Here is a 144,179-nt window from a genome sequence, read left to right as displayed (position 1 = left end):
CCTCCTCCTCCTGCTCAGTTTCCAGGCAGGTTTGATTACAACCTGTGACGGACGTTCCTCACTGCCAAGCCGCTAAAGATGTGCTGGCAGATGCGGCGGACTGGCCAGCTTGTCGAGCCCCGGGGTTGCAGGCAGCTAGGGAGAGTGGGACAGAGTGACAGAGGAAGGGAGTGAATAGAGAAAAGAGAACAGAAGGAGCAGAGATAGAAAGAATATGGCAAGGAGAGTGTGTGTAAAGAGAAGACCACGTATGTGACAAGAGAAGGAAATTAAGAGAAAAGAGAAGACGAGCGGAGTCTTCCAGACACTCCAGAGACTGTGACAAGCCATCAGGCAGACTGACAGGCAGGAGGACAGAGCTGCTGTATTGATCTGCACAGCACATATACCGAACAGAGGCAGGGAGACATGAAGCAGGGAATCAGCTCTCCCTAGAAGCTCTGCAAGGCCGGATGAGTACAAGCAGTGATACTTAACTCAGGTGTCTGGGCTGCTACTCTGAGTTTCTTATATCAAAGCTGCAGTGGTAGATTGGAGCTCTGTGCATGCGTGTTTGCTTACTCAGGCTGAAACAGCCGTGTCAGAAGTATGTTGAGACCCACGAAAGGAACGGCAGAGGAGCATGTCAGGGACAGACCGTGACATGAGATAAAACAGGAACACTTGTCCTCGCAGGTATCAACATTTAAAAATGTGCTTGGCGGCCGGAACAAGCCACAAAGACACATTTTTACATGTTGCTAATGAATATTCACATTTTTTGCCGTCATGTGACTTCACACTTACTGTAAACCAGGGCAAAGGGCTGCTGGCACATCATGTCATTGTCATTTACATCTCAGTGTATATTAATTGAGGCAGTTTTTCTTCTCCTCGCAGCTCTTCCGGAGCTGCAGCATGTCTTAATGCTGTTTTTTTCCTTCGCAAACAATCAAAATTTGCTCAACAACAAAATGCTCTTCCAGATCAATCAACGAGATGTAACACTGTTCTCTTACACCTCTTCATGTGTAATAACAGCATGTTAATTCTGGTCTTTTCCCCAGCAACGTTTTTGACTGGAATAGCAAAATTGTGGGTGTATTATCCTGCATGCCATACCTGTACAAATGCATGTTTTATATATATATATGTGTGTGTGTGTGTGTGTGTGTGTGTGTGTGTGTGTGTGTGTGTGTGTGTGTGTGTGTGTGTGTGTTACAGGCGAAATTAGAATCCATGCAGATTTTAAATCCGCCTAAAAGGTTTTGAATATGATATGCTCTGTTAATGTAATTATTTGTTTTCCCTAACATTATATACCTTGAAATTTGGTTTTAGATACAAGGTAAATAATTACTTTAGAAGTAATGTCAACTTTTGTCCTCAACACTTGGCAAAATAAGCAGGGAAAAATGATGTTGTCAAAGTAGTTTCTGGGTTGTTTTTTCATATACTGTATGCCAAAATCCTGTTAGAGGGTTAGGGTTAGGGTTAGGGTTATTCTTTCTAATATACAGGCTATTGATATATCAAGACTGAAATCCTTACAACAACCATGATAGGATTTTGATTTCGCCTAGGCAAAATCAAAATTCAAATTCTGCCTAGGCGGATTCTAAATCTGCCTGGATTCTAATTTGGCCTGTGACATATATATATATATATATATATATATATATATATATATATATATAGCTACACACATTTATATGTCATGCCTGGTATAATGTCTGAGAATTTTATTATTATATCTTAATTTTTTTAGCCTTATTGTACTGTATCCAGCTGCCGAAACAGGAGGGATCGATAAAGCTTATCTTACCTTATTAGTATGTTTTAACGTGTTTAAACGTGTTTGTGTTGGATATACAAGCGGATGGATGGGAGGTGACACTGGAGCGTTATCACGTATTTCTCCATCATTCTCAGAAGTGTAACAGAGTGTAAAACTGAGACAGGATCTGGAGAAAAGGTCAGAGGTAGTGTGACCCGACTTTAAACTGGTGATACAGTAATAATCAGCACACTCCAAATCCAAATCAAAGATACATTATTTGGTTTAGCCAAAAATAATTGATACTATGACAGATTTTTACACTTTGATAGGGTGCAGTGGAACATAATGCTGCACTGAAGGTAGCTTAAAGATGACAGCTCTTCATCTACATGCCAAATAAGTGTTTTAAACTGCTGTATTCATGTTTTAATTTGGTATTTCTTTTCCCTTTCTGTCTTTCTCTGCTTTCTCCCATCGGCCCCCTGAGCTGCACAGGCCTGTACTGAGCGTCCTGTGGCCACATTGACAGGCAGTATTAAAAGCCAGTAGGTGGTCTTTCACTGTCACCGGGCAGAAGCCCCTCGTCACAGTACATTAATTACACACTCTCACCAGCTCAAACAAGCCTCGCCTGTTCGTGCATAAGGTAGATTAGGAACCCAGCGAAGTGTGTGACGCTTAAAATCCACAGTTTACTTCTTTACGTCTCTGCGGCAAATGTTTTATTTGCTCAGGACGAGCGGCGGTAACAAAGGGAAGTAAGCAGTCACTATTTTAAAATGTGAAGAGTAGTTCAGGCTCAGCGGACCTTGTGATGGTTCCCGATGAGTGGGCAGGAAAGAGTGTACAATCTGGTTGTATTTTTTTGATTAACTCTCTAAACGCCGGTGTTGTGGCTGCTGCGAGTGAAGGAAAATGTCAGTGGGTTTTGCTAATTATAATCCATCCATGATGTTGCACTCCGCTTCATGTGCACACAGGTGTTAGCGCAAGTGCTGCTGCTGTCCACCTGTATGTGTAGGTATAGCGCTGTTAGTGTTTATGCATGCAAGTGCGCATGTGTGTATGCATGGATTTTCACGGGATCCACGACTGTCACGCTGTTCCCTCTGACCTGACCCAGCCGTGAACTCTTTTGCCCTTGCGATCCATACGTATCATTTACCCACCGCCCTCTCTGCTGTCTCGCCTAATGCATGGAGGCGTGAAACACCTCGTAATGCTCAATCACAGCAGGGCACAGCATGCTAGAAGCCATCCAGAGTGACAGCACAGGACCAGGGAGGCGGCCGGCTGAGGGAAGAAATGCCACATCGCCCTCAGGGAAAGGAAGAGAGGGAGGTGGAGGAGGAAGGGCGAGAAAGGGTGAGGGACTAGAGGGGGTTTGGAGGCTGGGGGGGAGAGAGGGGGGAAGGGAGTACAGGGGGTACAAGTGGGGGTTAAGGTGGACCAGAGCGGCACAAACATTTGGAGATGCTGTAGGTTGTGTTTGCATGTTTTCTCGTCATTTTTGTGACGTTTGCTGACTGTTTGAAGATGAACTATTTCTTAGTTGAGTTTTGTTGGAAAATATCAAAATTATCTATGAACTACAGAAGCTAAATGGGCCTTTTTGAAAAGCAACAACTTTTCATGGTTTAGTTTTGTTGTCATATAGTTAAAAATACAAGTTAGCGGTGACATTTTTCATTTTTGTTGTCTGTGAGGCCTAAAGCTCTCATTTGATTGCTGGTGATACACAGAAAAAAATAAAACCCTCATCCCCACTCTCACCCAACTGGTCAAGGCAGATGGCCGCCTTCCCTGAGCCTGGTTCTGTCTATGATTTTTTAAGATCTGTACCTTATTATGCTCAGCATTGTGAGATGACAGGTTTAGAAATAAAACTGAATTGGAATTGAATAAATGTACAAATTGTAAATTAATCATCTGCAAGAAGAACTATTTGACATTGACTCAATTTAAAAAAAAAAAAAAGTTAGTTAACTCAATGCAAACTGTTTTCTTAAGTTGGACCAACCCAATTATTTCATGTAGTAAATCAAAACCATGAATTATTTTATTGACTTAATGTCAACAATCCATTCAGTTTTACCTGAAATTTAACTGGCTCAATACATAACTGAGGGACTTCTGAAGTCCATGGGATAAATCTCGCATACATTTTTATTAAAAATGTTCTAAAAAAAGTTTTTTATGTTCATTATGATCATGTCTTTACAATTTCCATAATTTTTTATTATGGAAACAATCACTTATTAATAAAAAATAACTGGATATCACTAAATGCACCTAAATAAATAATTACCTAAAACAATAATAAAATAAGCTTTTTCAAAAAATGTTTTGATTGTGTTCTTTTTATTAAGATATTGAGGTAATCATGGCAGATATTTCTTTTTTGCCTATACATCAAATTTTATATGGAAAATAAGTTGTATCTGTGTCCGAGAAATCCCTTTCCACTAAGTCACCCGTTACAAAAACACCTCTCAAGGAAGTGTGTTAATTCCAGATCACATGACCTGCTCCACATGATGTCATTTCCTTCTCGAGAAAAGACTGGCAAGACTTCAAGGCCTTCTGAGTTATTTAATATAAAGTAATGTATGAGTCAAGTGTGGATTTATGTCATGTCAACAGGTTTACAATAATATCTTAATAAATAACTTTCAGTTTCAATGTTACTCAGCTGTATTTGTAATATTTAGAAGAATCTTTGTGCAAAAATTCCATGTGGTGTTTGGTTATAGGCGGCCATGTTGATTTTAGGCCTGAAAACAGCAAGAATATCAACTATGATACCAAAAGTCCCACAATTATATGTTGACCCAACTCCTGTAATCCCTTTTTGAAGGCTGACTCAAACCGATTGTTTTAAAGAAGCCTTGTTTCAAAAGTGATGCACGGCAACCGATCTAATTCCTAATTCCGGATGTCATAAATCAGCTGTAGTGACACACAAAACAGGTGATTACAGTGATGACACAATTTTTTTTTACAGCTGATACCTAGAAGTGCTTCGCCACGTCTAGCAGTCGACAACCTTCTGTCAACATCAAAACCTCCGTTCCTCCACTGTTCACGCTACAACCTGTGATCACCACTTTGAAATATATCCTATCTGCGTCTCAGGTTTCTCACCTCATATGTATTGCACTGATGGAGTCGGACAGCCAAAACGAAGGACAAAATATTAATCAGATTTGCCTGCATTGATGTGAACAAGATGTGAATCCTGAAGAGTCTTAAATGGGCATTGTAATAGGGAAGAGGACATGATTTTCTTGCATAGCTAGTGCTGTGCTGGAAGTGAAAAACACTGGAGAAGAGGAGGAGGAGGGAGAAAAAAGATGGAGAGAGAGAGAGATGCAACAGACGGAAGTCACACTTGTGAAGTTGAAGGTGTGAGAGAAAGAGTCCTGATCATTTTTTAAAGGCAGCTTTTTGGACTGCTGTTTTAAAACCCATCAATGTGTTGCTTAACTCTTTCGTCTCTGCAACAGTGTGTGATTTCTTTCTTTTTTTTTTTTACAATTTAACAACAAACTTGGGTGCAAACATGAAAATATGACGCACACTTTGCAAATATGTTAGTTTAATTTGTTGAAATTTTCGTGTAGAGCTGTGCTACTGATCATTTATATTACATTTCAAACTGAGGGCCTATTTTTATTTCATTCCAGTCCATGTTCATGTTGTGTATACACTAAACACGAGACACCTTAACCATCATTCAAGACACATTTTTCTGACTCACTGGCGCCTTCTCTACTTGTAAAAACCTGACTTGCTAGCATCTGAAGAATTTTACACATACATACATAAGCCTCGGAAAGTGTGAGACACTGATATTGGCAGAGGGATCCACCTGATGCAATTGAGAATTAAAATCGCTTTTTGCTCAAAGTCAGCACAAAATTTTCATGAAACGTAAACAAGAGCAGAGACCTGCTTCCACCCTGGCAAACCTCGCTTGTCCTTGCCCGTGCCCTGTGGACTCATGCCCAGGACAGAGGCCTCTCTTAGGCCAAGTTGCCCAATGGTCCAGTTAATCATATGCAGCGCCACGAGGAAGCTTATGTTGGCCTATGCCAGTTTGTGCCTCGGTAACCGCAGGGTGTCGAGGCCAGAGCTGCAGTGAGGGGGGGGGCCTGACAGACTGACTTGGCATCGGAGACTTTGGCTTGGATTTGAAGATGAGTGGACCCTTCAGAACCCGAACCTCCTCCTTGTGTTTCTCCCAGTGTCCAGGTCCTGCTGAGGGGCCGCTGACCCCGCTGACTGTGTGCACAGAGACCCTGCTGACCAACACAAACAGCGACATTACTGCCTCCCAGCAGGAGGAGAAACTCTGAAGGGCAGAGTGAGGGTTTATGAGAGCCACGCTCGTGTGTCAGGAATTAAAAATGCCAAAAGATTTCATAGACACTACTGTTTAAAAGTTCGGGGTCGCCCAGGCAATTCCATGTTTTCCATGAAAACTCCCACTTTTATCCATGTGCTAGCATAACTGCACAAGGGTTTTCTAATCATCAATTATCCTTTCAGCACCATTAGCTAACACAATGTAGCATTAGAACACAGGAGTGATGGTTGCTGGAAATGTTCCTCTGTATCCCTATGGAGATATTCCATTAAAAATCAGCCGTTTCCAGCTAGAATGATTTCTCGTTTATGTTTTCGAGGCTTTTATAGTTTAGCTCCAGCTGCATATCCAAACAAACAACAACAAAAAAAACAGTCCAGACCACCACTCGCCTGCATCAGGATATCATGGCCCCACCTGCCTCTGTACGATGTCAGAATGTGCATCATGGATCCATTAGGATCTCGGATTAAACAAACAAAAAAGATGTTCATAACAGTTTGCACTGGGGTGAATGAGTGTTTTCTCCTGTTGCATCCTTAAGACACTATGTGGACGCTGGATATTCACGCACACTGTCATTTACCACATTAACAATGTCTAGACTGTATATCTGATTAATTTAACTCTATCTTCATTGAAAAAATGTCTTTTCTTTCAAAATAAGGACATTTCTAAGTGACTATAAACTTCTTAACAGTAGTATATACAACCTCCCTTTTCCTTATCCTCGATTTTTCAGTGATTTTCAATATGTTTGCAGTCTATAATTTTAAGTTCTACAGAATGGAAATACATCACAAGCTGCAGATACTGACAGAATCTGACTGTCCTAAATGTGTACTAAAACTGGGTATGACCTTAGCCAAGTTTGAGGTTAAAATGAAAACAAAATGTGGATTCAAGTTAAAGGAACACAACATCCAGTAGGTGTACTGTAATCTATACATTTACTAAAACTGTGTGAGATTTAAAACGGTGCACAACAGATACACAAATGACTTTTCCTCTGCTGCATTTCTGACAGAATCAGTGCTCAAGGCCTGACTGATCTCTGAAGCATTTGGAGTGAAACACACTTGCAGATTCCACATTAACCTGAGGCTAAACAAACTAAGACTCAGTTAACAAGGGCTCTGATTTATATATGTATATATTCATCTATAATTGTTCTGTGTGGATCTGCAGTGATTAACACTGTAAATAAATCCCAGCACCTCTATGGAACTGGATCTGGTTATAATTTGAATGAAATGATTGTCGGCGTGATAAAAATGCTGAAAATGGCAAAGACAAGATGTTTTTAGCAGGTTTAATGTCAGTTTGAGCATGCAAAAAAAACAAATGAAGCTGATGTGTGATTGATTCAGAATTGTGAAAATTTTAATTGTGATCTGGTGATGGAACCAGATGCAGAGACACAGCATCACCAAAGTGATGACGGCAAGCGACAAAAAGTCAAAATTAGCTAGAATTATCCATAAAAGACCATATACAGCTTTAAAAAAAAATGCACCGCTATGCCTAGAGCCCGTAGTAACATGCCTACAAATGAGCAAAAATCACAGTTTGCTTTGCAGCGAGCATTAAAGAAGACCTTGATGTTCTCAGAGATCAGTTTTTGGAAAGATGCCAATTAAAACTACCACACCTGCCCACTCACAAACATTACTTTCTGCAATTATATGTCTCTTATATAACCATGTGAGGCTGTCAAACATGAAGAGATTCATACTTTAGGAGCACCTGCACATGCACTTTTAAGATTATTTTAGCACCAATGTTGCAAAGTGCATATGAGCTTCTAATAATCAGGTCTGATGTAAAGGTGTGGTGCAGCTAGGTGGGTGTGATGAAGGCTTGAGCGCATTATATCCGTGCCTTAACGCGTTTTGCATCAATGAGCGCCGCCACAAAAGAGCAGCGGAGGATTGACAGCGGAGTGGGGCTGGCCTCTGGCCGACTGTGACCTTTGACAAGTCTCCGTCACTTCTCACCTCTGCAAGACAAGCTCTGTCATACCGATGCACACGACATCACGGGCTCCTATTCCCCCTCCACATCCTACCGTCTCTTCAATTAAAAGCTTAATGGATGTTTTAGCACTCTGCCACTTTGATGACAGCATCCTAATCTGCCACCGTTGGATCACTGAGAAGCCGAAGGAAGGGAGAGGGGAGGGAGGGGAGGAAGAGGGGGTGAGGATATCTTACAGGTTAGGAGGGGGGCACTGACAATATAATCATGGTGAGACATTGCAGCGTGAGGATTTTTTTTTTCTATTTTCACACGAGGCAGACCCAAAGGGGTGGTCCTGGTCAGGGCATCTAGCCGGAGAGCCTAGTCTCACCTCACTGACATGGAAGCCACCCTGGCTGTCACTTTGCATCTCTGACGCCTAGAGAGGGAGACCATGACCGGCCTGACAGGGGCAGCGGAAGGTGAGGACCCAAAATGCTTGAGACACACTTGGCTCAGAGCCAAACTCTGCTCTTCCTTTCAACCGCCCTCCCCCCTTTCCCCCTGTTTTTTCTTCCCCTTTTCTTCCTGACACCTCAGAGTGTCTATGTGAACTTTTATACTTTATGATCTTTCTAACCTTTACATCTTGGGACTGAATTCTGAAAGGATCTGAAAGACCAATTAGCTGATCTCCTGAGAGCTAATCAGGATTTTTGACAGTGAATTTTGAAATCAAATTCCACCAAAACATTCACATACACTTTAACTCTGGTTAAAAATACACCAGATTACTGCATCATTTAAGTTAATCAACAAAGATGCACGACTGGCAACACGACTTATCAGAAATCACATGAAAAAGGATAAGCCTCTAGCGTGTTGCAGCACGGTGAGAAATTTAAAAAAAAAGAAGAAGCAAAACAGAGAAAACAGTTGTGACTTAGAAGGAACCCCTCAGGACTAACAGATGTGACAATGACTAATGTTTTGATACCATGTGGGCGTTGCAAAGCGAACAAGGAATTCCACATTTCCTGCAAAAACAATCTGAACACTGTAGGTGCATCAGCAAAAACTTTCTGTGGTGTCTTTAAGATTTGACTTTCTTTTGAAAGTACTGAGCAGATTCCATTTTTTGCATTGCTCAGCCATATTGAAATGGAGAAAAAAAGAGGCTAAACGTTCAACTCAATTGCATTTTACAATGAAGTTCATTTAAAAATTGCTGAAAATAGAGTGCCTAAAACAACATTGAATTAGTATGTGCTTTTTTATAAGCATACTCTTACTTTCTGGCACATGATTTGCTGATCTGTGAGCAAAATTAATGACATGAGAAAAAAAATGTGCGACTGTCATCTCACAGGTCCTCACTGTAAGCCTATTGAGACATTAAAACCCAGAGTAAAAACCAACACGTTACCATGCTCTAACTGCTCATCAGTTGGTGCATTTTCGGTGAACGGAATGAAATAAGAGCATTTATGGTGACATATATCTACTTTTTGCATTGTTTTACCTCAGACATCAGTGACCTGTCATTTCCCAGAACAGCTTTTGAGTCCCAGCTTGTTCATTTCAGTCGTGGTTTTATGTGTGAACACCAAAAAACAACAGTGGCAGTGGCAGCGCAGTAAGAACGAGAATAACTCGCTGCTTCCAACCTCTCAAAATGCTGTGGTCACTTTACGGGACTGGTGTAGAGAATTTTTTTTAAAAAACTCCATGGCAGATTTTTTTGAGCTATTGTTTGATTTATTAAATTGCATTTTAATTCTTATGATGAATAAAAAACAATATGTCAAAAAGACATAAAGCATAAACATGGCTTTCATGAACAAAATTGACAAAAATGTTTTGTTTCTTATGCCCTATTCACACTGGATTACCTGGGGATGTCTGGTCATTTGTGAATTACCCCTATCTGTGTTTCTTGCATTTGCACAAAAAAAGTAAAGTCTGTATTTTACTTGAATTTAGTGACATGACAGCCCAGATATGTTGTCAAATCTGCTGCTGCAACATCATTTGTGCTTTCCGAAACCCTTCGGCCGACACGTCACTGTTCAAAGCCCATGCTGTAACAATGCTATTGTTAGGGTCTTGCTGGGTTTAGTCATAAAAACCACTTGGTTAGGCTTATGGAAAGCTTGTGGTTTGGGTTAAAATAATCACTTTTAACGTGGTATGCAGTTGTCATGGCAACAGTAAATACGTCGAAGCAGCAACATGACTTGAGAACAGCGGGCAGCGTCGTCGGGATAACGGACATCTGTATTAAGCCTGTTGAAAGATAGACCTAGAAAATGTTTCTTACCGCGTGTCATCCATCTCAAAATCCTCCCAAATTTCCTCCTTCTTGTTGATCTGATTTTGCACCTAAAATCCTGTCAATAATTTTCACTGCAGCCTCCTTAATTCAGCCGGGAAAGAGGCAGACAAAGGCGCACAATAAAAAAACCCATAAAACAACTAAAGTACCTTCGAATCACTGAGATGCAGATTCACACGAGACTATCACAGGACGTCAGTGTTTGGTGAAATATGGAAGGTAATTTGTGGTGGAATTATTACGTTCCAAACTACAGACATAGCACAATCGTACGGGATTAAGATCACAGACATCCTCCACAGTTATTGCAAATCATAATTGATCCTGAGGTAATAGTAATCCTGTACAAATAGGACTCTAGAAGATATCCTTTGTTCCTCAACAGTTTGTTCCGTATTCTACAACTTACTGTATTAAAATTCCCAACCTTATCGAAGTTTGCTTTTACTGAGCTCTTTATTATTGCATACTGGCATGATTGAAATAAATAAGACTGTTTGAAGAGATAAGGATCTTTTCAGTGATAATGCTTTTAGCACTGGATAATTTTACTATAACAAAAGCAGTGTTGTGCTTATTTATTCAGGTATGAATTTAGAATTGACTGCAGATTGAGATTGAGTGGTATTGGAAAAAGAAACTCATTTATGAAATGATTTGATGTGAAAAACAACTCACAGTGATTAGTGTCCTCATGCTGTGAAGAGTAGATACGTCATTTGTGGGTACCAGCAATCTGTGCATTACACAAATGACTGTTCTGAAAATGACTCACAACAGCATTTACTATCGTGTCACCTCGACAGTTATGTTCTGCAGTCACAGTTCAAAGAAACCAACATTGGGGCAACCCGACAAATTACTGATGAACGCACAGACCACATGGGTGCAAATGGTCTGAGCAGCATGCATTTCCCCACTCTCAGTGCTCACTTTTGAAGAAATCAATACTGATTGTTGGTCAGAAAAAGGAAATCTCCCATACAAAGGTCTGATGTTTTGTTGGCCCAAACATCCACCCTGACCTCCTCCACTCACTGAACTCTGTGTTTCCATAGAACTATGACGTGAATTTGAAGCTAACTTTTGAATAACACAAAAATAACCAGAGTAGAAGAAGAATTTAGTGGTTTGTCCACCACTACAAAAAAGAAAAAAAAAACTCAAAGAAGAAGAAACAAAACTTTGGGCATCTACGAGGGGAAAATAGGACAATTGAATGAGCAGAAACAGTTGATGAGTATGTAATGTGAGGCAATTGCCGGCTAAATCAGAACATGTTTGAAAAGAGTGTTTCTTTCTCCCATCGTTACGTATACGAACACGTCAAAAACCAATGCAAGTTACCATAGAAACTCTTATGAAATTGCATAACTTTCAGCAGTATTTGATGTTTCTAATGTGATACTTCAGTGTAATTGTACTTCCTTCTATGCTTTCATTAGACAAAGGTCATATTTTCCACATTGATGTAAACATATGTTACGTTGGGACACAGCTGAAACAACCAGTGGTGTGTTTTTTTCTTGAGTCTCCATGAAATGTGAAAAAATGACTAATGCTTTTGTGTTTCAAATGAGGAAATAGGACCTAATAGACATCATTATATAACATACGGCAAAATATCAAACAGATGCAGGACGGTCCTCTCTTGTCCGTCCATACGTTAATCCATCCACCAACACTCACATCTCCACCCGTCCCTTCCTGATCCGTGTCGCGGTTGAACTTGTGCCCCCTGCCTTCTTGTTGACCTCCTCGGTGGAGTGCTGTGAACCCACCGCTGCCCCACCCCACCCCACCCCACCCCACCCCACCCCACCCTCCCCTCCATCCTCCTTCCTCCCCCCCCTTGTCTTGTTCCAGTTCTTTCAGTGAGGCAGATTGCTGATCCCGCCTGGCCGCCCCTTGCCGTCTCGCAGAAGTGCGAAAATAAGATGGCATTGGATCTATTAACACATTGGGCTGAGTGTTAGTGAGGGGGCCTCAGCCGAGACCACTCTCTCCCAGGGTCCGCCGACCGCCGCTCTGGTCCTGCTCTGGCCGGGGGGCAAGGTGGAAGGTTGCGGGAGGAGAGGGGGGGTTGTGTGTAGTCTGTAGGCAATTAGAGATATCTGAGAGGCGTTGGAGGTGGGGGAGAGGTGCACGGACATGCTGACACTTGTCCACTTGTAAATTTCACCTGTTCAGCAGCAGCACACGAGCTGATGGACCGATCAGAGCGGTGATCGATAGCCGCACGTCGGGACTTGAGCGGCTCAACGATGAGAAGCTCCACCGACAAATCTTGCAAAAACGAATCTGGTGTTGTTGACATTTGCAACAAAGTGTGATTGCTGTGACATTTGTGTTAATTTCTCGTGCTCTGAGGTGTATTTTCAGGCATGTGTTCGCAGGAGAATGTGTCTCCTTGCGTCTGCGCATGTGCAAAAATCCTCCCAATCACTCAGCATATTTTCTATTCATGAAGGTAAAACATAAACTGCCACATAAACTGCCATTTCTCAGATAACCTTGTTCCAATGTTATGATGACTTTACATGTGCTCGCATCCGCAGGATTTCACTCCTGAACTTGTTGGCACGGCGAGATGTAATGTGTGCCTCTCTTTGAGTGTGTCTCTACCTCGGTGCGATTACACGCCCACAGATCTACCAGCTCCATCGCAACAGCAACAAATAAAATAAATAAATAAACCTCACAACTTTTTGTCACACTTCAATCACATAACGTTACCCGACCGCATGTTGGGAATTAATAGACGGTGTTTGCTGCTATTTATTTGTCTTTTCCGTTTTTAAAAATGATGAATGAGTACGGCTCGCGGACAAAGAAAGCGGCGACTCGGTTTTCTTATATGGAAATCTGAATTTCTTTGCTTTAATTTAAGAATTACTATGTACAGCATTATTGTCCGTTCTGTTTCTCGTCCTGGCAGTGGAAGCAAATTCCACCATCGCCCCTCTGCTGTACAGCATGTGGCCCTCCTTCAGAGGGGCTGGTTACCAAGCAGATTAGACAAGATATTTACAGGTGTGAAAAGATGCATTTTTCTAATACAGTGTGAAATTCTTCTGTTAAGTGTGCTCTTTCCAATAAGCCTGTTCACAATGGGATGAGAGAGAGGAGGAAGAGAGGGAGAGAGAGAGAAAGAGAGAGAATCCAAGAAGCGAGTTGTCTTGTTTTTTGGCTCTGTATTTTAAAAGGAGCTGAGGCGTAGCTGAGCGCAAGTCTTAAGAAAAAGTGATAAAATATACAGTGAGAAAAGCTTTCAAAGTGTCGGGAAATTAAAGCGGAGTGCAGCAGCAGGGCGGGGGACGAGGGTGGGGGGTTGGATGTCGGTGGGTGGTGGTAGAGCAGTGCTCAAGATGACTGCAATCTGCTTATCTGACTCCAGAGAGGAGTTGTCCTCGGCGGCCTCAGACTTCTCCTGCATATCGTCTGGACAGCAATTTGCAGGTTACGAGCTTAACAGACCACACTGAGCGCATCTGACACAACTTTTTTTTTCTGCCTTAAAAAACACAATATCTTCTGTTTTCGCTGACCGGAGTGGCCCTGTGAGCTCTCATAAAGCAAAACAAAAAAAAAAAAAAAAAAAGGAGGAGAAAGAGCAACGCCGGGACCGAGATTTTGAAGGAGATGGGTTTCGTGTTTGGGTGAAGGCAGTGGAAGAGGGTGGAGATGTGGGGTGTAGGAGTGTTGTGACCACACGCCCTCACCCGTAGAGCATGGCTTGGAGCCCAGACAAGACTATGCTGAGACTATGGAGAGAGAGGGCCATTCTGTACAGGAGTCAGGAACAGCAGCGTGGGGATCAAAATGCCGCAGTGCCAACTCTCCACCCTGTGAAAAACAAACAAATTGTCCTAGCTGGTGAATTCCTGCAACCGGCGTAATGAGTCTCAAGGTGAAGAAAGGAATAAAGGTGTGTGAATGTTAGGGGGAAATCACATAAGGTAAAACTGAATAAAGCAAAATTAGTGATTGCTTTAAAAAAAAACACACAACTAAAAACACATTGTCCTCATCTCCATCTCCAACCAACAACTGTGAGATTTTACCAAAGAGCAGAGTGCACAAAAGCTTGCACAAGTGTGTTTTTTTTTCTTCTTCTTTTGATGCCTCCACTAAATAAAAAACTCTGGCTCCTGTTTTATCCATTTCTGCCAGTTGTACTAGCAGTTTGTCCGACCGGCGGCCCCCTCTTTCTGCAGCCCTCTCCCACCATTCGAAGCGGTGACACACGGCTTGGCGGGCAGCGCTGTGGGGCAGAGAGTAGCCCTAATTAATGGAGGCAATCTTGCAGCTTTCAACCAGCCTCGCATTTCTTTTAATGAAAGGATTAGCGCGGTGCATTAAGATGTATTTAACCTCCAGCACTAGCTCTGTTTCAATAAGTATTAAACGGGCCATTAAATGGAGCAAAGAGGACTCAGTTAAAGCGGACAAAGGCCAATGTGTTGAATGTGGATTGAGGGGTGGATCCGGGGGAGAGCTGGGACGCTGTTTGCATTTAGCATCTGCCTACAACAGCTCGTGTTGAGCTTAAAGAGAATAAGAACTGACTCGATGCAGCTTTGCAGATGTACCTCACAGATTTCTGAAGGTCTCTCAGCAAAAAAAAAAGAATGTAGGAGCTTCTAAAAATGCAAATATAAAATAAAAACCTTAATGCAAAGAATGGCCGCTTTATGTTTCTTGTTTATGCCATCGTTGGCTTCCACCTTGCGTGGTAAGGTGGCATTGTTTTTTTTTTTTAAAGATGTATGTAGTCTACCCACATTGGAGACCAAAGCCAGAAATCTCAGAAATCTATTTTCTAAGTTGTTGATTTTACAAAACAATCAGCCGCCACCATGTGAGCCGTGCCAGAGCCCCTGCTGAACAATGTTGGTATTGTTCACTTGGAGAAGAAAACTGGCGTGGGCTGCTGCATTTATCAATTTTCCCTTTCTCTTTTTCGCCCACCACTTGTTTGTCATGGCATGGCGGAGGACCATTTTGGGCCCAGCAGGTTGTCCTGTGCGCATGGCATCACCTAAAATTAGTTCAAGTCAGCGGTGGCCTTTTTGCAGCTTTGCCACTGCGGATATTTGCACGATCCAAAAAAACAGAATCGTCTCACTTGCTTTCATGTTTGCGACAAGCCTTGTTTTCATTTTTTTATCTTCAAATAAATCTAGTGCAAACTGCAAGATGAATTTGGGTTTTGTTTTGACGAATAAATCGATGGAGCCAAAAAGGCAATGCCCCCTATAGAGTATATACGCGTCAAAGACAACACAAATGAGGAAATCAAGTCAGAATAGAACTGTTAAACTCCGCAACATAACAGACATGACAGTCTTGTCATGCACTTAAGTGTTAATTAGTTTTCGGGTCCTCTGCTTCCTCCCCATCTATGCTCATGGTGAGTATATTGAGAATGACGGGGCTCAGTAGTTAAATACATTCCCTTTCGCATGTCATTAGCCCCCTCCCACTGCAGGATGTGGTGGAGCAGCTTTTCTCGGGTTGTCTTCCATTGAGATGATTAGCTTGAAACTACATTTCAGAAGTGTTTGTCAGGGTGACTAGCATGCTGCAGCGAATCTGACGAACAGATGGATTTACTCACAGGAGAACAGAACGAGGACCCCGAAAGCCGCGGCGTAAACCCTCAGTCCATTTCACCGTACTCTGAAAAAACACATTTATGGTAGCCTGCAGCCATGCATTATGGCGCCTTGTCTGCGGCTAGAGGAAATGACATAGACAACTAGCAGTGAGAGTGAATTACAAGGGTTACACTCGAGCAGACATTGATTGGATCACTCCAAGTCATTTTAAATGTCTCATTTGATTGCTTTTTTTATGCTGGTGGGTTGTTAGGAGTCAGATAAAGCTTGTTAGCGCTGAAAGAAAACATTAGCGCACCTTTTACAAAGTATAAAACACTTCGAGAGGCTTTAAAGATGACTAATTCCCATTAGCCAGCAGGAGAAATTAAAAACTTAACGTTGGTTCCCCTGAAACTTAACAGCTCAATAAATGGATGTAGTAAAACTTTCTGAAGACACTGAACACTAAACCATCATTAGTACTCTGTGATTAAAGAAGCACTTCATAGAAGCATTGGCATCAAAAAAGTACATTAAAAACGCAATAATTATCTAATTGTCAATCTTAAAAAGGCATTAAATCCACAAATAACCTTGCAGTTCCTTTTAAGCGGATGAAATTAGATGCTTGAATGATTGATAGTTGTCCTGACATCTGCCTGCTTGCAGACACCAGTGATGGTGACCCACAGACTAACACTGACCATCACCTCGGACAATTACAGATCTATACTCTCAGTGACAGAACCAAGTGGCATGTTGAGACGTGTGAGCGAACTGTTCAGCAAAGAAATATAAACTGAAAAGGACATACTCTATACTCCATACTGTAAAAAAAAAGTAGTGTCTCTGAAACTCTTTCAGTTCTGGACAACACAACGTTACACACAATGAGATGACATCAACTAACAGACAGTAACAGACTGGATCATTTTGGGAGGAATCACAGTGAAAGAAGAAGCATTTAGTCCCTTTAATTTTAATTAAATACTTCCTCCTGTAAAATCCCAAGTAAGTGAAAGTATAAAAGCATCTATGTGCATAAAAAGAACATTTAATTACCTTAAGTAAATAAGGGTCCATTTCACAATCATATGTTACTGGAATATAACTGGGTCAATATATAATTGTGGGACTTTTTGGAACATGTTGACAGGTGTTTTCAGGGCTAAAATCAACATGGCCGCCTATAACCAAACACCACGTGGCATTTTTACAGAAAGATTCTTCCAAACATTATATATACAACTGAATGAAATTGAAAGTTATTTATAAAGATATTGTAGTAACACTGTCCACCTTTGACTCATGCTACTTTCTATTAAGTCACTCAGAAAGCCTTGGAGACTCGCCAGTCTTTTCCTTAAGAGGGAATAACACAGAGCACCACAAACCACATAAAAGAAAAAGAGGAGAAATGAATGGATTTATTCATTTCACGCAGATGTACTTACAGATAGATAGATAGATAGATAGATAGACAGACAGACAGACAGACAGACAGACAGACAGACAGACAGACAGATAGATAGATAGACATTAAAAACAAAAATTAATCAAGATTCATAACATTTTTTCAAGGCTTTTGTGACAAATACTGGAAAACATTAATTGAGCCTCCCTTTACATTTTTGCAACAAATTCAACAGAGTGGTTTTTACACTACTCTGCACATCAACTCTAGGAGGACATGTCACCATGCTGAATATATCTTCTTCCAACAAATTGCTTGTATGTTATAGTTCCCTGACAATCTCTCCTGTTGTCTCCCCTCAGCACTGTGGAAACACTGGCTGCAGCTCACCTGAAAAATCCCTAAATTTTAGTCATGCGACTGTTGAGTCAGTCAAGGCTTCTCAGTTGCACAGAAGGGCCCAGAATTTGCTGTTTTTTATGGGATGTGGGTGAAAAGAGATTATTTTTGGCAATTTTTTTCTGTAGAATAAAGACATTGATGGAATATACTTCAATTAATACATTCAAGGACTGTTGGAATTATAAGATCTGATGATTTCTTGTTGTTTCTGGCCAATACATGGTGTAGTTTTGGTGATTTTTCAAAAAGAGAAAACATACTTCTCAAGTCTGCTAGCTGGTTTTCCTTTAGATGAATAATGTCTTCATCATTCTGATGTTGCAGCTGGAACTCATTTAAATTACTGTATATACTGGTGGGTAAGCTTAATCTTTTATTATGTAATATAATTTGTCAGTTAAGTTGAGCCACAATCTGAATCCAGAAAATAACGAGTAACTAAATCTTCAAAATATATGCAGCAGAGTTCTAAGTACAGTACTTGACTCCAAGATCTAGTCGAGCAAAAGCAGAAAGTAGCATGACATGGAAATGGGAATAGTTAAGTGAAGTACCACCATAAATTCCACAAGTGGTGAATCCTCTGAGGCTCTGATCACTAAGTATTCTCTTGATCATTGAACAGGAAATATGCCCGTCTGCATCCTGGAGAGAATGCTTCCCTTACCGTGCAGCCATAAAGCATTTTTTCTTCGCCATGTGAACGACTTTTACGTCATCCACCAGACTTGTGCTCCCAGGTTTCTTGGCATTTTCTAGTTTCCCTGCTTTTTTAGAATGTACCCAGCTATTAAAGGTTGCAAATTAACCAAATGTGATGTCTCTCAGGACAATGTTTTGCTGGTTTAAGAATCGATATTTTCTTATTTTTCTCACATTTCAATCAATTCTGAATCACATTTTGTGCTTATTAATTCCATTTTTCTGTCTAAGGAAGGACTATGCTCTCTATTCTGACTCACAGATTTGTAATTAATAGATTAAATTAGAAGGATGGTGCATAACCAGCACAATAAATGATAATATTTAATCATTCAGGAGTATTGTGTTCCTATATAACATCTATTTTTTTTTACACATCTACATCTTTCAGGAACCATCAAGAGTTTCAGAAGTTTGGTTTAAAGCCGTTTTCTGAGGCTCTTCAGAATGAGTATATTCAGGCTGTTGGCTGGGAAAGTGCCAAGACTGGCAAATACCACTCCTGCTGTGTTCTTTGCACCCCGGTCGCAGCTCTCAGAGGTATTCCCAGCCTGTTGAGTTTGTGAGGGAAAGAGCGAGGACCGAATGAGTGGAGAAGGAGGAGAGAGAACATATGATATGGGCGAGAGAGTGGAAAGAGAGAGAGAGGGGAGGAATGGAAGTGTAAAACAAAGAGATGAATGATGACGTGAGACACACCTTGCATGCTGTCTGCTGCAGCTTTAGCCCTTAGGTCTGATTTTTTTTTTAGCTCCCTCCTCCCACTCTGCTCTTTCTCTCCTTCCCTGAGAACTGTCATTAAGTCATATGATCGTGTAGAGTGAAAAAAAAAGCACACAAAAAAACAAGTGACCCACTCAGCAGAGTGCCAAATGTGTGTGTGTGTTTGTGTCTGTGTGTGTAAAAGGCCTCTTCCTGTGGTCACACATAAATATATTTAGATGTCTGCATTGTTAGTAGTTGCTTGAAATTAGCAGCTATTAAATGACACTTTTTCACAGGCAGTGAAACCGAATTGTTTGTTTTTGTGCAAGTTACAATTGCAAGGACATGATCCCTCACTGGCTTCCCACCAACAAGCACTCACAATTGTGATCTTTGGTATTTGCAGCCAAACCAGAGGTACCAATAGCAGGATCAGAACTTTACCCATTGGTTTTAGTGGGTGACAAATTTTCCCATACAGAAGAGTCCATTTACATGAGATTTGTTAGCTAACGGACTCACTAGTTGGTAGCCAGTTACACAATTTTGGATGATATTCGTTCAATTGTGTGTGAACAAGCATTGGAGTTTTCCACTGATTTCAGTTACTGACCATGCAGAAGTTGGTACATGATGGAACTGAGCAGATCTACGCTGTTCCAACAACATTTTTACTGAAAACACAACTTAAACCCAACAGTATTTAGCGTGCATTGTGCACTGATGTGTGTTTTCATGTTCTCTGCCAAAGTTCCTCTGGATGGAAAAGCGACTCAAGTAACTCAGGATAAAAGATTAAAAGAAGAATTTCTATCCTCTTCTGTAAAGTTCTATGAACTCTGACAAAGCTGCCTGGCTTCCTATTGTGTCACTGTGCTGAACTGTAACAAAGTTGAAATGGCCCAAGCCAAGACTGGAGGCCTCAGCTGTGGCTGAGTGGAGCCAACGCGTGGTGAAGGCCTTTGCTGGGGTGACAAGAGCAGGGTGCAGGGAGCCAGTGCATGTTAGCTAGCTAGAGCGTTTGGTAAAAGTGCAGACAGCTTGGGAGGTGCTAATGAATGCCGGGCATTGCTAACTGTACTGTACCCAGGCTCCGGGCGCAGCCTGGCAGCCTCCTGTCCCTCCTGCCCGTGCAAAATGTGAAAGATCAACCGGTTGGAGGGAGCAGACGGGAGCAAACACACACACACACACACACACACTCAAATGCAAACACACTTGTTCGACTGCACACACACAGACGTAAGTGTGCATGTGCACACGCACTCCGATGCATGCATACACACACACAGACATGCACAGACTCACACAGACCAAACCAATGCACACAGCAGCTAACAGAAACGCAGACACACGGACACGGACACACACACACCCACACTCCGACACAAACACACTCAGGCCTGGCTCACTACGGTATCACATCATGAGGGCTCCAGCCAGGCCAAGCCATGAGGCCTCAGCTGAGATGATTCAAGGCTCCCTGCTGGGTCCTCACTCAATCAGCCAGGTGGAGCTCCACAGCAGAATGACAGCACAACTCCAACACTCCATGCTATGACTGTTAAATGTGGAATTAAATTTGTGCAAATCAAAGTGTATGAGAGGAATTTATTTTTAAGTTGTAAGTTCTCCAACGCTGTCTGATATAAAATAACCAGAGAAAGTTCATCCTCAACCATTTGCTGCATACTTCATTTTGTTTCTTGTTTAAATGTAATAGAAATGTTAATGGAGAATTTGCTCATTTATGAAATTCTCTATGAAAAAAATAACTCGGCGACAAAACAAGACAGAAAAGAAGCATTACGGCTTACATAACTATTTTTTTTAATTCATAAAACTAAGAAATGAAGACAGCTGAAATTGCTTGGGAGCCATTTCTTGATTAAAGAGTAAATACCAACTTCTCCTAAAATATGTATGATCTTGACTTTGTTTCTGCAACTTTTTTAGCAGAAAGAAATCTTTGTGTTATCTTAAATATCTGCCATTTGTGAAAGGAAAAATAAAGTGACCTATTAATTTCAATTTAAAAGCTACCTGTTGGGATAGAGTTACACCAACAGTGCTCAGATACAAATTCACAAAGGCACAGATATGTACAATTCACCATGAAACAGCTACACTTATTCCTGTCTGCATTCCACAAATTGGAGTTTATGTGAAGAAGCGCCAGCTTGGGAGTTGAGTGAAGAACATTGTGTCCTGCGGTGGCCTGGCTCTAAAGGGGATCACTGTGAAAGCAATCCTGATAATGGAGAGATCAGCAGCTCAAATATGTAAGTACACGGCGAGTTTTCTCCCGTTTTGACAACTCGACAGGAAGGCTGTGCTCTATTCTACACATTGCGTCTGTGAATAATACCCAGCTGTATAAGATGAATCATATTTACCATTTTTTACTTATGAATATTCATCATGTAATGTTTTGCATATAGCTTATCTAAATAGGACTGGATGTCGAAGATTTCACAGTCATGATCTATATTCTACCATCTGTAGCGTCCTGTCGTATTATTACAAATGGATGGACAATTTTTGAAAACTTTTTATTCAGTGTGAAAAGAAAAGCACACATTATAATTAAGAGCACAGACAGATCACATCTGAATGTGTATATCAGCCCTTTTACAGCAGGTAGCTGCATGTATTATGCTGCAAATGTCGTTGCGTGGTCAAGTTTCACTCCCACCTGACTTTTAGGTACAAAATATAATGCCTCTGATTTTTCTCCTCGACTTTCTTCCTCACAGTAACAGGCGTTCTCAAGCAAGTTGAGTCTCATTAAATGCTCTTTGTGAGTTGTCTGGAGATGTATCTATTCATTAGCTTCAAAAGGGTGTCATGTGTATGAATTATGCTAACAGGATCTAATTAGCAGATGCAAATGAGGTTAGTCAAAATTGTACTGAAAAGACAGAAGAAAAGCTCCATGGGATAGTTGGAGCTCGACAGCTCACCAACCGCCCCCACGCTGGGCACCAAATGTGATGGTTCGCCCCTGCTGCTGATCTATACAGGAGACAGGACTGAACCATAAACACAGACGTGGGGAGGACAGCTGTTCAGAGGTGCACTCATCAAAAGCAGTGCAGAAACTCATTTTAGTGAACATCCAGCACCATTAACTACATTTCAGCTTCACATATTGTCCCTTCTGTGGATAAATGTCCACTCGCGCTGTCCTGCCAAAAGTTAACCCCCCCAACTCCTCACACCTCCCCTCCCCTTGAACAGCACAGACCAACGCAGACATGCATCCCTGTCCCGCAAGAAACTAGTTACACAACCAGCTGATGGAACTCCAGAATCCGGCGTGAAGAGGACTCACTAATAGCAGCCGCCTACAAGCTCCTGCCATTCTGACATCAGTTGCCCCAGACTGTAGAGAAGCTGGCAGGACTTGGGGAGCATGCCTTCTGGCCTCGGCAGGGAGGAAAGCCAGCAGGCTGCAGCGTCACACACACACACACACACATATATACACACTTCACCCTACAGTAGGAGTCATGGCAAAGCTCATGCAGGCAGGGTTGGAGGTGGGAGGTAGCAACGACTGACCCTGTTTATTGTTGAAAACGGAAAGCCACAAAGAGCAGAAAGTGGAACGCTGTTAGTTGGCAGCAGTTGGTTGATGCTTGTCTACCCTTGTGTTGAACCCTGACTCATGTCGGCCCTGCCAAGACTGGCAGAGTGACATGAGTGAGCGATGCAAACTGGGATGGGCTCAGGTTTTGTGACCTCTGTCAGATTCATTTAAACAGTTCACCCAAATTTCTCCACCCAGATCAGATAAAAAAGGATGGCAACTATAAGATAATAAACAAATGAAGGGTATCCTGGCAACTAATGGGTTAAAGTAACAACCATGAACTGCAACATTCAAAGTTCATCACCAGCTTGGGACCTTTATTGCATCTCTCTCTTATTCTATCCCCAAATGTATTAGAATCTCTGCGCTGTCCACTTGATTAAAAACCCCTGAAACACACTTAAACACTTTGCACTAATTCAGTTTTGGACAGGAAACGTGAATACAAATCTGGTGATTATAACAAATTTTGTGAGGCTCTTTGTTGCCCGTTAATAGTTGGGGGAAAATATAACTGAAGGACTTTTGAAGTCCATGGGAGATATCTTGCATACACTTTTATTAAAAGTAAAACAATATATATGTTTTTTATATTCATTATGATCACGTCTTTAAAAATTCCATAATTATTTATTATGGAAACAACCACTTATTAATAAAAAATGACTGGATATCATTAAAATGTCAAATAAATAACCATTACAATTTAATACCAAACACCTGCTAATTAGCTAAACAAGAATAAAATTAGCTTATTCAAACTTTTTTTATTACGTTCTTTTTATTACGTTGAGATAATCATGACAGATATTTCTTTTTTGGCAGTATATCAAATTTTGTCAAACAAATTGCATCTGTGTCTGAGAAGTGACTTTCAACTAAGTTCCCCATTACAAAAACACCTCTCAAGGAAGTGTGTTAATTCCAGATCACATGACCTGCTCCACATGATGTCATTTCCTCCTGAAGAAAAGACTGGAAGACTCCAAGGCTTTCTGAGTTAAGTGTGGATTTATGGCATGTCAACAGATGTACTACAACATCTTTATAGTTAACTTTCATTTTCAGTTTTACTCAATTGTATATATAATATTTAGAAGAATCTTTGTGTAAAAATGCCATGTGGTGTTTGGTTATAGGTGGATATGTTGATTTTTAGGCCTGAAAACAGCAAACATGTCAACTATGATGCAAAAAGTCTAATAATTATATACTGACCCTATTGTTGCCACTGACACTTGACTCCATGTGTTCCAACAGCAGGATGATGACCCTGATCAACTGCAGCTGCACTTATCACTGCAATTTTGACTTGAAAATGCAACTCCCTTAAAAGTGAAAGAAAAAACAGCTTTACCACGGCGAGAGACCACCCACTCACATCCTCCGCTGCTCTCGGTGAGTCACTGGCAACCACTACTAACCACACAGGTGAAGCAAATCATACTTTCGTCCCCCAACACCCACATGATTCGCCGCAGAAAAAATACTAAAAATGTCAAAGTTCTCATGGGTTTGACGCTGAGATAGTCTCCCTTCTCTTATGTTCTCTGGGGTTTACAAATCATCTTTTTTTAAAATTCCTTTTTCTACATTTGTAGGTGTATCAATAAAAACGCCTCTGAGGATTTTGACCCCACTGTGATTGTTCTTCTCCTTAATATTTCTGACATTTGGCAACTAATGACTCTATAGGCAAATAACAAAAGCTTAACAATCAACATAATTAGTTGCAAATTCACAAGACGTGAAAACAAAGCAAAAGCACTTCTCTTCTTTGTTCATTTTGACTGCAGCAGATCCCCTGTCTTCACACCTCCCACATTGCTTTAACGTGTTGCATTGTCCCCCACACTGCTATTCGCGTATGAACACACACACACACACACACACACACACACACACACACACACACACACAGAGCAGAGACACATACAGACCCACACATGCACACACTCACTCGTACGTATATATGAAGACCACATCAGCCTGGGGCTCCCCTTTGTCTGCCTCTGCACTGAAAGGTGTGATCGTTCGTTGTGCTGCTGAGGAGGTGGGGTAAATTCTTCCAACAGGGGGTGGAAGGCATTAGGCTGGTGTGTCCTGCTCTGCTAAATCATAATTTGAACTGAAGGTTGGTCATCATTGGGGATTCCCTTGAAGCATCCATCACAGCTGTGAAGGAGAGTTACCGTTAAGGGTTTCACCAAGTAGGTTCCCTGTGGGGTTATTTCTGGTTGACTGTCTCAGTAGCATCCAGGAGTTCCCAAGAATGAAACTAATTTGGACTTCACTTTAGTTGTTTGAGGGTGTTTTCCGTGCATTTTTGCTTTTTTTGCTGAGGAGATTAATACGAGTGTTGTTGATCTAACCCCCAAAGACTCATTTGTGTGTATCAAAGTTAGATATTTAGAAGCTTTTTCTTCCATGAAGATAATCCATTCCTGTCTGAAAATGGCTTCGATGTGACCCTACACTGTTGTTTCCTCCATAATCTGCAGATCCATGAAGTCCTTGCCTCTCCGTTTCCACTTCACTGCAGCTCGAGCACACCAGCTCACCTACAACTCTACTTAGTCACTAAAATTACTAAACCGGAAACTGATTCTGAAGAACAATAATGATACCGAAAGACCCACCCAACAAGTGCAACAAGTGGATGGGATTGGTTCCTTGCATTTGTTACGTATAAAACTCCAGAAGTCTGAATTTGTGTTTCTTTGTGTTTGTCATCAGTAAATTACAACTTCTGACTGCATATTTCCCTAATGATGTGTCTTACAACATATGAAACATGGTGTACAGAAATGTTAATTAGGTTGGATTTTCCCTCTCTATGGAACACATGTAGCTAGAACCAGCAGCCAGTTAGCTTAGCTGAGCAGAAAAAATGAAAGCAAGGGGAAACCGCTGGCCTGGCTCCTGTCCCCAGTTACATGCTACATAAAGCAGTTACTTTGTTGCATGTAAAATCTAACAACTTGACGACTGCTTCTCAACATGGAATAGTCCCTATATAGCAGCAAATTAACATTTATACTCTGTTTTTTTTGTGTAGAAAAGACAAATTAATCGTATCTTTGAAATATTGAGGTACTGGTGGGAAGATTGTGTTGCCTTCAGACAGAGTCAGCCTAGCTGTTTCTCTTTTTTCGAGAATTTATGCTAAGCTAAGCTAACTAGGTGCTGGATCCTCCTACACGTATAACTGTGCAAACATGCAAGTAAGGCATCAATCTTCTTGTCTGACGCTCAGCAAAATGTCAAGCTGTTTATTTAGTATGGAGATGAAGACCAGTTCGTCACATATTATGAGAGAGGACACTTAGTCAGACTGGATCAAATATTTGCAAACTTTGTAAAACACTATGCTTTTTCGTTGCTCCAAGGTGAGGGTTACTCATCTCCTTCCGTCACTTCATCATTACCCCCTTGAAAGAAAGAACAGCGCAAAGTCTGTATTTTCTTGGGGCTTCATTAGACACCAGATTTTTGAAATGAAGTCTGGACCATTAACACTGGGTTTGGGTCCAGCCTGTCTCGGCTGGTCTGTTCTATCAAGGTCTACAACCATCAGATGAACCTCGAAACAAGCGCTCCCCGTCAGACAGAATGTTTGGTCCATGTGTCTAGACCTCCACCATATCTGACCCGCCAGCACAGAAGGACACACAAACACTCGACAGACGATCATAAGGAACAAATACAGGCAGGCTCCTTCCCACCACCATGTGACTTGGATATGCATGCTCACTGCTGTTCGTAATTTCTTATCATTGACACCCACCCCTCCACATCCACATATACACTTGTCAAATATGACACCTCTACCCACAAGGAAGAAACCAGGTTCTCAGTCCTCCTCTAGAAAACCTGACTAAACCGTCCCAACTAGGGGTTTTTTTCTTTTTGGTAAACTACACACAAGAGGGCATTTCCTAAAATGTAAAAGACGTCTGCTTAGGTCTTCAGTTCACAAACAGAAAGGCTTTTTGCTTCGTCCTTTACATCTCTTCCCGTCTTTCCAGTCAGAGAAGGAGACCAGTCCATGGACCTCTTCCATGCTATGTGGGAGTCCCTGCTGTTTCTGTGGCTGCCAGGCAGGCAGCCTCTTCCCTCTCTCTTCGGAGAGCTTGGCTCCATAACCATGGGAGCCCATCTGATGTGGTCCCCCCATCTGACTAGCAGCTCTCTTCCCCAGGCCCAGACGGCTGTAGGGACAGAGCAGACGAAAGGGGCCGCAGATTGTTGTAGACCATTTACATGTAAATACAGAGACCAGGCCTGGGTCTGGGTTCAATATTGAAGGTGTCCGCTGCACTGAGGTCCCTCTGTGTGTGCATATATGAGCGTGTGTGCATACGCGCCGGCACGTGTATAGGGTTGTGTGTGAGCACGCACGCGCACGTTTGTGTGTTTTCATGTATGTGCATGGCATGATCCAGTACATCTAAATTATACAGCTGCCAAATTGCTGCAAATGTTTTAATACAAAACCATTCTGTGGTCTCTAATTATATCTAATGGCTGCTGGATGCATTTCTCCAGAGCAGAAATAGGAGCCTTCTCAGGGTCTAATTTGGCATTTTATCAATTAGTTTAATACATACTAATGCAATAGGGCAATAAACAGAAACGATTACACTGATTTAAATGTGTTCTGTGTCAAATAAATTGGCCTTGAAGGGGCCTAGAATGATGTTTTTTGTCTGACAGAGAGGAGGATCTGAGGGCCTTCTAGCACTGTGAATGTAGTCCCTTCTCCCCAGAGAGGACTGCAGATGCCAAGGCAACATCCCCGTTTCACTGGGGGGTCAACCTTAAACCATTCTTCATGTCTACATAACCTCCCTCCCACTAGCATATGCCTTTGGTTGGTAGACAGTAAGTCAGTTAGGGCTTTCCTCTGTGTCGCTCTAGAAGCTTTCATACCGGGAGAGAGAAGTGTTAAAACTCTACATTCTCACTTCTGACTCACTGATTTAACCACATTGAGGCAGGAGCAGCAGCAGAATACTCCTGTGGTGTAAATCTGTTTGTGTTCCCTGTCCAAAAAAAAAGAGAAAAAAAAAAGGCAATACAAGAAAAAAAAATACAGGGTCCTCCTGAAATGCAGTTTCTGAGTCAGGGTTAGCAATGTGATAAAAGCCCAGCTTGTTTGGCAGTAATAGTGCTATGGGAAAGGACAGAGAAGCAGGAGTGAGCCGGGTAGGGTTTTGCTGCGTCTTGGTTGGACGTGGCTGGTTGGTTGATGGGCTCAAGTGTGGGACAGTCTTCCCCTCCCCACCCCGACTCAACCCCGGCTCTCCTCAGGCCAAGGGAGCGTACGCCTGTTAGAGAGGGCGTGTTATCTTGGAAGGCTTAATGCCGAGTCGATACAACTCCGCCACCCTCCCTTACACCTCACGTTCCAGGGAACACATATATCCAGTCTACGCTGTCAAACTTTTAGCACCTGCTATTTTGCTTTGGTCCCTTATGTCAATTCCTCTGGTGTTTCAGGAGGATGGGCTCGGAGAAGTGGGTCAGCAAAGGTTGATGCTAAAATGGGGATGAGGGTGAGACTCGGGCCAATGGACTGCCATCCACTTTTGGCGTTGTCGACTGCGTGTTCTCTCCATGACGACACAGTGAGTGAAAGTAAAAGGGTGGATGTGTCAAATTCAGTTCAGTGATTTGTGTTCAACTCACTGCTGCAGGTAATTATTATAGCAGAAAACTCCATATATGCAAGATTTAATAAATATACACTACCGTTCACAAGTTTATGGTGACTTAGAAATAATCTTGTTTTTGAAAGATGCTTCAGATCTGCGGTCAATGTTCCACCAGCTGGTCCAGTCTCCACCATGTCCACTGTGGGATGCTGCTGCTGACCTTCCTCCAGCCCTCCGCTTCCAGCTCCCCTTTTCCACCAGTCAACTCTGCATCGCCCTCACTTTACTTGTTATCCTAATCTACATACTGTTTGAATTTTACTGCTAGCTATATATGTAGTATATTTAATGTCAGAGCCGTACATCATCAGAGTAAACTATGAGTCAGTTTTCAATGTTAGCTTATACTTTGTTTGTGTCACATATCTTGTCATGCATGTATCCAAATGTGTGTTGTGTTTTCCTTGCTTTCCCACCCCTCCCTCTCCTCCCATCCCTCCCCCTTGCCCTCCTCTGTCCCTCTCAACCCGCCCAGCCAGCAGGCAGATGGGTCCCCCCTATATAGAGCCGGGTTCTGCTCGAGGTTTTTCTCTGTTAAAAGGGTGTTTTCCTTGCCACTGTCGCCTTTGGGCTTACTCTGGGGGTCAGGCATATGGGTTCTGTAAAGCGTCTTGAGACAATTTGACTGTAATTGACGCTATATAAATAAGATTGAATTGAATTGAACTGAATTGAATTGAAAGAAAATCTTTTTTTCCCAATGAAGATTACATTAAATTGATCAGAAACACAGTCTAGACATTGTTAATGGAAAATCTCCATAGGGGTACAGAGGAACATTTCCAGCAACCATCACTCCTGTGTTCTAATGCTACATTGTGTTAGCTAATGGTGTTGAAAGGCTCATTGATGATTAGAAAACCCTTGTGAAATTATGTTAGCACATGCATAAAAGTGGGAGATTGCATGGAGAACATGAATTTGCCTGAGTGACCCCAATCTCAGGAACACTAGTGTACGTGTATTTATTTTTTATTAGAATCTGGAAAACACTTGAAGATGTACCACTTTGGAGGCTGCTACAAGTGTGTCGATACTTGGAGGTGATTTATTTGCAAGAGAAGATAAAAAAAAAAAAGTAAGAGATAGGCACAGATACCTGAAACTCACCTTTCCTCCAATAATTGTACCTGCTGCTTTTCCCACAGGCCCTGGGTGACACTTTCTATAATGCAGTAATCCAAAAATCATGTTACCATGCCTTAGGGAATCAAATATAGCAGAGCAGCTTCAATCCTATTTCCCTGAATGCAACCAGTACACCTTATTTTTCTAAGATTTGTCTTAACACAGTGGATTATCGTTGCCCCCTGAAAACCTGTGCATTGCAAAAGCATTGGGCTCACATATCCCCAGATACAATTCTGCAATAATCCACCGCTCTCTTCCACAGGCCAGACACACGGAACAGGTGAACACACACACGCGTGCATGCAGCAACATGCTGACATCGAGACTTATCTGTGCATACAACGTAAAGCAGCATCCGATGGTTTTATGCAATCTATTTTAATGTATTTTGAGGAATTCAAACATGCTACATGCATAGAGAGAGAGAGAACTCCCGCGGGTCTCACTCACTGACTGCTGGAGAAATTCCCCATCTCCTGATGATTTGCTCTGCTGGAATGGCATATGAAAGTAGCCTACATGACATCAAACATGAATATACTTTACATATTGAATCTGGTGAAGATAGGCACAAAAATGACAAAAACTAGCATGAAGTCCCTTTTTTTATTATTACAAATAAATGTTTCCTGATCTGAAAGGAAACCCTTGTGCTGTGAAGAAAATGGCGGCGACAAGGAAATAGGGAAAAGTAATTGATGAGAGCAATATGTACCCAAATGGAAATTCATGAAGCTGTCACCTTTGTATCTTTGAAGACAGCAGCATGTCTGTAACATAAGCTCTCCTTGTGTAAAGGCTAGCGCTTTGATTAAATGTTAGCAATCCCCCAAACACTGGAAAATATACTGGGGGACATCTTTGATAAACTTGTGAAATAAATTCTTTCCAATAAAAATGTTCTTGGTGATGATGATTTGCGGAGGAGCGCAGCGCTGGCACGGTGCACATTGCACTCGGTTCTTTTCCCAGCACCCCTCCCTCCAGGGGTCTCAGTGGCGAGGATCTCTAATGAGACTTGCGTTATTAATCCTTGCAATGGGGTACATGAATTCACTCCTGAGCAAAGGCTTCAGCAGCCACCTTGGCCCATAAAACCTGGAATGTATTCCTTTCATGTGCTGTGTTGATGATCTACTCTGACAACAATATGGTAAGACTTCCCTTCCCCTGTCGTGCAGGCCCTGGCCTGGGGCCAAAGAGGGTCATCTCAGACACACTTGGACTTTTATAGGTGGTCAAGAAACATGCTGACAGGTCACAAGCAGGAGCTCCTTTATGAGTCGGACCTACACATCCACCTCATTTGGAATTAGTTTGTTTATAGGTGGCCTATAAATCATGTTTATTCTGTTTTCTGAGTTTTGAAATGGCGAACACGTCTTCGGGGTCACTGAGGAAAGCCAACATGCTTTTAGCCCACGGCCGTTAAAACAACATCACTACGGCTGTTTCGCCACGATTTTCTCTCATTGGGCTTGTAATCATCTGTGAAGTAAAGCTGTAAAGTACAATGATCAGCTGTGAAAAAATTCATACAAAGGGAATTTTCACAAATCTTACTGACAGATTGTAAAGGATCAAGAGTCTGGGACTGTGCAGGTGCCACGAAAAGCAGCATTTCCTCCCAGGAAAAAACACACACACAAACACTTCCTTTAGCATCATTAATCAGTTATTTGCTGATCATGCAAGAACCCTTTAAATAAGAAGAGCTGTACGGCAGGATTGTCCTAATGAGGTGCTGACAGCTCAGGTGTGAAATGCTCGACTTTAGTTCGGGTACAAATGCAGCTTCCTTTGAACTATAGATTTACTGTCTGACTGTAGAATGAGCCTGTAGACACACTGAAGACCTCTGCTGTGTGTGAGAGGGAAGGAGGACATAATGTGACACATTTATAAGTGGCCCATTATGATCCTTTCATTACATATGTTCAATCCAAACCTTTGGGGATTCATAGAAAATGAGCATTCATGTGTTTCCTTCCTAATTCTGCTAAAATGGAATTAATGACTTACAGTAACCCTGTTTCACCAAACCTAGAAAGCTTCCCTGGCATCACTTTAACAGTTTTCCCAGAGGACTTGTATTTGTTGCAAATGGTAGAATGAAAGAAGGTGATTGGTGAAAAAAAAAATAAAAATTTGGTTATGCTGCAGATAAGTGAGATTCTCTGTTGGGAAACAGGTCAAAATAAATAACAGAATCGGTTTCAAATCATTTCAAAAAATGCTGGATGTGAGCTGTCAAACGCTGGCTGTTTGTGTCTCTGTGCAGTATAGTCTGGGAAGGGTCTCAATCTTGATTGACAGATCGTGTGCTGCATGCATGGAGCTCCTGGTCCCCTGATGGCCCAGTAGCCGGCTTCACTGTCCCATTTATGACACCAGCCAATCTGCCTCCAGCCGAGATTCTCCCTCAGCTTTTCACAGATTTGTATCCCCATTTTCCCCAAATTCATCTCACCCCCTACTCCCCCTACAGCTTTTCTTTAAGACTCACACATGCACAAACTGCCCACACACAAGAACACACACATACACACACACACACACACACACACACACACACACACACACACACACACACACACACACACACACACACACACGGATGCAAACACTGAGCTGAGCTGAAGATGATGTAAAGTGAGAAACAAGTGGAAAAAGTGAGAGTTAACTGCTGATCTGTTGCAGTGTTAAGTTACTTTAATGCTGTAAGCAGGGAAGGGGGACGTTGCCCAGTGTCCTGATCCGTCACTAGAGAGCGCTGTCCCTGTCGCTGCTCAGAAAGCCCCTTTATCAGGAGGCCTGGATGCAGTGCAGCGTTTGTTGTGCGACATGTTTCTGTCATTATTTCTGCTTTCCAGAGCTTTTAATCTCTCTCACTCTTTCCTTCAGCGTGTGTGTGAGACAGAGCAATTATCAGCCACTTAATATTCAATAAACAGGTTTATTTATTTATCATTTGTTTGAATTATTACCCAAGAAATCTTCTTATATTGATCTGCTCTTATTTATTTCAGCCTGTCTCTTGCAGTGTTCGTGCGTAATTTCTCTCTTTCAGCAGCCAGACTCTGTACAGTCTTGAATTTTAAAGAATCGAGATTTATCACTTTTCAAATATCATTTAAACACGACTTAATTTCTTTTTCTAAACCCTAACATCTCATGTAAGAAGCAAGAAAGAAAAAAATGGACCTTTTTGTGTGCTTCTACTAACCTGCTCTCATCAAAATAATATGAATCTGCATTTTAAATATCTCTAATCCACACGATCTACTTTTAATTTCATATTTTTATTACAGATAAAGTAAATTAAGGAGTCGATTTAAATGGTCCACAAGGCTTATTTTTCTTAATATTTAATACTCTTATTTTAGTTTCTCATTACGTCACTGATAAATTGTGTTTTTGTTGCTTGTCAGCTAGACAAGAATTAAAATTTTATTTTAAATTGCACCAAATGATGTGAATTTATATTCGTGTTTCTTTGGTTTCAGGAGAGTAATATGGCCCTAAAAGCACAATTTTGCCCATCTCAGGGGCTGAGAGGAAGAGAAGAAAAGCTTTTTTTAATAGTTGTTTTTTTTTTTAGTATTAATAGATAAAATAAAAATTTCAGTAATAATTTTAACGTCGTTTCTGTTGGTTTTAACAGTCCATATTTTTATCAACACGAGAAGTCAGCAGAGGACGGAGTGCAATTATGGGAAATAAGGTGCACATGTGATTTTTTTTTACGCTCGGTGTTTGCTCGGGGAGAGGGGTCTCTGCTGTCTGCTCTTCTGCTCATGGAGGATTCGTGTTCAGGGCTGAATAAGTGGCAGCAAGCGTGACCAGCTTCATATCTCAGTGTGTGTTCTGCTGTCGTGTTGGATGTTTGATGTCTTGAAACCGGAGCTGGAAGATTTGAGGTGACTGTTGCGTGCGTAAAGGGAAATGCAGGACTCGTGAAATGCGATGAAATTCTGGCAAGTTCCGGTTTAATCTGTGAGGTAAAATGTAAAACAGTTTCTTTCGATATTTTGCCTAATTTCTGCCGCACAGTGAAGCTTATTCGTGGGTGATTTTACTGCTAAAAGACATATACTTAGCTTTTTTTTTCTGCTGCTGCTGAGATGTTTCCAAAACAGTCAAGTTTACGCATGCTTGAGGTTTAAAAGTACAAAATAAAGTTTTTACAAGTATTATTTCTACCACAGACTTTCTAATTGAATTAGAGTTGTGTGGCTATTGGCTACAGAGAGGGCTGCTGCCCCCGCATGCCTCTCCCAAAGCTCCTCCCCTAACAAGCTGTTGGGTGTGTGGAGAACTACGTCTTATAAGAGCCGCTGAACGTCCCATGTCCAGCCCATAATCTGATCTGAAAATCTTGTAGGTGAGGAGAGGGTTCAACCTCCCGTCATTCTTCAGGGGAGGGAGGCTGCAGACACAGAAGCAACCAGGGCGCCGGTGGCACCTCCTTTTGGCTGAGATTCACTCTCTGGACATCTTGAAACTCTTTTTATTTATTGCAAGATCTTTTGAAAAACAATGCAGCTAGAGAACATTCTTCCCAGCGCAAGCATCAATTTACCCAAAACCTTCTACAACCTGTCCTCGTCGGACAGTGCCAACAACAGCCCGAGGCCGTCGTCGCAGCTCGAGTACCAAGAAGTCGACCGGACGGAATCAGAGTCCAGCAGCGCGCCGAAGAAATACCTGAGCGGGGTAGGAAACGGAATGCTGGGCGAGGGAGAGGGGGACTCTTTCACGAAAGCCGGGCCCGATGGGAGGAAAGGCTCCCCGGTGCTGGGTGAGGACGAGCTGACGAGCGGGCGGCGGTACAACATAGACGAACTTGGCTCTGACAGATACTTCATCTCCTCGTCCCAGGCGAGTTCCGACATGGCGAGCCCCTGCTCCCTCTTCCCCTACGCAGGACAGACCGGTTCGGTGTATAGCGGGTCAAGCAGCTCCAGATACCCGGCTTCACTACATTACGGATCCGTCCTTCCGCCCACGGGCTTCTCCTCTTCCTCCGTGTGCACCGGTAGGAGCCAGTTTAGCAGCGGAGGGTACCAGTTCAGTCAGGGTCCCGGCTGTTTGTACCCCTCCTATCCCGGGACAGGGACGGGGATCGGCTCCATGTCTCTGACGGGGTCTGTGGCCGGAGCCAGAGCGCAGGTCTATCTGTGCAACCGACCGCTGTGGCTGAAGTTCCACCGGCACCAGACCGAGATGATCATCACCAAACAGGGCAGGTAAGCAGATGCGCCGCCGGAGGCTTTGAAGGCCTAAATTACGCACATAGCAGGCTAAATAAAAAGAAAATCACATTTCTTTCTACATTTATTCCTCAAAGCTTTTGTGCCTCCAAATACCACCCTCTCTTTTTTTATTTCCTTGCAACTTTTACGCGCGACCAAAAATTTACGCACACGAAAACTACATTACTTTGAGGGTCGAGGGGCTTTAAATGACAGTTTTCGTTTTTTTAAAAACGCGCTTTACGTATCAAAGTAGTTATGGCACTGACACAATTCTGCCTTTTTCTCCGAATTTATTAATAATGAAGCTTTGTGATAAATTCACACTCGTAAAGACATCCATCGCCGAACTTTTGTTTTCCACTCTTGCCCGCTTTCCGAGCGCAGCTAATTCGATATTTCTGTTTTTGTTTCTTTTTTTCCAGACGGATGTTCCCATTCCTCAGTTTCAACATCACCGGACTCAACCTCACGGCCCATTACAACGTCTTTGTAGAAATTGTTTTGGCTGACCCGAATCACTGGCGCTTTCAGGGAGGAAAGTGGGTCACTTGTGGAAAAGCAGACAATAATATGCAAGGTGAGTTTCAGAATGAAGCACGTATTATTTTAGCGCTGTATTTGTATTGTATTTAGTGTTTTTATAAATGGAACATGAAATTGAAGGAGGACGTGTTTAGGACTTTTGTATTTATCCACAGCAGCTTTAGTTTCTGAATGTAAAAGATTCTGGGTTTTATCAAATTTATTTTGTTTGCTACAATGAAGACAGTTTTTCAAAAAAAATTTTGCAAGCTTTTTTTTTTTTTGACAAGTTCCAAATTCGTGTATTTAAATGCAATAATTTATGCTTTTAGCACAGTTCAATTTTAAGTGTGAAAGCAGCTCGGGAGGCAGCTAAAGTGTGAAACTGCTGGTTAAACATGTCTTTCAAATGAAAGGTACACTAAAGAGTTACGACTTTAATTCAGTAAAATAGATAAATAATGTTGTCATTTGACATTTTTAAGTTTATGCAAAATTAAGAGGAAAAATATAAAAATACATTTTTGGTGTTTTAATTTAAGCTATAAGCTATCAGCATTGAATTTTAAAATATGAAATGGGGGGGGGGGGAAACAACCTAAATCTATATTACAATCAGTAGATATTTTATTAGTCAGAGAAGTTATTACATTTGATTGTATTTTATTTTTATTTTTTCCAAGCTGACTGATGTGATTACAACAGAATCATCCCATAATCTGCCTTGAGAAAATAATTTCAAAGATGAGGATGTGTTTGATCAGAAAACACAGATTCAGGTTTTCTATTTTTCACTTTGTCATTTTGCTAATACTCCTGTTTTTAATTTTAGGTAACAAAATGTATGTTCATCCTGAATCCCCAAACACCGGTGCTCACTGGATGAGGCAAGAAATCTCTTTTGGCAAGTTGAAGCTGACCAACAATAAAGGGGCCAACAACAACAACACACAGGTTAGATATTGATTTCTGACACACTTGAATTTTTTTTTTTCCCAAATGAAGCAGGCTTTTCTGTACGTTTCTTCTTGTATTTATTGTCTTTAAAGGCATTGCTTGGATGTGGTATCTCTTTAGAATGTTTGCAGTCTTTAGTGAGTTGTCTGAACAGCTTCCTATTTTGACTGAATAAAGAAGCCGTGCAGCTGGTCGTGTTCTTTGTAGCAGCGTTGCCCTCATCAACCATTTCCCGTTTTCAGATGATAGTCTTGCAGTCGCTTCATAAATACCAACCACGGTTGCACATTGTGGAGGTGACGGAAGATGGAGTGGAGGACATGAGCAACGAGGCCAGAACCCAAACCTTCACCTTCCCAGAGAACCAGTTTATAGCTGTCACAGCTTATCAGAACACAGATGTAAGCGTTTCAATAATGACTTTTTTTTAATACCATTTAGAATTTTTTGCATTTTGACAACAGATTAAAATTATTAGTCTTTAATTTTATGCTTTAAAAATATCATATTTATTATTGCTTTTGAGTTTTTCCCTCAAGACGGAGATTGCTCATGAAGGATTTGTGTGTTTGTTTCAGATCACACAGCTGAAGATAGATCACAACCCGTTTGCAAAAGGCTTCCGGGACAACTATGACTCGTACGTTTCTTTCGCTTCAGACAGTGTGGTGGTTGTTTTTGTCTGTGGTACACTATTTGTTGCTGAATTTTTCTGTCGCAATTAATGTTTCTTTTATTCTTTATGTCTTGCACAGGATGTACACAGCCCCAGAGAGTGACCGGCTGACTCCGTCCCCGACAGACTCCCCTCGTTCCACCCAGATCGTGCCCGGAGCCCGCTATGCCATGCAGCCTTTCTTTCAGGACCAGTTTGTCAACAACCTGCCTCAGAACCGATTCTACCCCGGCGAACGGGCCGTCCCCCAAACCAACAGTCTTCTGTCCCCGCAGAGTGAGGACGCCAGCGCCGCCGCCTCTGCCCAGCGTTGGTTCGTCCCTCCAGTCCAGCAGCCGGGCTCCAACAAGCTGGATCTGTCATATGAGAATGACTATTCCACCAGCAGCCTGCTGTCGTACGGCATCAAGCCCCTGTCCCTCCAGACGTCCCACGCCCTAAGCTACTACCCAGACTCGGCCTTCGCCTCCATGGCTGCAGGCTGGGGCACTAGAAGCTCGTACCAGCGCAAAATGACCACGGGCCTGCCCTGGTCCCCTCGTCCAAGTCCCCCAGCTTTCCCGGAGGACCAGCTGGGGGTCACTAAGGAAAAGCTGCCCGAGGAAAACGCTCCGCCGACCTCGACCTGGATCGAGACGTCCCACTCGCTGAAATCGGTGGACTCTACCGACTCTGGTGTGTACTCCATGGTGTGCAAGAGGCGCAGGATGTCCCCTGGGGGCTCCAGCACAGAGAACTCCCCAACCATCAAGTGTGAGGACTTGACTACGGAGGAGTACAACAAGGACAACCCAAAAGGCATGGGTTATTATGCATTCTACACAAGCCCCTAAGACTGTATTTATTTAAGCTAAATTTTTGTTTATTACTGAGTGCTCTCCATTCCTTGTTAATGTCTTTTTTCTCTTTTCTCTAAAGGTGCCAAAGCTTAGTGTTCCCCCCCAAGCAAGCTGCACAAGGTTATTTTCCCAGGCCATCCCCTCTCACATACCTGAGCAGAAACATGCATAGTGGTTGTTGTTTTTTGAAAAATAAAAAAAAGCATGTCCCATTTAATTCATTTATTTTTACAAATTTTTTTAAACAAATGTGATTTTTTTTTTTTCTGATCCTTCCCTGCGTATTTAAGTCATTTACGTTGTACAGTATTCGTGCACTTTAGAATGTGATGTATCTTGTACAAATTGTCTTCATGGAGGTGTTATTAAATGGAGAATAAAACCGCTTTTCTTAAAGCATTGTCCAAATGTCTTTGTCAGTATGTTTTATTTCTAAATTCTGGCCGTAAGACAGGCCAGTGGTGGTTTACAAATCACATTTTAATCCTGCAACTGCTGCTGCAGGAGCTGAAATGCTTGTATTTGATGCTTTTACCTGAAATTTTTAAAATCACACAGTGCATATTTCTGATAAACTGAGTGTGTAAATAAACTCTTCTGTGTTTCATGGCTTGTTATGGAGGCCATAAATTCTAGTCGACAAAATAAAGCACATTGAGCGGCTGCTTTCAAGCATTGGCCTACAGGCAATAAGAAATAATTTTACCTTAATTTGTATTTGTATGAATTAATTTAGGATATTATTAATCAGTTTTTCTCTTGAATTTATTGTGAGACAATTAATTAAACTTTACTTTCATCTACAAATCCAATAAACCACATTTAGTGTAATTTTTCTAAAAGATTTATAAGCAAATAGTGAGCATCAGTTGTCATAAATGTAAATAGACTTGGTATATGACAACAGAAAATGGATTCAGAGTTGCTTTAAGGCCACAGCATGAAAGCATTTTCGCATCCTTTGCTCCTGTAATTCAAAAGCCGAACTCCTCAGCACCGGTGTCAAATACATGAGTGCTGAGCAATCCTTTTCACGCATGCAAATACAAAAAGTGTTACCCCATAACACCACGGCTCACAATTCAAGTGAGCAAAGCACTATTTAAATATGAGATTTGCTAGTCTTACATGACATGATTCCCAACATAGACCCAATTAGGTGAAAAGCACACAAAGCAGCTAAGTCCTACTATTCCTTCTGTTGTTGCCATGGTGTTTTCACACATTTTTCCATTTACCTAAGTAACGCAACTGCATGTATACTTAGAAAATATGAAAAGAGGCTAACTGGAAAATGGTCCATCAAACACCCATCGAAGGGCAACGATCGGCTCAACACCTCTATTTATACTGTGCATCTATGGCCTCTCCAAAAGTGGATTAGTGAAGATAAAATCCATGAAAAGAGAAGTCATAATATTCACACAGAGAATTCTTGGCTCGTGTTCTCAGCACCTGTTTTTCTTCAGTGAAAATACTTCATCTCCTCCCCCAGAAGGACCCCAATTTGAATTGATTTACATACTCGGATTCTAATTAATTCTGTTGTCAGACTCCTTGACAAAGTGAGGAGTCTGACTAACTCCAATTAACACATCCTAACAAGGTAGAGTGCTTGATTGCCCTGGCCTCTCTGGAAAGCTGTAAGAAAAAGGCTCTTGGGGGTGGGGGCGGTTTGGGCCTGGAGAATAAAAATGTTTGCACTTGTGCGTGTCAGCAAATTGTATTTCTGAGCATCTGATGATGTTTTTTCTTCTCCTTTTAATGTTGTCTTGACCTCTGTTCACCCGCCGCGGTGATGTGGAGAATAGTTGTCGAGCTTAAGACGAACGACTGCGCCAACCACAGAACGGATCGCAGTAGAGATGTGACAGTAAGTGATATGCTGACAAAGAGAAAAACTATGTCTGTAACTTCGTGGAAGTAGCAGCTGTGAAAACCGCTGTATCTCTTTCAGTCAGAATCTCTAAAATAACCTTGAGTCCCGTGTTTGCGCTTTGGGTTGAGCTCAGAATCCACAACAAGAAGCTTAACTCTTATTTCATGTCTTCCATAGTTTATCTTGGTTTGCTAACTTAATTTAACAAAGTTAACGTGTTTAACAATAATGAGTGATGTCTGGAAACAAATAAAAGTAATGTATGGAAGATATCACTGGAGGACTCCTTGTTCCTCCTGCTGTATTTTATATCCGTCTATTTTATAATGTCATGCAGCATAATGATTCTGGGACTGGTCAGAGGCCTTCCTAATGGTACTATTCAGATCTAAATGCCTAAGACATCAGTATAGAAGTGTACACTACTCAGGAATACTGCCACCAACAAGTACATCACCCTGTTTAAATCTCTTGCTAAAGGCATGCTGGCATTATTGAGCAATGCATGTAATCTCTGCCTCTGGAATAAAACCTCCAGTTTATGAAGTAACGTGCACAGTGGCAGCTTGAACTACACATGCTTTAATAGTGACATGTATCTTGTATTTATAATCTCACTACTTAATAGCAGGTGATCCTTTGGAGCTTCCAAAAACCCAAGCAACAAGTCGATAGGTTGTGTCTTTCTCAACCATTCATGCAAGAAGCACAGCAATCAATAGACACCTCTACAGCATGCTTCCACAAATTCAGTCCATGTTAACTTAAAGGAGATATGCGCATTGGGATGAGACCTGAAGAATTGACTTCTGTGCTCCACTGTTGTAAACATTAATCGCTACAATCTTAGTAACTGACTGAGTTTTGTTGTTGTGTCAGTAATACGAGGCCTGGGAGGACCAGCCAGAGGTTTGGAGAATACATCTGTAAAGTTCTCTCTTTCTTGTTTATGAGTGAGCAGTCAGACGTCTGTGCCCTTCCCTCAGGCCGTCCTTTGGTAACCATGTTGAGAGTTCATGTAAGAAAGGCCAAAAAGGCTAGGGAGATATTGTACCCAAGGAGGGCTGACATCTAAACGCAGATGAAGGCCTGAGGCTGTTTCCTCACCTTCAGTCACACACTACTACTGCTCTCACTGACTAAATGCAGCCACAGGCAGACATGTGTCTGGGTCAAAAAAAAAATTGTACGGCCCTTTTAACAAGTATCAGTCAGACACAACTGAGACAGTAGCAATTATGTTTCCCTTTCACACTGTATTTCCTTATTTGATGTGTTGATAAATGTCATCTCTGTTAAATGATAGCCAAGCCAGTTAGAATTACGGTGGAACTGTTCCTCAGGGACTGTTTGAGTCTCATGTGGCTGCTCTTGTTTTGTTTTATGATGCATTCTCTCATGATTTAATTAATCATTTTATTTTACAACAAGTTTTGGCTTAAGTATCTAGAGGCTAATGACATTAGTGACGTGAATCAGATCCAGTTGTTAGAACTGTGTCTAAAATGATGCACACCAAGGTGACACCATACTGAACTGCATTGTATTGCCCCATCATCTAGCCTAACACAACAATGTATACAGAAACTTTCTGGCACTGATGCATGTCATGTGCTTTTCTGTTTCATGTATGATGAGCATATGCTCTATGTGTCCCAAAGTGGAGGTCATCGGCATAGACAGTCTGATGATGCTGACAAAGGCTCTTCTTTTAGCTCGCCCCAGGTGTTTATGTACACAACACAATGCTTTATTTAGTTCACTGCCTCCTTTGGTTGGTCAGGAGCGGATGCAGGGGGGTGGGTGGATGGACTACAGTGAGGGTGTAATGCTCACAGGTCTGTCAGAGTGAGACCCTGGTGTGAGATGAGTCTCAAGTTAGCAGGGCCACAACTGTTTGGAGAAGGGCGTTGAGTGTTGGCAGAGAGCATGGAGGTGAAAGGAACTGGAGGGCCTCACGCCGGTGCCCTCAGACGGCGTGTGCAGCACGCAGGCAGGGCCCTGACCCACTGGTGCATGGATAATGTCGGAGAGAGTATCCCACGGCTAAGCTGCACTTAACAGCACATTGATTTCAAACCCCCGTGTTCCCTCTGGAGGGCAGTGGAACGCACCTCAACAGGCCGGACCCCCCTCCTTCCTCCTCCTCGCTGCTTTCCCTCTTCCCACCTTCCCCTTCTGATCACCGCCACCATTTACCATCTCCACAACCCACCCCTCCCACCATCCACCCGTCCCTGTGTCGATTTGGGTACACCATGCTGGTCACTGGCCTCTACTCCCCCTCCCCTCCTCTGAGAGTCCCAGAGGAGCTGAACAGGATTCAGGGGCACGAAGGCTCCCGCAAGACCCTGGCCTTGAGAGCAGTGTTTGGGGTAGGGCACGCAGAGGCAGCTGGGCGGAAAAGATCTGTGGTCAAAATCAATGCATTGGCACTTTGATGGAGCGCTCCAACAGATTTGGGAATTTCACATTCTCTTCCTTTTCTCCTGGCGCCCTCAGAAGGCCTCACCACTAGAGAAAAACAACATCCACTTGCCCTTCTGGGAAAAAGGGACTCATAATTTGTACACTTTCTGAGACAAAACATGACACAGTCTATATTCATTTTGTGGCTTGCGCCTAACATGTTCCACTCACAGTTCAGCTCACAAACAAATGAAAAACATCTGCGTAAATTCATATTCTATGTTCAAAAGCAATGCAACCATCCATTTTAAACTAAATAACACATAGAGCCATAGAGTTTTTCCACCGCGGTAAGTTCAGTATGGCTCCAACTAGTCTCTTCTGTTCTTTTCCAAAGCTTTGAAACAGACAACTTTCTTTCTCGTCATCACCACACCTTGCAGTCTGCATCTTTACATGAGTCCCAGCACAGGTGGATGCCAGTGTGGTGCTTCTTCCACTTGTCTAACTTCTGAGTCATCTCCCAGCTGCATTATCCCGATGCATGTTTCAGGAGCCGTACACAGCACACTTCTTTGTGCGCTAATGGGCTCTCAGCATCTTTAAGACTCAGGGTACAATTAAGAGGTGATAGTTTGATCTCCCACCTTGCAGTTCTATTTCTGAGGTGCCGCGTGATTATGCCGGAGGTTGATGAGTGGGTGAGGAATGGCTGCTATTTAAAGGAAGACGCCCATGAACTCCTCTGTTAGAAAAGACTTCTGTGGCTGTTTGCGCCCGACTGATTTCTATTCCAACTGTATCGTATTTCAATGCAGTTAAGTTTATGACATGATCACCTCATGGTTATGTAATAACACACATGACTGAAGGTGTTTTCTGTATCAATAGTATGAGTTAGCTTTCTATTCTTCAGTCTGTACTAAGCCTCATGGATCTAGAAATGAATTTCTGGCCTGGATCATTAAAAATAATAACAAATAATAACTGAATTTAGCTTGATAAATATTTTACACTGAGGCTAATTATATTTTCATTATGTTTTCTTCCTTCTAAAGCTGTGTTTGTGATCATTTGATAATGTTGATGGTTTAAACGTTGTTATTTTAGGTGATTTCCCTTTTTAAGAAAAAATATAGTTAGAGGAGAAGAATGAAAAACAAGACAGCCAAAAGTATTATCTATTAAGAGTGAATTATAGATCATATTTTGGCTGCCTTGTGCTGTCTTGCACAACTAAAGAGACTCGTTTGATGCAGCACTTCCATCTGCTGGTCAAACTCAATAATTACAAATAGGTGCATCTTTTTCTAAAATACAGTAATCGAGGTGGCTTTATGAAAGAATGTTCAGAAGCTTATGCCAAGAGCTTGTAAGATTAGAAGAAGTGTTTACAAGTTCTTTTTAAATACCTTGCACTGCTTACTGATTATAAAAAGCTTCTGAATCAATATAATCCACACAGATTAACAGTAGATAAAGATTCTTTATCTTCTGCTTCAAAGTAAAAGCTTTTAACATGCCAGTAGTGATGTTAATATACTGTGATATCCGTGTCTGAGCATGTGTAAGTATAAGCATCCATCTTAGGCCTTTTTATATTTATCCCAATGAGCTACCACTTTAAACCCTCTGTCACTTAGCATATTACAAGCTTAGCTGTGGTTTAGCGTGGATACAGCTTAAGAGCTTGCAGGGGTTTAAGTTGATAAAGACGAAACAGTGGCTTCTATTAGAGTTTAGAGGATTTCTTCAGGACACACCTACCAGACTCAGACTAAATCACAGGTGGAGTTAAACTGTGACTTCTGAGCAGACAGCAATAGGATTTAACAGCTGCAGCTGATCTAATAACAGAGCAGCGCTCACATGCGATCTAGTAGGCCTGTATGTAGTTAGATTGTCAATTAAACTATAGATTTTAAAGAAATCTACTGTGTTAATGCTTGTCTGTAATCACACCGAGTACATTATCACATTCCCTTCTCTCATTCATGAATGTATCATTTTATTTCCGCTATATTTAGAGATCGATAACTTTTGGTCACAAATAAATGTATCAATATAGAAAAAATCACTACATGTTGCATTCAACTAATTTCAAATTAAAGGCTCAAGCACACAGACAAATTCCACCATAAAATAGGTGGGCTATATTCTTATAAAGTCATAATTTCTACACATCTTTATAAATAGTGGGGCACTTGAAAGCTTTAAATGGCGTATTACTTTGTATCATGCTTCAATAAGCACAACAGAGAATAAAGAACAATTGGGACCCTGGGGTGCCTTGGAATCAATGTGGATAACACATCAGTTCAGAGCAACAGTAGGGTGACAGGATTCAAAACCTCTGTCTACACAGATTGGCCTTTTGCCTCATTAATCCGTTTTTGAACATTAGCACCTTCATATCCAGTGAGCTATGGCAGAGGCTGGTTAACATTTCTATCACAGGCTTAAGCTTTAAGTAAAACGAATTAACTGGTATACTATTACAACTACTACCACGAGAGAGAGGCCTTGAAGGGTTATAAAAGTAATCAGTAAAATCTTACAGTCTATCCTAAAACATACCAGTGTAGTGCGGCTACAACAGGAATGATGCGCTCATGTTTCAAAGCCATGGTTAAAAATGTGGCACACATACACATCCTGTATGTGTTTATGCGTAAGTTATGCATAGGATCATATTTGTGTATGCATCTACTATATGTTTTATACATTTTTTACATTGTGCAAATGTGGTTTAGCTTAGAGATGATGAGCCAGTATTATTTTGTTCTAATAGCATTCTGGGAAACAAAGTTAAAGAGAACATTTTGGGAATTTTGGGAAAGATTCACGCGTTACTTTAAGGTATGATAACATTATCTTAACACAAAGTCCGCTAAAGATAAGACTAATATACACTAATATTCTTGAAACATTTTCTGAATATTGCACTGAGACCATCCTCTCTTTGTTATCATGTGACATTGGGTAATATCATGGCAATGTTTTACAAAAGATTGGTGCATAATCTGTAACCTCATCCCCAGATCATCCTCATTGCAGGCAAAAATGTATGTCTTTGGTAATACGTCACATATATGTATAAATAACACCGAACACATTATAAAAGACATTCTGTTCACAGATTATTTTCATTTAACATCTAACACAGCGTCCTTCAAACATTACTGTAGGTGATGTTAGCCAGTGTTGTGAGAACATCCTCTCCTAGCTGAGAAGGTCAGAGGTCTCTCTCTCGCTCTCTCTCTCTCTGCATTTGCCTCTATCATCATGTGAAACTTTAGATTTTGAAGAATGTAATTTAAAATGGTATCTACTCTCGGATGTATGTTGCTTTGGAACGAAATTGTAGAATTGTAAAATAATGTCTAGTGTATTTGAACATACATTTGAAATGATCCAAGCACAACAGAAAATGTTAGTTCTTCTATAAAATGTTTCAACAATGTTCCATGATAACAAAGGAAGGACATTCTGAGTACAACATCTGGAAAATGCTCTACTAACACTGCCTTTAAGAAGAACATTCTGGATATCAAAATATGACTTCCCAATGAAAACAACACTAAAACACTGAAATCTTTCTTAAGAGCGTTTGTAACAGCAAAATCCCCCCAAAATACTAAAAATATTACAGGCAAACCCTTTGTTAATATGTCGCATTACAAGAATGCTTTAGAAAACAAATCAGGTCCATCTGAGGCCTTGAGAACATCTTGAAAACATATTTTGAATGTTGATTCTTCTTTTGTTATCATGTAACATAATCTGACAAACATCCTCAGAATGTTAAAAAGTTTTGTCTTAGTTTCCTTTTAATTGACTCGGAACATTATCTGAAATGATAAATATCATTAAAAAGTTTCATAAACATTAGCTTAAACAGTTTTCTTTGAAACATTATTAGAACCTTATGGTAATGTTGGAATATTTCTTCCTTACTGGGTTTTATTTTTTAACAGTTAATTAGAGGGTGTTAAGCCTGAATAATAAAATAGCTGAAATTAATTTGTCGTGATTTCTTTTAATTTCCAGGCTTTTTTTCTTTTAAAATTAAATTCAAGGATAAAATATACCAAAATAAGAACACAAAAAGCCCGCTTGGGACTTTTTAGGCGTCAGAAAAATAGTCTCCGCCCTCTTTGTTACGTTGATGAATCTGATTGGCCATCCGTCACTGTCACTCATCTTAGAGGCGTGTCCTCACGGCGTCATTAGGAAAAGCAGCGCAGCCCTCACTGTTAATACAACTGTCACCGGCCCGGCTCTCCTCAACGTCAAGCGGCACAATAAAGAGCGCTACCGTTGGGCAGAAGACCATCGGCAGGTGAAATGGACGAACCTCTGGAACAAATGCGGCCCCTCCTGAGAACAGTAAGCCCCCTCACAACACTGCAGACCGTCAGCCCTCCGATATAACTGTACGGTTCTTTGTCCGTGTTTGCCCCCTTGTTTGCCGAGCAGCCGTTCAAGTACAAGGGATGCTTGGGAGTCAGACTCAGTGAGGCACCATCCGGCAACTGCTATTGTTAGCCGGCTTTCCACTTCTGACACGTGGCGTTTGGTTCAAGTTGTTGTCAAGTCTCTTGTTAATGTCAGCGAAAGGGTTCGGGCGAATATAAATTTAACAGAAATGCGTTTCCGTGTGTAGTATTTAGTCGCCTAGCTTGTCTTTATTAGTATTTTCAGGTAGCGGTTGCTAATAAATTAGCCGGGCACGAGACAAGCCTGTTCAGTTATTAACCGTTATTAGTGAGTCTGAATGATGCCTCGTTAGTTGGCAAGTCTGAAAATGAGTTCGTCCGTTAATTAGCGCAGACGTGCACATGAGTAGAAGCCTTTAGTGCTGCCTGAGTCAGTCTTATAGTAGTTTATAATGCATTTAATTGATTTACAGTAACTTCACACGTATTTGTAGCGGCTTTAGTGTTTCCCCTCCGGTTCAACAGGTTCGCCGGTTTGCTACTTTATGTGTGTCCCAGCTCGTAGTCACCGGTTGATAAGATCTGCCGGTACGTCTACAGAACTTAAAAGGCTCATTTGCATATCAAATGTGCCCAAAATAGAGCCGCTTGCCGGTGTGACATTTCCATGTCAGGAAATGCTGCTAATTTTACTGTGAAAGCTTGTGCAGCTATGGAGCGTGAAACTGAAAGAACACAGTCATTTTTGCACAATATTGGACACGTGAGATACAGAGGCACGTCTTGTCTGGGTAATGGGTGACAGTGGACACCCACATCCTGTCTGCTGGCCATAACTTAACTGTTACAGATATGAGCATCAGCAGTGTGAACAAGCTCAAAAAAGAAAGCGGTTAGAGAGCTAAGTTTAAATTGCACGCTGAGGTTCTGGCATCAGTGCTTGTGTAGCGCTGTCTACTACTATGTTTGTGTGTGCTCTTTAGTATTCATGTGTGTGCATGTATGAACCTGAGCATGCAAGTGAGGAAACTCAAGCCCTAGTGGGTAAATGAAAAGGGGTTGCTGGACAGCTGTGTCCTTCTTCCCCTAGACAAGGAAGTCAATATGTTCACTGTGACAATAGACCCTTCAGGCAGTAATTCAGCTGCTTGCTGACTAATAAAGGCTGTGGGCTTATTATATGTTTACTCATGTAAATGGAAATCCTAAAGACCTTACCCTTGTTAATCTTTGAGTCAGACATTCAGCTATTGTGTGCATGTTTAATAAAAACAATAAAAACTGGTTTCAACAAGATGCTCTTGTTGTTTTCAGGCTTTCTGGTTTGTTAAAATCTGTTGTTTGCAGTCTGTAAAGATGTTTATTTCCGAAGATGTGTCCTTAAACGGTAAGAATCTCACTTGAACTAAATAGTCAGCACTTGTTTAGTTTGACTTCACCTCCATTTCATCTAAAACAAGAGTGTTTTAGAGTCAAATAGAAGATTGTACACATTGTACGTAACAGAGTGGCCATTGTCTTACTGCCTTAATGCCACTCATTATCATCTCGGGCAATGTTTTTGGTGTCTATAAAGAGTACTTGCATAGCTTTGACTTTTAAGTGATCTAAGTCACATTTTCACTCAGTTATGCTCTATTTTCACTGGAATCTAAAGTCCTACACCTCAACAGAAACAGCATAATTATGGCTCCAAGCAGAGAGAACTTGATGTCTTCTGTGCAAAGTGACATGGTTATACTGTCATAAATTTTTTATATATATATATATATATATATATATATATAAAAGAAATCTGTAATCAGTATGTTCAACAATCATCCAAGTGTCTGCAGATGTTACCAATACTGAGACTCTACATACTGTAGATATTTTGCTACTTACATTTTTTCTTTGTTTCCATCCGTGTTTCATATCTGGTCAGTGTAAACACAGCCTCGTGCTCAGCGGAAATGTGCCTCATGTTTTTCTCATGTGACTGTTTGTCACAGCTGAATCAATAATGGCTTCATAGTTGCGTTGAGCAGTACAGAGTTCTTCATTCTAATAGAATCTGATTATGGCTTACGCTGTATTTTTCTGGGTGACAGAACTCCACATGACTACTTCAAAGACTGTACACTGTTGAAAATCAGATGACTCTGTTTTTACTGTTTCTGGCTGATAAATGGTGGAGGAAACCCCCCCCACATCTTTCAAAGTTGTCGACCGATTCAGAGGGTTATAGGCAATTCCTTTTCTCATTATGCTTTGCATGTTTTTCCTATACCACGAGTGTTTAGTGCTCCACGATTAGACCCGCAGGTACCACAATTATATGGGTTATCTGACTTCATACTTGTGGTGGTAGAATGGATCAGCAGGCAAAGAAAAAAACAGTAGCAAGGGATCAGGTGTTTCCCAGTTTGTCATGATGAGAGGGATTTGGGCATCCCGCCGTCCCACTAGTGAAAGAGGATGTTATACCAGTCAGCGTGGGCTTTATGACCTACACTTTAATTTGGTCAGCACTTACTGCCTCTGTTAGTGAGTCTCTGAATGGGTAATTGCACAGAATGAGCCTGACTGATGAGCTCTGTTTTCTACTAATATGATAATACCATAGAAAGAATTAGATCATATGTGCTTTTATGAGGCAGTAAGCAGGCCCTTTGCATGAATTTAAAACTGACTTGGCTGTTTTGCTTACAGAAAACATTCTAATAAATTTGGAGGCTCTATCTTCTATTTCTTCTAACTTGCACACATTTTCAGTGTATTTATACTTAAGAGGTGCTGTGCAGAGCTACAGACCTCCACTAGAGGTAGCCTACTTAAGTTTACCCTCAGCAGTGCCTGTGGAGGTAATGGAGTGGTGTTTATTTCCTTTACCCACCTCCATAAGAAGTACAAGAAAACTTTTTAAAAAAATGATCAATTCCATGATGCTGGTTATTAGGCTTGAGTATGATGGATGCATATAGTGGGACCTTGGTTTTGTGATGGGTAGCAAACTAAACTGAGACAAATAATGCCACTAAGATGTTCAGAAGTTAACCGTTGTTCTTTAAGCCTCTTTCTTAGGTGCAAAAAAACTATGAGGGGCAAATGCAACTCTCTGCTATGGAAATTGTTTCTCTCTTTCCTTATGAAAAGCAGAAATTATGCTCCTCAGATGTATGCATGTTTAGAGCTAAAGCAGTTGCTTGATTGATTGATGAGTTGACTGACAGAAAAAAATAATATGAAAATAAAAAATATGACATTATTTTAGTCTCATAATTGATGGTAAAACTATTGTTTTGAACTGGTGATTAGAAAAACAAGCAGTTTGATGGTTAGGGCTATAGTTAGCGAAAGAAAATGTACTGAAGTAGCTACATTTTAATCAATCAGTTGGTTGTGGAGAGAAAACTAATTTTATCTCTAGGTTCACTAAATCGGCATCAGTGCAGAGTACACTGTACTTGCCAGCTTTATTTTTTTTTAAGAATTATAAATAAACATAATAACTAGTATTTGCATTACATTAAAGAATTGTATGCTGCTTATTTAAAAAAATACAAACAGAAAAAAATAAAAACTGAAAAATAAAAAATAGAAAATGATCAACTCGGCGTTCCAACACAAAAACTGTTGAGGAATAAAACACAGCCAGCCCTTTCAGATGACAAAGATGATGATCAGATGAGCACTCTGGACACTGAGGACTTGTGATGGGCCGTTACACTTTTGTGGCATTTTATAGCCCGAACAATTATTTGTGGAATATAGAAAATTATAGACTAATATATAAGAATAATTACTAGTTGTAAACCCAGTGCAAGCAGTAATTTCTTTGCAAAATCCTGATTTTGTGCTTAATTTAGTTTCATTTACTCTCAGGGTGTTCAGTTATGTTTGCCTGATGCCTCAACTGATGTGTAAGTTCAGCCATTAGATGTCACTCTTTCAGCTTGATTTCATGCTAATGGTATGTCCGTTATTATGATGTACATCATAATTTTAGCTTCGGTTTCACCTTTGCCTTTCTGGTTTTGTGGTTGTCTACTTGGAAGTGACTGGCACTGTTACAGACGCTGTGTCCCCAGAGTATCTCTGGCCTGGACACCGTTTCCCTGATATAAAAAACAGACTCTTTAAATTGCTACTCAGGTTTCAAAATATGCTCCTGTGCTCCGCTCATTTCAGAGCTTTGACTGTGGACAGGAAACGAATGAGCCATAGTTCTTTGTAATATTACAGGTTGTTGAAAGACATGTCCAACCTTGAAGCTATGATAAGGACTGTGAATGTCAAAGTCAAAGGCAAGGAAACATTTGGAATCCTAATGAATATACAGCAATCTGTCCTTTTTCAATTCACTGCACCCCGTGCGGAACGCCGAGCCCACACGTGTGCTTGTTTCTATTTATCTGTGTTGGGGGTGGCTCTTCAGTTGTGACCTGAATACCTCAGCGGGTGAGCGTTTGTATGTCCTCCAAATGTGTGTATGTGTCCTCCGCGCGGTGGTGTGTACGTGTGGGTTTTTAAGCTCTTGGCTGGGCAAATAAAATATTCATGGTGGCATGGTGGGATTGGCTGCTGTGCAAAGAGCGGGCTGACAGGGTAGAGCAGAGCACTGTGTGTTCGGAAGCAGCTCGCTCCCTCTCTCTCTCTTTTTTCCTCCCGCTGTATAAAGAGATGAGCTGAGGAAGAGGGAACAGATGAGTGCGACACTGTCTCTGGTAGCGTTTAGCTCACACACACCTTCTACAACAGAGATAATCGTCAGACAGAAGGAACTGGCTAACGTCCCTCCTGCCTTTGGCTTTGCGGATGTTTTAGTCTAAATGGATGAACAGAGCGAAGGGGAACATGTGCTTAAGGTACGTCTGGTCCTGTGTGTGTATTTTCGTGTGCCCGACTGTCGTGGTTTGCACTTGAATAGGATCCAGTGGCTCCGTGTGTGCATCGTTACTGCCGTGTATTGGTTTGTCCGGTTGTGTTCTTCTACTGTTGAGTGGAGTAGTGTTCTGTGCTAATGAATGGGGCAGGTGGTCAGTACATCCGACTAGAATGATAAAAACCGAGGGGTGAGGATGAGCGGGATAAGGGGAAAGAGTGGGCGAGGAGCTGCTACCTCAGTGGACATGCCTCTTGAAATAAAAACATTTTCTTGGTACTCTTTAACGCCCGCAAGCAGCAGGAAGGAGAGGAAATCATCAAAGACAGTTATGGCTGCTTGAAGGAGCGGGACAAGGAGAATAGGAAGGAGAGAGGAGCGAGGAAAGGAGGGGGAAAAATGGGTCTGCAAAGGTAGAGGGATCCAGACGAGAAGCGTGCTGCCAGTAGACATGATGCTTATTGACTGAACTGAAATCCATTCCATTCAGTCTAGCTACAGGTATAAAGTGCAAAAATGTACATGCCCAAAGTAAGAGCGATGAGTAAGGAGGGATGTTGAAATTAGGTGCACAGACACTGACGGGATGTGGTCGCCATTTTTCTGTTTGTGTGTCTGTTTAGAAAGTCTGCATGTTTGTGGATATTTGTTATTACATTCACAATTGACATGAGTAAGTTTTTCAGTTTTTAGTGTAATATTTCTTTAAACTAGATGATTAGGCTTTGAGTTTCTGAATGTCTTCTTAGTTATGCCCTGTTAAAATGTTTTGAGGCTTCAGGCAGGTACATAATTTATTGACTAGTCCGCAAAATAGAACTGCCTGTTTGAAATAAATAATAGATACCTCTCTGTACATCAGTTCCATAGGATCTATTGATTACTAATGGCTGTCAAGATATGATATATCAGTCCATCCAGGAATTCGCGATGCTGCGATCGCGCGAAATCAACCAATCTCCGTGAATTTTGCACGGCCTTGCAATTTTGTCCAATCACCGCAACTTTCCCGCAATTTTGGCCCGCCTCCTGTGAGTTACACCAATCATAGAAGCGCAAACGTAATGCACGTACATCACCGAATTCATTTCCTTGTTTATGGTTTGAAGATGCAGACAGGTGCGATACTAATGTCTCTCTTTTACCAACAAAAATTACTGCTGAAGACCGTGATAAACAATTAATTCACTGATGTTCTTCACCAAAGCGGAGCTAAACTGTTTTACAACCGTGCAATATTGTGGTTGAATACAAAAAAAAGAAAAAAAATCATTAATTGATACACACTTTTAGATTATTTATTCCACCTAAGAACACGGCAGAGTTATGTGACGATCAGTGCCTGTGAATCCTCTGTTACCATATATCACTCAAAAACAGACTCAGAGATTTAAATGAAGTTTTCAGGGTCGGTCAGAAATGACACAAGGACCAAATGATTAGACTTCGGCAGTGATACGGCTTAAAGTTTGGATCCATGGATTTGTTAAGGATTTGTAGCGGCACGGCGTCTGATAGCGGCACGGTAACCATGGCAACAAGTGAACGCTACCTCAGCGGCCTGCTGACGATCACGATTGTGATCCTACTACAAATCTACCACTGTGGACGTATCAGAAATGACACAAGGAACAACCGATTAAATTGTGGGGGTGTTTCTGAGTCCCATCAATTCCTGTCGCCCTCTGCATAGTTAGGTCACGTCATGTTAAACCAGTATCTGTCTGCTGCTAATGTCCCACCATGGTGTGCCAGCTTTTGTGGAAATGGGTTGGAACGTTAAATAATTAATTTCGGAATAAATATTGTCAATTACAGTGTTGAAACATGTTCTACAAGCTGGAAAAAAATGCAGATTTTTAGCAATTGTCACTATCTCCTGCAATTTTATCTCAATAAATAAGCTTAAAACATCGCAACTTTTATCGCAATTTTTTTAGAAAAGCTGCCGCGAATTCAGGCATTTTCGGCCGCAACAATCACGAAAAACGCCCGCGAAATCCTGGAGGGACTGATATATAATTAAACTTTCAGTGAACAGTTGGTTCTCATAATCAGTGTGTTGGATGCAGAACAAATGGGCAGGTGGAGAGACGTGACGTCGCAACTTTGACAAGGCGGGGATCATTATTGCTAGATAACTATTGGAACTATGTTGAAATGACAAGCATGTGAGACGCCCCCCTCAACAGTGGTGAGCATCTACCAACAGCAAACCGTTAACCACAAGGAAGGTGGGATGTGCTAGAGGAAGTTTGATCCTCAACAGCGCCAACATGTAACTTACAGGACTACAGGATCTACTGTGAAGGGCTTGGTGCCAGATACCACAGGGCAACTTAAAAGGTCATGCACAGTCCAGTCGTAGGAAGATCAAGACTGCCTGGGTAGCGTACAAAGGAGTAATAGTATTTTAAGCAAGGCTTTGCACTTACAAAAAGAGTAAACATTGAACATTAACAACATAAATGTACAGTATAATAGTATATAAACCACAGGGGGAATTTATCCTGAAGCTTACAAAAGAATTTTAAAACTTCAGATGTACCTGGGACCAAATAAAGGACAGAAAAGAACAGTATTTGATTAAATACAACAAGTGGAGCCTATTAATTCTCATTAGATTTGAAAATATGCTTGGGAGTTTTGTGTTTTGTCTATTCTGCTCCTCATACAGAATTTTGCTATTTAATGTTGGAATAATAATTAAGGTTCCCCACTGTGTTGGAGTTTAGTGGGTGGAACTAAAGAAATACTCAAGTGGCTGATAAAACATCAGTGTTACAGAGTGATGCGTCTTTATGAACCTTATGAACTATATTTGGCTGAGTGCAGATAGGGTGTTGCGTTAAAGTCTTTTCCCCAGCAGCTTGCAGACAGCTTACAAATCTGGCCTGTCATCAGTTTAAGTCCAAATTAACATTAGCAACATCCGATATGAAATGTGAAAACAAGTTAGACAGGGTGATCATAATGTTTTCCTTCGAGGTATCCACTATAATGTAGATCACTTAATAAGTGGCAAACTATAATCTGTTTCATGTTTGTATTACTTTTTTGTTTACACAATAAATAATTTCATTGGATTCATAATTTGACATTAATTGGCACTAAAATTGTTAATATTCTCATCTGTAGTGTGCAATTGTGCATTTGGCAGTTTCAGACAGAGAGATAATGAGTAATCTCAAGGGACAGGTCTCTCACTATGTAACACCTCTCTTACGTCATTCCCCATTGATTTGGACCAAGTCCCAGCACAGCAAGCCTGGCAAAAAAATGAAATAAGAGGGAAGCAGGCCTGTTGACTTGTTGGGTGACTGGTTGTTTGATTCACTGTCTGGCTAGCTGAAGAGGTGTTGGGCTTCTGTGTCGCTATTTTAGTCCCAAACGAATATATTTATGTTGGTGAGGTGAACATACATGTTAATGACTAATAGATGGGTAGAGAATGTAAAGCTGAAATTATTATTCAGTTAGTTAATAAAATTTATCTGTACCTACTTTTTAAAATCTGTTAATCATGTAAGTAATTGGACAGGCAGATCTGCAAAATATTTGCTGGTCTGTGTTTCTAATGTAAGGACTTGCTTTGAGTCATTAACTGCTGATTAGAGAGAACAGGCAATCCTAATACGACATTTTGGACTCTGAAACTCATGACAGGCATTTTTCACTTCTTTGTGGCTGTACATGAACATAAAGATTGAAACTGTAATTGAGCTGTACCAAAAATACTTTGTCTCCAAAAAGCCCCAAAAGCATTAGCTTTTTAATATGCCAAGCTACAAATTCAAAATACCTTTCCCATCATGTGCTTACAATGTTTATGGCCTGTAGTTTTAAAAAAAGACTGCTTTTGGAGTCAGTAATATTAACATTTGCACAGCATAACAGAATTAAGCACAATGGCAACATAAATGTTTGCGTTGTTTCTTTAAAGACTATGTCCAAGGTGCTAATTCAATTCTCTCTTATGTATATTGTAGTATGAGGTTACAATAAAATATTATTAGACAACATAACTAACTCTTTCCCAAACAAACGTTACAGAGTTGGATGCAGTGTCAGTGTCTTGACCACACATGCATTGTACATGCATACATAAACTGAATTTCCCAGTAAGACAATCTTGAATTTAAAATGCCCATTTAACTTGGCTCGTATCAGAATCTCTAATTAAAAATTGTCAGTTCACACAGAGTGTTTTTATGCTTGGAGAATGGACACATTGCAAGGCTTGTGTTTACTCTTAAAGGTTCATGTGAACTGTAAATCCCTACCCGTGCATAAAACCTTACACAATTTGGTTATTTTACCAAATCCTCACATGCAAACACTCTCACAGTGATACCGGTACCAGCCATTTATTCTTCAGAGATATAGCATGGAAACTATACTCAATAGTGTATCGTGGTGGGTTTTTATTTTTTGATAGATGTGTACGTTTTTATTTTATGCAAACATCATATGCCAGTTTCTCATTGTTAGGAACTTTAATAATTACTGAACCAGGCTTTCTCTGCAGTGAACTATTTGCTTTTTTAAAAATCAGTATTAGCCAGCGGTATGATTGCCGCCGTGTCAAAGTTGCAATCTATTCAGGTTGGCTGTTGAAAAATCTTTTCAGAGCACGCTAATATATGTGACCAATAATTGACAAAATGAACAATCAATAACTAATTAATCTTTGAAATTTATACAGTAAAATGAACCTTAGTTTAGCTGCAAAATTGGCTCAGTCACAATAAGATTTAAGAGAACAGATATCATGAATACCAGGTTACTTGCACTGTAAATTAAGGAGCAAAAGAACTGTCGCTAATGTGCAGTGTGACTCTTGCCAGTGCATTGGCACAGCCAGGTAGGGCAGACTCAATGAATACTTTTGGTTTTTCTGAACTACACGTTAATTATTAATTGTTAATCAATTAAGATTGGCTATAATGCTTTTACTCATCAATGTATAATGGACATCACTTGGTTAGCAGCCATCTTTAATCTCAGTTTCATGTTTCTGTTATTTTTTTCAGATCTAAATTAATTGGTCTCAATATTTCTCATTAATTCTAATTTGTAGTGTGCAATTGTGCATTTGGCAGTGTGAAACATTCAGTAATCTCAAGAGACAGGTCTCTCACTATGTAACACCTCTCTTATGTCATTCCCTATTGATTGGATCAGGTCCCAGCACAACAAGGCTGGCAAAGAATGGAGATTAGAGGGAATCAGGCCTGTTGGGTGGGTGGTGGTTTGATTCACTGTCTGGTGAGCTGAAGAGTATTTACCTTGGTTCCTGGTATTCAAGTGGATGTTACTTTGACGGGGATCACCAGACTGAACGTTGTTGCAGACCACATGCATGCTCTCATGGCAATGGTCACCCTTGATGGCAGTGGTCTCTTCCAGCAGGATACTGCACCCTGCCACACTACAGACATTGTTTAGAAATGGTTTGAAGAACATGGGAACAAGTTCAAGGTGTTGACTTGACCTCCAAATTGCTCAGATTCTTAATCCAATTGAGTATTCGTGGGTTGTGCTTGGAAAATGAGTACAATCCAAAGAGGCCCCACCTTGCAACTTAAAGGCTCTGCTGTTGACATCTTGTTGCCTGATATGAAGGGACACCTAGAAAGGTCTTGTTTACTCCATGGGTTAAACTGTTTTGGTGGCACAAGGGATGTCACACAATATTAGGCACATAGTTTTATTATTGTGACTGATTGACAAATAGTTTGGCTTCCTTTAATGAGTAGATGGAGCCAGAGACACATCTGCGTTCTGTCAACAACCCACTGCTGATGCCATTATATGGTGGCTTTTCTTTCTCTACTGACAGGTCTTCTGCACTCCAAGCCCTCCCTACTGACTCTCTGCCCATAATGCTCACAAAGCACAGCTGTGGTCGAGCTACATCAGTAATCGTCCCCCCCGGCCTGGGGACTGCGGTCGCCAGACTGGGGTTTATTTTTGACAAAGCTACGTGACAGGTTGCATCATGTGTTCTTAAATTGTACCAAGCAGCATAGGGTCGAGGGCACAATAGACTTTAACACGTGCTTATGCCTTACTGAATAAGCAGAATGACAACATGCATACAATGCATGATTGATGAGAGATGTTTGTACGCAAATTATTACGCAAACGTATTTTAAGAAGCTTAATAATAAGGCCATACTCTGGAATAGTTGAATGCCAGCTTTGTGTGCCTTGCTTGTAAACATTGGTTCATGTGATCCCTGCAGAATGGAGACATAAGAAGACCACTAGTGAAACTCTTATAAGAAATTGTTACATTAGGTTTTGTTTCAGAATTTTATATCCTCCATGTTATTTACTTTTCATGTTGATGCTGAAAAAGGCTTTTTTAAAGTATTTAGTCAAATTGAATTTTTTTTCAAAGTGTTATTGACACTGGTGTTCTTTATTTCGTTGTGAATATAATTTGTGATGTAGTTTCTTAATCCTTGCACACTGTTGAAGTGAACTGCACTGTACTTAGGTAATTTGTACAATAGTGACCGTTAAGGGAGATGTTTGTTTACAATGTGATAATCTGTGAATTTTTCTGCTAACCTTTTAGCCCTGCTTGATCGCGTTGCTGTTCCAAGTGCTTCATGATCACAAATGAACATCAGAAACCAGTTTCTATTCACTCACCCTCGGTTAACTGCTGTGGGGAAAGAAATCCGGTTACTAGAGAGAGATTCATTACTTGCTGTTCTTCTTCCTAAGCTGAATTATTACTGCTCCTCATCAAGGCACTGTCGGAGAGCAATGTGGCTCATTATCATGTAAATCCACCAGCAAGTCAGAAACACACGCACACAGACTTGCACATGCAAACACTATCACAGATGGCATCATTCATCATAGCTGGGATACTAATTATGGTAATAATAATATATGTATGGAGAGCTGTATGTCATTTAAGAATTATTCATAGAAGTTATTCAGTAATGGAACAGGGAGGGCAGAAGATGACCACAGAGTACGTGCTTTCCATCAAAATATAACTCCAGTGTGGTCAATGGAGGTGACTGACATATTGGTGCACACAGGACCCTGATATCATTCACGTATCATGTATCCTTCCAGCATGCAGCCAACATCATCACCTTTTGTTTCCACTCCCTCCTGCTTGGCAGCAGTGCCCCTCTGTGATTGGTTGAAGGGATTGAATAGATCCTCCAATTGGGGATTGTGTTGCATCAAAGTGTTTGTCCAAGAGGCAGGGGAACAGGAGATTTGTATTTGCTTGAATTGTTGTGTCATTATAAAGGATTTCCGTAAAAGCGTGAATGCTGCGTATTTAAAAAATTCAAAGAGAAGTATTGATATAAATCCAAATCACAAGGGAAATCAGGAATATAGTTGAATTTTGATTTTGTATACTGTATTCAGGAACCTGTCCAAACCAAATGCAATACCATAAAATGTCAAAAACTGACTTAAAGAAAATGTAGGATAACATGCCAGATATCAACATTTAGTTGTTTCAAAGCTACACTTCTTTATCCTTTAATCAGCCTGTTTTGTATCAGCCTGCAGTCAAAGACAGGATTAGCTGACGGGCTCTCTGTGGTATTTATACACCCCATATGAATGTGTGTCTAAAATAAGCTGTTCCTTCGTGGCTACAATACAATATGTTTAGCTGAAATGCACACTGATCAGGGAGACAAGCCCATCCTTCACTGCATGTGTGAGGTGCCTCTTTGTGGCCTGACAATAAGCAGGAGTGTTAAGACTACTAGAGCTGCAACTACCGGTCTCACAAATGTAGGTGGATTTCAAGGGGTGTGATGAGAAGGACGCAATGGATTCTGGTTAAGAGACAAGCGATTATCAGCATGACCTATTATTGGGTTCAATATTCAGCAATGCTTTTTGACAATAATAATGAGAAAATGCGCTGCTTTGGCTTTGATACAGTAACCTTTGTCTATTTGTAGTCTTCACTTTATGGTTTTGAGCAACGTGCTGCCCACAGTATTATCTGACTGGTCACAAATCAGTAATAGCGTATCACTGCTTGAAGATACATGGGAAAAGTTCTACTTTAATTCATTATATATAAAACAAGAATAAGCAACAGCAATACAATAAAGTTTAATGTTTTATTTGACACCAAAACTTTAATTTTCTCTGCAAATCTATGTTCAATGGTTACAAATATCTGTTATCCCTGATTAATGATAATTATCATTAGTATTGGCCTGGAAAAAGAAAACATATCAATCAATCCTTAATTCTGTTTTTCTCATTATTTTGCAGTTGCAGCCTGTAGTAGCATCTATTTCAGTTGCTATATTCTTTTGATAAACAGTTTTATTTTGGCACTACATCTTGCACTAAGTGCAGACTGTGTTCTGTGGGAATCTTAAATGTTCTGTCAGGGAATCAGTTGACCACTAACAACAGGGTTCATAATATGGACCAAACCAGGTCTGGGTTAACGAGGTTTATGGCTTTTGCCTCCATGCATGTTTATGCTGTCTTACAATACTGCATTTTGAAAATTTGAGTTGCAGGTTTTCCCCATTATCATGGACTGTTGTGATTTAAACATTAGAGTTAGGACTGCTTAGTGCTAATAGCACATTTAAGGGCTAGGTGATGTGTGTCCTCACAAATACAGCACTTGTATTTGTGTAGTTGTATACCATAATCATTATTTCAGGACACTGTAATTTGTTTGTTTTTTAAATACAGTATTTATGTAGATTTGATACATATTATGCATGTCATGTGTCCTGACAGCCTTACGTCTCCTCTAATTGGATCTTTCTATCTCTTGATGTTTCCATGACATTGATATCAGACTAATTATTTGCGCTAAGGTCATAACCTCTCTCTTAATGAGTGTAGCCAGCCTTTTGATGTTGCTATGAAAGTCGACCTTATCACATGGACCATAACAATGAATAGATTTTCCAATACAGACTAATTAGTTTGGGAAACACAGCACACAGATAAGCCCTTATAATATTCCCTGTGATACCTTGCAGCATTACATTGTCCTGCAGGTTGTTGAAATGTAACCTGTTTGACTATGTGACAATCTACTTATCACTAGGTGCTCTTAATTGCCTTTTTGCCCAGATCATGAACTAAGGTATTTCCCTGAACTGCTATGTTTAAGTGGTGTGAAAATGGACTGTTAACCATGTACAAAACTACTACTTAACTTGTACTTATGTGCTTAAGGCTATTGCGCAGGGTGAATTTTTGCCCCTCCCTAAGAGATTTTCGCGATTGCCAAAGGAAAATCACCAGCATGAGATTAATGCTAGTTGAAACACAAACAGGAGAAACTATCTGTTCAGCAACCATTAGTGTCTAATGATTTGTATAGATATTTTTCTTTACAATAAAATTTCGAAAAGATCTAGAAAACGGGTGTAATACATAGGGGACGACAGAAATGAACTAATTCACCTTGCATATGAAACCCATTAATCCTGTCTTTCTCTCTGCTTCTCTCTTTTTCCTCTTATCACTCTCAGGGTCTAGATGAGGAGGCAATAGTTGACCATGGAAAGACCAGCTTCACAACTCACACAAACTATGAAAGAGAAGAATTGGAAAGTAAGTTTAAACTTATACACACCAAAATAGTTTTCTTGTGACTGTGCTTTCTGTCCAGCTAAGCTGTCACTTTTTAAATTTTTTATTTTTTTGATCTCCGTGCGGTTACATCTGTTGTGTTTTATCTCTCCCTTCTCCTTTACTTTTTATCCATTTGTTAAAGTCACGTGTATGTCACTTATCCCTTCCTCTGAGTCCCGCATCTTGGTTTCATTCCTCTGGGGTTCCCTTTCAAATCAAAGAGAGATGACTCATCTGTGAAAAATGGGTACTGGCAGAGAATGTAGGGTGAAAATAAGGCGTTTCCATTTCAGAACACGGTCCCTTTGTGGCAGCAACAATAATGAGAGGAAGCAGATAAAACACTGGGGGAAAAACAGAGGGGTGAAAAAGTTAAATGTTATGCTCTGGTTTTCTTCAAGTAACTTATCTAGAGCACTGACAAAATACAGGAAGAAATTATTTGTCTTCTGTCCTGAATGTTAGGATTTGAGTGACTGTAATGTCTGTTCCTGGCACTGAGACACTGTTTATGCTGTTTTTAATGTTTTAAATGTACACTTTTTTAAATTGGAGTTAACATTTTTCATTGTAGTTCCTGGGTTTTCAAAGTAAATAATTTAATATACTGAATTGGAATTCCATCCTATTGCTGTTCTCCCTCTGGAAAGCTTTAAACTTACTACTTGTTATGTCAGCTCATTAGTTTAATTTACTGGGGTCGAAATCTGCGGTGTTGTGATAGCTCGGCAAAGAATGTACTTTAGTTAACACGTTTTCCCTGAAGAAATTGTCAAAATTGTACCATGATATTTGACAACATCATAGATGAAATGCGATAGGAATAAAACTTTGTTTCTTTATCCAAAGAGAGCGTACATTTTGAAAGCAACGTGGTTTTGGTGTAGGCTGTGAATAAGACAAAATTTTGTGGTTGTATACATACAGTATAAGCATTTATTGAGATGTTCACCTTCAGATTCAGAATGATTCAGTGAGTACCTAAATAACAAAATTCAGTTACCTTCCCCTTAACATCTAATTAGTGGTGTTCTCTATCATCTGGAAAGTCTCTCTCCATCCTATTTCATACGCAGAATGTGTGTGGGTTCCAGCATATATCTGCTTACCTGTTGTGGTTTGGGAGTGTGTCTGCCTGCAGCCTCCCTGGATTGCCGTTTCCCTGTTCAGATTTTGTCAGATGTATTACTTTGTCTCTCTGGCTTACTTGGCTGTGATCCCAAATAACATGTTCGTGAGCTGACGCGCAAGGTGGGAACCGTGCTGAGCGCAGATTCAGTCCGCTAACAGCGGGAGGAAATCTGTTCCATACCAGCGCATTTGGCGCTCATCAGACAATGATTCTGCTGTATAGCCGACTTCAGCAGGTGAGGAAGCTGTCCTCCGGCCGTGTTGACATCTCTCTGCTGACGCCCAAATGTAGTTAAAGTTATTGCTCGGTGCGCGGCTAACACGCGTCAGAGGTAAAACTGTTTTGTCTGTTTTGAGCGCAGACTTACAAGGCAACTAACAGCAGATGTCTTCTCTGTTGGTCTTTTTCCGTTTAGCATATCCATACGATCTCGGTTGGCTGAGTCCTCCGTGGCTTCGGCAACTTGCTCCGCAAAGTTAATTTAGCACGAAGCTAACTGAACTGCAACATGGTTGGTTGAAAAGAAGGAAATGAGCACCTCCATGTTGTTGCTAGTCCCCGCCCCTGAAAAGGTGTAAAAGTGTGACAGTATGGTTTTTCAACTATAGCAAGCCACCAGAGACATTTTAAGTTGTGATGTTCCCATGCCTTGGAGGATTACCATGATGGGTGTGCACTGTGTTTGGGTCGCCAACTGGCACTGTTACTGGGAGAGAGCCCATAGTCTTGCATTGACTGTTTCATAATGCCTGCTCATATCAGAGCAGCCCAGTTTTGGGGGTAAAGTGCCCAGTTTCCCCGTTTTTTTTGTTTTGTTTTTTTTTGCGCTTTGCAGAGCAAATACAGGAAAAAGGACAGAGGCCACTAAAATAAATCTGGAGAGCTTTGGCAAGGCACCCAGCTCACCTGCCAAAAGGAAATGAATGGCTAAGATCTGCTTCCAAGGAGAAGCAGAGCTATGGCTATGCAGGCCCAACTGGCTAACACTGGAACTCATTGTGTCTCTCTACCTTTATCACCTGCGTTGTCAGGTGCTGAAAGGATCTGGAGGTTTGAGCATGGTAGAGGAGCTTCGAATGGTCGTCCATTGTAAAAGTGCAGGCAGAGATTTAGCATATTTTTGGGTTGCTAGATGCCACCTTTTGCTGTCCCAGCCCCACCAGGGAGATAGGGACTGCTTCCTGAAGCTGCCTGGGGCTCCTTCCTTATGTTTGGTGTCAGTGCAGCTAAATTGCAGCAAGAGTCACTGGAAAGTTACTACTGTGCATCAAAGGTGTCTAATGGCTAGAGGCCTTGGTTGAGCTTGTTGGAGGCGTGATAATTGCCAACCAGATAGAGGAGGAAAATCAGCGACTAAGGCTATGGGGTCCTTGAAGTGCCCTCCTCCCTCCTGACAAATCCCCATAACCTGGCAAGCAGACTCTCTGACTCTTGTGGCTGTGATTCCCAATACCAGTGTATTGCTTACAAGTTCATGAGTTAATGAGCTCAGTGGAGCTCATCCTGAGTACATATATCATTGACTAACGGCAAGAAAAAATAAGACTTTGTTACAGTCAGGTCAAGTTGGCATTCATTCATTATGACTGTGGTTCTTTACCAACATGTTGCTTGCGGGTTTGTAAGCTAAAGTTCTAGGTGGGATCCCTGCTGAGCGCAGACTTCCTGGTCAGCTAAACAGCAGATGAGGAAACTTTCCTGCAGCCGTGTTGGCATGTCTCTACTGACGCTTGAATGCCGTGAAGCATGTTGCTGTAGTGGGCTGCCAACATGCTCAGTAGTAGTCTTTGTTGAGTGCAGATTTTGGCTAGCAATGGGAAGTATATTGTGTTCCAGCCCAGTCAAGCCAGTATCTCTTGAAACAAAGGCATTCATTCAGTGTCACTGTGATACCTTCCCAGCACATTGCTTGCGGTGTTGCAAAGTAGAATTCTTGGTGGGATCCCTGCTGATTCCCAATTGGCTAAGCAGCAGGTGAGGAGCACATTCCTCTGGCCGTGTCGACATCTCAGCAATGCTCCTGGAGATAATTGTTTACGGTAGCCAGCTAATGCCCTTAGTGGTAGTCCGTGACAAATGTAGACTGGGACAGTGGGCGTCTTACCCCCTCTCTCAGCTGGTCTGCCTGGGCTCAGAGGAGTAATGCCACTGTTACTGGCTATCCTCTTGGAACACATGCAAGGCTCAGGGCAGCACTGAGTTCTTGATTTGCTGTTGGTAGAGCAATTCCCCTTGTTCTCTGGCAGTTCCTGCCAAAATTTTAAAGTCACCGCATCATTGCCAATAGGCAGGCTAGCAACCATGCTGTGGCAGAGGGTCTGCCTTTCTTGTGCTTACTCGGAGTCACAGATGTGCCGAAAACACTGAACATAGCAGCAGAAGTCATGTGAAGAACAATGACTCCATCCTCAGTAAGTTAAGATGACTTGGTGTGGGATTGTCAGGGCAAAGGTTTGACCTTTTCAGTTCCAGAGAGTTGACATATTGTCGATTCTTCAATTCCCTCTTGGGATGATGATCCACCTCGGGGTGGGATGCCCTAGTACGCACATGGCCCTGTAGTCTGCTTTGAGCCTTCAGGCTTTCATGCATCTCTAGCCCCTTCTTCCATATATTTAGGCAGGAGCGAGGCTGGTTTTGCTGGCTCCTCTTCGGCTCCACTTGCCGTGGTCCCAGGGGTTTGTCTCTCTCAATGGGACACCTTGGAAGTTTCCACTTTGGGAAAGACCTGCTGTCTCAGGCTGACGAAAGCCTGTTTCATCCCTTCCTGACTGGGCTCAGATTGATGGCTGAGAGGAACAGATTCCTGCACCTACATGTGCTGAGGAAGGCCTGTGGTTAGAGCTACGTACCAGGCCTCGGTCACGGTCCACAACAGTGGAATATACCCAAGCAGCCCTTCTGCCTCTCAGGTGTGCTCTTTTCATTGTGAAGGCCCTCTGCCTGATTGGTATGTAAAGAATTGTACATTTGAAAATAGTTCCTTTGTCATATATAAGTGATTTGGACTGCACCATCTCTTAGCAGGGTGTCTTCAAGAGCTACCCTGTACATATGAAATATGTTATGGAGGGGAGCGATAGTCTCGAGACAATAGAGAATGTATAGATATATTGTAACCTTGGTTCTCTGAGAGAGAAGACTCTCCAGCTCTTTTGACTGCTTGCAGACACGTTTTGATCAAACTGCCAGCGAATTCACCCCAGCACAGGTGCTTTATAGGTAACCTGTGGGGCGTGACCATGCAAGCTGCTCTGTCTTAAACAAGTATTCATGCACCCTTACAAGCATGGGGTCATTCCCCATACATCTGAATTATGTAATTGGGTGAAGAGATAAGCTCTTCACTTACAGAACCCAGGTTACAATATGAGTTTTCTAAGTTTTTTGTATTTGAAAATTTTCTGTTTTCTTTCTTTAGTACTGTTTTGCTGTCAATACCCTTCTTACTTTTCTTTTTTTTCAGTTGTATGAAATAATGTGCAGAAGGAAAGCTGTCTGAAAAGACGTTGTTTCTTTCTTTCAACAGGCCACAGAGCAGTATACGTAGGCGTCCATGTTCCTCTTGGAAGGGAAAGCAAGCGGAGGCATCGCCACAGAGGACACAAACATCACCGAAAGAAGAAAGAGAAAGACTCTGAGGAGGGGAAGGAAGATGGCAGGGAATCCCCCACTTATGGTTGGGAACTGTTACAGACTTATAACACCAAACCAACAGTAGATATCTTAATGCCTGCAATTTTTACCATGCTCTTCTTTTTTCTATCTCAATTCTTGTCTCTCCTCTTATATTTTTCCCATAGTACTGTCGCTTGCAGTTGATGTGTACTTTTAAGCTCCTTCACTTGTGTTTTGCTTGCCTAAGATAACAAACTGTTGCAATCCAGAATAGAAAGCCCTGTTCAATGTCAAAAAATCTGCCTCATTATAAATTTCTTCCCATATATATTCACTCAGCAGTGAACAATAAACTGAGATTTAGGACACTTACTAATCATTGTCAATTTGGATTAATCACCGTCAGCTGTTGAATCATGCAGTGACATTTGGGCGTCTGTAAAATGTGGCACATTGCATTGTGGTGGATCGTACATGACATTGTTTTTGTTACACTGCAAAATCTTTGAGTGAACTATATACTGGGCAGATTTATGCACTTGGAATTCAGACACTCAAATAAAGTGTCAACCAGTAAATGCAGAGCACTACTTACTAAAGGGAGAGTGATTCTGGACACAGCCCTAGCTTAGCTTTTCATTGATGAGAATTTTCTGGTGCATGTAATTCCCAATACTTGTAGTGAACCAAAAAAAAATTATATTTAAATGAAATGCTATGATTTTCTAGTGTTCCAGTGGTCATGGGATACTCACTCAATAAAAATATGGACGCAGTAGAGCACCGCTTTGCTTAAACCCTCTGTGCTGCTCCATCCTTCAAAGTGTTTTGAATAAAACATTCAGCTCTGAAAGGCATTAAAGGCCACTGTGAGCCAGCCTCTGACAGATTGAAGGCTATGACATTTTAAGTGATGTGTGTACATGCATTTTGTGTGAGAAGTTGCTGCATCATCCCAGCAGCCAGACTCATAAGCACATAAACAATATGTTGAACTCTTTGAAGAATGTATTTTTTCTCTATGCCACCGATGCTAACTATAATTCTATTTACTACATATTTTTGCTCACATGTGCATGATACTCACCACACCACCACACATCTACATGCATTAACATAAAGTAACTCTCCCTTTTCCCTTCCAGTCCTTCAGTTTCTGCCTCCCCGTGGTGTAATCTGCTGCATCTATTTCCGCTTTCTCTCTGGTTCCAGATGTCCCGATATCTGCCCTCTAATTGAATCAGACATGAAAAGAATATTGGTGAAAGCATCCAAGTTTTCATTATACTCTCATGGATACTTTCTTTCAAAAGATTCCTCAGGCTCAAGCATGCATATGTATTCCTCCTCATTTAGCAGAAAAGCGTAACTGCTTTTCTGCTAAATGATGCTGTACCCTACCCTAATAATATAATCTCCCAAGGCCTCTGAAGGCCCTAGTTCAGTCATGCTGTCCAGTCACACACTTTGTCCTAAAGAATTTGGTTTTATCACTCCACCATCCCCTTTTATTATGCTTTGTGTACTATTTTACATTTTGAAGCCTGTATATTTTATAATGTATACTCACACGCAAAAGAAACGCAAGTTTCTTTTACCCGATGAAAAATTAAATTTGGTTTCTCAAAACAAAAATGCATTTGGTACTTTGTGGTGCATGGTGGGTTCTTAACATTTTCTGTTGCGTTTTGTAAGGTTGGTGTGAAAACGGAAAATGAATCGTCGCAATACACCAATGCATTGATGATGTGGACATGATTCACACTTTGCACGTCCAATTGAATATGCACGATTTATCGACACCTTCAGTGGGTATAAATTTCATTCAAGATCATAGGCATTTCACTTGCTGTTTAACTATGCCACGCTTAAACCAAATTGAGAGGAACCAAGCCATCGGACGTCTGCAAGCTGGAGAGTATCGACGCTGGAGACGGTAAATGGTGGTGATGTTGACATTAAAGTGACGGGCAATGTCTCGGACAGACTCTCCAGCTTGCAGACGTCCGATGGCTTGGTTCCTCTCAATTTGGTTTAAGTGTGGCATAGTTAAACAGCAAGTGAAATGCCTATGATCTTGAATGAAATTTATACCCACTGAAGGTGTCGATAAATCGTGCATATTCAATTGCACGTGCAAAGTGTGAATCATGTCCACATCATCGATGCATTGGTGTATTGCGACGATTCGTTTTCTGTTTTCACACCAACCTTACAAAACGCAACAGAAAATGTTAAGAACCCACCATGCACCACAAAGTACCAAATGCATTTTCGTTTTGGGAAACCAAATTTAATTTTTCATCGGGTAAAAGAAACTTGCGTTTCTTTTGCATGTGAGTATATATTTTGATGTGAAAACATTAGAAGGGTCTGTGCATAAAAATTCCAATGGTCAGAAATGCCACAGGGTATGTTTAATAGCAGATAATTGTTGAGAATTTTATCAATGTGTTGTTGTCATTGTAGTTTCCCTAAATTTGACATTTGACTTCCTCTGTGTTCAGACACACCGTCCCAGAGGGTACAGTTCATCTTGGGCACAGAGGATGATGACCTCGAGCACGTCCCCCATGACCTCTTCACTGAGCTGGATGAGCTCTCCTTCAGAGACGGCAGTGCCACAGAGTGGAAAGAGACTGCCAGGTCAGAAAGCAGCTCAAGGGGTGAACAGCATGATGGCAGCCACATTAAGTTAAAGGCAGAGCTCCATAGAATAGATCTGTTGGCTCTTTGAACAGATATTAGTTTTCAGTATTTTAGCAGAATACCTCTGTATGATAGTTTTATAGCATAATAGCAGTTAAGTGGAAGTCTTGGCTCTCCTGACTATTAGTCATAGCTATTAGCTGTAATGGCTGCTGTTTCAGTGCATGTGCAAATTGCTGTGAACTTTGCGAATACTAGGAATAGATCAAAAGTGAATTACAATGTGCAATTTTTCAAAATTTCATAATTTATTTTAAAGTACTTCGTTTAAGAGCTGTTGGGGAAGAATTGTCAAAATCGCTCAACATTGGTTCTGTAGGTGTGTTTCATGTAGCCACCAGAATCTGCAGCAGTCCTTTTTTTCACAAGTCAGTCTTTCTTAGAGATCTGAAGAGATAAAGATTAGGCTCATACCCAGCCACATTTCACAATACTTTCACAAGGTCATTTTGCAAAGAATGTTGAAGTTTGACCTTGCAATTGTGATCAAGGTTTCAAGGACTACAGATGGAAATTAGCATGATGCTAAATCTGGTGCAGCCATCTTTTTAATGTAACTGCTCGCTGTCCTTTTTTAAATAAACTGAATCTGAATCAATGCCTCCCTGATGAAATACTAAATACTGAAATACAGATATGGATTACAAGTCATCCAGGTTGCATTGCAGTATGTGCTCTGAAAAACGAGATTTGAATTTGGCTAATGAAAAATCTAGCTGGGGTTTGTGAGTCAGAACAGTGTTTTCTTGAACTGCAGCTCTTTTTTTGTTACTTATAATTTCTGGACTCAAGTAAAACTTTTCTGTCTGCTCGTGCTGTTGGTGAACATCTACAGGTGGCTGAAGTTTGAAGAGGATGTGGAAGATGGTGGGGAGAGGTGGAGTAAGCCATATGTGGCCACGTTGTCATTGCACAGCTTATTTGAACTGCGGAGCTGCATACTTAATGGCACAGTCATGCTGGATATGAGGGCCAATAGTATCGAAGAAATTGCAGGTAAATTTTTGATACTCTCTGAAATCTTTTTTTTTCTAAATGCAGGATATTGTATCTTTATGTAACCTTGTTACAAAAATATGAGGTAAATATAGCAGATAGATATTTATGACTGTATTAATGCTTTATGTATTAATTAATTATGTATTAATTTTCATTGGCCTATTTATAATTTCATTTTTTTGTGGTCCATCCCTGGTCCTGCCTGTGTTTAACTCAGACATGGTGATAGACAGCATGGTGGCATCAGGTCAGCTGAAGGAGGATTTGCGTAACAAGGTGCGGGAAGCAATGTTGAAGAAACACCATCATCAGAATGAAAGAAAGCTCAGCAATCGCATCCCGCTGGTGCGCTCCATTGCTGACATAGGCAAGAAACATTCTGACCCACTCTTGCTTGAAAGAAACGGTGAGATCCTCCAATGCACTCATATTTCTTTTTCGTCCATATTTTCCACCACTGGGGAACTGTTCTTAAAATCCACTGTTCAAATCCCTCAATGCCAGCGTAGAAGGTGGATGGTAAAAGTGAGTAAAATTTAGAGAATAATTTTTGTTGAAGCAGTTGGTCCCAGTAGTGAAAGAGAAATTTGGGTGCCAGTATATGTGCTAACCTGTATGGCTGGCCTGGCTTTGGGGTTTGAATTAATGATTGTTATCACTCCTCAGAGTGACTTTCAGGAAATAATGCTTTACCTGCAAGTGGAGTCAACATTGTGTGTTTTTGACTGGGCACGGCCACAGTGGTGTTAATGTATGGTGTGCATTTTAAGATCTTGGGTGTACAGCCTGAGGTTTTAATAATGAATGAAATATTGCATTCTCCACTTCTGTGCCTGTGGTTCTTGTTGGGCTTGCATTTCCATATCATTAAGGCTGAAACGCAAAAGGTGAAAGGTGAAAATGTTGGTGTGTCGCATTAAAGGTTATTGGTGGTAATAGCTGCTGTGTGAAAGATGTATATTCAAATGAAGATGTATTGTGTAGGAGTTATGACTGATCTGTTTGTGGTCGAGCACATGTTTGCTTACAGTGCACTGACATCGTGCTAACTCATCCTCTCTTGCCTGCACGACTCTCTGAACTTAAGAGTTTTGCCTCTGTTCAGTCATGGTGTGTGACTGGTTTGTTTGGAGTTGAATGCAGCACATTGTTTGGCCCTTGCAGACTCTCCTACATGCCTCACTGAGTCATTCCTAGTGTCTTCTGCACACAGCCATGCTTTTTGCTCACATTTATGCAAGCACGAATCTCTCTAACTACACTTCTGCCACGCTCTTGCTGCCCACCCTTTCTCCCCGTCTCCTTCTAATACCATCTTTGATGTACTTCTACTTCATATGTTTTTCCTTTCTGCTCCATTCCTTATTCCTTTTCCTCCTTCCCCTCCTGCTATCTCCTTTTCCTCTCCTTTTTTTGCCATTGTTTCCTCTGTTAGGAGAGGGTCTCTCCTCTTCACGTCTCTCTCTCCACAAGCCAGGGGCAGCCTCCTCTGTCTCCAACCTGTCCCAGAGACGAGAGTCCAGAGTCTCCGTCCTGCTCAACCACCTACTGCCCTCTTCTTCCTCCAACACTGGGCTATCCCCATGCCACTCTCCCCACACCACCCCTCAAAGTACCCCTTCGTCTTTTCGCCGTTCCTCTCAGAGCTCGACACAAACCCATGGCACAGGCCACGGCCCTCAAGGCATCCCTGAGGTAGTGGTTTCTCCTCCCGAGGATGACGACCCACCCAACTCTGCAGAAGAAGAGGCAATATCACCACAGCTCAGCCGGAGAGAATCCTTGGCATCCCGCAACCTTGAGCTGCTGCCCTTAGAAGGCAAATATCTGTGTAGCCTGCAAGTGTGAGTCACAGCTTGAACAGAGAACACTAGCACTAGCATGAAAGCTCTGCTCCCTGTTACCTTCCAGCCTTATGGCCATCTCATTAGTAACCCACAGCAAGGCTCGCTGGCTGTGACACTGTGCTTATCCACAAAATTTTTGACACTCTTCAATTCTCCATCTCATTAGTCTTGCTTCTTTCCCTTTTCTGTTTCTGTTCATTCCACTGACCCATGCTTTTCTATTCTCTCATTCTCGTCCTGCCCTCTAAACTTTCTATACTTTAAGCTATTCAAACATGTCTCCACACATTTTCTCACACGTTTAGCACCTGTGCCTTGCTTCGTCACATCCCCTTTCTCTCCTCCTTCAATGTGGCTGCATGGTTTCTCCCCAAAATGTTTTGCTCTGTCTTTCTCTCAAACTATATCACATGTCTTCTGATGTTTTATTTTTTAAATTTTCACGGTATTTTATGTAAAATGTGTGAGAAGGGATGTCCTGATCAAGTTTATATGAATTGTTTTTCTCTGATCAGTCCTTCACCTTGTCCTTGGTATCTGCTAATACTCTGTTAATGTTCTGTATTTATTGCAACATACAGTTGCACTGCGTGAACTTAACCTTACAGAGACCTACACTAAAATCAGTATATCAGCCTAGTATAAAAAGTAAAACTTCATCACTGATGTCCTATTACAGTTTTTAAAATGGCTTGTAAAATTTCTGAAGGAGGACTTTGAAAATGTTGCTTAGTTTTTCTTGTGCACACTTTCTTTTAGTGTGAGTAGTAACAGGGCCTGCTGGCTGTTTATTTTATATTTTTTGTGGCATTAAATCAGAGTGCATTGGTGCCTTGTTGATAGGTTCCACATTAAGAGCACATCTTCATAACTGTCCTTGGATCTTGCCTACAACATATCTGGGGACATCCCTACTTGTTAGGTCCTTATGGTGTATGATGAAGACACTGATATAATACATGCTCCATCCTTTTAGCTATCATGTTTTACCCCTAGATGATTGCTCCATTTTTGAATTTGCATCAGTAGAAATGTCATGCAGCTGCTTTTTTTTTTTAACTTACACGTTGCGTCATTTGGCATCCATTTTCTTCCTCCTCATGAATTCCTAAGAATAAACATTCTTTTACCCGATTAAGAGCGTAGTAAGAGCAATGTGTCCCAACAGCATAGCCAAAAATAATCCTGAGACCGACGTTTGCGTGCTGGGTGCTGAATGTACTGTCACACCAGCACCTACAGTGACTTTTTGTTCTACCCAAACCCAGCCATGTGAGTTTATTATTAGACTCTGTGTGCGTGTGCGTACAAATGTCTGTGTCTGTTTCACTCTGGGAATGACTCCATTTGAAAGTATGGGTCATTAGAATCAGCGTTCACTTGGTGGGAGCTGAATCTGAAAGGTTGGGGGAGGTCTTATTATAGCTGACGAGCTTCTGTAATTGTACCCCCTTCTAGGAAAATACACGGCATTAAGAAGCAAGCATCTTGGCATCAGTGTGTGGTTTACTCAGAGAAGAGTTTCAAAGCTTTTAAAGCTCGAATCATAGCAGTTACTAATGTGCTTTGGTGTTCATTATAGTCTGTAAAAACTGCATTGTTACATACTGTTGACTTTAAATAGTTAATCATATATTCATGTATTGAACAGTAAAGTGCTCTTAATGTGTCATTTGAAGTAATATGTCTCGATACCATAAACTGTCAGGCTTAAAGGTCAGAAATACTTATAGTCGAGGATGCAGTGATGTAGACGTTTAGCAGTGGTGTTGCGTTGACTGCAGGCTATTTATAAATATACATGCCACGCTTCCATTGAGTATAAAGTCATGTGCCTCTATACAAGGCAGTGAGGGAATCATTGGTGCACACGATGCATGACGTCTACTGTAGGCCCTGCTGAAGTGCTTCTTTAAGTCTCAAGCATTTGTCTCGCTCTTATTTAGCCTCACCAGAACTAGCAGTGGTCAATTTTATAAAACAGAGGATTTTAAAACGGTTGCATCTAGATGTATCTCAGCCTAGTGTCACTACATACCCCTTGCATATGTATGACTGCTTTGAATTTCTGTCTCCCTTTGTGATGTAAATTACAGAAAGGAGAATGGACTGCCTCAATATATACTTCTATATGGCTGCTATGAATGTGCACTATATTTGATGCTGTCTTCTTTTTAGCTGCTGTTGCAAAAGTCAGTGCCGCCAATGCTGCCAGTCCCATATAAGAGTTAGTTATTTATATTACGCTTTTGCATAAGAATGAGGTAGTGCTGTGACGCCACAGTTTAAAAGGCTGCTATGGGGGAGCATTCCAGGGCTTAGCCCTCCTGAATGAAGTGTGTTGGCGGACACAACGTAAGCTAATCCCTCTCATATTCCTAGAGGCTTTGTCAGGTATGTGAGCAATCATGCTTCTGTTGAACAGTCACAGCTACCCAGCGTCCACGAGGATTACTCCAGGGTACAGTTCAAGGGTATAGATCACCTGCCAAAACACATGCTGGCAGAAATGGCACGTTTTGTTTTAATGGTTGCTTTATTATTTCACCTAAATGTGTTTCTGTAGATGTAGAAAATTCTAAAAGAAGGAAAACCTGGTAAAAGAAGAGTTATCTCAGAATTTCAGAGGATAGCATGCCTATGCTATCCTTTGATTCAGACACATTACTCCTTCATTTCATCTCTCTCCCTCATGTCACCACAAGTGCTAGCGTTTCCTGTATCTGGTATGGCTCAAACCACATAAGCAATGTTGTGCCGAGTGTGCAGCCAATTATGCACAGAATGCAGAAGTTTCAACTCTTGAAGGTGCCAAAGTCTGGGGATGGTGAACTGTCAGGAATATTAAACAAATCCACTCACCTTTAGCTCAAAGCTGACATGAATTTGAGCTATGCAGGATTGACTCCAGTGCCAGAGCGATGAGCTGAACAGACGGGGCGCAATCAGGAACAGTACAGTGTGAAATATATCCCCTTCCCTGTTGAGAGCCATCATGGTCAAATCATCACCTCTAACAAGTAATGATTTTGGTGGAGGAAATTATTTCACCTTCAGTCGAAAATGTGAAGAAAAACAGCACATCCAACTACTACTTCTTAACTGCCTGACTATTAAATTTTATTTTATGCCATTGATCTTTCCAGAAAAAATGTCTCCTAACGCCTGCAACTGGGACAATAAAAACAGAGAGATTTGTGTTCTTTTCAAATGTAAAGAATGTCTGATAAAGTTTGTCATTTGGAAGAACATGTTGGACTGATACTAACACAAATAATGGAGAAATAAACTGAAAACGGGAGCACAAAAACTTTCCCTAGCCACTTAAATAAACAGGATACTTGGCTGCATAACTTTGATGCAGCGATTCAGTTTTGTGATCAGTTTAGTTACACAGAACAGAAATGTCACTCTAAAGTACTTATTTACCGTGTAATATAGCATCACAAATCTGTGTTCAGCAGTGTGATTTCAGGATTTTCTATCAGGGCTGCCAACAGAGTAAATGTCTGTGAAATTGCTTCCCGTTTGTTAAGCTCATGCTGTAAAATATACAGATAAAAATTCCTTGAACTTTTTTTTCTGTTACGTCAAAATTAACCTTTGAGTAGAGAGATTATGAAAGACAAATGGCATTTAGTTATGCATACATTTTAAATTGTATTTTGTGGTGAATCAAACAGCTGTTTTCCTCTGGACTTTGTCAACCAAATACTTACACGTTGTCCATCACCGCTTTGTTTATTTCCCTCTTGTCCCAACCAGGACCACTGGTGTCTCCACACTCTCTCCCGAACGATCTGTATGGCAACAAGGCAGCGGAGAGGAGGCCATCTAAAGTAGGGGTCAGTAGAGAAAGCAGCAGTGTCGACTTCAGCAAGGTAACCTAACCACAGTGCTGAGCATAGAAACTGTGCATCACGGTGAAATGGGCCATGAGTGAGTCCATCAGTCTGTTTTTCTTCAGTTTTGGGACTTTCACAGACATTTCATTGGCCTGTGTTGAAAGCAGTATCTACGAGATCCAGCCTCACATACCCATTAGCCTTTTGTTTCTTAAGTCATTGCTCCACCTGTAATGGACTAAGAACTGGTTATCAAAGAAGGAGTCTTAGTTATTTAACTGTTTACTTTGGAAAGTACGCCTCCGTCGCATGGCTTCCAATCATCCTACCATTTTGTAGTTCTGTCATCCATTAAATAAAATGGCATGCTGCCATAAGTAGTTATCATCACAAAACAGTCCATTATGACTGCCAAAAAAAAGGTGCAGTGTTTATATGAGTCATAGGATACAAAAGACAGATGAAGGCACAGTCTTTTCTCCACAGTGATGAAGAAATTGTTGCCATGCTCAGATCTCTATTTAGCATCGCACAGAAACAGTACTTACTTGGAGAACCTGAAAAGTAATAAATCACAACAATGGACAGTCTTTGCTCAGTACTATGTTGTTTTTAATGCTACTACTAACTTTATTTATCTTTCATCTGCTATCGTAGCATCCTATCGACCTGCTGCCATCCTTTACATTTACATGCATTCATCTTTTTTCATTGTATTTCCAGTGGAATACTTTCTCATTCTCTATCACAATTACTTCTTCTGTGCCTACACTTTGAGTTTTCATCTGTATATGTGATTCCACACTTTCCTTTATTTCAGGTGGACATGAATTTCATGAAAAAGATTCCTCCGGGTGCTGAGGCTTCCAATGTGCTGGTGGGAGAAGTGGACTTCCTGGAGAAGCCCATAATTGCGTTTGTGCGACTATCGCCTGCAGTCCTTATCACAGGCCTTACTGAGGTCCCTGTGCCCACAAGGTATGATAATTAAGAATCACATGATATGATTATAAAGACTTTAATTCCTAAGTTTAGATATTTCAATGAAAATCTCCCATGCTGGCAGGTTATTACAGTCTGACAAGCAGACGGATTTAATTTGTTAAAGCCTTTATGGCACAACACTAAAATGAGATGGGGATTTTCAGTAGTTCAGACTGAGGTTGTTTGTTCACAGCCCAGTATCTTATGTCTGTAATTTGTACAATGACAAGACGTTAGCATCTACAGCCATTCTGGTAGTTCTGTGAAGCTGTCATGCTCATTACAATAGTGGCTTGGAAAAAGGTAAGAAGTGTTTTATACTCATAAATCTATTTTACATCAAAATTTTGCCTTTTAAATCAGTTTTTGTTTAGCCACAATACTTGCAGTGTAAAACAAATTTGGTAGAAAATCAGGACCAAGCAAAAAAAAAACAAAAAAACATTTAGGAGTTTTATGTGTCATCAATTGAAAACATGTAGGTTCCCATGACACTGCAACACTTACAGTATGTGATACTTTACCTGCACAGCTTTGTTTCAGGACATTGCTAACATAGAGTTCAACAAGTCTGCAGATAAAACATATTTTCTCAGCTGCAAATCTAAACCGCTCAAGTATCAGCAGGAAACTAACTGGTTATGAGGAGATGCCTCATGCAGGTATATAAAATCTGAAACCTCGATCGAAACCTCCTCTGAACCAAGTAAGCTTAAGTTTAAAAGATTCATCTTTGTGACAGTGACAACTTTGGCTTTAGGCTGCTCGTTCCTTCTAACCCATGAATCTTGTTCCTACTACACACATATGATGAAGCTAGCTAGTGTGTGTGAACAATGCAGGTATTAAAATTTGTAAGAGTTTGCTTTGGCCATGATAAATGCTAACTTAAAAAAGTTAGTGCAAAATTTCAAAGTCTATTTTTAAGTACATGTGCTGTCTTTAGTATTTATATTAATGAATGTGTGTTGCCTTTAAAGGTTTCTTTTCCTGCTGTTGGGGCCTCATGGTAAAGGACCACAGTACCATGAAATTGGCAGATCTATGGCAACACTAATGACAGATGAGGTAAGAAAATTATTGATGTTTTAATAGTTTGTATGGGTAATTTTAAAACCATTCAAAAAGACTATTTAGTTCATATTTTTTTAATTAAAAATCAATGGTGGACTAGTAATTCTCAGATTCTCAGCACTAAGTTAATTGAACATTGCTATGAATGATTTAGACACATGACTCCTAATCATATTTACTGTGTAGATTTTCCATGATGTGGCATACAAGGCCAAAGACCGAACTGATCTGCTCTCTGGGATCGATGAGTTCCTCGATCAGGTGACTGTCCTGCCTCCTGGAGAATGGGACCCTACCATTCGGATTGAACCCCCCAAGAATGTCCCATCACAGGTCAGTAAGTCCCTTTGTCAGAGTTTGTGTCGTGTGCACTGAGCGAACGATGTAGTCAAGGATGTGTTCTGTTCCAACTTCGTGTGTTTTGCTGACACGTCACTGTGCAATGAAGTTGTAGAAATTTGCCACATCTTTACCGTAACCATTACAATAGCATAGAATAAAAAGTGCACCCTTATTAGACCTCACATACCGCACACAAGTCTAATCTCATAAATGAGAATCTAAAAGCTTTTATGTCATAGAATTTCTTCTGTTTGTTTCAGTATATCTGCTTCATATCATTATAATCACAGTGAGAGTGCCCCCTTGTGGATTAAGGGCGTCATGACAGCAAAGCATTAAAATCCGTAGAACTGTATTGTATTTAATGTCTTTTGACCTGCAGATGAAGAGGAAGCGACCACCCCAGCCCAATGGCACGGCGTCTCCAGCCGGAGAGCTGGAAAAAGACGAGGACCATCATGCAGGACCTGAGCTGCAGAGGACCGGAAGGTGAGTACATATGTTTAAGTCACAAGTAGGAATGTTTTTTGTATTAGTTGCTAGAGAAAGCTCACAGAGTAATCTTTATTTTATCAGTGTTCGATGCACATGCTCTGAAAGGAAGATGAGGCAATTTACAAGACATTATCCAAAATAGTTTTCCCTGTAGCAATAACTTGTGGTCTGTGAACAATTGTTCAGTAAAGGCTTTTGTTTCTATTCTGTGAGGTTCCTCACACTGGTAAAGGAGACTAGAATTTTTACATTTATGAGATGTGAAATAAAATTAGCTTAGCACTAATATCTGTTCGAGCAGATGCAATTCTGCTGTACTCAGCTGCTGCACCTCAAATGCTGACATTTATGGATAACTGATGCTGAGTCTCTAGAGTCTTGACCACACAGCGTGGAGAATGTGTTTATTTGAACCTCAGGCGCGCGCACACACGCACACACACACACTGTGCACACGTACACATCTGTTGGGAGGTACTGTATTATTTACAGGTTCACTCTCCTTTTCACCGCTACTATAAATGGCTTGTGCTATGAGGGAGCTACTGGGGGACAGATGAGTGTAAAGGAGTTCAGGGAAGTAATGTAAAGAAAGCTATCAAAAACACGGGTTCTATAAAAGAAACAGTGGGGATTGTGGAGGCAACCAATAGACAGAGTAATTCCAGAGGTGTAGGGAAAATGACAATGAAAGAATACCTCACAGGAGAGGTATTGGACAGGTGTCAGAGGAAAGAGAAGAAAATATACAGGGTGAGAAATGGATTTCAAAAATAGAATCTCAGAAAAGCAAAGTAAAAAGAGGCAGAAACAGAGAAAAAGTGGTTTTGTTCAGTATGTGAATAAAGACAAACTCTGCCCCTGTTGAAACAATTTGTACTCGGACAGTAAGATGAGCTATACAAAGAACGTCTCATCAAATTAACACGTTGTGAGAATGGTAACTCACAGGTTGATGGTGTTAAAAAGACCAGCAGAGCTACTTTGCATTAATTGTTATCAGGGGAATAAGAGATGTAATAAATCATTTCAGCCATTGAGTAACTGGTCATAATCACCTATTGCTTCTACACCTTTTTGATGAGGCTCAGAGAGACCAGCTGCTTCATATTAATGAAGATTTTGAAACAGTAATTTAGGTGTGTCCACTCCTCTCACTCAACATATCCACGTATGACCAGAGATACAAGTCCCATTTTTCCTTTTTGCTTGGTAATGCTAACGTGCGGTCCCACTGAAAAAATTCAAATCATTAAGTCTTTTTCTCTACTCTACAGGATTTTTGGAGGCCTGATTCTGGATATCAAGCGGAAGGCACCCTTCTACTGGAGTGACATTAGGGACTCACTGAGTCTGCAGTGTCTAGCTTCTATCCTTTTCCTCTACTGTGCCTGCATGTCCCCTGTCATCACATTCGGAGGTCTCCTTGGGGAGGCAACAAAAGGCAACATAGTGAGTCATAAAACCTGGCACTTAAAAGCCAGTATTTTTTTTTGCTTTGTGTGGACCCAGGGGGAATGGAACTTTTTATCCGTTAGCCATGCTGTTCAGTTTGAGGTATAGGTCGCTCTGTGGCTGTTGTATGAGTTATTATTTGTGATGTTTATGCTGAAATTTAAAATGGATCTTGTGATGACATTGGTGACTGCAAGCAACAACAACAAAAACAAGTTCACCAGATTTCTCAAACTAAAGCTCAAAAATGTAACCATTTAATGTGTCCCTCAACCTCGATGTCCAAAAGCTGTGGTTTTCATCCTCAAGAGGAGGGTATTCAGTATCGTCAAAAAAGAAATCCATGCCTCTAACAGTTTATAAAAAATGCTACACTCTTCAACAGAACAATAACAACACAAAAGAATGCGACTGATGGCAGATGGGACTGAATACACACACCCACACACACAAACACATCCATACTTCCACATCTAGCAACACACAACTATTCTAGAAGAAAGAATCCATCAGTACTTCTTAATGCTGTTTGAACACAGTGAAAGAAGAATGAATATAATATATTGATAAACTGAATAAGTAAAATAAGTTTAAATGAAAAACTAACCACACAAAAATTCCTTCTTCTCGACATATTATTAATCATTTATTGTCAGTGTCGCGTATTTGACATTCTAAGACTGCTGTCATTCTTTCAGACATTCTCACACTGTGAGATGTTCAGTATAGTCTCTTTTATTGCTCACTCTCTCTGTTTCTTTCTCCCTTTTACCCAGATGTCCTTACTAGGCCAGGAACTGTTGCCACAGACACAGTCTGTGTGCTGGTGTGTGTAATGTGTCTAAGTAAACTCAGCAGGCAAGGTCTGCAACGAGATATGCCTTCGGACAAGTCAGCAGGGTGGAAACATTTGAAGAGTTTATCTAGCCTCTCGGACACAGCCCTGAATGTCTGTTTAATCAAAACTCTTGGGCGTCTATTCCTCTTCTGTCTCTTCTCCTTCAGCTTTTCCCTCTCTATCCTCCTTTGTGTGGTGTCGCCTCCCTAGTCCTCCCTTTCTGATTCCCTCACTCCAGCCCTTTCCTCTGTCTCTACAGAGTGCCATAGAGTCTCTATTTGGGGCATCACTCACAGGAGTGTCGTACTCCCTCTGCGCAGGCCAGCCTCTCACTATTCTTGGCAGCACAGGGCCTGTTTTGGTGTTTGAGAAGATTCTCTTTAAGTTCTGCAAGTGAGTTCAACAAGTCTGTTGTAACATTTTACGTGAATAGTCCAACAGGCCCTAATGTTTACATCTGTCTGTTGTCCTCCATATCATCCTTGTCTTTCTTTTCAGTGACTACCGCCTGTCCTACCTGTCACTGCGGACTAGCATTGGTCTTTGGACAGCCTTCTTTTGTCTTGTCCTCGTGGCCACAGATGCTAGTTCGCTGGTCTGCTACATTACTCGCTTCACAGAGGAGGCCTTTGCGGCTCTCATCTGCATCATCTTCATCTACGAGGCTCTGGAGAAGCTCTTCCACCTGGGAGAACACTACCCTGTTAACATGCACAACAGCCTGGACAACCTTACCATGTATTCGTAAGTGCTAAGGTTTAAGTTAATTTTACAAGTAAAGCTGTCCTGTTTGAGGAGCTGAAGAAGTACACTGTAGAACTTGTTTGACTAATATTAGAGGTTACCACTTTATAGTTACAGCAGGTATTAGCCTTCTGAACCCACAGTAGTTTATGGGTTTCCTCTTGTCATATTTTTTCCTCACAATGGGTTTAATTTTCCCTGAAATATAAAGTCTTGCAAATCTATTATATGTATTACTTCAACCTACAATCTGTATTAAAGTGTATGCTGTTCTGTATTAGGGTGTATGGGAGATTGCAGATAAATGTTAGAAGAAATATTTTTTTCTACCTTTAAATCTATTAAATCACAAGGTTAAAAAATAGCTTTTTGATTTTTATTTTATTTTTTTTAGCTGATCAGTACTCCGTCACAGTTAGTGCTAGCATGCCTCCTTTTTCTTTGACATTACTTAGGCCATGGTGTTCTGTTAAATACTGAAGGGTTTTGTAAAGTGGTGTATTCTGCACATAAACAGTTCCTATTTTAACACACTGCTGTTGTTGCTGAAACTGTAACTGTGGTTGCTCTAGCTGTTCCCAGTACCCGTCTTCTCTATAGATGAAATGAAAATTACCCTCTTAAAAAATAATTATTTGAACACATGATTTTAGTACTTTTTCTGCAGCCTGTGTTTTACGTTTGCTCTAAATGAGCCCAAATGTTTTTCTTTGTAGGATCAATGTACAGACTTTGTTTACTATTGGTTCTCTTGCCCCCAGATGTCAGTGCTCACCACCAGCCAACGTCTCAGATAAGCTCATACAGAAGTGGAACCAGACAGGATTCACTCCAGACTCCATCCCATGGAGCAGCCTGAATGTTTCGGTGAGAATAGCTCACAGTGACCTCTAGTGTATAAGACAGTAACTACAGCCATGGTCACATTTGTAGGATGTACACAGAAAACACAAACAATCTGCCAATAACAGACATTGTACACACGTTCACATTTATTCAATAACTGACTTACATTTAGTCAGAAACCTGAACAAAGGCGTGTGCCTCTGCCTCCACTGTGAATATATGAGCTACTACTAATACAGCAAATTAAAAATCACATTACAGTAATAATTTTATACTTTTCTTTTTTCCCCCTAGATGTGTAAATTGCTCCATGGGGAGTTTGTGGGTCCTGCCTGTGGTCACCATGGGCCCTATATCCCAGATGTTCTCTTCTGGTCCGTTATCCTCTTCTTCACCACCTTCTGTTTGTCTTCATTCCTCAAGCAGTTTAAGACGGAAAGATACTTCCCCACTAAGGTGAGATGTTAGGCTGAATTTCTCCATGCACTTTGTCTGCTATGCCCCACTGAGAGGCTTTTAAATACATAAGCTAATGTTTACAGTACTATTTTAAATGTATAATGTCTATACATCTCAAACATCTCTTCTGATTAGGGTGTTTCGGACAACTGCGTGGATGCAAATGTGTGCAGATCTAGACGAAAGCTTCTCACACTATGTAAATGTTTACACTGTGTCAGTATGCGGGAGCAGTGTCATATGCATAAAGAATTGATCTCACTCCTCCCACATAGTACAGCTAGTCTGTTATCAGTTTGTAGAGGCAAGTGTTGGTATTGTTTAGATTGCTACTTTTTCTGTAGACACAAGTGTAATCGATTTTCACTGTGGCCTACAGAAAGAATATAGTGAAGAGACTTCTATTTATGTTTTGTTTTGAGGATAAATTGAGGAAATCATGACAAAATGCCTATCTGAGATAAATGTACTTATTTTTTTTTTTTTTTTGTGCATGCATGTTGTTTAGGTGCGTTCCACTATCAGTGACTTTGCTGTGTTTATAACCATCATGATCATGGTGCTGGTGGACTATCTAATGGGGATCCCCTCTCCTAAACTGAATGTTCCTGATCGCTTTGAGGTAGGCATATATTCCAGTTCGTCTGACTCGGTGCGCGAATGTTGAAAATGAATCTAAGAGGAATATTCTCAAACAATTGTTCTGTGCCTTAAATGCTAAATTTAGCCCACCCTTTTCCCTGCAGCCGACTTCAAAGAACAGAGGCTGGCTCATGGACCCTCTGGGAGACAATCCTTGGTGGACGCTGCTGGTGGCGGCGCTTCCTGCCCTGCTCTGCACCATCCTCATCTTTATGGACCAGCAGATCACTGCAGTCATCATCAACCGCAAAGAGCACAAGCTGAAGGTCAGAGCTGTTGTTGGAGCTTTGGCAATGTTTTATCTTAGAGTTGCACGTCATTTCTGTGTGTTCTAAAGTGGAAGTATCTAAAATATAATTTCTGATGACGCTGATGATCCCTTCTTTACTATTCAGTGTTGTTTAACTGGAGCTGTGCAGCAGCTGAGAATAATCGGCAAATTATTTCAAACATTTTAAGGTCATGTTAAATTTATGCTGATTTGTGTAATAATGTCAAACATGCTTTAAAAAGTTTGCGTTCCCCAACTGCAAACTCAGATGTTGCAGAATCAGAATTAGCCATCGAAATGCTGGATGTCTATATTTGAAATGAAGGAGAAAAAACACAAACGACTAATGTGCCGCAGTGATTAAACACATCTGTATAGATGTGATGAGGATGTTAAACAGGAGATAAACTGTACTCTAGGTCTTGCATGTTTGTATTGGCCAGCCCATTGTTATTTACTGTTTGGCTGCGTACTTGCATAGATTTAGTTTTGTAATACAGAAAATGCCAAAACTTTAAACTGAACTCTCTCGCTGTGTCACTAGTCTCTCTGATCACTTGTTTTTTTCCCTTTTAACTTATATTCTCCTTTGTCCCACCTCCAGCTTGCTCCCTTTCGGTCTAACAATGAACTACTGTCAACAGCTCTGTGCTTCCTACACCTCTCTGCTTCTCTGTAGTTCTCTCATCTCTCACTAGTCTTCTCGCTTCCTTTGTGTCATCCTTAATTTTACATTCCTGAACTGTTTTTTGTAGTCCTTTTTTAATCTGTTTCTTTAAGGAATGCGTTTGTGCACACTTGGTATTGCTTCTCAGACTTGTCTCCCGTTTCTCCGTGTGCCCTACAGAAAGGCTGTGGCTATCACCTGGACTTGCTGGTAGTGGCAGTAATGCTGGGCGTGTGTTCCGTCATGGGCTTGCCGTGGTTTGTCGCTGCTACTGTCCTCTCCATCTCCCATGTTAACAGCCTGAAGGTGGAGTCTGGCTGCTCGGCACCAGGAGAGCAGCCCAAGTTTCTGGGCATCAGGGAGCAGCGCGTCACTGGATTTATGATCTTTGTCCTCATGGGATGTTCTGTTTTCATGACATCAGTGCTCAAGGTGAGACATGGTAATCACCAGAATAATAGTCAAAAAAGAGACCACACCTTTCTGAGGGTCTCTTTAATTGCACGTGCTCTGTTGCCATAAATGAGAATCTAAATATCTAACCTGACCGATGTTTTTTTTAACATCAACAACTAACTTGTTTGTTGTCACATGTCAAGCACGTTGCATATTTTTTACGTTTTGCCATGTTAGCTTTTCCTTTACTGTACATAAAGTAATTTATACTGTGTCATACTCTCCTGCTTCACTTCTGCTCTCAACAGTTCATTCCTATGCCCGTCCTGTACGGAGTCTTTCTCTACATGGGTGTCTCTTCCCTCAAAGGCATTCAAGTAAGTCTCTGCTCTGCCCGTCTTTGAAGATAATATGCCCTTTTATTCAGAACAGAAGAGCAGTCATGAGCTGTTAGCAGAGATAAGGTGGCGTCTTGCTGTTCCAAACCTTTGATCCTAATTCAGGATTCTTAAAAGCTTTTGTTAAATGTGTTTCTTCATCTGAATAACGTATTGAATTTTCTCCTTTCCTTATCATCCTTCCTACTACTTTTCATTTGCATTTTTTAAACCCTTCACCGAGTCTCTTTACTCTCTTTTTCTTTGTAGTTCTTTGACAGAATCAAACTGTTTGGCATGCCTGCCAAGCACCAGCCGGATCTGATCTACCTGCGCTATGTGCCGCTGTGGAAGGTCCATATCTTCACCCTTGTGCAGCTCACCTGTTTGGTACTGCTCTGGGTAATCAAGGCCTCTGCAGCAGCTGTTGTATTCCCCATGATGGTAATGAGAGCCATTTATTTTACAACTTCACTCACTACTACTGCATGAGACATTACAGGAGTAGAAGCAGAAGGAGCTCCACTCACTCGACTGACACGCTGAAGAATGCTGTAAAAGCATTACATCTATCACATTTGATCGTTCTTATTCACTGATGTTTCAACATTAAATAATTTCTCGGTGTTATACATCACATTTTGATATTTTGTTAACATTTTGTATGAAATCTATGATGATATATTTCATGTCTGTGTCTCCAGGTTCTTGCGCTGGTCTTTGTCCGAAAGCTGCTCGACTTTTTCTTTACCAAGAGGGAGCTGAGCTGGCTGGATGACTTGATGCCAGAAAGCAAAAAGAAGAAAGAGGACGATAAGAAAAAGAAGGCTCGTGAAAAGCTGGTAAAAACTGTTTAATGATTTTTCTGCTATTTTTTGGTAGTGAAAGTCACAAATCGGACTCTAAACAAGCACATTTAGTTGGATGAAATTTTGGAACAACAATAATCCAGATCTAGATCATATCTTGAATTGTTGTTCCTTCTGCATCTGTCATGCTTTAAACTGATAAAAAAAAACATACAGAAAAACTACCTTTCTCATTTTGAAATGAGAAATGCGTGTTAAACTTTAATCGTTTAAAATCATCAAAACGTCTCATTTGACTCGGAGTTACAGATACAAAGAGGACTTTGCAAATCATGTAAATCTCATTCTGAAACTCAAACCTCAAGTCTGTGTTATGTTATAATACAGTGAATGTTATTCTTAATATGCTATTTGATTGTAAACAGACGTGGAAATTGACAGACTTTCAGTCTGCCATGACACTTTGTGTCGTCTGACTGCTGTGAACATACACTCACTGACCACTTGCTAGTAAAAGCTCGAACCCCGTTTTGCCTTCAGAACTACCTTAATTTTTGGTGGCATAATTTCAACAAGGCGTTGGAAACATTCCTCAGAGATTTTGGTCCATGACATGATAGCATCCTGCAGTTGCTACAGATTTGTTGACTGAACATCAGCTTTGTGACATGGTGCATTATCCTGCTGGAAGTATCCATCAGAAGATGGTCCACTGTGGTCATAAAGGGATGGACATGGTTAGCAACAACACTTAGGTAGGCTGTGGGGTTTAAACAATATACAGTTGGTACTAGGGGCCCAAAGTGTGCCATTACACACACCATTACAGCCTGAACCCTTGATTCGAGGCAGGATGAATCCATGCTTTCATGTTGTTCATGGAAAATTCTGGCCATCTGAATGTCGCAGCTGAAATCAAGACTCATCAGATCAGGAAACTGTTTTCCAATCTTCTACTGTCCAGTTTTAATGAGCCTGTGTGAAGTGTAGCCTCAGTTTCCTGTTGAAACTGAGGCTACACTTCCTGACAGGAGTGTCACCCGGTGTGGTCTTCTGCTGCTGTAGTCCATCTCCTTCAAGGTTGTTGTGCATTCAGGGATGATATTCTGCATTCTTTGGTTGTAACCAGTGGTTATGTGAGTTACTGTTGCCTTTCTATCATCTCCAACCGGTCTGCCCATTCTCCTCTGACCTCTCACATCAGCTACCGCTCACTGGATAATTTCTCTTTTTCTGACCATTCTCTGTAAATCCTTGAGATGGTTGCGTGTGAAAATCCCACCCAACAACCATGCTATGTTCAAAGTCACTTAAACCCCCTTTCTTGCTCATTCTGAGGCTCGGTTTGAACTTCAGCATGTTGTCCTGACCACGTCTGCACACCTAAATGCATGAAATTGCAGCCATGTAATTGACCGATTAGTTATTTGTGTTAACAAGCAATTGAACAGATGTACCTAATAAAGTGGCCTGTGAGTGTATAGTGTAATGATCATGCAAACATTGCTATAGCAAAGAGAAGGAGAAAGTAATAAATTGATATAATTAGTTTAAATAAAATAAATATAGCCACAAGACACTCAGTCTAGTAACAGACAGTTTTAGGATGTGGCCATAAATCCAACCTAATAAAACGGATATTAAATGTGAATGAAGTATTATTAAAGCTCTAAATCTGCTGGTTTGTGATGTATCCTTTAATATTCTATTCATCCAGGAGGAAGAGTCCAGACTGCAGGAAGAAGAGGAGATGGATCTGAAGGTCAGCTTTGAAGGCTCAAACCGACTCAACGTCCCGGTGAAAACGCTCTCAGGGAGGTGAGTGGAGCCAGAAAGCACACTTTGATGTCAAATTCAGAGATGAAAATAAGAATTTCATTGAAAACGCTCAGTGAGGTGTAAAGTGTGTTCTATTTTAAGTGTAGTGTATTATAAGAATGAAAATATCTCACCGAGAATGATCAGATTTTATTATCTTCTGATCTGAAGGCTAAACAAATGTTCCCTCGAAATGCTTTATGGAGCCAAATAAAAGTAACCAGCAAGCACAAGATTTTACTTCCTCCATCATTTCACATCAGATATCTTAACAAAAGACCGCTTTAAACAGATTTTCTGCTGCATTGTGGTCATTTTACCGCTGGTAGTCAGCTGTGTGTTATTATGTCCATCTTGAACAGATCGTACAGAATAGGACTAGTGACCGAGAGCCTCCCAATGGAAGACGAGGTAGCAGGGGTGTGTCCGATGCATAACATCTGACTCACATGGCTGCTTATTAACTCTGCACACAGATACTCAGTGCATGGCTCAAACTCTCAGTCCTTAGCTGTTAAAACCAGAAACACTGGCTTTGAAACACACTGCTTTGTGAGTTGACGTATTGTTTTATTTTGAAGGTAAATGGTGTGTGTGAAAATGATGTTTGTCTTGTTGCAGTAAGTTTACCGTGTCTTACTAACTAATCCAATGTGCACAGTCAACTCAACAAATCCGTTTGGCCTAGAATACCGACGTTTGTTAATCCGTGTTTACATGAACACTCTGTTTGTGGCCGTTTTGTGCTGTTAATTTGTTTTTAATCTCTAATTTCTGTGCACGTACATGTGTGCTTGTTTGAACTGTCTTGCACTGAACCTCTCCCGCTGATTTCATGTCTACATGCCTGTCTTCTCTTTGTGTTTATGTCTGTGTGTGTTTGCATTTTGGCATGTAGTCCTGATTCTGACCCCTTGGTTGTAAATATCTCTGATGAAATGGCCAAAACCGCAGTGTGGAAAGCGGTGAACTCGAATGCAGAGTCTTGTGTCCAACCTGTGAAGCGTAGTGGAAGGTAGCTATGCCATCTCCTGGAGTCCTCCAGAGCCCCTGCACCCAACTGCTTTACTTATTATGACAATATTATTCTGTCATCAGCTTGTTTTATCACTCTGCAAGGTCATTTCCATACTGTAGTAAAAACGCTGAGGGTGACCGCTGCCTGGAAGGGAGCGCAATCAAATATTTAAAGCATTCATTTAAAGTTGCTGCAGTGCATTTTAGAGTATAGAGAATGCAGTGCTGAGTGTTGGGCATCAATTTAAATCTGTACAAGCAAAGATAAGGGCTTCCTTTACATTCTTTAGCTGTTAACTTGAGTATGCTGATGGAGATACATGTAGAGCAGAATGAAATTAATCTATTGGTCGATCAATTCAAATTTGAACACACAGTACTGTGCAAAAGTTCAGACTGAATACAATATGGACACATCAGATAGATAGATGGATACTTTATTCATCCCGAGGGAAATTCAAGTGTTCAGCAGAGTCCTGAAAGATTGTCTTTAGTGGCAAGAGGTAAAATAAGATGGAAGCAACTGAGAAAGCCTGAAGTCACAGAAAAAGGGTGACAAATTTGTTAAGATTTTTGGCAAAACCCAAAAAAAAGTGCATGTGTACAAAGAAGAACTGATGCAAAGACCAAGAGTGGCTGCAGCGAATACTGATTAGATTCAGGTTTAATTGATTAATGAACTTATCACGATCTGATTTTTGAAGGCACGCTTCCTTTTGGGCCTGAAACCTTTCCACAGTACTGTATGCTGACAGATTGTACATGCATATTTTGACAGTCTTCACATAGACCCTGTCGTCATCATCAGCGTATACTGTAAGCGGTAAAATGATTAATTTTGGTAATTGAGCACCATCACTCCTCTACGTGACAAAAAACAGCACATCTGCAGTTGTTCTCCACCCTCAACACGTCCGTAGATCTGCTCCAACACTCGCCTCTCTCTGTTCCTTCCTCTCTGAACAGCCAGGAGAAGGTGGCCTGCGTTAGAGTTGACGTCAGCCCAGACTCACCCGGAGGAGGCTCCACCGCCGAGACCTTCCTGTGATAAAGGGAGGCCGTCCCTCCTTCCCGACTCCTTCCCCCTTCACAACACTCTACCCCGCTGGTGGGCCGAATAATCTTAGTGGCAAAAGGGGGACGCTGAACTGGAGCAGCGCAACCCGTCTGCAGAGCTCCCTCCCTTCTTTCAGGGCTTCAGACGAGCTCCCTCGAGGCCACGAGTCCACTCCAGGTCCTACATATGCAGCACGCGTACAAAAGGCTGCCAAGCTGTACCGTTGAGCAAACATCTCCAAGAAATGAAGGAATTCTGCTGTTACTGCCCACCGACGCTCACTGTTTGGGAATTCTCTCATCTAGCAGTTTGTTTTCCGCTCGTTTTTTAAACCGCAGATGCCAAAGGAAGGGGCTTCGCTGGTGGGAATCTTTGCATTTTCCTTTTAAACAGCTGTATATTTTAATTTCAGCTTTACTTTTATCATTTTATCTGGTCTCAGTACTGTATATTTTTTCGGTCCTTCAGCTCACACGCCGTGAGTCGTTTCCATGTTTTTAAGGTTGAATTCAGACCTTACACTAAAACTACACCAGCTTGAAAACTCATTTGATTGAAGCCATTCAGGTACTGCCAGTGTCAGATGATTATATTTTCTATTTGGTCTGGCACGTTAAACGACAAACCAAAACAGAGGTAGATTCAGACAGACACACTAATACTGCCGACATCCTCGCTGGATTCGCTCATGAATCATCTCTCCTGTCTCCGGGGGAACACTCAGTATTGATATTGCTGCTCAGAAAGTTCGTTTTCACTGTAGACTTCACTGTTCATAGTGTATGTGACCTTATAGAAATATCATTATATATATGTATGTATGTATGTGCGTGCACTGTGTTCATTTGTAAGATTATAGAGAACCTACTTCAGAGGCCATATGAAGTCTGTACTGTACAGTAAGCACTTTGCCAGTATAGTTTCTTACCTAAAAAGGATTCTAGTGTGTTAATAAAGGTTGCTCCTCTTCCCACAGTATTTATAGAGGCGTTGTTTAAGTGTCGGTTAAACAACTCGGGAGTCTTGACTGATTTCTGACTGTGGTCACTTGATATTTTTGTCACAAGGCAGCGATAATTAACTGTCCACTGTTTCCCTTTCATCGCTGGCATCACAACTATTTTAAATTCGTAAAATATGGAAAGGTGCAAAGTATATATATATAGATATAAAAAGAAATTTGTGACCCCAGCTGCACATGTTTTTATTGTGTGTGTGTGTGTGTGTGTGTGTGTGTGTGTGTGTGTGTGTGTGTGTGTGTGTGTGTGTGTGTGTGTGTGTGTGTGTGTGTGTGTGTGTGTGTGTGAAGATAATTTGTTTAGCGTTGCAAATCATTTTATGCAAAATATTTCTACAGCATATGTAAAAAAAAAACCTATTATATTCTAGGAATTTGTTCTTATTTTGCTAAGTGCAGTCCTGTTTTAGCAATAAGTACGCCATACTGTGTAAACGTATGGATTCCTGAACTTAGCTTCTATTCAGGCAAAGAATAATTTGTGAAACGATTTTTTTTGTGTTTGTTTCATCTTCTCTGTCTGTGTGTAGCTACGGTGACTGTACTGACGATAGCTTACGTGCCTTGTTGAAGCTCTTTATGTGCGAGTCTTGTGCTGATAATTTCCGTGTTTCAAACCAGATGTACAGCTACATGTGATGGCACACGAATGCCAAAGACAGACCGTCGTTGTTTTACAGAAGGCGGACCAGTACGCCCTTAGAGGCTTCCGTCTGTCGTAGTGTTACCCCACGTCTGTGCGAAAGTCGTAGCCCGAGCCACCGACTGAACGATGTAGTTCCAGTTTATCTTCCATTTACAGATGTAACTCTAAACGCCGTTTCTCTCTGTGTGTGTTCTACTGTCACAGCTGTAGTATTCGCTCACAACATAAAAGCTCTGTAATCGATATTGAGGTACTGTTTCTTCTTTTTGGATGATCAGTGTATGTCAAAGTATTGTGCCGTCAACATCGAAAATGAAGTGACATCTGTATTATTAATTTATTAGTAAAAGAAAAAAAACGTGGTTGTTTTTTTTTACTACATTTATGGTCAAGTAATGTTGACACTGAAATGTGGAATTATCACAGTGAACCAAGCACTTCTAATTTAAGAATATTATTTGTCTAAATTATTAAAACCCTATTTTCCCCTGAATTTGATTAACCATATCGGTAACAAAGAGGAATTTTTATCCTCAGTCACCACTTTGTAAAAGCGCATTTGTTCTGCTGTAGAGGCATCAGTGAAGCACATAGCATCCTGTTGTTGGCTTGAAATGATGACTTCTGTCATGGCTGATTGTTGCAAAGCAATAAAGGTGAATACATGGTGGTTTGCTCCTGTCTTCATTGAAAGCAATCTGAGTTTTGCATTAAACGCTGCTCATATTTGTGTTTTGGGAATCTTCTGCGAGTGTTTTCAGCCTGTTTTCTCCACGTTCCTCCCCACAAATCCAGCGTTTACTCCCATCACCCTAAGCCAAACGTATTTGTGTGTAATCATGTATGTAGGTTTTGTTAAAACATTTATAGTAAATTTACAGCATCAAACACTTAATTATCTGCATTTTTATCATTTTTTATGCACCAATTTGTCCATTTTCTGCCTCCATTTATAATAGAAATGTGTTTGCGTAAGGGAAAACAAAATTCTGATGCCAGGTGACAATTTAAAATATAATAGAAGACAATGCAAAATGGCTGATTTGTTGTTGTTTCTGCTGAGTCTACACTCAGTGGTTTTTCAAAATAAAAGTCTTCTGCTGCTGTCATGTTTTTAGTGACTGGGACAAATGTATGTATAGATATGAAGCCCATCTATGTGTCTTATCATATAAAGCTGCAATTTATACTATTTAGTTAAAACAAGAGGCAGACTGATAATGTATATGAACCTGGAACTAACAAGAAAGTGGAACTTGCACGCTACCGTTTAAAAGTTTGGGGTCGCTTAGAAATGAGTTGTTTTTTTTTTAGATTGACATAACGTTAAGTGAATCAGAAAATACAGTCTAGACATTGTTAATGTGCTAAATGACTATTCTGGCTGGAAATCTTTCACGGAATATCTCCATAGGGGTACAGAGGAACATTTCCAGCAACCATCACTCCTGTGTTCTAATGCTACATTGCGTTAGCTAATCGGCTAACTGATGATTAGAAAACCCTTTTGCAGTTATGCTAGCACATGAATAAAAGTGTGAGCTTTCATGGAAAACATGGAATCATCTGGGTGACCCCAAACTTTTGAACAGCAGTGTACATTCGAGGTCATTCGAGAGAATTACGAGCTGATAATTCAACTGTGAACGTCACCCCCACTGCAGATTGGTTCACAATTCTTATTGTGTTTAAATGGATACTGATACTGGCCACAAAAAATGAGCAAATGTGAAGCTAAAGAACATTTTTACCGGTGACATTTTTGCCTTTTCAGCATAGCAGCATGATAACTTTAAAAGCCACTACACGTCTCTCTCCATTTTGCTGAGTTAGTGCTAATATTGTGCAATCTGCCGGTTCACTGACTCTTCTTACTGGGATGCTTCATGGAAGTGAAGTAGCATTAAAGAAACTTCTTTCATCTATACTTTTACTGCTACACATATGGGAAATATTCCTAGATTAGTGCTTCAACATAATGTTCAGTTCAGTTTATAGCCAGCTGGAGGACTATTTCATTTGAAGACAAAAGGTGGCAGCAGAGCTCCATGTTATTCACTGCTGCAGAGAAATACTGCAGGCATGTTGCTTAAATGTGTAATTTTGTCTGCATCATCTTCATTACAGACACACTTTCAGCTTTCTGTATGGACACAATGTCTTTCACTTTTCACTTACTTGGGTAATTAAACCTCCAAGACTGTGCGAGGATGTCCGATGTCCTTTAGTTTTGCCAGTTTTTGTCCTAATGATATAGATACTTCATTTTTTTAATTTAGTGGCTGAACAGAACCAGTAAATGTTTCTTTAAAAATCACTCGGCAAGTGCAGAGAATGAAAACATCAAATCTTTAGCTGAGAACTGCAACAAGTCTCAGCATTAAACAGAATCTAAGTGACGTTAAAAAAGCCTCCATAACGTGCATGATTCCCTCCGGAACATTTATTCCTGCATCAGCTGTTACTGAATGACGGAGATAAACTGCTTTCAATGTCACAACACAAGAGAGCAAAGCGGCACAGAGCACTTTTTAAACCTCTTCGAGTTGTGTTGAGAACTTCCTGTTATACATGAAGGCCTTGGACTGACAATGTACCTCGAGGGAGGACGGCCGTGTGGAATAATTGTGGAGCTTTACTTCTGAGCTGCACAAGTGTAATTCAGCTTTGATGTCTCACACAATAAAACTGCGTCAGGGAAAAAGGTTCTTCTTTGTGCCACTTCCAAGAAAGAACTTAATCGAGACCAAATCTCACTTCTATTCCTGTAGTTTCCTGTTTTTCATTCAGCGGTCGTATTCATTCTAACTTCTCTCGATTGCTGATTGTGTTTGAGCAGCATGTACTCTAATCCAGTCTAAACCACACTTTTCACAGCAGAATAAGGATCTTTTAGCCACAAATTACGCTGTATGTTTGAATTTGAGTCCATATCTGCGATGATGTGGTGCCAATCGATGTAGGAATCCAAAGGAAAAGACGGGACTATCTTTCCAAAACCGCATCACTTCATTACAATGAATGTACTTTTAATAAACATGAATATTATTATTGGTACACAACATGTTCAATGTAACAGCAGGCATCATTTTCATAAACTCAGGAGGTGGATTATTAGTCCTACTTGAACTCTGCAATGTGGAAGTGCTTCGTCATTTTTTAGATTTTGTAATTGTTCACTCAATGCCACAACTTAACTCCCAGTAATGATAACGCTCCATTAAAGGTGACAGATCAATTCATCAGAAGGAATTAGTGGTACAGTTTAAAATTTAAAAAAAAGGAATAAAAATAAAAATAACACCTCAGCAGCCACTGAATGTGTTCAGACAAGCCGAGGCCAAGAATCACTGGTGTAACTCATTTTTAAATGCTATAAGATTCATGATTAAACTCTGAAATTCAGCTTCTGGACTTAAAGTGGCCCTTTTCTAAAATGTCTTATTTGAATATGACCACAAAGCAATTCAAGCAAAACTATTTTGAACAAATATTGCAGCTTCTTACAAAGAAAAAAACAAAAGTGCTGAAATGAGTTTTCGTTATAAATCTGCCTGCTGTCTATGTTTACAAGGCGTCACTAGAAATGCTTGAAATTCTTGTCTCGGTGCAGACAAACGACGACAACGAGAAGAAACAAAAACTCCATGTGAAATGACCGTGCTTTTCTCTTTTTAGGTTAAATCGGTCACTCGTGTTTTGGCTCAGAGTTTTACATACGGACTAGACTACTGGGAAACTAGAACACTGCGTTGCAACAGAAACAGTTTCCCTAAAGCAGGCAGGATTTCCACCCTCCTCTTAAAGGAACAACGAGCTCCGGTGTGGGGCTTCAGTTAGCAGCGTTGGGTGGCCCCTCTGGGATCAGCGACATGAAGAAGGTGATGATGAAGGACCAGGTGGAGGACAGGAAGCCGGTGTGAGGGGCGCTGTTGGGATCTTCTGCTCCCTCCTCTCCACTCTCGTCATCAGAGCCGTCGTCCGTCGCTCCTTCCTGTACAGAGAAGTCCAGTTAGAGGTCAGTGGACTGCTGAAGACATGTCTGACTGTGAAATGAGAAAACCACCGTGGTGACCTCAGCGGAAACCTCCACATGAAGAGTTCATGAATTTGTCTGACAAATTCATGAACATCACATGAGGTGAAGTGTTTTAGGGGGGTTCACCGTGTTCCCTGATGACATCACTAGGCTAAAATGAAACCGTAGCAGCATCATTGCATTGTTTAGTCACCGAAGCATAACACAGAGAGCAGTCTTGGCTCCAGATGTACTTCTGATCCACAGGACCAAAGAGTTCTAGTTTGGTCTCATCATTCCATAGAACAGTCTCCCAGAACTTCTGTGGCTTTGATATGTTGGTTTTAGGACACTGCAGATCACTTTTCTTTTGGTGTGTCTTCAGAAGCAGTGTCCCTCTAGGGCAGGGGTGTCAAACATGCGGCCCACGGGCCAAAACTGGCCCCCCAGAGGCTCCAATCCGGCCCTCAAAGTGTAAAAATTCCAGAGAAGACATTAACTGCAGATTGTAAATTAGTAAAACTATAAATTTAAAAATTTAAATTTCGACCATGACAAGTTGATTTACCCAGATTTACTGCACCAAAGTGGGGGAAACTTTTTTGCACCCCGTACAACATCGTTCTGGAGCACCGAAGAAAATCGACCGTGTTGCAGCACTTCTCCACGACTTCTCCAGGGAGTGTGTGTGTGTGTGTGTGTGTGTGTGTGTGTGTGTGTGTGTGTGTGTGTGTGTGTGTGTGTGTGTGTGTGTGTGTGTGTGTGTGTGTGTGTGTGTGTGTGTGTGTGTGTGTGTGTGTGTGTGTGTGTGTGTGTGTGTGTGTGTGTGGTTAAACCCCAATTACAATTTCTTAAAAAATGAATAGGAAAGTGTTTTAACCTCAGTAAGGGATGTGTGTGTCCTAGTAACAGGATGTAGGAGAAGAATCACCTTTTTTCCCCAGTTCTTATATATTTCACAACTATTCCCATACTTTGCAACTTTCCGCAATTTCCCCACATAAAATGGCATAAAAACCCCACATATTTATTCACATAATCAAGGATTTTAGCACGTGTTTTTCTGGAGGGTATTTTATAGACATAAGCATCACTCAGTGTTTAGTCACCACTGAATTCACCTCAGAATGTACACAGACAGGGGGATGGCATTTGAGTTGTACTGCAGTTATCTGTATTTACCTAGCATTGTTCTTAATTTTGGATGGATTTATGAATTAAATCTTGATTGCTGCTTTGTATTATATTTCAAAAAAGCGACTGTACATCTCTTATATGATTTAGTCGCCTGCAGTTGTAATATTGCTCATTTTACCAGAATGTCAAAAACACCTGGACGGTTGAATCCTTTTGCATGCTTTAACTGTAAATGACTAACTGACAATCCAAACAGCAGGCCATCCAAACACTGTTTGACACTAGCTGGATTTATCCTGTAAACATCTGCTTCAGATAAAAGCATACGGTAAAATCCAGCCAGCCCTGCTAATGTTGTGGGTGAAGCTGTGAGGCAGGAGAGAGGACAGCTACCATTTCCTGTAGGTCGTGGTTTTGTAACTCTCCCTCCATGTCGTCCTGATTGGCTCTGTCTCCAGGAAGCTGGAGCTCGTTTTCCAGATTAAAGGGAAACCAGCCGGCCTGGTGCCTGCAGACACAAAGAACAGAAAGGAGCATTACGAACTTTTAGGAATCTGGCTTACGACTAATATTATAATTACACATTCACTGTGAGTAATCTGTGACTTCTTCTGGTTCTTATGTGTGAAAATTACAACAAATGGCCCTCATGTCCTCACACTGCCTGTTCTACATTTTGTGATGGAGAGAGATTCAGTGTGTAACCTGCAAATGTTTGTCACTTCTCTTCAATGAATGATTATTCTGATGCAGCTGACATTAATCCTTACAGACTAAACTTCTGTTGACTATTTACTGTCTTATTGCTGCCCTCTGGTTGTATTAGTGTGAACTTCAATGGGGGATGAGACTTACTTTCAGCCATTTAATTAACTCATTTGGTTAAGTTTTTTTTCATATAAAACTCTGAGAATAGAAAGAAATAAAATCAGAAAATCACGAGACCAAAACACTGCCAAAATAGCAATAAAAGAAGAAAGTCGTGTCATCCTGTGACCCGCTTTAAAGTTTGAAAATGTGGGAAAAACAGATATATTTTCACATTTTCAACATTTTTGGGAAATCTCTGGACATTTTTTGGTGGAAAAAAGAAATGTTAAAAATGTTTCTTTAAAAACATTCATAAAAAAATCAACCAAAATCCAGAAAAATTTGCTGGATTTTGGTAGAATAGAAGTTTTCTGATATATATGTAATCACTGCAGATATTTTTAGGATTTCTTTGGGAAGATTTTGACTCATTTTTTTGAAAATATTCACAAGAATTTTCTTGCCAAATTTGGGGGATTTTTTAAAATAAAACTTTTAAGGGAAACTTTTAAGGAATTATTGGAATTTTCCTTCCTGAAGGTTTTGCAAATTTTCAAAAATTTGGGGAATTTTTTTTGCTGAATTTTTGGATTTTTTTCAGACATGGAAACAATACTTTTTGGTGCTTGTAAATGAGGACAACAGGAGGGTTAAAAGAAGCGAAAAATGGTCCAATTACATTTAAGTTTGACAGACTGTTTTGAGGCAGCTGTGGTGAGATGTTTAAAAACAAAACCCCAAATGCCAGCTTTATATACAGCAGTGATGAAAACCCAAACGGGTCACTCACAGGTACAGCACCAGCATGGCCATCATCACCATGACGAAGCGGCTGAAGGACGAGTAGAAGTAGACTATACTGAGTAAGATGGCAGCTCGTGAGAACGTGTACACCCAGTCCAGCCAGTCCCGGTTCAGCTCCTCCTCGTTCAGGATCTCCCCTCCCTGGGCGTTCATCTGGACTTCTGGGTTGCCATGGCGACCCCCTTGAGGCCGCTGGCTCAGGGGATCCGACTGGTTGGGCTGAGCGGAAGGCTGGTCGGGCCTGAGGTTCTGTGAGGAGGCGGCCAGTAAGTGACTGGAGGGAGAGACGGAGAGCGTTAAGCACGTGTTCTGCTCCAATGAGGCCACGAAAACGTTCCCATAAAAGCACAAATGGACTTACTGATGCATGTAGTACTGTCTGGCGTACAGCTGCTGCCACCACATGAGGGTCATGGGGTTGTAATACGCAGGCGTGTTTGTGGGAAGGTTCGGCTGTGAGGAGAACTGATTCCAGCTGGAAAACACACACAGCATTTCCAAAACACTGACATCTGACTTATTTTATCATTTAATTTCATTTATTTGATTGCTCATTTTCTTTTTCTTTTTTACCCTTTATTAACTATTATCATTCTAATTTTTAACCTTGTGTTTGTGGTTTCACCCTCGTTCACTGACTTGGATGTGTCACTTTATCATTCTATCTAGTGTTGCATAAAATTATTTTGAGTTTGGACTGACCGGCCTTGTGTTGGTCAGTGTTCTTCCTGACTATCCTCAGCCCTCTCTCCTTCACTCTGCTTGCCCCGCCCTCTTTTCCCTCTCTGCCAATGGGCAGAGATCCAGGAAGAGGAAGTGTTGATAAGGTGGGGGCGTGGCCTGTTAGAGCCATAGGTCAGAGCATGTTTTAGAGTCTCTCTGGGACCATGCGGCCATCTCAGGTAAGTCTGTGCTGTAAGGTGGTGGCTGTGTCTTTTTTTTCTTGTTAGCTAGCATTAGCAATGAGCAGTTAGCAGTTGGTACTTGCATCCTAGATGAAGTCTGCTTGTATAGTCTCTGTCTGTGGTGAGCTTGGCTGAAGTAGTGATATATTTCAGCAATTAGCAGGTTTGGTGAGCTGGCTCGTATAGTTTCTCTGTCAGTAATCGGTTTGCTTTGGACATGGTGGTAGTCTTGCAGCTAGCATTAGCATTCAGAGGGATTTGGAGAGTTTTTAAGTTCAGTTTTCTTGCCTTTTTTATCAGATGGCACTAGCTAACTGGTAGAATCAGCGCTGGTCACTACCTGGAGCATCTCCTAACCGGGTCTGGGTCAGCTGAACGTGGCGGTGCTGTTTGGATTGTGTAGGAGCTGTGAACTGGTACTCGGGGGTGAGTCTGGGATGCCAGAGTTCGCCTCCTGGAGGTGTTGGTGGACTAAATAGGAGAAACACTGCTGAAGGGGATCACTGCTCACTGGTGTGTACAGTGATGGGTCAGGGATCCTCGGTCCTTCACTGAGTGCACATCTTCTTTGGAGCACAACTGTCTTGTGTTTAAACCAGCTTTTATCTTTTGCCCTGTGTGTAAAGCACTTTGTAAACTCTGTTGATAAAAGGTGGACATAAATAACATTTTCTGAATTATTGTTATGCCCCTACCATTCGTCTTTTAGTGGAGAGAACTTTCACCCAAGTTTTTATTTATTTTTCTACAATTACCCAAACCAAGAAGGAAAAACAAACAAAACAACTGATCGATGCCTGGGTAGTAACAGAGCATCTACCATCCTTCAGTCATCATTTTCCCCTCCAACGTTGCCATTTCCAGTCCCGTATTCTGTCCATTTTTTTGTCCATTTGTGCTTCCTGTAGTCTGTTTGTGAGTTAGTTTTTCCATTATGTACATTTATTTCTTCAGTAATTTTCAACCATTGTTCCTTTCTTGGTGGTTCTGTTTTCGCCCAGTTTCTCCTTACGGCTTTTTTAAATGACACTATCAGTATTTTGACTAAATATCTGTCATTTCCCGTCACACAGATAAAGCACACTGCAACCCAAAGGGATCTTAGAACCCATTCTTTGTTGTAGTTCTTCACATACAGTTTCCCAAAACAGTTAGTTTCCAAAAAGCATGTGTGAATAATCTACAAGTTCTCCACACTCTCACCAGCATTTCTGTCAGTTTAACTGTTTATTTTGGCATGTTTATTTGGCATGCCAAATTGTTCAATAACATAGATTTACTATTTGTTTATGGTGAGTTATTAACAGCTATTGCATCAGCTACAAGTAAGGATAAGTTTCTAATTAATAAAGAGTCGGAATAACAACTTAATGTGAAGGAAACCATGATTGTGTGAAACTTTGTGGCTAAGACGTGCAGAAACCTCAGTGACTGGCCTGAACTGGATCCAAACTTCCATCCCTGCAGCTGTGTTCAGACAGCAAATAGCTTCTTGGCTCCTTGTTCAGACAGAGATGTCTTTTAGGTTAATGTTCCCTCCGGATTCATTCGGACTTGACCAGACCGTTCAAGGAGAAGGCAGCGATACTTCAGTGATGTTTGGCACCGAGTGCGCAAAAGAAATCAGTAAAGTTCTGATATGTGGGAGGACATTCAGTCACAGGCTGCATTACTGATTGATTTTAAAACTTCATTTTCCACTAAAGCCTTAATTAATGAAGCATGTCCGGCCCTGGAAGTAAATCCTGTTCTATATGTTGTCAGAATGTTTAAGAGAGAACGTTCTAATGGTGTTAATTCTTTCTGTTTTTTTTTTTAATGCAACCATGCTGCTGCTCTCTTGGAAAGATCTCTGCTCTGAATGGGACTAACCTGGTTGAATAAATGCTAAATAAATAAACTTGCACTGCAGTAGTTATCAGAAGCTCACCTGTGCATAAACTGTGGATACATGTGTGGGTAGGGGAAGGGTCCGGCTCGCTGTCGGAGCCCATCACTGCTCTCTGCCGTAGACGTCTGGCCATCCTGTACAGGGCTGCTGGAGCTCTGAAGGGCCTGGAACCAGAACAATGAGTTCTGGACATTAGTAAACGGTTCATCTTAAAAGAAAGGAAAGTGACATTCTGAAGTCCTCAGGGAGGGGTGGGTTGCAGCGTTGAGGTGGGATGATGAAAGGAAATGCAGCGATGATGAAACAAACGGCAAGGTGTGCAGAGTGTGTGGCTGACCCACCGTGGGACCGGCAGCGCTCTCCTGAGGCTTGTTACTGCCACTGCGGGGGGGCTTTGGGGAGCTGGGAGGGGTTCTGGAGGCGCACACCAGATGGAGCATATGGTACTCATCCTGCTGTAGAAAGCAGCACAGCTCATTATCAAACACAGGCCGAGGACTGCATGTTCGTCTGGATTTGATAAGTAAACTTTACCGATACAAAGGACGTCTAAACACTTGTGTATCTGCTTTGCTTTTACAACGGAACGCAAAGATAAGAGTTCTATTAATATCTGTGTGTCTGAGTTGATTTTCTCAATAAAATATTATCCAGTTAAACAAAAACCCAATTCCCTATTTAAAAACGCATTACTTTGATAGTGAACATTAAGTGCAAAAAAGAAGGAAATTAGGGAACAAAACACATTTAAAGAATGTAATAAATAAACGTACGCCTTCACACTGATGCTCTTGATGCTGTGCCATCTTGTCTGCCTCCCATCTCTTTTGAGCGGCTGCAATAATTGCAGTTTTTTTCCCCTTAATCTTTAAAAAAATCACTTAATTACCACTTAAATGTGAGCAGCAATAACCTCGTTAGTTTTTCGTCAAGCGTTGTTGGAAAGCTGTGACACCACAGATAAGAACTTAATTGGCCGATGAATATCTGCATCTGTCTGACGGTGAAAAACCAAAGAACAAAGCCCAGTTTAAAGCACACATACAGCAGTACTGAGGGTGGAAATATAAAGAAACCTGGTTGTCTTTATGTTAGCTGTCAGATAAGGGGATCATCATGGTAGTTATCAACTTTCTATGGAAACCCAGGTCATCTTCACTGTATGTACTCTCATAAAAGGGAGAGTTTAACACGTCATTTGACTCTTCTTGCTGCCTGCTTGCTGCAAAGAATATAAATATTTATTAGGATTAAAAAAACTCTTACTGCAAATGATGAAACATTGATAGAAAACTCTTATAAGTTAATGTTTATTTTACCCTCCAGAGCACTCTAAAAGCAGATGCTTATTTCTAATATGAAAGCTGCACATTAGAGCTCTTAAGATTTAAATTTTATACATTTAAACATGATATTCAAGAGCTGCATATAGGTCCCATAATTAAGGATGCAGGGAAATCATAGAAGTACTTGGTCAAATCAAAATGAGATTAAAGTGATTGGTCGGAGCCATAATTCATTTTGTTTTTGTAATTCCCCACCTAAGACCCCAGGGGGCTGCATTTCTTTTACCTGAGGATGACGGCTTTGGCTCAAATTCAGGCATTCAGTTGACTGTATGATTTGGTTCAGGTGTTGTGGACAGAAACAGGCAGAGGCACACAGTTCGACTGCGCTCGACTTTTTTTGTGTTTTATTATTTTGTTTATGACTAAGTTTAAGTTACAGGTGAAGAGCGATCATGAAGAACTGGGATTATTTTGACTCTTATGAAGAATCCGTTTGTTTGTTTTTAGCTCTCAGATAGCCACCATCCACAACCAGTAGTGCTAAGTACAGGACATAGCCACTACAGGTGTTTAGTGAATACATACAGGAGGTCCTCGTTCTTGACTTATGTTGTTTTGCTGTTGCATTGGAACTGCTTGAGTGGAACTAGCTGGTGAGCAGAGCAGATGAATCCTGTATGTACAGTAGCCACGTGGCGCTTTAAGACAGCTTTGGTTCCATTTTCCTATTTTCCTAGTGAGTTGTGTTCCAGTGTGAGCTAATGACTGCTGTTACTGTAGATGTACAAATATGTAAACTGACTGATATGGTGACGCACTTAACAGCTTTGTTACATTTTCACCAGAGTTCCAACTTATGGTGAAAATCGACTGATGTCACACCGTAGGAACAGAACTCCGCCATAAGTGGAGAACCCCCTGTATTCAGTTTCTATAACTGGTGTGATGTTGACTGTAATGGACTTGGCAGCACTTCAGGACCAGTATAAAATCTATGCTTTTTCTACATAAACTGTGATCGAATGTATGTAGGTTCCCGTGGCAACGTCACTCCACAGCTTCCCTCATTGGCCTAACTAACGGCTCAACAGGTTTGCAAATAGATAATACTCCCTCTGCTGAGAATCTATATTATCAGGAAACCAGCTGGTGAAAGATTTGTGCTTCTTACAGCTGATTTAAACTCGGTTAATTCAGCATATATCCTTTTTCTGGAGCAGGTTAGCTGTGCAGCATCAGTTACCATGGTGATCTAGCAGGTTACAACAGAGCCGTCTTTATGACATTAAAAACTCTGATGCGCGTTTCTCATTCTCTCATGTCGCACTACACAACTCTGAAGTTTTCTTTCAAATATTACTACATTTTAAACTGAAAAACTCTAAAACACAACAGAAATTTTAACATGATAAAGGATGCAGCACTATGATAATTCACCTCATTAGCACGAAATTACCTGATGGACAACTAAAGATCCAACAGTACTGCAGCAAACCATACAACTCTAAAATCAGAACTTTACTGGAAGGGTTTCTACATGGTCTTCAGCCACAAGAGTATTAGTGAAGTCTGGACACTGACGTTGGATTAGAAGGTCTGATTCACGGACGTTCTTCCAGTTTATCCCAGAGGTTGTTTGAGGCGGTTGAGGTCAGAGTTCTTTGCAGGTCAGTCAAGTTCTTCCACAACATTCTCACTAAACCCATTTCTATACAGACCACAGACTAGAGCTTTAAGATGAATCTGAACTGGAATCAAAACGACTAAATCAAACCATGGAAGAGTTGGAAAAAGACGCCCATATAGACACAGGCACGTCTCTAAGAACTTACCTTCCTGAGCACATCTTTTAAGGTAAAGTGATCCAAAAGCAGCTTTCCAGAATACACCAGCCTCTGGTCTTTGGAGCTCTAAAAATACAAAAGCACAATGATAATGGGGTCAGAGCAGAGAGACGGCAAATTCTGCACGACAGCGAAGAATGTAGGTCGTTTCATTTTGTTTGACTCTTTTAAAACCAGCAAAAGTGTTGATATTTTAAAACTGAAATTCAACCAAGAATTCCAACTATGAGCTGAAGACAATCATGGCATCAAAGGGCAGACACCTTGTGTGAGTGAGTAATGAGGATGAGATCATAGTAACCTCAATCGGGATAAGTGGGTCTTAGCAGTGGATTTAGCTGCCGTTACAACAAGGTCAGAGTGTGTCCTCTTAAAGCCTACATTACCTGGACACTCATTCAGGAATTTTAATTTCCATCTTAAATCCTGACCACCTTGTAACTGAAAACCGTTTCATCTGGCTTCAAACGACCTCATTGTTAAACACACCACAGCTAATGCCCGCTGAGTTACCCTCACAAAAAGTACAGCCTTTTGTGGGATTATGGCAAAGCTGTACAAGAGAGCAGTTTGTCCCGGTGTGTTTACAATGATTGCATCAGAACGGGCACAGAGGAAAGGGCGCACAGTCCAATTAGCAGCACAATACAACCAGAATCTACAGACTCCAAGGCTCTTTCAGCTGCAGCAAATCTGGAAACCCAAATTATTTCACTTCACAGAATAGATCAAGGTGAATAGTCTGTGTCGCTCAGTTATTATTCACACACAGCAGCAGCAGTTCAAATAGAAAACGCTGGTTGCAGCTGTGAAATTTATACAATCAAAGACGGCTGAAGTCTAAAACAAGGCTGAAAAATGAATCGATGTTGAATCAGAAGTGCAATTTCAAACTTTCAGAGGTTGTTCATGCTTGCTCACTGATGTACAATGTCCATTTACACATCAGCCCTGTCTCTCTATTTAATAGCGACATCATCTACATCCTGCAGAGCATCTCACCCAGTGTTCACACGTCCCTCTTTTTAAACGGTATTTCATGTGCTAACACTCCGTCACATGTTTGAAGTCTGTTATTATGACTTTGAAAACATTGCAAATCAGATCACATCATCTGTCAGAAAAAAAAACACAATTATATATTTTCCCCAAATTGTTTTGGGTACTAAAGCAAAATGAATTTCTTCTTCACCAGTTAGAATTAAAACTATATCACTGAAAAAGCCAATAATGCTTGATCTTTTGTTAGACAGCTCATTTTTTGAGAACAAACTGTACAAGCGTCAGACACACGATCAGACGTCCTTGTGACTCTGCTGACTGTGAAACCCAACTAACCAATCAGCAACACTCTAATCCACACGTTTGTCACACAAATGCATGCTGTCCAAGCATATAGAGAAAAAAAGCAAAGCTGTAACACCTAGTGTGATCAGGTAGCTTTGATCACAAAAATGAAGCAGTAAAGCTTTTCACACACAAACAGCTTTCAGTGGATCAGTGTGGGAAACTCACTGGTTTACTTGGGTAAACATCAGACAGGTGGGCTTTCAGTTTCTCCACAGTCCAGTTCTGGAAACAGTTGATTGTCTGGTCATTGTACTTCTGATTGGGAGCCCTGATGACAAGGGTGACAGGACTGTCCACAATAGCTTGATCCATGACTCAAAACCATTTGTCTTTAGTGGAAAAACTAGGCTACTTCCGTGCACTGTCTCCAATCCTGATAGTTTTCCAGTTTCCTGCCACCATCAGAGACTCCCGTTAACTTCACACAGACCTGGAAGACGACAGAAGAAATAAAAACATGAGGTTAGCGTGACTATAATCACACATCGAGGCTTGCTTTGAGCTACAGCTAAGCTAGCAAAAACCTGCCACTGGGTGTAACGTTAGAAAGATGTATGTGCTCTAATGCACATTTAACCAGTCAAGCGTTTGGTGACACCGATATAACGTTATAACGAGGTCGTATACATGGACAGAGTAGATATTATCAGCACGGAAGTGATCAAATAATATTTACTAGAGAAAAACTTCACTAACATTAAATCCAGGCTGGGGTATTTAACCACCAGCTAAGCTAACGTTAGCTTCAGAAGGTTTTCTGCGACTAATGTCAGTGAAGTCGAGCAGAAAAAGTTGTCAGCTAGCCCAATTAGCTGGTAAAATTAAAATAATCTAGTTATATAACGATGTTTGTCCAAGACGGAAGCGTGACAGACACGATTCGCCTACCTTGTTTACCCCTCAGTGCCCGAAATGTTTCCTACTTGGAACTACAAGCTGGGTGCTGTTCTTCTTCGGTGGTTTTAGAGACGTTGACATTTTAACATTGTAGCGTTTCATTACCGCCACCTGCTGGTCAAATGTGTTTACTACAAAAGGGGTAAGATAAATCAAAATGAGGACATAACTAAGATAAAATGAGATATAAATGTATTTCTTTATAGCTCAGAAAACAAAATTATATAACCTAAGAATAAATGCAATGCCTAAAAGAAAATAAGTCACATTTAAGTACAATACTATAAATGGAATTAAGCTAAAATAAGACTAGATTAAAAAAGTAAGAAGTAAGGCAGGCGAGGTAGTAAAATAATAGTGGAAATATTGAACATTAAATGAATATTGCATTTAAAAACTTAAATATTGCACATAAAAATCAAATATTGCAAATCTTGATATATATATATATATATATATATATATATATGTATTTTGCTCATATGTATGTATGTATGTATGTATGTATGTTGCTCATGTATGTGTATATATATATATATATATATATATATATATGAACAAATACATACACACACACTTCTATTGAACTTGTGGGGATTTCACTTGACTGCCACCTTCTGGTGACATTGAGTAACACCGTTCCTATCACTGAATTCCTGATTATAGACAATATATAAAAAGTGTTGTATCCTTGAGCAAATTACTTTGCATTCATTGTTTTTAAAACGCTGTTTTCAAAGTATAAGCAGCACTAATGAGGAAGCAAGACCAGGCCTGCTGAAGGATGTGACGAGTCATAAGAAAAACACTATCATTGTTGATTTATGACAATAAATGATACCATAATAAATGATAACTGATTGTTCTGTAAACTACAGAATGATGATGAGATGAGAGAGAGGCTTGATGAAACTAGAAAAACTGGTTCTTTCTGCACACTCAAACCACAGGAAATAACAAACAAAAGCAAATTAGTTTCATGTGGTTGTGTGACGCTGTGAAAATGTCATGAAGGTAATGAGAACATAACTGCACTTTATAATTTTGTAGGAAATTATTAGAATCAGGATTTAGATTCAAAATTGGTATTTTGAAAGTTGGTACATACTTTTAAAGTTCTTCAAGATTCAAGACAAAATGGGATAGAATAAAAATGAAATAATACTACTACTTATAATAATGATAATAGAAAAGTAAAAATTAAATAAAATAAGATTAAAAATAATTACTAATAAATTCTATGTACAAATGATGGTAATAATACATTTGCCTGTGTTTTTTTATCTTACTGTATTTTATTTTTTCTATTATTCTTGTTGTTTTTATTATTATTACTATTATATAATTTTTTAAAATTTTATTATTTCATTTTTGTCTCATCTCATTTTGTTTGTTATTTCAGTTGTGTGAAGGGAATTCGCAAAATAAGAGTTTCATCACTCAGGGTAACCGCTGTGTTTCTGCTGTGTGTATGACAAAAATGGAGAAATTTCACAGGTTTTATTGTCATATGCAACAATAACAAGTAGTTGATAAAAGTTTTATTTCCCTGGTTTCATAATTACAGAATGAAAAGAAAATCACACCTGTGCAAAACACCGGAAACAAACAAACATAATTATCTAGCTCTGACTAGTCCAAAGAGCTGGATATTAAAAAATGACCCAAATTTTGCAGATTTTGACCTTCATTGAATAACTGAGAGTAAATGTGCTGTGAAAGTGGGTTAGCCTACTTCTGACTGACTCATCAAGCACAGGAGACCTTTGAAGGCCCCTGTAGCTCTGAAGTTTGTTATTTCCTCACTGGATGAGGACATCATTCACTCTGTTGTAGTTTCTTTGTCATGCAGCTTCTTTGTGCATTGTAGAATGTGCTACGGTGTTTTTGTAGGACGAGACAGTAATTGTTTTGATATCATTCACAAGTTACAGCAGATTGGAGCAGTGTGAACAGCCCTGCCGTTCTCAGAGAAGTCTTTCAGTAGGAGAACTACTTCTTGACCCAGATTCCCTCCACTTGCTCCAGTTTCCCTGCACATGTAGGTGAGGTGAATTGAATGATTGCAGTAGGTATGAAAATGTGATCATTTTCATGTGTGTCAGACCTGGGATAGAATGTGCATCACATCTCCCTCACTATGTGGTCTGATGATCACTTTATTTATGTGACACCTTTTCAAAATAAAGTTCCAAGATGTTGCACCGAGCAGACAGTGAAAATAGAAGATAAAAAAATACATAAATGGTATATATATATATATATATATATATATATATATATATTGCAAATCTTGATATATGTATGTATGTATGTCCACTGAGCAGCCCTATATATATACACACACGTGGACAAAATTGTTGGTACCCCTCAGTTAAAGAAGGAAAAACCCACAATTCTCACTGAAATCACTTGAAACTCACAAAAGTAACAATAAATAAAAATTTATTGAAAATTAAATAATCAAAAACAGCCATTACTTTTGAATTGTTGATTAACATAATTATTAAAAAAAAACAAACTAATGAAACAGGCCTGGACAAAAATGATGGTACCTCTATAAAAGATTGAAAACTATTTGACCAGAGTGACATGATTAACTCAGGTGTGTCATTTAATTGACATCACAGGTGTTTCCAAACTCATAATCAGTCAGTCTGCCTATTTAAAGGGAGACAAGTAGTCACCCTGCTGTTTGGTGAAAAGGTGTGTACCACACTGAACATGGACAACAGAAAGCGAAGGAGAGAATTGTCCCAGGACATCCGAAAAAAAATTATAGACAAACATCTTAAAGGTAAAGGCTATAAGACCATCTCTAAACAGCTTGAAGTTCCTGTGACAACAGTGGCTCATATTATTCAGAAGTTCAAGACCCACGGGACAGTAGCCAACCTCCCTGGACGTGGCCGCAAGAGGAAAATTGATGACAAATTGAAGAGACGGATCGTTGGAATTGTATCCAAACAGCCCAGAGCAACCTCCAAAGAAATTAAAGGTGAACTCCAAGGCCAAGGTACATCAGTGTCAGATCGCACCATTCGTCGTTGTTTGAGCCAAAGTGGACTTCATGGGAGACGACCAAGGAGGACACCACTGCTGAAAAAAACTAATAAAAAAGCCAGACTGGAATTTGCAAAAATGCATGTTGACAAGCCACAAAGCTTCTGGGAGAATGTCCTTTGGACAGATGAGACCAAACTGGAGCTTTTTGGTAAGGCACATCAACTCTATGTTCATAGACTCAAAAACCAAGCATACGAAGAAAAGAACACTGTCCCTACGGTGAAACATGGAGGAGGCTCAGTAATGTTTTGGGGCTGCTTTGCTGCATCTGGCACAGGGTGTCTTGAAAGTGTGCAAGGTACGATGAAATCTGAAGACTATCAAGGCATTCTGGAGAGAAATGTGCTGCCTAGTGTCAGAAAGCTTGGTCTCAGTCGCAGGTCATGGGTCTTCCAACAGGACAACGATCCAAAACACACAGCCAAAAACACCCAAGAATGGCTGAGAGAAAAGCGTTGGACTATTCTAAAGTGGCCTTCTATGAGCCCAGATCTGAATCCCATTGAACATATGTGGAAGGAGCTGAAACATGCCATTTGGAGAAGACACCCATCAAACCTGAGACAACTGGAGCTGTTTGCTCATGAGGAGTGGGCCAAAATACCTGTTGACAGCTGCAGAACGCTCATTGACAAATACAGAAATCATTTAATTGCAGTGATTGCCTCAAAAGGTTGTGCAACAAAATATTAAGTTATGGGTACCATCATTTTTGTCCAGCCCTATTTCATTAGTTTGTTTTTTTAAATAATTATGTTAATCAACAATTCAAAAGTGATGGCTGATTTTGATTATTTAATTTTCAATAAATTTTTATTTATTGTTACTTTTGTGAGTTTCAAGTGATTTCAGTGAGAATTGTGGGTTTTTCCTTCTTTAACTGAGGGGTACCAACAATTTTGTCCACGTGTGTATATAGGGCTGCTCAGTGGAGTAGGGGTTAGCACTTTCGCCTTGCAGCAAGAAGATCCCTGGTTCGAATCCCGGGGTGGGCCTGGGATCTTTCTGCATGGAGTTTGCATGTTCTCCCTGTGCATGCGTGGGCTTTCTCCGGGTACTCCGGCTTCCTCCCACAGTCCAAAACATGCTGAGGTTAATTGGTTACTCTAAATTGTCCATAGGTGTGATTGTCTGTCTGTATATGTAGCCCTGCGACAGACTGGTGACCTGTCCAGGGTGTCCCCTGCCTTCACCCGAGTCAGCTGGGATAGACTCCAGCACCCCCCACGACCCTAATGAGGATAAAGCGGTGTATGGAGAATGGATGGATGTATATATATGTACACATATACTTCAGTATTCTGTGGTATGGTAGCTGTGTTGTAAATGTGATTTAACAGCTGTCACATTCATTTTCCTTTAAAACTGTGCGGACAACATTTGTCCATGAAGTTACTCAAAACTGGAAATGCTGGTAAGGGCAAAGGAAAAATGAACCTTAGGGCACGAAAATGTCTCAAGAAGTCAATGTGTTGGTCAGTTCTATAGACAAAGTAAAAACAACAACAAAAAAACTGTTTTTTACAAATAGCTCTGGATGCAAATTGTTCCTTTTGTTCCCTAACATGACAGTATGTATATACACACGCACAAATTATCATTAAAGAGTTTGGGGTCACTCAGGCACTTTCATGTTTTCCATGAAAACTCACACTTTTATCAATGTGCTAACATAACTGCACAAGGGTTTTATAATAATCTATTAGCCTTTCACCATTAGCTAACACAATGTAGCATTAGAACACAGGAGTGATGGTTGCTGGAAATGTTCCTCTGTACCCCTATGGAGATATTCCATTAAAAATCAGCCGTTTCAGCTACAATAGTCATTTACCACATTAACAATGTCTAGACCAGATTTCTGATCAATTTGTTATCTTCACTGAAAAACATTTTTTAAGACATTTTTAAGTGACCCAAACCTTTGACTGGTAGTGTATATATATATATATAATAATTATTAATTACCTTGTATACTCATATTTTTAGTTTCCTATTACATTTTTATGTTTTATGCTTATACTTCTTTAGTTATGTTTGTATTTTTAGGACAAGTTTTTCTACTCGTGTTTATCTGAAATTTTTGTACTGCTTAAATTTCCAAGATTTTGAATGGGAGTGACTGTAACGCAAGCAATTTTCCTTCAGGGATCAGCAAAGTGTTTCTTATTCTGATAAAACAGTGCACCAGTTAAGTTTTGGTAAAGTTTTAGACTTCACCAGCCTCTCTGAGGTGCTCTGTCAGAGGTCAAAAGGCCACAAAAGATCCTAAAGCAGTAAAGATGATGCATGGATTTTTGGAAGAGCTTTGACTTTTTAAAAATTTGTTTCTTGTCAAAACTATGCTCCTCTTGGAAATGTATTCTTTGTTTTCAAATGTGTTTTCCATCTTTTGGGGTCTAAATTCTCTTTCAGCGTGTTGTGTAAAATGTGTTTTTCAAAGAAACGGCTATTAAAAGAATAATTTCCGACTGGAAGGCTGCGTTCTCATTCTGCATGAATCACACAATGAAGGACTTGCTGCAATAAAAACATCTCTCATGAGGAGTGTGAAGCACTTTTCTCGTGTTGTCCATCATGTTTGTTTGCCACCTTTGACCGCTCAGTCGCTCTCAGTGGATGTGAAAAGTTGACAGCGTACAGCTGTCTGCAGGACTCCTTTAATGGCCCTACATTAGAGATATCTTTTTATTTTTTATTTTCCCTCTTCCTATGTCTGTATCATCTATTACTCTGCCTCACTAAGAGATGTTTTTCACACCCTGCCTCAGTTTCGCGGTGGGCGATCCTGCAATACGGGACACATCAGACCTGCTGCCACCATTTGTGAGGTTTCACAAGTGGACGGGGTTGGAATTAGGTCAGCATTAACCTCAGTCCTGATGTAATTTTCCATCCCATTAGTAAATAACCTTTTTGAATTTCTAATTCGCCAGCATGCATCATTTGATTAGCTGGTGTGCATCAGGAGCTTTTCCAGGGCTCTTTTTTTAAAGAGGTATTTCTTTTTTCCGCCTCATTGATTTAGTCTTTGTTGCTGCTGTCGTGTTTATATTCTGTGAAAACCCTTATTAGATTTCAGTCCAGCCTGAGTTGGATTTGTCTGCGTGTTTGCATCAGGAAGAGTGATGAAAGAACATTGCTGATGCATGATAAGTCTTGTTTTTATTCATCCAGGAACATAAAGTGACACCCTTTAATGGACAGAGCTTCTATTTCTTCATTTCCTCTCTGAATAAAGTAGTATATTTTAACATTTCTATTTAAGATTCATAAGCAGAACGCTTCATAAATTATCCTTAACCCACCACGGTTTAGTCATAAACTCTTTTCATGGATTTGTCTGTGTTTAAAGGGCTTTGTATCTCTTCCACGGAAACATCCTTAACCCCTTTATGCCTGAGAATATTTTATGAAATGTCCAAACGACCATGGACTATATGGATAAGAGGCACTTGGGAGGATTTTAAAATACCCTTGTCCCCATTATTAGGCCAAGGTGAATGGGAAAGTGTAAGCTGCACTGTCATAAAAAACCCTGAAGATATTCTCTACAACTGGCACAACACAACAGCTGGTTATATTTACTCGCCCACTAGCAGCTGGCACCTCTGGGTGCTTCAGTGTTTTTTGTTGTTTATGACCCGAGTGGGACTGTGGATTCCCCAACAAGTCCCAAGAGGGCGTTTTATGCAGTTTAGGTAATGAATTTCACTTTCTATATGCAAATTAGAGAAAACAAACAAGTGTATTAATGTCCCAGTGCCCACTAATAGGCCAGCCGTGTGTGTTATCCTCCAGCTGCTCTGTAAACAACTGTACTAAACCAATATAGGCTCATTTCATTTGTTTTGTTTTTTTTAGCATTTAAATAGCAGGCCAGAGGGAAAGTTGAAAAACTGGAAAATACCACCATTAAAAGGGAGTCAGCGACAGTGATTTCCATAAACTCTTAACTGCAACTCAGTGTGAAATGAAGCAGCAATGCTACATCCGTTTTAGGCACTTAATATTAAACTGGAATGTATAAACATATGAATTTTCAGTTTGGGACCCTGTCCATTTCACATTTTATTTTAATAAGATCATGTCCACCAGAACAAATCTTCCTTTCTGACAAAGCTTGTAGTTAGGGCTGACTCGGGTGACGCTGAGTTGGACTCTTCATGTACACAACTGACTTCTTCTTGGACGTCCCTTAGTTCTGCCCCTAGTTCTGCTGCTCTGGGACGAGGCTGCTGAGGGACCTCTCTGGATGCACTGAGCCCTTCTGTCATTTATCTATTATTTACTATATATACCATTATTGCGTTGCACTCATTCTGTTTCCTCCAGTGTCCCTGGTCCCAGAGCTGGATGCTTCAGATCTGTGGTTGCTGTCCCACCAGCTGGTCCAGTCTCCATCATGTCCACTGTAGGATGCTGCTGCTGACCTTCCTCCAGCCCACTGCTTCCAGCTGCTCATTTCCACCAGTCAACTCTGCATTACCCTCACTATACTTGATATGCTCGTCTATATACTGTTTGAATTTTACTGCCAGCTGTATATGTACATAGTGGATTTAATGCCAGAGCCATACACCATAACAATAAACTATGAATCAATTTCAATGTTATCTTGTCCTTTGTATGTATCGTCTGTGTTCCTCTGATCATGCATGTATCCCATTGTGTGTTTTATGTTCCTTGTTCCCCACCTCGCAACCCGCCGGCCATTAAGAGCTGGGTCCTGCTCAAGGTTTCTTCCTGTTAAAAGGATGTTTTTCTTGCCACTGTCACCTCAGGGCTGCTCTGGGGGTTCAGGCTTATGGGTTCTGCAAAGCGTCTCGAGACAATTTCTCCTGTAACTGGCGCTATATAAATAAATAAAACTGAGTTAACTGAATTGAGTTTTTCCCATCTGTACATGGATGACACAGGTCTGTAGAGCTTTTCTAATGCTGCACAGTCAGCCATTCAAATCCTGCTAAAAGCATTTAACAAACTACAAGAAGCACTTTTTCCTGCTAAAACTTGTATTCACTGTTTTTGAGAGTCAGAGAACTCCTAGATGATTGTTTGCACATCACCGCTCTGACAGGACAGAACACTGAGAGGGCCTCAAGAGTACAAATATCGGGGTAAAATTCATACTGATGCACTGGTCTGAAGGCTGCAACAGAAAATGTCTGCAGAAACAGAGCTACTTCTCCAATGTTCAAGACAATGTAAATAATTGAAGTCGTCTTCTTGTCTACCTTGGACGATGGAGATGTCATGTACAACACTTTTCATTAATAAGGCCACCATACATGGCTTCTTTGTTAAACTGGTCCCTACTTCATCATTCAGCTCATTTAAGTGATTGGCTAATGCTCACACAAAATTTCCAAAAACTGATTTTGGTTTTTCTTTTGCACACACCTGGAACATTTTGCAGCAATCATTAAAGTTTGGTGGATCTGTACCCGTTGGTTAATTTACATCCATGATCACAGACTGCACTGTTGTTGTATCTATTTATAAATGTGTTGGGTTGTTTGTTTTCCCGTTGATTGTAGCTTTTTTTTATTCTGTTGATTGTGCTTGCGACATTGTTAATAAGAACGTGTCCTCCATGATTCCTCAAGACTTAAATAAAGGTTGAATGAATGAATATATTTATTTGTGTTTCTATTATATTCATTCACAGTCTTGCAAAGATTATTAAAAAGTATCCTGTATCTTTTCAGTTGTATTATTATGACATGTATCTTTACAGAATTTTTGTAAGAAGGATGTACAAAGGGTTAATAGTAGGATTTATAATTAAACTAAATGCCCAGCATAAATAATAAAGGAAAATGTTGATGCAGTCAAGTGGAAAATAAACAAATCGCTGCTGGAAATGGTTTGGCTTCTCTGACACGCAGTTGTTTTCATAATTTTCATTACTTAACATGGGTTTCATGAGGAAATCGGTACACATTTATCACACCTTCAATTCCCATGATGCCACTGACTGGATTTTCCTCGGTGGAACCTGTTTCATTTAATTTTACGATATCGAGCAGATCATGCAGTTCTAAGGCGCTCTCCAAGGCCTTCAGAGAAAAGTTGTGGATACCTGTGGGTCTATAGAGCAGGGGTTCCAAACATTTTGGCCCGTCAGAGGGTCCAATCCGGCCCGCGGGACAACTTTGTAAAGTGTAAAAATGACAGAAAGGACTGCAAATAACTGCAAATTGTAAATTAATAAAGCTATACACTTAAAATAATCTCTCAACCGTGACAAGTGATTTAGACCTTACAGTAAAATACTAGATTGATCATTGTTCTTCTGTCATTTTGCATCTCATTTTTGGATTATTTTATCTCGGTTTTGTTGTTTATTTGCCTGACTTTTGTCGTTGGTCTTATGTTTTTGTTGTTTTGTTTCTCATTTTTGTCATTTTGTGTTTCCTTTTGGTCTCATTTGTGTTTTTTTGTCTTATTTTCGTCATTTTGTGTTTTGCCTTATTCGTTGTTTTGTGTATCGCTTGTGTCATTTTGTGGGGTTTTTTTTGTCTTTCTTGTGTTGCTTGTCTACTTTTTGTCATTTTGTTTCTCTGTTTTGTCATTTTTGGTCTCGTTTTTGGGATTTGCCCATTTTTGTTTAATATTTTGTCTCTTTTTGTTTTGTTTCGTGTCATTTGTCTCATTTTTGGTCATTTTGTTTTTTTGTCATTTTGTGTTTCTTTTGTAGTATTTTGTCTAATTTTTGTCTCTTTTTGTTTTGTTACGTGTCATTTGTCTTATTTTTGTCATTTTGTGTTTTGCCTTATTCGTTATTTTGGGTATCGTTTGTGTCATTTTGTGGTTTTTTTGGTCTTGTGTTGCTTGTCTGCTTTTTGTCATTTTGTTTCTCAGTTTTGTAATTTTTGGTCTTGTTTGTGTCTTTTTTTGTATTTTTTGATCTCGTTTTTGCGATTTTCCCATTTTTTTGTTTAATATTTTGTCTTTTTTGTTTTCTTTCGTGTCGTTTGATTCATTTTTGGTCATTTTGTGTCTTATTTTTGTCATTTTGTGTTTCATTTTGTAATAATTTGTCTAATTCTTTTCTTATTTTTGTCTTTTTTTGTTTTTTTGGTCTGACTTTTGCCGTTTTGATTCTGAAGTAAAATACTAAATCATTCAGTTCCACATAGCTGTGGCTAAATATTTTGTACCTTTGTAAGAACACCGTGATCTGTGAGTTGTAATGTGTAAATGATAAACTGAGGCATAATACTGCTGTAATTCAGCCCAATAGCAGACTCTACAGGTAATTCTGCAACTGTTGGTGTTAAGGTGGATCAGTCAGTCAATTCAAAATATGACCTGTTTGGGAGATATGTCAGAGTGAAGCTTCTGCTTCACAAAAAGAACATTAGACTGTAGTTTGCCAGTGAACATGGAGCAGGACTTTTGGAATAATGTGTCTCAGACAGACAGCTGGAAGACGGAGATGTTTGAGTACAGTTTCAGCAGACATGTTTGCTGTAGACCAAAGACAGTTTTTCAGAACAAGAACCTCAAACTAGTAAAAATAAAAAAAAAGAGGCTTGGGGTTACTTCACTGACACTTCAAAGAGCGCTTGAGGATAATGTGTCTGAATGTGTCTGAAAGCTGAAATGGAACCAGAAGTGCATCTCATTTCTTACAATTGGAAGAATCTGGGATGAAAGTGTTGTCAAAAGTTTCAGCGAGTCGGAGACTGGTACAAGAAGTACAAGAAGTTATTTCAGCTGAATGGGGAAATAACGGCTTCTGGGGCCACAAGTGTTTTTACTTTTTCATGGAAGCGATTACATCGGTTTTCATTTTTCTTGGATAAATGATTGAAAAGGGAATTTTCCTTTTTGCCGTGTTCATCTGTATTCAGTGTATCAAAAATGCTTGTTAAAATATATAAAAAGCCAACGATTACAGTGCTTTTTCATGAGTGTATTTAATTATTCTCTAATATGAATAGATAACAAAGAGGAACAAGCTGAGCAGAAGTGAGAAAATAGGACATGAACAGAAATAAGACACATTAATAGCTTTTTACGGCAAATGAGGCACTTTTAAACTTCATATTCACAAAGTGGTCACACTTTAAAAAATCATGTTTTGGGAACAAGTTAAAAAAAGAACAGCTTGCATCAGTTTTTGTGAATTATGACAACTTCTAATAGATTTATGTTCAACCAAACCACACTGAGTTAGTGGATTTAGCTTTTCCACTACAGTTAAAGCTATAGTTAATTACCAGTTACTCAATGATTAGTTGCATAAACTCAAGTTTTTACTTTAATTACTCACAAAAATTAGGTTGTTCAAACTAGTATTTCTATGTTCTTTGAAGGCATTTTTAAGTGTATTATTGTCGACTTATTTACTATGATTATGAGCACAAACACCTTTTTCTTGACCTCAAGGTGAAGAAAAACTTAATTTTTAGGACAATTACCTCAACTTGAATTTTGTTTTAAATAACTAACACAGACCAAACCCTTCAAACTAGAACTTCAAAGATTTTTTTTCCATTTTTATCTTGCAACAATGCATTGAATTAAGTAATGAGAACTATTTTTTGCAGAGTGCATCAGGAGACATGATTATGTCTTTATATAACATATTGGAAAATGATTATTTCTTCCTTCTACAATAAAAGAAACATATCTAATACCTGATGATGTTGTATGAAAACTACAGCGTTCGCATTGTTCTGTCAATGTGAAACCAAAATGTCAAATCGAGTTAATTTATTGTTGTGTCATTATTACATTTGTGACATTTGCCCTTTTGATGAATTCGCTGTGACAGCGAGTGAAAAGCTGTTGATGTTTACTGTTTTTCATTCCACAAAGCAGTGACTTTTCTGTTGAACTGAACACATTCAGCGTCCTCCGTTAATAATGAGCGCCTACGTAAGTGACTCACTCGTGTGAAAAGGTCGCTGGAGGAGGGAGGTTTTCATTTAGCGCTAGCATCTCGGGATGTTTGACTTTTGAGGTCACGGTACAATTGTGTTTTCTTTGTGCGTTCGCTGACATTCATTCTGTCTCCGTCTTTCTTTCTAATTGTCTTTCAAGGTCAGTGAAATGAATCATATGTTCCCCATTCAAGATGTAACCACAAGTGGTACAAATCAAATTGTTAATCTACTGTAGAATTGTAGCTGTGACTTCTTTTTTACCAGCACAGCAGAATGTGTGTTGATGTGGACGTTAGTTAGGACAAAGACTGTAGTTACCATGTAGTCAATAAATCAAGAACTTAACTTAGATTTTCTTGAGATGTTTTGTCATGAGAGTCTGAGGGAATACATCCAGATATAGCTAGAGTTGCACTTTCAAATGTGTAGCACACAACGGGAGATTGTTCAGCCTTGTAGGTGTTGAAGAAATTCCACTCTCAGTCTGTGCTGTAGTGGGGTGTTTATTGGTGGGCTTACCAACAAAAAGCATGAGTGTGTGAAGGTATGTCGACCCAGAGCATTTGCAGAGTCCACGTTTTATAGGGAAGGGAGGCTGCATGTAAATACAAGAGTGAATAGTGTTTTTTTGCGTATGGTAGTGTCTACAGATATGGACTGCCTGTGGCCTACGGATACGGCACTTTCCATTTGCCAGACAGATACAGACCCGTACGCGAGTCTCGTGAGTCAAGAAGCTGCTAACCACTGCAAACTGTTGAAAGGTAAGCAAATTTTAAGGTTAGGGTTAGTGTTAGGGTCAGGTTTAGGGTCCGTACCTGTAGTACCGATGCTACAGGTCCGTACCTCCAGCGTCTACCGGGAGTCACGTGACCAGATCTCGCGTATCTGATTGGCAAATGGAAAGTACGGGTCCGTACCTCTAGCAACTACCTTTGCGTATGGTTGGATTTCAGTGTTTTCTTTCAGCTGAACATATTTGAAGCGCCTGCACAACCATGATAGATAAGTGGCTTTAAAGACCTCGTCCTGTGAAAGTCAAGTTTTTTATCACACAGATTCACTCTTCAGAGGTTTTGAGGTTCCGAGGTGGAACTTTCATTATCATTATTCTTCTGCAGATTTAGTTTCTGGTTCCAACATGTATCCCTGAATGATTCCAGTACTACAATTACTGTGGAGTATAGAATAGTTTTACAGTGTTTGAGCCTAATCAAAGGTGAGCTGGTGTGCTTAAGCTGCAACTAGCAGGGAGGGGAGAGACTTTGTAGATCTGCCAAAAAAAAAAACAAGTTGCACTCTAATATTTTGTTGGACTGTCTTTAGCTTTGAGTCCGGCACTCATTGGTTGTGGCATTGTTTTGATAAGCTTCTGCAATGTCACAGCATTTATTTCTGTCCAGAGTTGGATAAATTTTCTTATGTTGATGATGGGAGAGTCAAAGACTTCTCCAGAACATCCCAAAGATTCTCAATGTGGCTGAGGTCTGGACTCTTTGGAGGACAATCATGTGAAAATGACGTCTCATGCTCCCTGAACTACTCATTCACAAGGTGAGCCCCATGAATCCTGGCATCGTCATCTTTATAAGACGTTCCTGTACAGCAGTGTGTTAACAAAGGGGAAACTCACTGCCTGCAATGTTCTGGGAAGGTTTGGGGATGTTGTTGAGGGAACACATTATAGGACATTCTTCTATAAAACATTGTCAAAATGTTCCATGATAGCAAAGGAAGAATGTTCTAAAACCAACATTAAAAAGAGTTTTATCAGGAGACACAACGTTCCTGTTATTTGATGGTAAAGGTGGAACATTTTGCCTTTTTGTTGAGGAAACACATAAAAGAACATTCTAAAATATGTTTCCACAATGAAAACAAAGGAAGGACGTTATCATGCAACTTTCAAAGAAATATTTTCCAAACATTATGGAGATGTTAAATGGCAGGAAGTTCCTTGTCAAGATATTGCATAAAAGGAATGTCTTACAGGTGGAGCATTCTGTCTACAATGTTCTGAGAAAGTCCATAAAATGCTCCCACAATGTTGCACGATTTTACATGTTAACAAAAGAAGAACGTTCTCTTGTCCAGCATTCATGTTAGCATCAATCACTTTTACAACATCTTCAGTTGTCCTTTCTTTAAAATGAACATTTTGGGAACTAAAAGCAAATTTTCCACTAAAAATACTTGTTGAATTTTTCTGAACTTTCTCAGAATGTTTTTGGAACATAACGAAACTGTAGCTGAGCTCCTCTTAGGCCTGTGTTTGACTGACATCACTGTGACTCTCCATTTAATTTAATATTGTTGCTCCCTCCAGGCAGGAACAAATTACACTTGTTCGGTTCTTACGAGCCCGTGGAGTCTGGTAGCCTCATGCAGCACGCCTTCAACTGAAACTACCCGCGTGGGTGAGTGCTACTTTCAGATGCATTAAATGACAAATCTAAGTTAAGCGTTGAAACACGACATTTGTCCATAATGATTGAAATATAAGTGGAAACACGCTGGGACTTGTTGTCTCTTCATGAAAGACGAGGTTTGGTGAGGTAGGCAGGTAGAAAAGCAACTTTAAAAAAAACAGAACATGCGAAATTATGAAATAAACTTGAGAAAAAAACTGCACTCCGCTTGCTACTTGTTTCACAGTCCTTCTGCTTTCTCCAGTTTTTATTCTACCTGTGATCTCAGTGCAGTCAACTCTCGCCATAAAACATTAAACAAGTTTACTCGGGCAGATGCTGTGGTAACATTTTCTGCCTCCACTTGCCGGTGCTAAGGTCAGACTTCTCACTCATCATTTGGCTGTGGATGTACTGCATGACGGAAATCCATACCGACAGTGTCAAGAGTGATGCGTTCAGGGTAACTCACTTGTACGTCCAGCTGATGTCACGGTCTGCCTGTTCAGGACTTCCTGTACGGAGCTCACTGGTGTCATAGAGGCTGACACTGGCTTATAATAATGTATTTATTCTGTGATAGGATTCATAAAACCAGCCATTGAAGCTTGTATGAGAAAATTCTGAACACACATCTGTGGCTCATTTAAATAAATTAGACCACTGTGAACCGCTGTGCAAACTGAATTGAATTTTATCCAGTTTATCTATCCGCAGCAGACATCCACTCCTGACCTTATGATATCAAACTGGAAGCAAAATCAAATTCAAGATGCTATTTCCAAATGTGCCATTCTTATTACTTTCTTGACATTTGTCCATTGTAATCATCATCATCATCCTCATCAATCACAAAAAAACAAAACAAAAAGAAAGCCAGCGGTTGCCTTCTGCTGTCACTTTTCTTTTCTATTGAGCTGAACAGATTCCGAAGCCCTCTCATCCCCTTCTGCATTACTCATGATGGTGCCTACAATTAGTGACTCACTGGTGTGGATAAAGTCACAGGAGGAGGGTTTGACTGCATGTCTGAGCTCCGGTTTTGACTGTGATAAAAACCACATCAGGTTCGTTCAACCCTTAATCGCGGCGCATTAATAAGCAGTGCTCCTTGGCTGTTTGGGGTTATTAACGCGATATCCTGTAGGTCGAATGACTCACTTTGCCATTCAACTTCGTCTTTACACACGCATGGAGGAATTAAACATGTGCTACATATTTGGTGTGTGAGCTCACCTGACTGTACTCATCAAGATGAGGTAATATGCAGTCAAATTTATACAATGCTGTGAGGTATTTTAAATACATATTGCAAAACAAGTTGACATTTTTGATGTTTTTTGCCACAATATCCATAAAACTTCAAGCATAATTCAACATGCACAGCCGCCTGTGAGTCATGCTCCCTTGAGACACCTTTCCACAAACCTGTTGCTTACACTGGGTGGCAGTATGAGTTCATTTTTATACTAAAATCAAACCACCTAATTAACCTGCGATGAGCTGCGTTGCTATATTTCCGGCAAAATGTCATCATTTTATCATTAAAGAAAATATATGTTCACATTTACAGCATCTGAAATGTGCAACTTTGCATCCAGTGTGTAACACACATGTGCATAGAGGACGATGAAATGCGACTGAGTCGATAAAAACTGTTGCAACAAACTATTCCTCTGCACTTTAAAAGGTACAAAAGTAAAATGCCAATACAAGGTGCAGGATTTCTTTCATATGTATGTAGTACGTGAACCCTGTGTGTGCATCAGTGGGTTTCAAGAGAGGATGCAGCAAAGACGAACTGTTCAGTCTTGGATGAATGTCCCTGTAACACCGATTCCATGTACAACAGTTTTGCACAGTTTTGCACTTGCCCCTTGTTATTACTGTTTGAATGATCCCAGTGTGCCACACTGCGCAGGCCATCGATTTATTGGAGAGAAATCTCGAGTTTGCCCTCAGCAAATCATCCTGCGTCAACGGCAAAGTATATCAAACTGAAAACTTTTCTTTTTGAGCTGCATGGCTGTCTTACGCACACACAAATCGGGCCAGTCTAAAAGGCAGCAGTCCCCATGGAAACAGGTTTCCAAGCTGCAGGAGCTCCATAAACAGATTTCCTGACAGAAAGGTTAAGAGAGAAGGAAAAAAAGAGGAAGAGAATTAGGACTCCAAATTCGAGTTCTGCAACATTTTTGATCTACATGCAGTCAGTATATCACGCTGAGAGTCGATGCCTTTTGCTCCGGCTTCACCTGGCTGTGCATCGTCAAGCTCATATGACTCATCTGCTAACTTGACGCAACTCAGGTATTTTCTGTTCACACCATTAGCCTTAAGTCTTCTTTGGACACCAGCGTGAACCGAGAGAGGGGATGAAAGCGTCCGTAACAAGAGTGACTCAGGCCTTCCTCTGAGCATAAGTGCTCTCAGTCTGCAGGAAGGAAAGCTGTGCAAATTAGAGAAGGTCAATTGCATGCTGTTTGGTCGAAGAAATCCCTCCCACTACTGCTGAAAACAGATGTGATAGCTGAAGATGATTGGCCAGCAAATTGGCCGTGAAGTTACGTTGGCAATGGTGGCATTTGTCTCCTGAGCCATTCTGGGGTGGGTCATTAGGCTGCATCATGGATAGGATGACCCCGTGCCATGTCTTCACGATGGGCCTATATTTAAGCGTGTGCCACCTGTGGGTCTGTGTAACACCGCCGTTTGTTGGGTTTATTTCTAGTGGGCTCCCAGTCGTGCCATAGAAACCATGAATAGCGCACTCAGCAGACCCTGGGCGTGCATTGTTCAGGCAAGAACATCTTGGCAGAAGCATTGTGATCAAAAATGGTTCCCCCGCACGGGTAAATTGTTAGTTGCACAGACTAATAATAGTTCCTGGAATCCACTCCCAAGCATTAAAGATAATTACTTGGTGGTGTGCAACCAGTGGCTCATTTTCAAGACATGTATTTATAGGACGCTGTGATCTAAAACGGAGCCCTCAGTATGCGTCGCTGGAAATAGCGCTTTTGGAAACCACAATTTAAAAAAGGACGGCTTGCATCACTAGATGTTTTGTTAAAATACCGTACAGCCAGTGTGCTTTTTAAGTTTAGAAAGGAAACTAAATCTTTTTATATACTAAATTATCCTGATCGAACATTCTAAATAAAGCTGCCACACGAAGATAACTTTTCTTATCTTTCCTACAGCTCAAACAGTTCATCTAGTGAATAGTGTGATGAATTATTTCTTCTTCAACACACAGAGCCATATTATGATAAATCAAAATTCTGCTCTATCCTGTTGCTTTGTTCACTAGAGCCTTCTAGTTTCAGGTCAGATTTATGCTTGAGTTTAGTAATAATCCATTTATTTTAAGATAAATGTCAGTAACTGTTGAACTTAAACACAAAAACACTTGTGGGGTTGCTGGCAACTTTGACTAGATTCTCTGAGGAAATGCACAAATGTTACAGCTGTCATAGTGGACAAAAAGCTCAACAATCCCTTTTTTCATTCTACAGTGTATATTGTTTTGTAAGCTGTCCATACCATAAAAGAAACGCTGAGCCAGACAAGGTAAAAACCCACTACAGATCAAAGCGTATCTCCTCAGATGAACCTCAAAGCACCTTTCCTGTAACCCCTGTTCCTGGAACCTTATGCAACCAGCACACAAACACATTTAAAGTCACTCCACTGACATTAAATAGTCTAGAAACAAGAATGCATTAACATGAATAGATACTGAACATATAAATAAATGAAAGCCTTTCTCAGATCATCAGAACAAGATTTAAAGTGGAAGACTCATGATGATCGAGCTTTTGCTGCTCACCAGGTGGTAGAATAAGACCCTTATGCAGCTCAGGTTACTAAACCCCGTTAAGTAACACATATTTACTTTCAAAGGCATGTTGTTCACTGCTTTCTTGCCATCATTTGTTGTCTTGCTTCTGCAAATTTCGCTTCTCTTTTATTGACATATTCATTAAAAATGTTCATCAACATTTACCGGCCGACAATAAAAGATGTTTATTTGGATATTAATAGATTTCTCCCTAATGGCTCGGCATGCTTTTAAAGACATTAACCGAGAAGATATTTGACAGCTCGGCCCACTAAAGCATTATAAATGCTCTGTTGTACTTGATGTGTGCCAAAGTTTGTCCTACCACCCACGTTTAAACAAAACTGACAGAAAACCTCCAGTTTTGACAATGTTAGTTGGTGCATATAACTTTTTAAACAATGCTTTAAAGTGTAACTTGACACACTTTTTTTGTCAGTCTCACTGTGTCATCGGTCCACAGTGTCAATCTCAAGGCAAACGACAACGCTGACATTTGCTTCTGTAGCATACTTCCAGCACGTGTGAGGCTCAGTCTTGCATAGAAAGCATTTACTCAGAAGTGTATTGAGTTAGTTTTGGAGCAAATATTTCCTCATCATATGATTTTCCTGCTTTTCTGTTCCTAAGTTCAGCTGCAATCAGTCTGAACTAATTCCCCTTGCAGTGTAATTTTGGCAAATCATGGGTCTGTGACTGCAATCACGGTCGCTCACACGGTCAGTGTGAAATAACTTCTCCTCTCCAGCCGTCATTTCCTCTCAGCCGGAAACACTTACCAACGGTTCTTCAGGCCCCCGTGGTGGACTTAGAAGTGTGAAATCATGGAAAAGGTCAGCTAGGATGCAAAGGAATGTGGATCATAGACAGACATCTCAATGAAATCCACTGCACTGGTTGCTTTTCCTTCACTATTCTTGATTTCCAGTTCAGTTCAGATCCTAATTCAAAATGCATTTGCACCTTTTAAATGAAACACTAGGTGGCCTGTGATTGACAATCATGACACCTTTGTCAAAATGCACACCTTTTGCAGTTCATTTCCTAAAGGTTGTCATGAATTCTTGTATAACCGTCTTCTGCACCAGATTGCCTCCCCGTTCATGTCATCCTCTTCCCCCAGTTTCTCTTAATGAATAATAATATGCTGATAAATATGTTTACTGTCATCCCACTGAAAGACAAAAATAAAGCTTAATCTAAGTGCGTTGGCTGCGTGAGGCATGACAACTAGTAAACGTCCCTCCTTTTTCCTCGGCACTCCTCTCTTCCACAAGCCAAGAAACAAAACCTGAATGGAGGCACAGACATGTCAGCACTGTCAATGGGCTCGACTGCTCATTCAAAAAAAGGAAAAAAAAAAAAAAGCTCTGCGGCGTACACACAAAAACAGACTCGGCATCTATCATTTTATTGTCAATCAACATCGGGATAATGGGTGCAAGGCCTCTGCAATAAGCGAGTCAAGCGGAAAACTGCACTTAAGTGAAAGTGCTGTACGGTGCTCAAAGTGTGTTGTATTGAACAAGTTAGCACTTGAGGATGAGTTTCCATAGCTACGGGTTCATCAGAATGCAGAGCACGTATGGACTTTTCGCTTGAGATGCGACAGAGGGGACGAGCAGGTTAAACCGAGGCACAGAGTCACAAATGGTGCCATTAAGTTCAATTAGCAGGCATCCATCCAATAACTTCAACCTGTTGTCTGGATAGTTATTCTAAATGTTCTTTTATGCCACAAAAGATCCACTGTGTGACTTTGTGTACCTGAAAGTTAACCATTGTTCATGCTATGTAACCGACCCAGCTGTGGCTCGATGCCTGCCTGGTCGCAGATCTTTGATTCAATGTCAATAGATCTGCGTGTGTCACTGATTCAAATGGAAACAATGGCAAATCAGAAGCAAAAACATTTAAAGAACATGCCATTTGATTATTCCAATGTGTCGTGAAGCGTCTTTTATATCAATAAGCCAAACTCGTCCACATTTGTAATACAGATGCATGCAGCAGTGCAACAGAGTTATGTTCTCCATGGGTTGTGACCAAAGAAAGACTCGGAAACAGATCTGAAGCTTCAGTTAATATTTATATTAAAAGAAATCTGATTTAAGAAACATGTGACTCTGGTGTAATTGTTGGTTGCAGGTAATATCTTGATGCCCTGAAGTCCTGGGTTTTTAACAAGCTACAGGATCTATTTGGAATTCTGTTCCAGTTAGAGACATCTGTCTGGATGGAAACGCCTTTGTGATGAGTGAGGTCAGAGGAGAGTGACTAATCCTGATGCTGACTCATTTAACCTCAGGTAAACACTCATTCAGTGTAGCGGACATAAAGCATCTCAACATACACGACCTTGAAACGAAAGGCCACAACAACTGAAGACCATATTGGACTCCACTTCTGTCTGTCTTGAACTGAAATCTGAGGCTGCAGGGGAAGATGTAGATGTAAAAACGGAGTCTCGTCTGGTGAACGATGATGTCTACAGATTGTCAGTTCAGAATTTGGCATCAGCAGCATGAAATATGGGCCCAACCTGCCTGGTGTCCACAGTACAGGCTGCTGGTAGTAGTGCGATGACGTGGGGAATATTTTCGTGGCGCGATTTAGGCCTCCTAATTCCCACCAATGATCATTTGGACTCCACAGTCTATCTGAGCATTGCTGAGCATTGCTTTATGGAGGCAATTTAACATCTTCAAATGGCTGCTTCCAGCATGATAATGCTCCATGTGGCAAAGCGAAAGCTGCCTCAAACTGTTTTATGCCTGAGAATGGATGTGGCTTGAATGTGCAGCTGACAAATCTGCAGAAATTATGCAATGCAGTCATATCAGCTCATTCCAGATTCAGAAACGCTGTTCCAGTCAATCTTCTTGTGCATCTTCCTGATGCTGCTTTCAGCTGGAATTTCTACATCTATCTAAACTGGCTTCTTCTGCTCCTCTATGTCTGCTTGGTTAACCGGCTGCTGCTTGTCAGTCTGCAGCTTGAAGCCCAGCATGGTTTTAGATGTCCTGTTTTTCAACCACTTTTGCCAGTGCGTCTCCTACCAGCCATGCTATTGGACTGTCTCAGGGGGACCTTTACACTGACTGGACCTGAAATCCTGACTAATGTGGAAGATCTATGCCTCCATGGATGTGGTCGTAACTTCTGTACCATTCTTCAGACCTGCCGTTTCCTGTCCCTTTTTTGATTTTTTGCTGTCAGCCATCTGCATGTTATATATGCCATGCAGCTGCTTGGTGCTCCACCTCATTGCCCTCTGTATGCTGTGTCTTGACGTACTCGCTTAGCAGTCATTTCACTGATGTATTCATGGATGCTTGTTATTTCCTCCTGGATAGTGGCTCTAACACTGGTGACACTCACTAATCCTCTCTTAGCAGCTGGATGGCGCAGTGGTAGAGCATTTGAAACAGGAGAGTGAGGACTTGAATCCCAGTCAGGGCAAGTTTCTAGAATTTGTGTAAAGCTAAACCCAACTGGGAAAACCAACTGGTAAGTTTGCTTATTATTACAAAGCATTTCATGGAGGATTGCATCAAGGTCAGTCCCTGCAGCTAAATCCCACCTACATATTCTTTTGAACTGTTAAATAAGTCACAACATGGATTTTAAAACCGCTCTAATTGAGTTTTATTACCAGGGAATAACTGCAGTTATGGTTATTAAAAAGTCCGATATGATTTGCATGTCTTTGTTGCATGAAAATCAGACGTGAGTGGCTTTGCATGTCCAAGTGTTCTTGGGCAAGACATTGAATCCAAAGTTGCTCCTAGTGGCATGCAGACACTTTGCATGGAAGTTCTGTCTCCATTTGTGTGCAAATAGGTGAATGAGAAACACATTGTAAAGAGCTTTGAGTACCGTTAAGATAGAAAGGCACTACATAAGTGCACAGCATTTAGACAATTTACTTTGTGCTCCTCCTAGTTGCACTTCTTGCCCCAGTCTGCAAAACAAGGCAACTCAGGTGAGTTTTTCTTCTCTTGTTGCCGTATTACATATTCTGAATGCAAAGACAGGGTCAGAACCTGATAGCATTTCAACCCAAGTGGGAACATCCAGGAAGCCGCTTTTCTCTCTATTGTCACAAGGTTCACCTGTAATGATCCTGCACCACTTGACTTTGACATGCCCCTTGAACCTGCCCCCTTTTTGCAGCCGTGTCAGTCGGTGCAGCCCTCTGCAGTGCACCGCTGTCCCAAGTCTTCCTCTCAGATCTAAGCAGAGAGCATGGGGCTTCTGACAGCAGCCACTAGAAGTTGTCTGCATCAGAGCGATGTATTCAGCTCCATTCTCTCGTCTCCCCTCAAGGGCAGCCAACTTCCTGTTGCTGGGTTACGCTAATTGCAGCATTAGTATTCTGTATTGAGCTGCCGCCGGAAGCTGAGGCTCCACCAGACACTGATGGCCAGTGCAAGCCATTGTAATTACAACACCACAGCGACCCTCTGTACCCTCCATCTGAGCTCCTCAAACCAATGCAGCTTCCGTTTTGTCGGTGTTCGTTTTGCTTTTCCTACTTCTTATCTCGACCTCTCAGTAAAAGGGGTACATCTGTCCCATTTCCTATTTCCCTCTTCAGGCGTCCTCTGTGCAGGAGTTCTGCCTTCTGATGCATGAACTCCTGTTGATCTTGAGATTCATAAAAAAGAGATCCTGCAAAATTATTTTTGCAAAGCGCTGTCATCGAAGGAAATGGTCAATTTGATTGAATGAGGTTTTTAAACATGACCATAGTGTGTGCAGCAGGACACAGTTGCACCATCTGCAATATGAAATCAAACACATGTTCTATACAATAGTCTGAGTCATCGATTCTGCACAGTTATGACATGCATTTATGTTATTGTGTAATACTATGCATGCAAGTGCGTGCATTGGATTGTATAATCTGACTATCTCATGTTAATAGGTTTTTCATTTGAATACCTGCTGCCTTCACAGTTCACACTCTCCATGTCATATTCAGCTAATTAATTCAGAGGAAAGACATCACCACAGCAACGCGGCTACCACAAGCTCAGGGTTCCTCCATATGTCGGGCTCAGTTACCGTGACAACATTCTGTGTGGTGAGGTTCCAGCACAGAGGAGCTCCCTGCATCAAGATGAGGAATATTCATAACAGGAAAAAAAAAGAGAGAAAAGAGCAATTACTCTTTGTTAGGAAACCAATACTCTTAGTTTGACTTTGACTTCCGGCTGTGATTTGCTGTGTCATGTAGGGCATACATGCACTTACGCAGAGTGTGTGTTTGTATCCACATGCAAGTGCTTATGAGAGGGCATGGTGTGCCAAAACGTACGCAGTCTTTGAAAATATCAGAGTTTTTAGTGCTCGTTCAGTGACGCAGAAGCTCTTTTGCAGTCTGTGTTTATCCCTGACCTGGCCAAAGGCAACGTGAGGGTTGGTGTCACTCTGAGAATGAAGTATTTATCAGACGAAACCCCGACAGGCTGATCAGACATAAGCAAGCCTTGTTTTTGTTGTTTACTTGCAGTGCTTTTTCAGCTCGCTGTTCAACACACTGGCCGTGTGCACAGAATACATGTTTCTAAATGTGTTGCAGCAGAAACATGAAAATTCGCTAAATTTTGCAGGCAGACCATGTTTCTGTAGTGCTGCATGGTCGACCGGTGAGGAAGGCTTCACTAATCCAGCAGAGCAAGGATTTTACATTCCTGCTGTTCCTCTGACTTTCTGCTTCACCAGGCATGTATTTTTTTTTCAGGCTGATGTGCGTCATTAGACCTGCGTGAGACTAATCTCTCTGCAGTAACATCTTTGCAGGTGGAGTTGCCAGGCTCTGATGGTCAAATCAAATACTTGCTACAAACTGATGTGAATCTTTTAATGGTGAAAAACTCATATTCGATCATTTACTGGCATCCACAAACTGCAGTAAAAGAAAAGAGAACTAATGAGCTCATCAACAGCAGGAGAAAGCGGCAGAAAAATCATGCAAATTAAATACAGTGTCTATAATGTTGTCAGGAGACTTCTATGTGGCATGTTTAGGTTGTGCCATCACAAAATGCCTGAGAGATCCATTCAAAGCAGCAAATCTGACAGCCAACTGCTGCAGCCTTTCAAAGGTAAAAGTGATCGCTTACGGCGTAAACACGACTTGACTTGCAAAGCACAAAGAGCCACTGATCCTTGTTATTGTTTGTGCTACAGCTGCTCTTTTACTTGCTCCATATCTTATCAAATTTAAAACTGCATGTAAAATTACTGCTTTAAAGTTGCACTAGTCCGTATTTTTGTATTAATAATGGATCAAATGACTATGTATTATGTGAGAATCATCTCCTGTAAAGATAATTATCACCTGAGTCTGCAGTTTGCAAACCTTTATTCTGTATTTTAACAACTTTCAGATCATTGTTTTGAAATTTGAAGTGAAATTTATCGTTTTGGTTTATTCTGACCATTTTCTATTTTATTCATTTTTTTAACAAAAGAACAAACATAAAGACTGTGCACTACCTGTCCAAGACCAGACAGTGTTCATACAAAGTTAGGAATCAGGTGGTGAACATGTATGCATAGAAAAACACCTTGAAGTAAGTCATTGCAAAAAAAAAATACGTCGGAGTTCTGCTGTAAGTTGGAACTCCGGCAAAACTGTAGACAAAGCCGTTACCTGCATCACAAAATGAGTCATTTTACAAGAAGATAACAGAATATAGTAACAAAGTGATATTGTTGTTGATGTTTTAATGTTTATTGTTCAGTTGAAGATTTACCTAATGTCAGTGAACGTGCTATGTTTTGTTAGCTCACCTCTGATTGGCTGAGAGTCAGGAGTAGTGTGTGTGTTCAGTGAGAGTGAAATGGGAACGGCGGTTCATTCTGGAGCTAAGTTATCGTTTTTTTTGTAGTTATTTAGATGTTGGCTACGGCCCACGATAGCCTGTATGAAGCTTCAGTGAACAACCAGTTTATCAGATAAAATGTCACTCATTCATCACAAAGGACAGCTACAATATGTTGACCTGTTTTTACAACTTGACCGGTGTTCATTGGTGTTTGGTCCTGTTCCCAGCGCTTTATTGTGTCAACACCCCTTTGAAAAAAATAATGGCCTAAGTCATTTTTTCAGGTTTTTCAGGAAACGCAGAAAACTGAACCACACCACACTGAACCTAGGCTGTTATACTACAGGGGTAAAATCGTATGATCTGTTCAGCTTAGAATGTAGGCGATTTTAGCAGAGGTAAAAAACAAACAAAAAAATAAACAGACAACTTTGTTAGGTCATTATTTTAGGAAGGTGACAATATCTAATTTCACTTCCATGGAGATGGCTTTCCGTTTCTTTGAAGCACTGCCATCAGAAGAGTCTGACTTCTGCTTGGGGTCATAATGAAGGGTAAAAAGTTAGTGAATGTAGCACAATTCAAGGTGGCGTACAACTGGAGTATGTAAACAAAGCCGTTTTATAGCGTCGCGTGACGACGTATTTGTCCATTCCGCTCAACAAGTAGTTCCATGAAACCAGTTCCGATGAAACACCGTAGGCCAATGACGTCGAAAACCGAGGAGCCCTGTAGTTGCAAGAAAACAAGGATTTGGTACGTTTGAGCTCCTCAGGTAGGTCAGTGTAGAGTCGGGCAACAAAGATACGCTTACTACCTGTGAAATATATTCTGGAGTTTCCTTAGAAAAATCCTGTCAATAAAAATCTTCAACTCCATCTCAGATTAAATTAGTTTAACAGCATTCTGTAAGCGCTGGAGAGTGTTTGTAATGTCAGTACTGAGATACGGTTTGATGTCAGCAAGCACAGATTCTGGACCAATAACAGGTTTAGTTAGAATTTAAGTGCAGTTTGAACTGAAACTGAATGCTGGAACATCTGCTCAAACCCGAGTCAATAGCAGCAATACCAGAGAGGATAAAGTTCACTGACTCACACATGTCAGCTGTTGCCCTGTGCAGAGGTACCGTGCCGTACTGAAAATGAAATTTCATCCGCTGTCTCAAGCATATGATCATTGCACAATTTGGCAGAGTGCCTGGCACTCCTACACGCCCGTGCCCTCTGGGGACTTTTTGCATCACTTGGACAGACACGCTCTTGGTGCAAACATCATTTTCTTTTGGCTGTTTTCATGCTCACTAAAAGTCAGCAACTCCATCGGAAGTTTGCTGCTAAAGGTGAGAGGAGTAATTACTGCAACTGCATGTGGGAGTTATTCTCAGGCGAAACAGCCACATGTAGCCGTTTTACTGAGAAAAAACAGCTGTGTCAGTCAGGCATTTACTGTGCACATGTGCATTCAGTAAAATGTCAAAAGGTTTGCTTATTGTAGGAATGCCGCCTTATTCTTCTGTGCACATTGAAGCTGCACTGCACACATTTTTATACTGACATTTTTTACCTTCTCTTTCAGGCTTCTAACAGCTCACACACATGAAATCAAACCATATCCCATTAGGAGACGTGGGAGGCATGCGAAAATATATTGATCTACAGTTCCATAAGGGTTATATAGGTGGTTTTATTTATGTTTTATGGGAAGACTTACTGATTATCTCTGTGTGTGCATTTCATGTTTTAACCTCAAATCTCCCTCCCTGCATGTGAGAATTCATTCATCCATTCTTTCACTTTGTTTCACTGTTTTACTTTCACTCCATCTGTCTTTTCATCATTAGTGTTGAATGACGTCTGTTCCAGCTGAATCTTTTGAAGTGCTGTCATTCATACTGTCATTGTGTTCAATAACTGCAATCAGCCCACTCGCTTTGCTTTATCTCTCAGCAGGCTGAGTATATGTGAGTGACTATACATGTGTGCACGGTTAATTTGTGGATCTGAATAGAAATGAAAAGGGTCTGGGAGAAATTGTTGAGGCTAGCTGTTTTCTCCCTCTCTCTGTCTCTCTCTTTCTCTCTCTCTTTTTTTTTTTCCTCCAATGACGTCAATGACATTTTAAAGGAGGCAGCAACGACATGAAATTAACACCTACAGCAATCACTTACTTGGAAGTACCAGCTCACCATGGCAATTACAATGAGTGTTGAGTGCTCGGAACAGACCTCCAGAGAAAACAAATTCTTTCCATTCGGTGAAGACCTTTCCGGACGTACAACACCTTTAATGACTTTCCCTCGGTTTAAGGGTTTCCTGTCTGTAAGTCAGCACTCAGACCCCTGGTTTAAAACTTTTTGAAAATAACATGTTTGTGCATACTCGTTTTGATCAAGCGTATTTATAAGCAAACTGCCTGTGAATCATTCCTGGAAAAGATAAAATAAAACATGCACTGCATCACAGCCACACACTAGTCATACGCTTAGCTGAAAACACGGAGCCAGTTCATGTGATGTGCTGCATATCCAAAGCACCCTTTGCAAGATTGTGATCAATTCTTAATCCTTGAGATTTCAGTCTTAATTAATTTGGTAACACCCATGGCAAACACAGCAAACACTCCCTGAGCAGCTTTCTTACAACAGATTGAGGAGCTATCCATTTGAAGCACAGCCAAACAGATTAATTCCAAGAGGTTTCTGCTTGTTGTTTGTGCTTCTGTCACAGTTTTTATTCACAGTGGGCTCATTTTTTTATTCTAATATAAAATCCTGCACCTCTATGGAAACAGTACAACTATGGCTAGAACTAGAGAGGCATAAGAAATGCATTTTGTTCTGTGTAACAAAGCTGGAATGCCATAAATCATAAGAAAGCAAAAACTGAATATCTTTGATTATTTATTATACAAAAAATAAAAAAATACATCTAGAATCGATATGTGCAACATTTTCTCTGGTGCTCACGTGTGTTACAAATGCTAGAAAACATGTGGTGGCACTACATATTACAGAGATTGTTTAGATTTTTAGCTAGTTTCCTTACTTTTCTTCTATTTAGCACAGTTCAGCCAAAAATCAGTGAATTTCTCTCACGTGTCTGTTGACCGCTGCTGAGTCACGAATGGCCTCTCTGTTGCCGTGAGAATCATAGAATTCTTTTTTTTTCATAGAATCTGGTTAGAGGAAATCTTTTTTGAGGGCAAAATTTGAAATGAGGCACACAAATTGAAGTGTTATTAATGAAACATTCTGGACAAAATCTTGAACTGCTTATGGACACAGTAACATCAGAGCTTAAAACATTAGTAAAATGGTTTGATAGTAATAGACTTTCGATTAATTTAAATAAAACTAAATATATTATTTTCGGAAATAAAACTTTTACTAAATCTTGCCAGTTGAAAATTGTGGACGTTAAAATTGAAAGAGTGTGTGCTACAAAATTCTTGGGAGTTGTCATTGACAATAAGCTTAATTGGAAATCACATATAAATACTCTAAAATCAAAAATTTCTAAAATTGTTGCAATTCTCTATAAAATAAAGCCCTGTGTGAATCAAAATGCACTCTATGTTTTATACAACTCATTAATTCTGCCATACTTGAATTACTGTGTGGAAATATGGGGCAATAACTACAAAACAAATATCCAGCCAATTTTTCTATTGCAAAAGAAAGCAGTCAGAGTTATTGGTAATGCACATTACTATGCTCCTACAAATCCACTTTTTGTTCGTTTTAATATCTTAAAATTGCAGGACCTTGTGGATTTAAGTACAGCAGTAGTAATGTACAAGGCTTATAATAATTTACTCCCAAACAGTTTACAAGGATTGTTTGCACCCAGAGAGTCTTCATACAATCTTAGAGGAACGGCTATTTTTAAGAAAAGTAGAGCGAGGTTAGATCTAAAATGTAGATGTGTTTCGGTCCGAGGTGTTGATCTCTGGAATAAATTAGATGATCAGTTAAAAGGCTCCAAAACAATCAATACCTTCAAAAAAACATATAAACTGAACACGTTTCTAAATTATAGGAAACTTGAGTAGATATTCCGTTGAGCAAATTGTCCTGGAAATTTTTTTTCAGTTTTTTTTTATTACTACTTGACTTCATTATTTTGTTTTTAGACATTCAAAATGTATTGTTTTGTCTTATTTTTATTTTCTTTACTTTTTTCTGAGTATACTTTCATTCAATTTGGTTAATACTTTCTTATCATCATTCTTGATGTTAACCTCTTCAGATGTATATATATTCTTTTTTTGGTTACATTTTTCCTCTGTATGCTCTGTATATTGTAGGACTAACATTGTTAAGCAAGTGTGCCATTTTTGTTTTTTTTTTCTTTTTTTCCTTTTAATTGTGTCTAATTGTTTAATAGGGTTTGGCATAATAAGTCTTAACTTCAGCCAAAACCCTTTCGATCTAGCTAATTTCAGAGCCAAATTGTCGTAATGAATTGTCTTTTTTTCTTTGTATGTGCTATGATTGAAGAATAATAAACAAACAAACAAACAAACAAACAAACATCATGATTTTAGACCCAGATTTGGTTAATTTTCCTGACTGAACCACATGTGATGTGACACGTGATTAGAGCCGGTTTCTGGTTCTGGTAAGCGGTGTAATTTGGGCAGTTTTTATAAAAGATAATATGCCTTTCAGACCTGGCACAGGATTTGGGGGTTTAGAGGGTTAATGAGGCAGTAGATCTGATTTTGTGCCGTACGTGGCATTAGTCATTTTCAATTTAAAAGTGTGCAGCCTGTCACCTACTCACTTGCAAAATTGAGAAATTACCCCCTTTGCAAACATGCAGGAAATGATTGTTGCCCTCTTTTTTCAGCATATACATACATTTTTGACAATTAAATTGGTGACAAACATATTATATTTATATGTTTCTGGTAGCTGACTCCCATTAAAAGCCTCCAGCTGAGTTTCGATTTGAATGTTTTTAATGCAAACAGAGACTTAATGGAGCTCTGAAATGCTATAGGGGAGTAATAAAGGTCAAAGTGAACCTGATATGGAAGACGTGAAAAAAATAACGACATTATGCATTAAAATATGCATGCATGAAGGCTGTTTGAATCCTGTGTGGGTTTTAGAGACCCTGCCACTAGCAATGGAGAATAATATATAGAGGAACAAATATAGAATGTAAATATATTTAATGACTATTGCTGGGAAACTGCAACCATGAATAGTATCATAAACAAAAACAGTAGGCCAAGAAAAAGCTCTGCCCTTTTGATCTCCATTAGTGGCTGTAAAATAAACACAAGTAATGAGAAGATTTTTAAAGGGAGACATTTGTTTCTATGTTTTTGCCTGAGGGTTTTCCTGTCGAGTGCATAAATGCAGCACAAAAATACTGTGAAGGACAATTTACCTCCTGCAAGTACGTGCAGTTGTTTATTGAATAAAACATTTATCTGCTGCAAAAATTTGTGCATTTTTCCTACATTAAACTTGTCCTCCAAAAGATGTCATCCCTCATCATTTCCGGCTTTTTGCCTATTCTAACATGTGAGACAGTATCTGAAAAGCAGGAGCCTTGGGCTTATTTGGAAATAAAAGCTGTCTAGAAGCTCATTGATTTCCTCTCTATGTCACTGAATGTCAGTGAAACAGGGCAAACACAAAAACCCAACAGAGATCTTTTATTACCTCATTATGTAATCACCTTGAAGCCTCAGCCTTTCAAGTAATAGATGTTTGGTTAATAGATTTCAGAGCCAGATGTCAGTGGAATTCTCCAGGGTGAACTGGGTGAGATGTGCAGATTATCATGGGAAGGCTTTCTGCAGCGGAAGTGACCATTAGCGCTTCAGAGGAGTTGTTTAACAGCATCAGCCGCTTCCTGTTGGTTACACAAACAGGCAGGCAAAAGCAGATCAAGGTAGCATGTTCAGTGAGCAACCTCAATGGGTCGCTGAGTCTTTCAAAACAGGAGATGCAGGAATTGCTGTGCCGATTTGTGCAGACAGCATGGCCTTGAGCCATTTCACCCACTGAGCACATTTCATGGAAACCCTGATGGAAGATATGAATGAAAGCATTCAGTTTCAAAGTGTGGCTGTGTGGGTCTTTATAGGCTTTAGATGTTTCATGGGGGAAGTGTTGTTTTCATGTGTTTATCTGATCTCTCAGGAGTCAATTACACTTTACTTGAAATGAAACTGCAATTCTCATTATCCATCCATAAGAGCATTTTCTTGGCTTATCAGGGATCATGATGGCAGCAGGCTAAGCAGGGCATTCCTCACTTCCCTCACCCCACTGATGTTTATTAGTTCATTCTGGAGAATCCCAAGGTGTTTCCCAGCCAGATGAGATAAGTAATCTCTCCAGGGAGTTCTGGGTCTATGTTCTCAAGGCTGGAGGTGAGAAGAAAAGCTCCAGAGAAGAAGGCGTCCTAATGAGGTGCCTGAACCCTCACAGCCAGCTAAGGATCAGGGACTCCTGAGCCCAGCCACCATAAAGAGAAAAAAACATTTTGACTGCTTGTATTAGAACTTCACCATCTCTTCACTACAATGAGCTGTTATGGTCACATGTAATTGTGTACCGTGTGGCAACCGTCAAGACGTACAACCGTCTTGTTCTTTGGGTGGATTCCTTCTTGGCCTTTGTATGGGAGATTGACTGTGTGGGCCCAGCTGTGGCTGGTTTGGGAGCCTCTATGGAACTCCAGCTGACATTCATCTCAGCTGATGAGTCTGGAGTAGAAGACTTGCACTCCAGCCCTTGATCTCCCTACTTCTCGACACATCGGATTGGTCCAACACCACAACTTCTCCTCCCAGAAGACCCCAGCAATCACCACACTTGGGTATAAAACTACAATCAAGCTCTCAGTTGTGGCGGCTGGTGTTTGTAACCTGTTCGGTCTGGTGTCTTTGTGTAAGTTGTGTATTGTTTGTAGTCCTGTGTGGGCTGTCGGTTCTGTAGTCAATGAGGGATGATTAAGGACAATTTAGAGTTTCTGTTGGCAGCTGCTAATTCGATGTGGAGACTGTGGCTCCAGTTAGCAGTCCACCAACTTCGTGGAGAAGCTATTTGGTCATTTGAGACTTTGTGTACTGTGTGTTAAATGTCTGTGTTTAGGGGCATCAGTTTTGCTTGCTTAGTTCAGTGCACTATTCACTGTTTGTATTACTTTCTGTTACTTGTGGTTGGTGCTGCTTCTGTGTTAAGTATCTCAAGGGAGTGTAGTTGCTTTGCTTGTGTTAGCTAGATTAGATACTCTGTCAGCCTTTGTTTGGCTTTATTTTGTTCTTTGATTTGACAACATCCACCACTCTTGTTTTTCTTTGTGATCACTTTCTGTTAATTTGGTACTGAGAAAAAAATTCCTTTACCTGAATCAATACCATCTGATTATTTTGTTACATTCAGCGGACCCTTGACATTGGATCTTAACAGGTCAGATAAAACACCCACATTACTGCTGATGATGCCCCAATATGTCCACTCATCTCCATTTTTGTATCAGTTGAGCAAGTGGACAAGTTCCCAAGACACTAAAACTCCTTCGCTTCGGCTGCAGTCCACCAATTTCGGACAGTAAACCATGGTTTCAGAACTCGGCTGCAAACTGCCCTAGTGAACACTGAAGGTCACGGTCTGGTGAAGTCAGCAGAACTACATCATCTGCAAAAAGCAAAGACGTTACTCTGAGATTCTGTGGACACATTCCTTACCCTGACTGCATCAGCACATCCCGTTTATGAACACCACGAACAGGATTAGAGAAAAAGAGCAACCCTTGCTGAGTCGAACGGCCACCAGAAACTTGTTTGACTTTGTGTTGAGAACACCAACACAGCTCTCCAAACTACTGCAGTGCCTCCCCTGAGGTTCTCCTGTGGGGGACAGAGTCTTATGCCTTGTCCAAGTGCTCAAAACCTGACCTTTCATATCTAAAGTCCACTGTTCCATTTCCAAGTCTGCATTGCTCCTCTTGAATCGGAAGTTTGAAAAACAGTTTGGGCCTATTTCTTTGGGGGAAAAAAATTCTCAGGGAGGCTAATCAGTTAGCCTAGCCGCGCTAGACAACCCACGGCAACGAATTTAATTCTCTGCCAGGGTGGGTCTAGTTACCCTCGGGAAGCCTCGAGGTTGGATGCTCCTAAAACTGGCCAGACGAATCACCATGAAGTGTAGAATCAGAAGGCGGCCATAACTAAGTGACGACAGAGGCGCCACGATTCTGACGGAAACAATCGGAAACAACTAGCCTAGCTGCGCTAGACAACCCACGGCAACGAATTTAATTCTCTGCCAGGGTCAACAACAAAAACGACAACAGTCGTTGAGCTCCATTAGCACCGACTCTGAATAATCTTTCTGTTAACATGTCTGTAATATACTTGAGCTTCACCCATTTACTGTATAAATAAGGCTTCACCGAACTCCCGCATCCTCTGATTTCCGGCACTCTAGGAGTCTATTCGTTGCGCTGATTGGTTGTATACCTACCCAATTGCTGCAGAGTGATTTGAAAGACAACCTTTTAGCCCGCCTCCCTCCCTGTCGAGAGTTCCTAGAGCCTTGTGTCTTCAGACCTGGGTCTAGCGCGGCTAGGCTGCTAATCAGTGTGATATCTAGATAATTGGAGCACAATCTGTGCACTGTGTTGATAATGGGAACCACCAGCCCAGCCTACATTGTCCAGAGCCGTTAGCATCCCACAGTCTTGTTGATGATGATGATTGATGATGACAATTTTACACTTTAGTAGCTGAAACACACTAGTGGCTTTGTGATGGTATATTTAGGGTGCTTGAGCTAAATCAACCTGCCAGCAAGCTCACACTGAAATGATGACATACTGAGGTTTATTAGGTGTAAATATCACCATGTTTGTTGTCGTAGTTTTTCAGATAATTAGCACCAACCACAACGTGCAACTGAGGCCATCATTTTTTGGGGTTTTCAATCATAAACAAAAACCTGCCAAAAAAATCTTTGACCAGATGGTGGCATAAGATGGAAATTCCCTGACAATCCAAAACTTTTTTTCTTTAATTCACAGGTGCTGACGTTATGACTGCTTTAGAGGAAAAAGCGGGACACCATAAATATAGAGAATCCAATGAAGTTCTTCATACTATCATCACTTAAAGAACAATATTCGTTCATAAGGCCTTTTGAGGAAATGAACTCACATCTTGATAAAATGCTGTCTGAAATGATGAAGATAGTAATCGGAGCAAAGTAAAATGGGAGAAGTAATGACCCACAGATACAATTATGATGGAATAAGCTTCACAGAATGCAGAAGAAACCTAAAAATAGTAAATACTTAAAGTCACTTGATCTTATTATTGGGACTAATGTCTCTTTTCATTGAGGAAACAAAAGAGACAGAGAAAATACACCATAATATGTCAATATATTAAACCATTTGGAAAAGATGAAAGACTCACACTGCAATAAAACTCAGTTATAAATTTAGTTAAGCTTGACAGCAGAATGTAATTTGTATTTGTCAGTCATAAATGCCAACAGTTTGTTTTTTATTTAAAAGAAAAAGTGGTCATCCCAAGAATTCAAAACGACAGCTTGTTGAGAGGACGTCTCCTGGCTAATTCAGAGTCGCTCTCTCTGCTCAGCTTGCCACATTTAAATTCTCATTCTGATAACTCAATGTCACAGTTGCAGCCTGCAGCCAGTCATTATCGCAACTGAAAAGTGCACAGCCACACACAGATACTACATCGGCTCATTTTTGCAACAGTCTCGCTGATTCAATCAACCTTCTGCAGCCTACCGAACCCGGACATTGACGTCAGCAACCCTTATTGGATTTTTATTTGAGTTTTAGTGGACTGATATCTTTCACTGCCACTCATCGCCTTCCACGGCTGCAAAGTGCACAGAGGAAAAAAGCAGACAGAAACAACCCCGCAATTGATTTTGACACTATATTCAGACCAATAAATTATGAGCACGGCAATATTGTGTTTCAGCTTTTCAGAGGATTAAAAGAAAGAAAAGGTGTGCAAAAAATACATTGTGGAGTCAAGGCTGGAGAAAATAAAAGTCTGGTGGCAGGTGGGGTTGGGTTTCATTAATTTTCATTCATTTATTTTTTGGGAAAAACAACCAAATATTCAACTCACCAAGTTGGCACTGTGATTTTTGCTTTGAAGTCTCTCAGGGGAACTGAAAATACATTTTAATATTCTGCCTGATTGCCTGATATTAGCATGTTAATATGAATCTTCACATCTCCTTGCATGCACCTAATAAAACTTCAATTACACGTTGCTAGATCTCTTGATGAATATGGAGGAGACGGTGTTGGGGAAGGCCTGTGCGTCATTATCTTTCTCATTCTGTTTGGGTTAGATCGAGGGTCTGTGAGGCCGTGGCTACTTGTTGTGCACAGATTGGATCACTGACACAAGCACCCACCTGACAGCTGCACAATAGCTGCCTACACTCGCATTTACACACACAAATACGCACAAATCAGACAACACTGACTCATTTTTAAGTGTAAGAGCATGAATGTGCTCATGAAATAGCCGGTTATATCACTGGTATTTGTTGCAAGCTATAGAGAACGCAAATCGGCATGATGCGGTTTATTTATTGCAGGCGGTCTGGAACATGATGCACTCTCTTATACCATTTAAATCATTGGGTTTTAAACTAAAACAGTCCCTGGAGCTCAATAGAACTCCTGCTTCAAAACTATTGTAGGCATGCTTTTTCATTTTAGGTTTCTGTGAGGTTCAGGTGGAGCTTTGGTTAAAGTATTGGTCTGCATTAATTGATATTACACAACAGATGCAACAATATGAGGTAACAATTGACCTTTTGAATATCAGGGGAAGGATACATACGATTATAATTCAACTAAATAAAAATAGAGATTTACTTGTGTAACTGAAAGCCAAATGGAGATGATGACATTTGACAAGGATTCATTTTTAGCCTCTGGAGGTTGGGGGAAATGATTAAAGCGTCTGTCGCTCTTCCGGCTTGAAATCTGTTCAGAAGGTCAACAGTGAAGAACTAAACCCACTGGATGACAAACAAGTCCTCATATTTGAAGTACGGCCAAAGCTGAGCCCCCAAAGGAGACCTTTCAGTTTGCTGTCCTGTCCTAACGTGTTGGAAAATTGTGGTTTTCTGTTGGTGACTGAAAGGATGAGATTGTTCTGATCTAATAATCCTTTATCCTCCACGTATTCAGGTTCAGGTCATGATGGCAGCAGGCTAAGCAGGTCATTCCAGATGTTCCTCTTTCCAGCAATATTTTCCAGCGCCTTTTGGGGAATACTGAGGTGGTCCCTGGCCAGATGAGATATGTAATGTTTCCAGTGAGTCGACCCTGGGTTCTCCCCCCAGTTGGATGCGCATCAAAACTCTCCAAAGGAAGGCATCCTAATCAGAACCATCTCAGCTCCCTGTGAGTGTCGAAGCTCTTTATAGTGTTTCTAATGTTGAATCCAGCAATCCATTGGAGGAATATTTGGCTGCCTGTATCCACGGTCTGAATACTAGGAGCTCGTCAGCAACCAAAATAGTCTTCTGGGACAGAACCATGTCCTCGGGCTTGGAGGTGCCACGTCACACTCTGCTGCACTTGTAAGTGGTTGAAATCTGCTGTCTTTTGTCTTTTTTTATGATGGAGGGACCAGTCAAGGTAGTTCAGGTAGCTTTTAAGGTCACTTTGTGGCCAAGCTGAGACAGTCCTGCCATAAACAACTGTGTAGACTCACTAGAGGGAACATATATTCCATCTAATTTGGGGAAATCATCAGAATGTGGACGTAATTGAGATTGATTAGAGTGTGTGGACGTGACTGCCTCCTATTGAGCTCTCCAAGGTGCTGACTGCAATGTTGTCTGCAGCTAAGGATCTCTGCTACGTGCTCCCTCTCTTACATCAGCTTTAAAGGCATTTTAATTTGCAGCATGGAGCTCTAGTTGATGATTTAGCATGTATAACAATTTACCACCACAAGATATACGTACAGGTGCCACATTAAAGGACAAAACATGCATTAAATGTCTCAATTAGGTGCTACCAGAACAGGCTTAATACGCCTTGACATTGATTCTACAAGTCTCTCAGCTTCCTGGAGGGACGAACACCACTCCTCCAAAAGATATTCCCTCTTTTTGTGTTTTCATAGTGATGGTGGAGATCACTGTCAGTCCATAAGCTCTAACAGATGTCCAGCTGGGTTGAGATCTGGTGACTGAGGAGGCCAAAACACATGATTCACATTGTTTTCACACTCATCAATCCGTTCAGTGAACCCTTGTGTCCTCTGATTGGGGGCATTGTCGTCCTGGAAGAGCCCATCGGGAAATGTGTCATCACAGCATACAGGTGATCTCTCACAGCAAATTTGTATTGATTTGCAGTAACCGTCTTCCTCTGAGGCCACACGCGGACACATACCATGGCAGCAAAATGCCCCTCACAGCGCAACAGATCCCCTGGCTCTAGAGGTGAAGCATTCAGGCCTGTTCTGTTCACTCGCCCACTAGAATAATGAGCATGTGGACGAATGGCTCATGGGTGGATGTTAATTGCTGAGCTGCAGCATGCAGTGCACCTGTGTGGAAGCATCCGTTATATTCCTCCACTCATTTGTTTGGGATTTTCTTTTAATCTGTCATCCATTTGTGCACAACCCCTCTAGTGTTTCCTGAAGTCTCAATTTGGCCTTCCAGGGGTGACTCATTCGGCCACAGCTGAACTCCTGATTTCAGTTTTCGGCGTAGAAGATTGACTCACAGAAAGGTACTTTAGTTCCCCCTCTGGCTGTAAAGTGTTTTTCTTTGAGGCTGCCATGATGAAAAAACAAACAAACTCCTCTCAAATACGGTGTATCTCTAACACTTATTATTAAAACCTTATTATAAATAAAGTGATTCTGAT

General features: G+C 40.6%; 3 protein-coding genes across 12 annotated transcripts; 2 read left to right on the top strand and 1 right to left on the bottom strand.

The window, feature by feature from the left end:
* The first annotated feature begins 34,034 nt into the window (after positions 1–34,034).
* On the top strand, positions 34,035–38,351 carry eomesa (eomesodermin homolog a). Of its 2 annotated transcripts, XM_022198399.2 has the most exons (7): positions 34,035–34,940; positions 35,372–35,526; positions 36,304–36,425; positions 36,671–36,829; positions 37,007–37,068; positions 37,184–37,902; positions 38,023–38,351. In XM_022198399.2, the coding sequence occupies exons 1-7, from the start codon at positions 34,231–34,233 to the stop codon at positions 38,034–38,036; spliced, it is 1,941 nt and encodes a 646-aa protein (XP_022054091.1). In that variant the 5' UTR covers positions 34,035–34,230; the 3' UTR covers positions 38,037–38,351. The 2 variants fall into 2 exon arrangements, with proteins under 2 accessions (XP_022054091.1, XP_022054090.1); XM_022198398.2 differs by having other exon boundaries at positions 37,184–38,351.
* An 8,126-nt stretch (positions 38,352–46,477) lies between these two features.
* LOC110955193 (sodium bicarbonate cotransporter 3-like) lies at positions 46,478–91,924 on the top strand. 9 transcript variants are annotated; one of them, XM_051956256.1, is made up of 26 exons: positions 46,478–46,620; positions 61,047–61,128; positions 65,811–65,960; positions 68,407–68,545; positions 69,444–69,604; positions 69,825–69,974; positions 71,043–71,426; positions 75,220–75,335; positions 76,120–76,277; positions 77,264–77,351; positions 77,544–77,690; positions 78,082–78,188; positions 79,472–79,646; positions 80,747–80,880; positions 80,986–81,231; positions 81,993–82,098; positions 82,372–82,533; positions 83,045–83,158; positions 83,283–83,444; positions 84,297–84,548; positions 84,821–84,889; positions 85,160–85,333; positions 85,594–85,731; positions 87,416–87,516; positions 88,415–88,531; positions 89,500–91,924. In XM_051956256.1, exons 1-26 carry the CDS (start codon positions 46,579–46,581, stop codon positions 89,579–89,581), a joined length of 3,756 nt encoding a protein of 1,251 aa, XP_051812216.1. In that variant the 5' UTR covers positions 46,478–46,578; the 3' UTR covers positions 89,582–91,924. The 9 variants fall into 9 exon arrangements, with proteins under 9 accessions (XP_051812216.1, XP_051812214.1, XP_051812219.1 ...); XM_051956254.1 differs by having other exon boundaries at positions 69,825–70,013; positions 75,220–75,299; XM_051956259.1 differs by lacking the exon at positions 88,415–88,531 and adding an exon at positions 87,879–87,927 and having other exon boundaries at positions 69,825–70,013; positions 75,220–75,299.
* A 2,334-nt stretch (positions 91,925–94,258) lies between these two features.
* LOC110955194 (homocysteine-responsive endoplasmic reticulum-resident ubiquitin-like domain member 2 protein) lies at positions 94,259–106,300 on the bottom strand. The gene is made up of 9 exons (XM_022200082.2): positions 106,191–106,300; positions 105,468–105,732; positions 103,941–104,018; positions 101,161–101,274; positions 100,859–100,983; positions 98,385–98,498; positions 98,010–98,297; positions 96,803–96,917; positions 94,259–95,248 (listed from the first exon to the last, which is right to left on the bottom strand). The coding sequence occupies exons 2-9, from the start codon at positions 105,612–105,614 to the stop codon at positions 95,087–95,089; spliced, it is 1,143 nt and encodes a 380-aa protein (XP_022055774.2). The 5' UTR covers positions 105,615–105,732; positions 106,191–106,300; the 3' UTR covers positions 94,259–95,086.
* Between the last annotated feature and the right edge of the window lie 37,879 nt (positions 106,301–144,179).

Source organism: Acanthochromis polyacanthus, chromosome 11 (genome assembly GCF_021347895.1).
Source record: "Acanthochromis polyacanthus isolate Apoly-LR-REF ecotype Palm Island chromosome 11, KAUST_Apoly_ChrSc, whole genome shotgun sequence".
NCBI lineage: Eukaryota > Metazoa > Chordata > Actinopteri > Pomacentridae > Acanthochromis > Acanthochromis polyacanthus.
This window is presented reverse-complemented; position numbering and strand designations above follow the sequence as displayed.

Excerpts from the sequence above, each read along its gene's own strand:
- eomesa (XM_022198398.2), top strand. The coding sequence starts at position 34,231 with ATGCAGCTAGAGAACATTCTTCCCAGCGCAAGCATCAATTTACCCAAA. Across the intron at positions 35,527-36,303 it reads AGCAGACAATAATATGCAAG|GTAACAAAATGTATGTTCAT; the intron begins GTGAGTTTCAGA and ends TTTTAATTTTAG. Across the intron at positions 36,426-36,670 it reads CCAACAACAACAACACACAG|ATGATAGTCTTGCAGTCGCT; the intron begins GTTAGATATTGA and ends TCCCGTTTTCAG.
- LOC110955193 (XM_051956252.1), top strand. The coding sequence starts at position 46,579 with ATGGACGAACCTCTGGAACAAATGCGGCCCCTCCTGAGAACA. Across the intron at positions 76,278-77,263 it reads GAGGTCCCTGTGCCCACAAG|GTTTCTTTTCCTGCTGTTGG; the intron begins GTATGATAATTA and ends TTGCCTTTAAAG. Across the intron at positions 82,099-82,371 it reads GGAGCAGCCTGAATGTTTCG|ATGTGTAAATTGCTCCATGG; the intron begins GTGAGAATAGCT and ends TTTTCCCCCTAG.
- LOC110955194 (XM_022200082.2), bottom strand. The coding sequence starts at position 105,614 with ATGGATCAAGCTATTGTGGACAGTCCTGTCACCCTTGTCATCAGGGCT. Across the intron at positions 104,019-105,467 it reads ATGTTTACCCAAGTAAACCA|AGCTCCAAAGACCAGAGGCT; the intron begins GTGAGTTTCCCA and ends TTGTATTTTTAG. Across the intron at positions 101,275-103,940 it reads TAAAAGATGTGCTCAGGAAG|CAGGATGAGTACCATATGCT; the intron begins GTAAGTTCTTAG and ends TGCTTTCTACAG.